The 143,442-nt window shown below is 43.8% G+C and overlaps 8 protein-coding genes across 16 annotated transcripts in view; 4 read left to right on the top strand and 4 right to left on the bottom strand.

Annotated features, from left to right (window-relative positions):
* The window catches only part of tatdn3 (TatD DNase domain containing 3), a 5,827-nt gene extending 1,962 nt beyond the window's left edge, over positions 1-3,865 (bottom strand). For 3 of the 4 annotated variants that reach the window (XM_090242972.1, XM_021612004.3, XM_021612007.3), the window contains exons 1-5: positions 3,751-3,865; positions 3,449-3,481; positions 3,247-3,320; positions 2,866-2,950; positions 2,616-2,678 (exon numbers count right to left, since the gene is read on the bottom strand). In XM_090242972.1, coding sequence (XP_090099098.1) covers positions 2,616-2,678; positions 2,866-2,950; positions 3,247-3,320; positions 3,449-3,481; positions 3,751-3,816 — 321 coding nt within the window. In that variant the 5' untranslated portion in view covers positions 3,817-3,865. Of the gene's footprint in view, positions 1-2,247; positions 2,307-2,615; positions 2,679-2,865; positions 2,951-3,246; positions 3,321-3,448; positions 3,482-3,750 lie in introns of all 4 variants that reach the window. The other variant, XR_016497689.1, reaches the window with a different exon arrangement.
* Positions 3,866-3,889: 24 nt separating this feature from the next.
* nsl1 (NSL1 component of MIS12 kinetochore complex) lies at positions 3,890-6,533 on the top strand. 2 transcript variants are annotated; one of them, XM_021612008.3, is made up of 7 exons: positions 3,890-4,143; positions 4,578-4,650; positions 4,967-5,032; positions 5,201-5,331; positions 5,541-5,595; positions 5,742-5,809; positions 5,935-6,533. In XM_021612008.3, the coding sequence occupies exons 1-7, from the start codon at positions 3,976-3,978 to the stop codon at positions 6,175-6,177; spliced, it is 804 nt and encodes a 267-aa protein (XP_021467683.3). In that variant the 5' UTR covers positions 3,890-3,975; the 3' UTR covers positions 6,178-6,533. The 2 variants fall into 2 exon arrangements, with proteins under 2 accessions (XP_021467683.3, XP_021467684.3); XM_021612009.3 differs by lacking the exon at positions 4,967-5,032.
* Positions 6,534-8,053: 1,520 nt separating this feature from the next.
* Positions 8,054-15,658, top strand: batf3 (basic leucine zipper ATF-like transcription factor 3). Its single transcript, XM_021614354.3, has 3 exons — positions 8,054-8,300; positions 9,130-9,249; positions 11,321-15,658. The coding sequence occupies exons 1-3, from the start codon at positions 8,226-8,228 to the stop codon at positions 11,513-11,515; spliced, it is 390 nt and encodes a 129-aa protein (XP_021470029.1). The 5' UTR covers positions 8,054-8,225; the 3' UTR covers positions 11,516-15,658.
* An 8,972-nt stretch (positions 15,659-24,630) lies between these two features.
* Positions 24,631-33,699, bottom strand: atf3 (activating transcription factor 3). Its single transcript, XM_021612001.3, has 5 exons — positions 33,496-33,699; positions 28,186-29,614; positions 27,361-27,612; positions 26,966-27,073; positions 24,631-26,555 (listed from the first exon to the last, which is right to left on the bottom strand). The coding sequence occupies exons 3-5, from the start codon at positions 27,601-27,603 to the stop codon at positions 26,307-26,309; spliced, it is 600 nt and encodes a 199-aa protein (XP_021467676.1). The 5' UTR covers positions 27,604-27,612; positions 28,186-29,614; positions 33,496-33,699; the 3' UTR covers positions 24,631-26,306.
* Positions 33,700-50,405: 16,706 nt separating this feature from the next.
* Positions 50,406-54,843, bottom strand: pex3 (peroxisomal biogenesis factor 3). The gene is made up of 12 exons (XM_021611992.3): positions 54,562-54,843; positions 54,147-54,278; positions 53,889-53,970; positions 53,745-53,788; positions 53,511-53,632; positions 53,254-53,320; positions 53,067-53,121; positions 52,784-52,934; positions 51,814-51,884; positions 51,591-51,722; positions 51,336-51,432; positions 50,406-51,240 (listed from the first exon to the last, which is right to left on the bottom strand). Exons 1-12 carry the CDS (start codon positions 54,632-54,634, stop codon positions 51,157-51,159), a joined length of 1,110 nt encoding a protein of 369 aa, XP_021467667.2. The 5' UTR covers positions 54,635-54,843; the 3' UTR covers positions 50,406-51,156.
* On the top strand, positions 54,839-59,519 carry adat2 (adenosine deaminase tRNA specific 2). Of its 4 annotated transcripts, none has more exons than XM_090242970.1 (7): positions 54,839-55,046; positions 55,527-55,631; positions 56,245-56,395; positions 57,818-57,924; positions 58,105-58,177; positions 58,293-58,367; positions 58,761-59,519. In XM_090242970.1, the coding sequence occupies exons 1-6, from the start codon at positions 55,026-55,028 to the stop codon at positions 58,319-58,321; spliced, it is 486 nt and encodes a 161-aa protein (XP_090099096.1). In that variant the 5' UTR covers positions 54,839-55,025; the 3' UTR covers positions 58,322-58,367; positions 58,761-59,519. The 4 variants fall into 4 exon arrangements, with proteins under 4 accessions (XP_090099096.1, XP_090099095.1, XP_021467672.1 ...); XM_090242969.1 differs by having other exon boundaries at positions 54,842-55,046; positions 59,365-59,519; XM_021611997.3 differs by having other exon boundaries at positions 54,842-55,071; positions 59,365-59,519.
* Positions 59,520-61,546: 2,027 nt separating this feature from the next.
* Positions 61,547-127,403, bottom strand: aig1 (androgen induced 1). Its single transcript, XM_021611994.3, has 6 exons — positions 126,792-127,403; positions 118,600-118,755; positions 109,201-109,302; positions 89,149-89,264; positions 63,471-63,634; positions 61,547-62,299 (listed from the first exon to the last, which is right to left on the bottom strand). Exons 1-6 carry the CDS (start codon positions 126,930-126,932, stop codon positions 62,265-62,267), a joined length of 714 nt encoding a protein of 237 aa, XP_021467669.2. The 5' UTR covers positions 126,933-127,403; the 3' UTR covers positions 61,547-62,264.
* A 9,814-nt stretch (positions 127,404-137,217) lies between these two features.
* Positions 137,218-143,442, top strand: part of hivep2a (HIVEP zinc finger 2a) — a 96,436-nt gene continuing 90,211 nt past the window's right edge. The window contains exon 1 of one of the 2 annotated variants that reach the window (XM_021611989.3): positions 137,218-137,700. The gene's annotated coding sequence lies outside the window, so the exon portion shown is untranslated. The remainder of the gene's footprint in view (positions 137,701-143,442) is intronic. The other variant, XM_021611988.3, reaches the window with a different exon arrangement.

Raw genomic sequence — 143,442 nt, 5'->3', positions numbered from 1 at the left:
ACAAATCAAAAACTGAAAAATTGGGCGTGCAAAATTATTCAGCCCCCTTAAGTTAATACTTTGTAGCGCCACCTTTTGCTGCGATTACAGCTGTAAGTCGCTTGGGATATGTCTCTATCAGTTTTGCACACCGAGAGACTGAAATTTTTTCCCATTTCCCACTTGCGAATACTTTCGCAAGGCACTGTATGTACACAGTTCTTCCTGTATTTTTTTAAATTAAAAGGTTCAGTGGAAATTATTAAAAGTAGTCATTGTGTGTATAGAGTTTTATGGTTTGTGAAAATTTTCCATTATCATGGAATTGCCCCTCAGCACAAATCTGAGATGGTCACTGGGCAGCTTAATGGAAACCAGTTGAACAGTGGGCGGTTAGTCAAAGCTTTCCCAGTCCAGGCCAACCGTCAGTCCCAAACAAAACACATGCTGGGAATGTCCAGCTAGAGCACCCTGTCCCCACTAGCTTACTCTGTGCTGTTACTGACTGGGAGACATGGTTGACTTAGTCCCAATACCTGCCTCTCTGGGCTCAACCAAATTAACTTTGTGAAAGAATGCTTCTGCCAGACATGCATTCCTTCCAAAGCTCTAGCGAAGGATATAGATCATTAAGGGTATTAGCCGGCAGGGTGAATTGTTAGTGATTTAAGAAGTTATTGTTGCAGCGTGCACTTTCAGTTTAGCAAGTCGGAGCTCAGGCTTAATAAGCCTAATCCTTTTGCTTTACAGAAGTCATACCATTTCACAGTTTTTACACCAGGATATGACACGTGTGTTTACGTAAGATTAAGCATGATTCGGGGCCAGACAGACCTGCTGCATAGGACTAGAAAAGTTATAACTGGCTTTTACATAGAATTCTATGAGTAGGCCTACAGTACAGTACATACTAGAGGTTGACAGATTAATCGGAATGGCCGATTAATTAGGGACGATTTCAAGTTTTCATTACATGTCCAAAAATACAGATTTGGCCAATTGTTTTATTTTTTATTTTACACCTTATTTAATCTTTATTTAACTAGGCAAGTCAGTTAAGAACACATTCTTATTTTCAATGACGGCCTAGGAACGGTGGGTTAACTGTCTCGTTCAGGGGCAGAACGACAGATTTTTACCTTGTCAGCACGGGGGATTCAATCTTGCAACCTTACAGTTAACTAGTCCAACGCTCTAACCACCTGATTACATTGCACTCCACGAGGAGACTGCCTGTTACGCGAATGCAGTAAGCCAAGGTAAGTTGCTAGCTAGCATTAAACTTATCTTATAAAAAACAATCAATCAATCATAATCACTAGTTAACTACACATGGTTGATGATATTACTAGTTTATCTAGCGTGTCCTGCGTTGCATATAATCGATGCGGTGCGTATTGTTGCTCCAATGTGTACCTATCCATAAACATCAATGCCTTTCTTAAAATCAATACACAGAAGTACATATTTTTAAACCTGCATATTTAGCTAAAATAAATCCAGGTTACCAGGCAATATTAACCAGGTGAAATTGTGTCACTTCTCTTGCGTTCATTGCACGCAGAGTCAGTGTATATGCAACAGTTTGGCAACCTAATTTGCCAGAATTGTACATAATTATGACATAACATTGAAGGCTGTGCAATGTAACTGGAATATTTAGACTTATGGATGCCACCCGTTAGATAAAATACGGAACGGTTCCGTATTTCACTGAAAGAATAAACGTCTTGTTTTCGAGATTATATTTTCCGGATTCGACCATATTAATGACCAAAGGCTCGTATTTCTGTGTGTTATTATGTTATAATTAAGTCTATGATTTGATAAAGCAGTCTGACTGAGCGATGGTAGGCAGCAGCAGGCTCGTAAGCATGAATTCAAACAGCACTTTCGTACATTTGCCAGCAGCTGTTTATGACTTCAAGCCTATCAACTCCCGAGATTAGGCTGGTGTAACCGTTATGAAATGGCTAGCTAGTTAGCAGGGTGCGCGCTAATAGCGTTTCAAACGTCACTCGCTCTGAGACTTGGGTGTGGTTGTTCCCCTTGATCTGCATGAGTAACGCTGCTTCGAGGGTGGCTGTTGTCGATGTGTTCCTGGTTCGAGCCCAGGTAGGAGCGAGGAGAGGGACGGAAGCTATACTGTTACACTGGCAATACTATAGTGCCTATAAGAACATCCAATAGTCAATGGTTAATGTACAAATGGTATAGAGAGAAATAGTCCTATAATTCCTATAATAACTACAACCTAAAACTTCTTACCTGGGAATATTGAAGACTCTTGTTAAAAGGAACCACCAGCTTTCATATGTTCTCATGTTCTGAGCAAGAAACTGAAATGTTAGCTTTCTTACTTGGCACATATTTCACTTTTACTTTCTTCTCAGACACTTTGTTTTTGCATTATTTAAACCAAATTGAACATGTTTCATTATTTATTTGAGGCTAAATTGATTTTATTTATGTATTATATTAAGTTAAAATAAGTGTTCATTCAGTATTGTTGTAATTGTCATTATTACAAATACATTTCAAAAATCGGCTGATTAATCGGTATCGGCTTTTATTGGTCCTCCAATAATCGGTATCAGCGTTTTTTGTTGTTGTATCGGTCGACCTCTAGTACATACCTCTCCCACTGCAACAATGTCATCTCTGTACTTCTGGAACAAGGGCAAGGCAGGCTCCAAGTCCTGTAATAAGAGATGTTTTGGGAAAAGTCAGCATGCTTGTTCCTCTCATCCTGAGACAATATCAACATGATGTTATAGAGTTACATTTAGTTTATAACCATAATATCTAACATAAGGCTGACTGTCTGACATGTGTTTGATGTCTATTAATTGAGTGTGTCTGCTAACTGTGTGTGAATGTTTGTACCTGAATCTTCACGCTGCGCTGGTCATGGGACCCACAGCCTTGGACTGGGTGGATTCCAAAACATGGTGCAACTAGATCTGGGTAGCTGAAAGAGCAACAGTAAGAGTAACTCAAAGACAACATTCATAAAACCGTTTCACAGTGTCTCAATGTACTACAAGAACAGATAAATGTCTCTTGGAGAGAAAAAAACTCACAGTCAAAAGCTGCTGGAAGCCAATGGAACATTGTGATAGTGAGTTGAACTATTATTTTGTGTTATAATGTATGCATTTTGAGCAGGATATCACAAGGCACAGAAATTGCTATTATAAAACTATGACATTTCTGAATATGGGCTATTATGTTCTGCAAATAAGATATGTTGTGTATGATACTAACCTTTTAAACAGCTGGATAACTCTTTCAAACTCACTGGGCTCTTCAGTGACAGAAATAAGTGTTTTGACTCCAGCCTGAAATGGCACAACATCTGATGTAGACTACAATACAACTGTTAATAAATACAGTAATCAAGATTTTATTCATATTAACTTAATATCATTAAACATTTTACATATATTATATAATAGCTATAACTAACCTCTCTGGTTCTCTTGATCACATCCTCTAAATCCTGCAGAATAGACACACACTTTTGTACTGTCACTTTTTAACATTCACCCTTGAATAATGTATTGTCATAGCATAGTCAGCTGTCTGCAAGTATTGCTGTGGACTCGATGCGACCATTTTTCACGCTTCCTAGTTGCGAGACTGCCTTCTGGTGGGCAGCACACATAAGCACCCACGCTTGCGTAACAGTTGAATAATAACCGCTTCTTTTACATTAGCCTACATACCACAGACCTTTTACTACATACCCACTCATTTGTGTACACATACCTCGGCAAATTCACATGCTGTGATGTGGCAATGGCAATCAACAAAGCCACCATCCATTGAAGCCATAGACAAAAAAATAGGGTTGAAATTCAAAGTGAATTATGTGAGGTGGAACTTTTTTTTTTTACACCGTTTTGTTTCCCTACGCGCCTTTATTCCTAGAACCACACATTTAATTTCCGGTTCCGGTCATTGCAGAATCATTTCAAACATTTGGCGCAAAAGATGGAGATCTGCTTGAAAGAAGAGGAAGAATATAGGGTGAAGTTTACGTCGAAAAAAAATGTGGTCGAACAAATTAAGAAATACAAAGAACTACTGAAGAAGGTATTGAATGGCCAACCTCAGCTATCCGAGGAAGCCAAGCAACTGTTACAGGAAGAGTTGCTGGCGGTGAGTCGATCGATTGTTTTGTCTGTCTAGTTTTTTTTGTTGTAAGATGTATAACTACTAACTTGCGGAGACAAATCAAAATACAGCTTGCGATGTGATACTTATATACTTATATATATATATTTTTATTCAATACATGTATCTTTGTCCATGAAACATTTTAATTGAAATACTGTAGAATTAAATTCATTCCCTTGGAGGACGACTGGGAAATTCCAATATGGCCGACTGGTTATTTCAAAGCCTCTCAATGGCCAATACATAGCATCAGCAACCAGGTTTATACACATCATTGGTGTGAATGACTTGCCTAGTTAAATGTTAAATAAAAAAAGAATGCATTGCATTATTCTGCAATATGTGCAGTTCATCCTGCTGCTCGTGGCAACGTTATATGGAGGAGTCTCAATTTAACTTGATATCTTGATTTTTAGAACTTCGAGACTGCTGTTCAAGAAAACGTGTTGATCAATAATCAGACGTGGGAGGAGGCTCCTGATGAAGAGGGTGAGCATATCTCCTGTCTCCTATTACATTATTATTGTTTTTTTATACATCTATTGCCTTTCAGTTGAAAAGAAGACATCTGTGTACTATCAACCACACTGCAATGAGTTTGTTATTATCCCGTTTGATCAGTTGTTTTGAAGATAGTGAACATGTTTTATAGTAAACCAGAATATCTGTTAAATGCACCAGTAACTCCATCATTTGGCTGTTTCTGGAAACCATCTATTCTTGCTAGCTGCATGTGATTTTAAACTATTAGAAATGTAGCCTGCTGTAAATGTGAGCACAGATCGTTTTGATTCTTATTAAGCAGCTCAAGGCACAATAGGACATCAATGTAAAGATTATTCAGTGAGGGAGGAGGAACTTGGTGTCATCGGTGAGTTGATATCAAGTAAAGATTGAACTGGGCGAGTTTGTTGCTCAGTCTAATGACAATTATTGGTACAATAGGTAGATGTTTAGTTCCCACATTAATGCTATTAAAAGAAATGTAATTCAGAAAGACTTTTAAATTGCTTTACAACAGTATAATATCACTTCTTAGAAGATGAATGCAGTGCACTTGACGACCTGCTGGATGAGAACATTGTGGGAACTTCTCGGAAACGACGTAAAGGTCCTAAAGAGATTCTCCCCTATGTCGTACGCTCACTAAAGGCGGAGCGTAAACTCATGGTTGGTTTCACGTTTTATTTTTTTTATTTTTCACGTCTGAATTTATGGATTATGTCTGATTAATGCTTCCATTTTCAATGGGACCACTCACTTTTTTGCATAGCCATGATTGTCACTCTCATACTTCATACTGCAGTTTGTAATTTCATACATTTGAAAATATAGCATGTACCATATGTTCACAAAATGAAAGTATGCTCTATTTTTAGGGAATGTATGAAGAAGTAGTGAAGCCACAAGAAATGGGAAAGGACCCAGTACAAGGCAAGCATTTAGCCCAATCAGATCTAATCAACTGAAACGCTTACAGAATAGTGTACTGGAAATGTCATGCTTTGCATGACACTGGAACATGATATGTTATGTTCCCATGATTTTGATTGATAGTCGGTGAACTTTCCCCTGTTCAGACACCATCATGACCACCTTATTGGATGCTGCACCTCGTATGTTTAAGCAAGCCAGCGCAGTAATGAAGGTAACAGGACAGTCTATGTAGCTTTCTGTTATTTCCCACCCACTACACCCTTTTCTATGCAACACAAGTTTACGTTTAATTCTTTGACCATGGTCTTGAATGACTGATGTTTCTCTGCTGTCCAGTCTCTCCAGGTAGTGCAGCAGAGGGCCGAGGGCCTGGGACAGGTGCTGAACATGTGTCCCACAGCGGAGTCCCAGGAGGTGTTCAGGGAGGTGATGGGCAGCAGGCCCAATGGAGAGGAAAAGACAGCTAGTAGGACCAGACCACCCATTAAGAGAGCCATGGAGCAAACAGAGCTCAGAAACAACTATGCTCCTGGTCTAAAGAGGCCAGCCATTTGTAACAGCAATGACAAACTTGAGTGAAATATATGCCACATAAATGCTTCCTGATCATGGAACATGTACTCTTATTTGTGATTGGAATGATGCAATAGTGTAGTACTCCCCACAGTGATAAGGCCTATGTTTGCAGCTGTCTGTGATACAATACTGCCCTCACATGATGAATAATGGGAAATGCACCCAATAGTAGTGTACATTGTTTTTATGCTGTATATTTAAATGGCTTTAGAAGGAAAAATATATATTTTAGCTTGGGTGTTCTTTTTTTCCCTTTGCCGTTTGGCATTTGTCACAGTTGAAAACGCACAGGTTGTAGGCTTATGTGAATAAAGGCTACTTAAACAAGCTGTAACAACCAGGTTTAAAGGTCCAATGCAGCTGTTGTTTTATTTTTTTTATCTCAATATCAAATAATTACTGGGTAACAATGCAGTACCTTAGTGTTATTGTTTTCAATTAAAATACTAGGACTGTCTGGTGGTGGTCTGAGTAATTGGCAGAGAGGTTTGGAACTATCTTATTGGTCTATTAACCAATTTACTGCTCGGTGATGTCATCAGACAGGCCAAAACTCCATTCCACCAAAACAAACTGCTCTCACACTAAAAGGGCACCATTTTTACAGTATTATTCCAACCTCATAGTGTGGAAATATTCTACATTGTAGAATAGTAGTGTAGACACCAAAACTATGAAATACCACATGGAATCATGTAGTAACCACAAAAGTGTTAGACAAATCTAAATATATTTCAGATTCTTCAAAAGTAGCCACCCTTTGCCTTGACAGCTTTGTACACTCTTGACATTCTCTCAACCAGCTTCACCTGGAATGCTTTTCCAACAGTCTTGGAAGTTACCACATCTGCTGAGCACTTGTTAGCTGCTTTTCCTTCACTCTGCGGTCCAACTCATCTCAATTGGGTTGAGGTCGGGTGATTTTGGAGAGCAGGTCATCAGATAAAGCACTCTCACTCCTTGATCAAATAGCCCTTACGCAGCCTGAAGATGTGTGGTCCTGTTGAAAAACAAATGATAGTCCCACTAACTGCAAACCAGATGGGATGGTGTATCGCTGCAGAATGCTGTGGTAGCCATGCTGGTTAAGTCTGCCTTGAATTCTAAATAAATCACAGTGTCACAAGCAAAGCACCACCACACCACCTCCTTGCTTCACAGTGGGCACCACACATGCAGAGATCATCTGTTCACCTACTCTGCGTCTCAAAGACACGGCTGTTGGAACCAAAAATCTTGCATTTGGATTCATCAGACCAAAGGACAGATTTCCACCGGTCTAATGTCCACTGCTCGTGTTTCTTGGCCCGAGCAACTCTTCTTCTTATTGGTGTCCTTTAGTAGTGGTTTCTTTGCAGAAATTCAACCATGAAGGCCTGATTCGTGCAGTCTCCTCTGAACAGTTGATGTTGAGATGTATTACTTGAACTCTGAGAAGCATTTATTTGGGCTGCAATCTGAGGTACAGTTAACTCTAATGAATTTATCCTCTGCAGCAGAGGTAACTCTGGGTCTTCCTTTCCTGTGGCGGTCCTCATGAGAGCCAATTTCATCATAGCGCTTGATGGGTTTTGCGACTGCACTTGAAGAAACTTTAAAAGTTCTTGAAATGTTCCGTATTGACTGACCTTAGTAATTGTGGACTGTTGATGAACCCTATCTGGTCTAAAATGTAAATTAAATGTATGACACAAGAATATATTATATATAACAAACCTACATCTATTTGCAACAATTCAAGTAGTATCATACAGGTACAGTAAACGTATAGGATATTTTCCGCTTGTCCTAAATCAGCTTTTTAGAGCGCACTTTATTCTGTTGCTGGTTGAACACTCAAGGGCATCTGACGCTTTTTAGCACGTGACTTAAAATAAATATTGAAAAGAAGCGGCATGTGCAGTTTGAACAAGTGAAACTGTTTGTCTCGCATACGCCCGGTCTCACTTGTACATACCTTGGATCTTGCTATCTGAAATAAAATTCGAGGAGGACTTGTTTTGACGTTTTGTATTTTACTAATCTATCAATGCTTTGTTATCGCATCTGTGATGTCTGACAGCGATATTTCTGGCAGCTTTCTACACAGCAAGAATCAAAACATGTTATTACTTGAAATATGTGAGGTAAGTGTTAAATAGCGTAAATAGACTTTAATTACTTTAATAATGTATTAGGCAGTGGTGTAAAGTACTTAAGTAAACATACTTTAAAGTACTACTTAAGTCGTTTTTATGGGTATATTTACTTTACTATTTAGATTTTTGACAACATTTAATTCACTACATTCCTGAAGAAAAATGATGTACTTTTTATTCCATACATTTTTCTGACACCCAGAAGTACTTGTTACATTTTGAATGCTTAGCAGGACAGGAAAATGTCCCAATTCACACACTTATCAAGAAAACATCCTTGGCCATCCCTACTGCTGCTAATCTGGCCGACTCACTAAACACACGTGCTACATTTGTAAATGATGCCAGAGTGTTGGAGTGTGCCCCTGGCTGTCCATAAATAACAATACAATCTGGTTTGCTTAATATAAGGAATTTGAAATGATTTATACTTTACTTAGTAGTATATTTTAGCAATTACATTTACTTTTGATACCTAAGTATATTTAAAACCAAATACTTTTAGACTTTTACTCAAGTAGTATTTTACTGGGTGTCTTTCACTTTTACTTGAGTCATTTTCTATTAAAGTATCTTTACTTTTACTCAGGTATAATAATTGGGTACTTATTCCACAACTGGTATTAGGCCTATTTGGTTACCACTTATTAATTTTCACTTGTATTTTTATATTGTTTAATATTTTGTGTGATAAAATATAATCTACACCAGCAACATTGTGTTGAGTGCACACAGAGATCAGTCAAAGCTAAAGAGCAACAGCTTGTATGTGATATTCTAATAGTGACAAACGTAATACAGACCAACTGTACCTCAGCTGCAGAGCTCTGGTGATGATGGTGATGAAGACAGGAGGCTAAAAAGAAGGGAAAAGAACAGGGTGGCAGCGAAGAACAGCCGAAAAAAGCAGACACAAAGAGCAGATGAGCTGCATGAGGTGGGTCAGTGCATGCACAACAGACTCCTCATCATCACACAACTCCTATTTTGGCATAGTCTAACATTTTCTGTTATATGACGGTAATGACACAGCTATCAATGTCACACTCATTCTCTTGATCAAGTAGATCAGGGGTTTTGGCAACTTTGAAAGGGGTGGGGACCACAAAAAAACCTGAACTCATCATGAGGGGCCGCAGTGGCTCGTGGGTCTGTGTACCCCCCCACCCACCGAACTGCAAGCAAATCATTTTAGTGCCCCTCCCCCTTGACAGCAGTGATACATTTTTTAAGTTTAGAGTTTATTTCGTGCAATTCTACACATTTTGTCATGTGATGCAGAGAAAATGTTGCCGTTTTAAACCAAGATTGCTGCAATTCTATACATTTTGTCATGGGGCGGAGAGACGATTTAGCAGTTTTAGGTCTATACTGAACAAAAATATAAACGCAACAATTTCTACAGAGTTACAGTTCATATAAGGAAATCAGTAAATCTGTTAGTCACAGATACCTTAAAAAAAAGGTAGGGACATGGATCAGAAAGCCAGTCAGTATCTGGTGTGACCACCATTTGCCTCATGCTACGCAACACATCTTCTTCACATAGGCTGTTGATTGTGGCCTGTGGAATTTTGTCCCACTCCTATTCAATGGCTGTGCAAAGTTGCTGGATATTGGCGGGAACAGGAGCACACTGTTGTACACGTTGATCCAGAGCATTCCAAACATGCTCAATGGGTGACATGTCTGGTGAGTATGCAGGCCATGGAAGAACTGGGACAGTTTCCAGGAATTGTGTACAGATCCTTGCGACATGGGGCATTATCATGCCGAAACATGAGATGATGGCGGCGGATGAATAGCACGACAATGGGCCTCAGGATCTTTTCAATTTTCAAATTACAAGTTTCAAGCAACAATGGATCTTGTCATGGTATCTCTGTGCATTCAAATTGCCATCCCAAATTGCCATAAACTACATTATCCGTAGCTTATGCCTGCCCATAACATAACCCCACCGCCACCATGGAACATTGCTCACAACATCAGCTGTCTGCCATCTGCCCGGTACAGTTGAATCCGGGATTCATCCGTGAAGAGCACACTTCTCCAACGTGCCAGTGGCCATAGAAGGGGAGTATTTTCCCACTGAAGTCAGTTACGAAGTCGAACTGCATTCAGGTCAAGACTCTGGTGAGGACTACTAGCATGCAGATGAGCTTCTGTAAGAAGGTTTCTAACAGTTTGTGCAGAAATTCTTCAGTTGTACAAACCCACAGTTTCATCAGCTGTCCGGGTGGCTGGTGTCAGACGATCCCACAGGTGAATAAGCCGGATGTGGAGGTCCTGGGCTGGCGTGGTTACACGTGGTCTGCGGTTGTGAGGCCGATTGGATGTACTGTCAAATCCTCTAAAACAACATTTGAGGCGGCTTATGGTAGAAAAATTAGCATTCAGTTCTCTGGCAACAGCTCTGGTGGACAATGCTGCAGTCAGCATGCCAATTCCCACAAAACTTGAGACATCTGTTGCATTGTGTTGTGTGACAAAACTGCACATTTTAGGATGGACTTTTATTGTCCCCAGCACAAGGTTCACCTGTGTAATGATCATGCTGTTTAATCAGCTTCTTGATATGCCACAGCTGTCAGTTGGATGGATTATCTTGGCAAAGGAGAAATGCTCACTAACAGGGATGTAAAAATAATGTGTGCACAAAATCTGAGACAAATTTGCTTTTTGTGCTTATACAAAAATTCTGGGATCTTATATTTCAGCTCATGAAACATGGGACCAACATTTTACATTTTGCGTTTATATTTTGTTCAGTGTAATTTCATGCAATTCTACTCATTTTGCCATGGAGGGGAGAAGAAAATTGGCTGTTTTAAAGCAAATTTCCTGCAATTCTACATATTTTGCCATATGTAAGAAATGGGTGGTGGGGGGTGTAATAGATCTGAGCACCTTCATGCGGCAGTTGCCCATCCCTGAAGTAGATTAATATTGTACTCTACTCAGAAAGTAAGACTATAAAGTAACTGAGCCCAGTTTGTCCTATACAGGCATATGAGTGTCTGGAGCAGAAGAACAGACAGCTGAAGAAGGATGTGCAGTTTCTGTCTGAGGAGCAGAGGCGTCTAACGGAGGCCCTCAAGGCCCATGAGCCTCTCTGTCCCATCATGCACTGTGTTGCCAACCTGGGGTCAGGGACGTTGGGACCCAGGGATGTAGGGGTCCCCTCCTATCTGCCCAGATAGCCAACATACCATGCACGGACCACAGAGACAAACCAACGCGGGAGACTTGTAAACAGAGTTAACAGGTCAGATTATATGTCCTCATCTGTCCTTTTTATTCTCGGCGTCAATTGTTTTTGTACAGTTTGAATCAAGTTGTAATTTAATAATTATAGGCTTAGGTAATGAGCTTTGTTTCAGATGTTCAAGTTGCTTTTCCTGTTTAAATGTTTCGTATAATACATTGAACATAAATTGCATATCCCTTTCCCAATGAGACCATTTCCCTTTGCTTCTGATAAATGTGGTTACCACACCTCTTATCACGTGTGTTTTGGTTAACCAAACTGGTTTACCAGTACCTGGGCTTGACCATGTGGGAACTTACTTATACTTTACCAGAAAAAAAGAAACCATTTAAAGGTTTTTGGTTTCTGGTTTCTTAGTCCCTAATCTAAAACATTTAATACACTGGCTATTACCAATGGATTCATGCAATTCAATGCTTAATTTATAAAATAAAATAATCAAATCACTTAATCCAACTATAATATGTACAGTTTTATTATTATTGTTTGTTAGCTCATGTTATGACATTGTTATAGAGTGTACCCTCTCTTCCCTATAATGTGGGTAAATACTCACTAACCTCATTACGTCTTCGTCTCATAACTTTAAAACATTAAATACGTTTGAAGCAAGCCATTATCATTCACTAACTCAATAAAAGGGGGAACATTTTGGGAATTCTTGTCCCCATCAATGATCTACAGCATCTTGATGACATGACTGCAGGCTTCTCTAAAATGTTATTATGAATGGATGGATACATTCACAGTAGTAATTGGCAAGGCTTCTACTAAATGCAGGCTGACCACTGAGAAATGTGAAAGACTCTTCAGCCACACAGACAGTTCATTTCATACCAAAGGTTTTATAGACTTCTGCATTCTGCATTTGAGGGGGATTGTGGTGATTATAATAAAGCCTTTTGTGTGGATCGCTTCTTCATACCGGTATGCACTTCTTCTTAGTTATTTTCTCTTCGAACTTTCTCTTCTCACTTTCAAATGAGCACAGACTGCTTGGACTTCCACCACACAACACAGATGATATTACTTTCAGGCCAGGAGATTTTAGGGCATAATGAGGTATATCATTAGTATATTAGTATACACATTCATATTTGATTTTTCTTTAAGAAATAAAGTTTAATGTTTTCCCCACACCAGATACAAACATACACACACAAACAACAACTTACTGTACAGACGCCCACAAACAATGACTACATCTCATCTGCCCAGACCCGCATGCTCACACCCCCATCCCTAGTGCCTGGATTATTGCCACGTGGCCTTCAATTGTACCAATTCGTTTTTCTTTCCATGCTATTTCAGTATGTCAATGATAAATCATTATGTTCGTGATGGCGGATTGATTGAGTTCCACGTTTTTAGTATACGGTTTTTCAAGATGAGTGATGAGAAGAGAATCGTCCAGCCCATTGGGTATCTCACTACACTCCCATATGCCATGTCTTGAAACATGCAGACAGACAGATGAAATGTACGTTTACAGTGTAATACTTCTTCTGACAGCCAACTTTTTTAGCTCCACTCATAACTTTGGACTTTATAGCATTCCCAAAAAGCATGGATTATTGAGTCATAGTTCATTTTACACTCAAGACATGACTCTGCCATTGTGCTGTAGAATCTGTGATTTTTGTGTCTTTTATTGTCACGGCATTCATCGGAAGAAGTAGAGGAATCGTCAGACCAAAATGCAGCGGGGTACGTGTTCATCTTTAATATTCTGAACTGAACACTAAATACAAAATAGCAATAGGAATAACCGAAAACAGTCCTGCAAGGTGAAAACACTAAACAGAAAATAACCACCCACAACTAACAGTGGGGAAAACAGGCTACCCAAGTATGGTTCTCAATCAGAGACAACAAAAGACAGCTGTCCCTGATTGAGAACCACACCCGGCCAAAACATAGAAATATAAAACCTAGACATACAAACATAGAATGCCCACCCACATCACACCCTGACCAAACAAAAAATAGAAACAAACTAAGCAATCTACGGTCAGGGCGTGACATTTATAATAAAAACTATATATTAGTTTGTATTGGATTCGGCGTAGATTTTCGTTAACTGTAATTTCAGTAGTTATGCTCAGACATTCCCTCCATCTTGTGCCAAGATGTGTTCTTTTTATGTCTTAGTTCCAATATTTTATATATTTTTCTAATTGTCAATTGGATATGCTCTCTGCAAGGTTTTACATATCTTGCCCATCATATGATCATCCTTTTCTGTCTCAAATACGTTTCCCTTAAGGTTGCTTTGATGTCCAAAAGATTTCAAATATACATTTTGTGATGTGTAATTTTTAAGTTGCATATTTTTTTAAATATCGAAATATTTGTATTCAGGACAAAAAGTGAATTGCTGTGCCACATTACTTTAGTGTCTTGGAATATTTGTATTCTGTACACTCTGTCAATTAAATTAGTATTGTGGATTAACTACAATGTTGTTGATCCATCCTAATTTTTCTCCTATCACAGCCATTAAACTCTGTAAAGTCACCATTGGCTTCATGGTGAAATCCCTGAGCAGTTTCCTTCCTCTTCGGCAACTGAGTTAGGAAGGACGCCTGTATCTTTGTAGTGACTGGGTGTATTTTATATAACAGCCAAAGTTAGTAACTTCACCATGCTCAAAGGGATATTAAATGTCAGATTTTTTATTTTTAGCAATCTACCAATAGGTGCCCTTCTTTCCAAGGCATTTTAAAAAACCTCCCTGGTGTTTGTGGTTGAATCTGTGTTTGAAATTCACTGCTTTACTGAGGGATCTTACAATTACCTGTATGTGTGTGGTACAGAGATGAGGTTGTCATTCTAAAATCACGTTAAACACTATTATTGCACACAGAGTGAGTCCATGCAACTCATTATGTGACTTGTTAAGCACATATTTCTCATGAACTTATTTAGGCTTGTCATAACAAAGACATTTCAACTTAAGAATTTTTTATGAATTTGTAAAATGTTGAAAAACATAATTCCACATTGACATTATGGGATATTGTGTTTAGGCCAGTGACACAATATTTCAATTTAATAAACATTTTATTCAGGCTGTAACACAAGAACATTTGGAAAAAGTCAAGGGGTGTGAATACTTTCTGAAGGAACTGTACATAGGTCAGTCCAAAATAGTTTTTTTAATTCTGTCATGGAAATAAATGTATTTCCTGTTAACATTAACGTTGTCTATGCCTTTAGTTTTCCATGTGGACCAATTTATAGGTGGATTTTGAAAAGCTATCCAAGGATTGTTCCATAGAGTTGTGTTTTTTGGGAGTGATATTGGTTTTTGTAGAATGTTTCACTTTCTTCCATATTTGTCACATTCTGACCTTTATTTTCCTTTGTTTTGTCTTTTTTTAGTATGGTCAGGGCGTGAGTTGGGGTGGGCAGTCTATGTTTTGTGTTTCTATGTTTTTCTATTTCTGTGTTCGGCCTAGTATGGTTCTCAATCAGAGGCAGGTGTCGTTAGTTGTCTCTGATTGAGAATCATACTTAGGTAGCCTGGGTTTCACTGTTGGTTTGTGGGTGTTTGTTTCCTTGTCTGTGTTTTTCACCACACGGTACTGTTTCGGTTTTGTCATTTCATGTATTCATTTATGGTTTTTGTATTTCATAGTGTTCAGTGTTTTTATTATTAAAAACGATATGAACACTTACCACACTGCGTAGACACGTACAATTATTCTAGGGAGGAGCTTGCTCATCTTCATTATGTACCCATTGTTCCTCTTTAGTGCATTTAACTATATGCCGCAAATAAAAAAGTATTGGGTAGCGAGTTGATACAATTCCAAGTCTTGAATGTTAAAACCACCCTCAGACTTAGAAATATGTAAAACATTCATTTTTTTTCTATGAATGTTATATGCCAATAAAGTCTATCATGACCGACTATACTTTTTTTTAAAATGTTTTCTCTGGGGTAATTGGTATAAACTTTGGTAGCCATGCCAATCTGAATAAGTTTATTTTACCTGTAAAATATATGGGAAGATTGATTAAATAGATCTGCTTTCATATTGTTGAGTAATGGAATAAAGGTATCTTTATATATTTGTTGTTTGTTGTCACTTACCAAGCACCCTAAGTATTTCAGATTTTTGTGGTCCACTTAAAGGATTGTTGAGATCATGAGTTATTTTATTTTTCCTATTAACATCATTTTGTTTTTTTCCACATTCATTTTATATCCTGAGATTTTAGAGTATTCTGCTAATATTGTTTAGCAAAGGGGGCATTGCGTTTTCAATATTGGTCAGGTTATTAGGAGATCATCTGCAAATAAGTTTAGTTTATATTCATGTTTACCAATACTGATACCTGTTCATTATTGGGTCCTGTCAAATTCTTTCTGCTAGTGGTTCAATTGCCAGTGCAAACAGGAGGGGAGAGAAGATACATCCCTGTCTTGTGCCCCTTTCTAATGCAATTTCATTGAAGAATGTCTTATTTGTGTAGATTTTTGCTTTAGTACATTTACATGATATTTTTATAAAATGTATTATTTCCGCTGGAAAGTTGAAAGCTTCCAAAGTTTTGAATAGAAAAGGCAATTCAAGGCCATTATTGATAAATCTACAGTGCATTCGGAAAGTATTCAGACCCCTTGACTTTTTCCATATTTGATTACATTACAGCCTTATTCTAAAATTGTGACAAACGTGTACCGCTATGGGACTCCCGATCACGGCTGGTTGTGACACAGCCTGGGATCGAACCCGGGTCTTTGGTGACACCTCAAGCACTGCGATGCAGCGTCTTAGACCGATACGTCACTCGGGAGGCCCTGGCCTCCATCATTCTTAAATGGAAGAATTTGGACCCACCAAGACCCTTCCTAGAGCTGACCGCCCGGCCAAACTGAGCAATCAGGGGAGAAGTGCCGTGGCACCATCCCTACGGTAAAGCATGGTGGTGGCAGCATCATACAGTGGGGATGTTTTTCAGCTGCAGGGACTGGGAGACTAGTCAGTATCGAGGGAAAGATGAGAAAGATGTACAGAGAGATCCTTGATGAAAACCTGCTCCACAGCACTCAGGACCTCAAACTGGGGCGAAGGTTCACCTTCCAACAGGACAATGACCCTAAGCGAACAGCCAAGATAATGTCATTGAGTGGCCCAGCCAGAGACCGGACTTGAACCCGATCAAACATCTCTGTGTAAGTGTTTGTTTTTATTTTCTTAGTCAACCTTGTGTTCTGTTTCGTTGTGTTCTTGAACGTAGCCCTGTCTTTCTTTTTTGTTCATTGATTTCACCTGTGTTAGTCACCTGGTCTCACCTGGTCTCATCAGCTCCTTATTTAGTTCAGTTCATTCTGTTCGTGCCTTTGTGAGGTATTGTTAGTTTTGACTCTACTATGGACCATGCCTCAGGACTACCTGGAATGATGACTCCTTGCTTTCCCCAGTCCACCTGGCCGTGCTGCTGCTCCAGTTTTAATTGTTCTGCCTGCGGCAATGGAACCCTGGACGTGACAGGTAGCACCGGACATGCTACCTGTCCCAGACCTGCTGTTTTCAACTCTGTATAGACAGCAGGAGCGGTAGAGATACTCTCAATGATCGGCTATGAAAAGTCAACTGAAATTTACTCCTGAGGTGCTGATCTGTTGCACCCTCGACAACTACTGTGATTATTATTATTTGACCATGCTGGTCATTTATGAACATTTGAACATCTTGGCCATGTTCTGTTATAATCTCCACCCGGCACAGTCAGAAGAGGACTGGCCATCCCTCATAGCCTGGTTCCTCTCTAGGTTTCTTCCTAGGTTTTGGGCTTTCTAGTGAGTTTTTCCTAGGTGCTTTTACACCTGCATTGCTTACTGTTTGGGGTTTTAGGCTGGGTTTCTGTACAGCACTTTGAGATATCAGCTGATGTAAGAAGGGCTTCATAAATAAATTTGATTTGATTAGTGAAGACATCAAAACTATGAAATAACATGTAGTAGCCAAAAAAGTGTTAAACAAATCAACATATATTTTATGTTTCAGATTCTTCAAAGTAGCCACCCTTTGCCTTGATGACAGCTTTGCACACTCTTGGCATTCTCTCAACCACCTGGAATGCATTTCAATTAACAGGTGTGCCTTGTTAAGTTAATTTATGGAATTTCTTTCCTTCGTAATGCGTCTAAGCCAATCAGTTGTGTTGTGACAAGGTAAGGGTGGTATACAGAAGATATCCCTATTTGGTAAAACACTAAATCTATATTATGGCAAGAACAGCTCAAATAAGCAAAGAGAAATGACAGTCCATCATTACTTTAAGACATGAAGGTCAGTCAATCTGAAAATTTTCAAGGACATTTCAAGCGCAGTCGCAAAAGCCATCAATCGCTCTCATGAGGACCGCCACAGGAAAGGAAGACCCATAGTTACATCTGCTGCAGAGGATAAGTTAATTAGAGGTACCAGCCTCAGAAATCGTCAATGAACTGCACCTCAGATTTCAGCCCAAATTAATGCTTCACAGAGTTCAAGTAACAGATACATCTCAACATCAACTGTTCAGAGGAGACTGCGTGAATCAGGCCTTCATGATCGAATTGCTGCAACGAAACCACTACTAAAGGACACCAATAACAAGAAGAGAGTTACTTGGGCCAAGAAACATGAGCAATGGACATTAGACTGGAGAAAATCTGTCCTTTGGTCTGATTCTCCAAATGTGAGAATTTTGGTTTCAACCGCCGTGTCTTTGTGAGATGCGGAGTAGGTGAACGGATGATCTCCGCATTTGTTGTTCCCACCGTGAAGCATGGAGGAGAAGGTGTGATGGTGTGGGGGTACTTTGCTGTGACACGGTTTGTGATTTTTTTTTTTATTCAAGGCACACCTAACCAGCATGGCTACCACAGCATTCTGCAGCGATATGCCATCCCATCTGGTTTGCAGTTAGTGGGACTATCATTTGTTTTTCAACAGGACAATGACCCAACACACCTACATGCTGTGTAAGGGCTATTTGACAAAGAAGGAGTGTAATGGAGTGCTGACCTGGCCTCCAAAATCACCCGACCTCAAGCTTATTGAGATGGTGTGGGATGAGTTGGACTGCAAAGTGAAGTAAAAACAGCCAACAAGTGCTCAGCATATGTGGGAACTTCTTCAAGACTGTTGCAAAAGCATTCCACATGAAGCTGGTATGCCAAAGTGTGTGCAAAGCTGTCATCAAGGCAAATGGTGGCTACTTTGAAGAATCTGAAATATAAAATATATTTTAACTTGTTTTTCACTTTTTATTACATGTGTTATTTCATAGTTTTGATGTCTTCACTATTATTCTACAATGTAGAAAATAGTAAAAAATCAAGAAAAACCCTTGAAGAGAAGAGACTAATCCGCTCCCTATGATCCCCCTGCGTTACCATGTCCAGTGGAACCGTGGCCTCCCTGACCCTAACGGTCGGCTATCTAGGGAGTGCACGGGAAAGGGTTGATCGATCGGTACCAGCGGAATCCCTAGCCTCAACGCGAGTCCGCGATCCATAAAGTTCCAAGCTGCGCCTGAATCGACTAGTGCCTTATGCTGGAGAGAGGGAGAAAACTCAGGGAAACAGATTAGTAAAAACATGTGACCCACAGGGAGCTCTGGGTGAGTCTGGTGCTGACTCACCTGGGGTTACCGAGAAGTACTCTGCCTGCCCTCTCGACTCCCAGACGAGCTCCTCCAGCACCGATCGGCAGTGTGTCCTCTCCGACCACAACTGGTGCAGGAGGAGCCTCCTCCTCCGGTTCCCCTCGATGCGGCACCCCCTAACTCCATAGGGATTGGAGCGGGAAGGCCGGGAGGTGAAACTAACAGGACCCTTTCTGGACGCCCGCGGGCAGCTAGCAGGTTGTCCTGTCGGATTGACATGTCAATCAGCTCGTCGAGAGAGAGGGTGGCGTCCCGACAAGCTAGCTCCCTGCGGACGTCCTCCCGGAGGCTACACCGGTAGTGGTCCATCAGGGCCCTGTCGTTCCACCCCGCTCCAGCGGCCAAGGTCCGAAACTCCAGCGCGAAGTCCTGCGCACTCCTCGTCTCCTGTCTAAGGTGAAACAGACATTCACCCGCCGCTCTGCCCTCTGGTGGGTGGTCGAACACGGCCCGGAACTGGCGGGTGAAATCTGGGTAATGGTGCCTTGCGGATTCTGGGGCATTCCACATGCGTTGGCCCACTCCAGGGCTCGACCCGTCAGACAGGAGTTGAGGACGCTCATGCTCTCCTCCCCAGAGGGAGTCGGGCTAACGGTAGCCAGGCACAGCTCTAACTGGAGCAAGAACCCCTTGCACCCAGCTGCCGCTCCCCGTACTGCCTTGGGGGCGTGAGACGAAGAGCATTGGATCCGGACGCCACCGGAGGAGTAGGTTGAGGAGGAGGAGCTGTAGGAGAGGTAGGGAGGTCACTCCTCTCCCATCGGTCCATCCTCTCCATCATCTGATCCATCGCTGACCCGATTCGGTGAAGGATGGCCGTGTGATGGAGGACACGCTCCTCCATAGATGGAAGAGGGGGTGCAGCTGCTCCTGCTGACTCCATGAAGGGTGCGGGCTTCTGTCACACAGCTAGGAGTGGTGGGTGCGGAGTCAGGCGCAGAGAGCAGAGGATTCATAGAAAACCGACTTTATTTAGGTAAATGGGTAAGTGGTCAACGCCAACACAACAGGCAAACAAAATATGACCGACCCAAAATGGGACACCAAAAAGGTCAGAGAACATACTACACGCAACCATCCACAGACAAACAGAAAACAAGCCCTCACAAAAGCAGGCGGGCCTAACTGGCTTAAATGGCCCTAAAACAAATCTCAAACAAGGAACAGGTGAAATCAGTACAGACATAACAAACAGAAAAGGAAAAAGGGATTGGTGGCAGCTAGTAGACCGGTGACGACGACCGCCGAGCGCCGCCGAACAGGCAGGGGAGCCACCCTCGGTGGAAGTCGTGACATTTGCGTATATTTTTTATCAACCCTGTTTGATTGATATGTATCAAGTCTGGTAAGACTTTTGCAATTCTATTGCTTATAAGCTTTGTTAATATTTTATTGTCACAATTTATTAAACTTATGGGTCTGTAATCAGCAGGGGACTCTCCTGATTTCCCTGATTTTATTATAACTGAAAAAACAGTTTGATACACGGAACTAGGACTGAATTGATTGATTTCTCTTTTTTTATTTCTCATTTTTATTTCTAAATCAGATTGAACTTTTGCCGAGTATGAGATTATCATTCCCCTAAGGGAAATTTTGGTTGCAGAAGATGTGCACTGTTAATTCTTCAAATTCTTTTGCTAAGTGTATTTTCTATTGGTGCAATCTTATCGCATGTATGATTTAGGTCACCTGCTAAAATAATAGTTCCTGTCTGGATTTGATCGACTATAGCTTGAATTCTATCTAAAAGCACCAGATTTGCCCCTGGTGGGATATACAATTAAATCAATGTGTTTTTTTCACCATATAAGGTACACTTCAACATTAGAAAACCGCCTTCTTGTTCCATGTGGTGGGATATAGGGGAAAATGGTGTATTCTTATTTATCAGGATGCCTACATTTCTGATGTTACTACAGTATGTGGCAGCATATGCCTCTCCAACCCAGCTCCTTTTAAAATATTACATTTCTCCTTTTAAAAACTTCCAAGAAAACCAAATCTGCTGACAATCTCTTTAAGTGTTCAAGAACCATATGCCTTTTTTTCCCCCATTATGGAGCCTGTGCACATTCCATATGATAAGTTAGATTTTGCTGGTCTTTATTTGTGTAGAATCAAAGTTAACCTTACCCGTTTGCATCTATCATTGAAGAACCAACATTTTTTGTTGTTGCAGACATGACATATAAGGGCGAGGGGCATTCCATAGAATGGAAGGATCATAGTATAAATACATTGTTATGGTATACATTACATATATAGAGCATGTGGGCATGTAATTTACAAATTCAGATTAACATGACTTCCTTTTCAAGAGCTTGAGGCACTGTAGCTGCTTGATTTATAACTCAATGGATAGCCTAAGTGACATTTCCCATCCTTGACTTCCTTCTAGTTCATTGGCAGGTATGGATGCACTACACCTAGGATGAAAAAAGAGTAATGTTAACAGCAGAAAGCTAGAGCATATAGTCAGACTGATGTTAAAATGATTGACATTGAGTGCTCCATGGCCGTCAGATATGGTAGCCAAGAACCAAAAACTAGACTCTTTACTGCTCTCCAGTGGCTGAATGTACTTTTACAGTATGATGAATGTCCTATCCATTGTTGTTCCTGTGAACATATTGTATAGGTACTTGCCCAAAAGCTTCCCAGAAGACTTACTTGTACCGGGCATTAATTTTTAGAGGAACTGAAACATGTTTTATGTTTCTGCATAATATACTGTGTACATATACAGGTAACTGCAAAAATAAAGGAAACACTGACAGATAGTTTCTTAATAGGGCGTTGGGCCACCACGAGCCAGAACAGCGTCAATGCATCTTGGCATAGATTCTACAAGCGTCTGGAACTCTATTGGAGGGATGTAACACCATTCTTACACAAGAAATTCCATCATTTGGGGCTTTATGGAAAACGCTGTTTCAGGCACCACTCCAGAATGGGATGTTTTCTATTCACCATTGGTAGTTGTAGAGTTCTGGTGGATGGAGTGCCTGGTAACATATCCATAATTTATGTGACAAAGTTCGAATGAATTCCACATTTCTAATGAATTTCAAAAGATGTGAATTAGTCACAGAACTGACACACACACCAACACAACTCCTCAACCTTCCTATAAACTCTGGCTTCGGGGCAAATCCTAATGAAACTAATTTTCAGTTAGTCACGCATACTGTAAGTGAAAATTGTACTTATATGCAACTTAGGATTTATCCCTTAATTTCTACCCCATCCATATAAAACCAAGTATGTCATTATCAAAAGTATCAACAGTATTAAGCTATAGGGCTAATTGTTACACAATGACCCAACTCTGCAGCATTGAAACCACCATTTCACAACGGACCTTAAACTGTTGTTGATTGCATGCATGACTATTGCATCAAATTTCCTGTATGGCATGGTGGCTTATCTTGTGTCACTCAGAACTTCAGGACACAGTATCAACCTCCACTAGTATGACTCTCATCTGACCCCGACAGAGAGAGGGCAGTTTGCCAACAAACTGTCACTGACAGCTCAGAGGAGAATGGATATCTGGACAGGCGGATTTGTGATATAGATTTGATTTACAGCATCTATCAGTTCATGTCTGGATGCTTGTAATAAGTGGTTGTACTGTACTACATAAGAAAAAATGTATTTGCCATGCCCATTTCAGAAACTTGGAAAACACATCTCAGGATGTCAAATAGTGCACACTATCATTGCATGAATTACCATGGTGTGACACATTTCTGTGAGGGTTGAATCATTCCTGTACTTAATTTTGTAGCGCAACTCTCTGAGAAGCATTGCGAATGGCACTTGATTGAAATGTTTTATCATGTTTTATTATCTGTGGCATGAGACTGAGTTGAGTGCTGCAAGGCTGAAGGAACAGTTATCACGATGAGATACAGAAGGCCTATATAATAACATACCTCGGCCTCTGAGAGAGAGAGAATGAAAACATCCTTTACGGTGCTACCCATCTGAGAACATTACAGCACACAGACTTTTCACCTCACAACTTTACTTCGACCCAAATTTGACCTCTGGTGTTAAACAATGATCCAGTGCCTTTTAATAATGTTAATAATTTAGAATTCTCAATGTTTGATTGTGAGACAATGTTTAGATGGTGGAAAGTTTATTCTCTATGTGTGTGTTACACCTGTTCAGGTTAATGTGTCAGAGTAATCATCTACATCCTTATTTCCCAATCATGTTCTAGAGAAGCGCTTAAACGAAATTCTCTAGAACCATTTAAGTATATAAAACTGGTGGTCTGAGAGGGTAGGGGAAAACTGAAAACTAGCTGTTATTGGCAAAGAGGTTTGGAAAGAGGTCTCTTTCTTATTGCTCTATTAATTGTTTGAAACATGTAAAAAAAAAAAAAAAAGAAGAAGTTTTATAGTAAATATGTTATTAACTCTATTTCTTGAACTGCATTGTTGATTTAAAGACTTGTAAGTAAGCATTTCACGGTAAGGTCTTCACCTGCTATATTCGACGCATGTGACAAATAACATTTGATTTGATTCATCATCAGGCAGGCTAAAAGTCCATCCCACCAAAATAGTCTGAAATTTCAGGCAGTCTTTTCAAACAGCTCTTACGCTAAAAGGGCATTTTCATAACTTTCACAATTTCACAGTATTATTCCAACCTCGTGCTGTGGACATATACACTGAGTGTACAAAACATTAGGAACACCTTCCTAATATTGAGTTGCACCCCCTTTTCCCCTCAGAGCAGACAATTTGTCGGGGCATGGTCTCTAGGTGTCGATTCAACTGGCCAGTATAGTGTCATGGAAATAGCAGGTGTTCCTAATGTTTTGTACACTCTGTGTCTATAAAATATAGGAAAATCTCGTTTTGAATGCACTGGTCCTTTAATATTGGTCAGGCAATAACCCAAAAATCATGTTGACTCTGGTTGCATTCTGGCTGCTAGGAGTCTTGAGTAACTCAGTTGTATAGTTATCAAAAACCACCATCAGAAAAATGGGATGTTACTTTTTATGGAATGTGGACAACAACAGTGGGGTGGGGGAACTGGTGTTCTGAGTGAAATGGTATTTCACAGCCCATCTCGTCAGATAACACCCACTGACTCATGTTGAGCTGGCCTGGCACAGGATGAAAACACACTCTTCCAGTCTCTCCCCTGCCTGTCCTAGATATTATGTGTTTTCCAAAGAGGCAGACATGTCCTGGCTTGTTCTCAGACGAGCATCAACTGCACAAATGTGCTGAGATGCTAAACAGGTTTATGAATATTTGTTTTGTATCACAACTATGCAGTGTCAATATACCAATACCATTGAATCCCTTGCTAAAATTGTTCCCCAGAAACAATCCCAAACCAAATCAATTGAAGTATATATATACCTTTATTAAAGTATCAAAAACTAAAATCAACAGACAATAGAAATGAGTACCTAATTTGTTTCAGCGTGTAGTTTTACCTGACTTGATACAATTTGATCTTTTACATCCACTCAAACACACTTAATAATAATTTTTAGTGAACAATGTTCAAGTGAAACAAAGAAATGGATGGTGGAATAGAAAAGCAAGAAAGGTATTGAAGTATAAAACAGGCGTGTTATCCATCAAATGAATGATCTCAGTAGTGACCCCATCCATGACTAGCATGCCTGTTTGAACACGAAACACTGAAATAAAAACAAAAACACATGGACACCTGAATCTCTTTCACTGTGTTCATCTCAACCGTTTACTCACAAACCAACCAAAATAAACAGCCCCTTACCATAAACCACACATGGATTAGTTTGAGACATTACAGAATATACAGACAAAAGCTACTGTTGATCGCAAAAATTTGTAGTTTGAGCAATGAGGCTAACCAGAGTTTCTGGTTGTGCAACTGACCTGTGACGATGTCACAGCACAAACAGTGGACTGATGGGAGGGGGGGTTGGTTTGGCAGTGGGCTTAAGGACTTAGTAATTGCAGACGAACACTGAGGCAATTCATGTAATCTTCCATGACTTTAAAGTGAAAACTTCAGACAAGCAGAGTGATAAATAATTCCACTTAGATATCTAGCTACTGATACCTAGTGGGTCTATTTTATAAGCCTCAATAATACACAGAAGACAATAGGAGGTGTTATTTGGTTTACGTATATGGTATACAGTAACTACAGACTTATCTAGGTGAAGAAATTCTAATACGAATCACACAACCATATCTTCAATACTACAGATCATTATGTAATCAGGGCCTATTCCAAATACACCAGTTTACAGCGATGTAATGACTGATTTTCATTTAGGGAGGTCCAGGGCTAACAGTGCCATTGTCAGTAAGTTAGTTGAAATGCTGTCTGAATGAATCCTCATTGCATGCACTCCCTTTACTGTCCTATAACATGAGGGTTCCTCTGATATGAACTATACCTGTATATCCTGAGTTAGTAGTAGCAGCTTCAGAGGTTTTTGTTAGGCAAGTCAAGGGGGAATAAAGTGAGCTATAGACACAGCTACTACAGAATATATTCAATAAACACAACAGCAAACACATCACACAATGATTAACCTCTTCTCTTATATGACAGTAATAACAGGGCTGTTAATGTCACACACACAGTACACAGCCATTACTATCTCTCCACTTTAATCGTATTTTTCCTCAACAAGCATCTATCTCAACTGACCAGTGAATCATGTGCCTTTACCACATTGACGTAATACTTTGGTACAAAAAAACAGAATTTGTCATCAGCCTCGAATAACAATGTAAAAGATTTAAGGAAACAATAAACACATTGGATGTATTTCTATGTTTTAGTGCTTTGACATTCGCCGACTTGCCGGAACACCACAAGCCTACCCTAGGTAGCACATGGGGTGTCCGTCCTTGTGCTGTCAAGTCCAGTTTAAGAGTGGGACGCGCAAAGCTCCTTTGCCGGCCCGACAGAGCCTTCACTTGACGCAGGTACAGTACAGTTGCCAGAGGACAGTGAGCATCTGTCTGAGTGAGTGAGTGAGTAGTACCCTACTTCCCCCAGGAGTGTGTGGATCAGTGATGGCCACAGGTGGTTGGCACTGAGGTGTGGTGGTGGTCCAGCTGTTCCATATGCAGGGTACCCTCCTTGATCTGCTGGATGAACAGGTTCCTCTCATCTTCGGGGGTCTGGCCATTCTGGGCCCGTACGATGCATGTGGGCCGGTGGAGGTTCAGCATGTAGACCAGCTGCTGCTTCTGGTTTTTCAGTTCTTCAACCTGTGCCTTCAGCTCAGAGTTCACTGACTCTAGTATCTCAGACTCCTGGAGGGGAGAAGGGAATAGTGGTTTGGTTCAATCCTGTTACTGACAGCTCCCTTGGTTCCTTTAAAAAAATACTCAATTAGGTTTAGTGCATTTTAGTTTGTATGTAAATACTGGAGTGTTCGTTTGTTGTTTTGAGGCAGACATTTCTATAGAGCCCTTATCTATTTATGCATTTCAATTACGAGTCATACAACATAAATGGAGGTTAAATAGAAATCATCCTTATGGCACATTAATTAGAAAAATATTTTGAATAATTACATATATGAGATAATATAATACTGTATGTCTACTTAATAAATCACAAAATACCACTTGGCACAGTCTGGCAGCCTCTGATTCATATGATTCATCTCTCCCCATCATAATAATGTTGTACTGCCTTGTAAAAAACACACTGAACATACCTTTTGAAGGCAGTCAGTCTTCTCCTTCTTCTTATTCCTACATTTGGCAGCAGCTACTTTGTTTCTTTCTCGTCTTCTTTTCCTCCTGTCACTTTCCTCTGGGATTTTCTGTTAATGACACATCAGGAAAATGAACAACCTTGAATAATGGTAACAACCTTCCTGAGAAATTAATGATATGGCTGATAATTTAATAATGTATGGTAGGCTTTACAATGTGTTGGTAAACCTGTAATTACAGTGATCTCATCTGTATAGACACATTTATTCTCAGGGAATACTTAAAACATAGGCATATTTCAAAAAATGAACTTTCCCCTATGTTATGTATGAATTACTATTGGTATTATGGGGGAGTAGATGTTACAGTAGGCGACTAATGTTGACATCCCTACCTCCCTCTTGACACTTGGAGCTTCAGACGTTCTGTCTGAACTTGAGCTCGCACAGTCGCTCATATCGGTGCTCAGTCCGTTGGACAGCCGCTTGTTCTGGATAGCTTGTCGCAACTCCTCCTTTACCAGGGGAGTGAAGTTGGTGAAGTCCTCGAGCGTGAGTGTTCCAGGCGGGGACAGGCAGGGTACCAAGGCTGACGCGCTGATGTCGGACAGACTGAATCCCGGATGCTGAAGCATCATTATGAAAAACTGAAGAAAAAAACGTGATGCTGTGTCACATTAAGCTGACTAAGCGAAACAAAAAACATTAAACTTGGAAACTCACTGGACTAAATAAAAAACGACAGATATGAGCAGCAATCTGCTGGTTAATGTAAACCATTAGACTATTTTGATATGATAACTAGAATGTCACTTATTCCACCAGACACAGCAGTTGCACGCTAAATGTTTTGCCTGCCGTGCCAACATTACAACAATATCTCTATCGCCCTTTTAAACAATGTAACAAGCTATGCAGTCCTAACATTCTTTCTCTTTGAAGTGCGTGTTAATTTAGGGACAGGTGAATGTGTTACAACATATCAACCAGTTACCACAGACCATTTCAATACAACACATTAGACAATGAGAAATAAACTACACTTTGATTCACATAAACAACGATATGAGTAAGATTTCTAAATGTAAGCCCGTTTTCTTTATTAAATGGATGTCAGTCCAGCTGGCACTATGCTACACGTGGCACAGTCTTTTTTCCTGAAAGCGCTTATCCTATATCACACCGGTAGAAAGTTTTTACAACAAAAACAATTGACCCACCTGATTATGTTTTCAGTGAAGAAATGAAAGGCCTTTATTCTGCTCCTGGTTGTGAGGCTCTTCTGCCTGTTAAGAAAGCTACAGTTGTCGATGAAGCGTTGCATCACCCTCTTTTATAGTGAGTCGCTCTTGCAAGGCATTTACTAATAGGTGGGCGGGTCGTGGTGACGTAATCCTATTTATAGCGCTTATTTGCAATGATGCAACCCAGCAACCCCGTGTAGCACACCATAACAGGGCAAGCTCAGCCCCCTTTATTCACAAGGAATTTGTCGTAACATTTCATAGCAAATAAAGACATAATAGTTTAATGATCCGGGGCGTTTTTTGTATAGTCTATACATTTTATTGTCTAGTGGCAAAAAAAGCAAAGGGATGTTGAATGTAGCAGTGAGGGGCTTGCCCATCTGCCTCTTATCATATCAGTCATATCATAACCAGCGTTCAGTGCAAAGGTACAGTACCAGTCAAAAGTTTGGACACACCTACTCATTCCAGAGTTTTTCTTTATTTGTACTATTTTCTACATTACAGAACAGTGGCGATTTTAGCATGTAAATCTTGGGGTGGGGGTGGGGGGGGGGGGGGGGGGGGGGTGCATGCCAGCAAAGCCACAACACAACACACCACTAAACAATACATTAATTGCACTATAACGGTGACAAACGTTGCACACAAACTGTTAGGTCCTACATAAAGCTGTCCCAACATCTTACCACTGCTACACCTGGCTATCAGCCTTGTCTGGCAGCGAAACAGTTAATTCAGACTAATTTACTATCTTTTAAAAAAACATAGCTGATATGGCTGACTTGTTTAAACAAATGTGGTTTCTAATGACAGTTGAGATGTACAAACAATGGCATAAGGGGACGACAAGCGAATAATAGGCAATCTGGAATTTCGATTAAGACATTAATGAGTGAACTAGGACAGACGTAGTCAATATAATTATTTGAATAGCACTTTTGAAATGTACTGTGACAGAAATCAGAACTTGGGCCGTTATTACAGTGTTCTCCCTGTTCACCAAATCAGAACCAAAGGATAAATAAAGAGGGCATATAAGCAGACAATGAAAGCTCTTACAAAATTTGATGGTTACATTTCTCTAAAACAGGTTATAGTCTAAGTCAGAACTGTAGACGAAATTAAGAGGGGTAAATATACCAAATTATTAGGGTGAGGCACATGGGTTACTAACAGCTTACTACACAAAATGCACTTAGTATTACTTTCTTAGCTAGAGTATTAGACTCTGCCTGGCATACATCATTTATGCAGCAGCAGACAATACATTTTTGGACTCACCTTGTTGTGCTGTGCTCACTTTAACAGGAAGGTGTCACGACGGTCCTTTGTGGGCAAATTTTGTCATCAAAGTCTGGCATTCTCTGGATTTAGGGTGCTTTCAAGACAACTGAGAACTCTGAAAAAACAAGGTCGAAATCATGATGACGTCATAGATCTTCAGGTCGTAGCTCTACAATGAGGCCCGAGTTCCCGAATTAGAATTCTGAGTTTGATGACTTCAAAACGTATTTCCCATGTGGAGCACATTTTTTCCGTAATTCCTAGTCGTCTTGAAGTCTGAAGTTAAGTAATTTTAAACTTGGAAAAGAGTCCCTTAATCCCAGAATGGGGACCACACAGCCACGGTCACTGATTCCTTCCAAACAACTCATTGTTGAATTTGCGATTTCTAACTTGGTGTGTAATGTTTTTGTCCAATGGCCAATGAGCACCGATACGTTTTATCTATAATTTCTCTCCATTATTTCTCTTCACATGACAAGGATTGAAAATGATTTGCCAGTAGACTGTCGACTTGATTTATGATGATGTCTGCTAGCTAAGATTTTGAACGTATGATGTTGTCCAATCAAAGCTACTGTAGATATAACGCGATTTCACGAAATTTTGTCTGTGGCCAATGATCTTGAGCTTTCTTGGATGGGCACTTCTAATGTAACTCTATGGCAGCACCCAAGGGGCTAGAATGTTCAAAGTCTACCCTTAGACTTAGCGGTGACATAGTGTCCCCATGAGTGACAAAACACTGAGCCAATCATGGTACAACACTCCATATTTTCTGCTGGCTTGCCCCACCACCACAGAAAGTACTGAGCTAGCCTGAAACACCTGCATTTTGGAGCTGCCTTACTCAAGATAACAAAAAAGAGACCATGTTTGTATGCGGCTTTATTAACTCGATGATATTTTTAAAAATTACATTGTTTGTAAACTGATATGTGACACCAACAAAAGAGTTAAACAAATCAACATATATTTTATATTTGAGATTCTTCAAAGTAGCCACCCTTGCCTTGATGACAGCTTTGCACACTCTTGGCATTCTCTCAACCAGCTTCATGAGGTAGTCACCTTGAATGCATTTCAATTAACAGGTGTGCCTTGTTAAAAGTTAATTTGTGGAATTTATTTCCTTCTTAATGTGTTTGAGCCAATCAGTTTTGTTGTGACAAGGTAGGGGTGGTATACAGAAGATAGCCCTATTTGGTAAAAGATCAAGTCCATATTATGGCAAGAAAAGCTCAAATAAGCAAAGAGAAACACAAGTCCATCATTACTTTAAGACATGAAGGTCAGTCAATCTGGAAAATTTCAAGTTTCTTCAAGTGCAGTGACAAAAACCATCAAGCGCTATGATGAAACTGGCTCTCATGAGGACTGCCACAGGAAAGGAAGACCCAGAGTTACCTCTGCTGCAGAGGATAAGTTAATTAGAGTTACCAGCCTCAGAAATTGCAGCCCAAATAAATGCTTCACAGAGTTCAAGTAACAGGAACATCTCAACATCAACTGTTCAGAGGAGACTGTGTGAATCAGGCCTTCATGGTCTAATTACTGCAAAGAAACCGCTACTAAAGGACACCAATAAGAAGAAGACTTGCTTGGGCCAAGAAACACGAGCATCGGACATTAGACCGGTGGAAATCTGTCCTTTGGTCTGATGAGACCAAATGTACGATTTTTGGTTTCAACCGCCCTGTCTTTGTGAGATGCAGAATAGGTGAACGGATAGGTGAACGGAAAAAACCCTTGAATGAGTAGGTGTGTCCAAACCTTTGACTGTTGCTGTATGTCTAGGATACTAGCAATATGAATAATAATCATCATCATCATCATAATATAAAGTCTAGTTTATCAGGAAGCTTCAATTAATTAGCCATTTGCTTCTGAAATAAAGTGAACTACAGTTATCAAGGCTCAGAAAATTAGGATTTACAATTCAACGTTACTGTAAATCATTTAATCTTTTTGTGTTTTGTGTTGTATTTGGATATTATATATTACTTTTACCACAATTACTTATATTATTGAAATATCATAATTGTAGATCTCATATTTGATGTGAATCAAAAATGAATAACAAATCTTGATTGATATGGGTGGCCAGGTGGACAGGTCAGGGCCAGTTTATATCTATAATGCTACATCTACCAGCCTCATATGAACCATCCTGATCTCGCAAGATTATATTTGTAAGCGCTCAAGATCAAGATGGGTTGTATAATGAAGCATCTACCCCATTGTACAAAATCTACTGTCATATTACTTAGCTATAGTCTCAAGGAAATGTAATTTAGCTCTTATGGAAAAAGTGATGTAACAGTGATATATGGACACGATAACAGGAACATTATTCGTCATTACTCTATGGTATCTTTGTTTGATTCCACAACAAGGTTAAACTGATAAGAAACTCCAACCATGCTACTGAGACTGTGAACTTCTATAGGGATCACTGCTTTCATTTCTCAGTTAGAAAATATTTCAGTTGTCGGCACAGCTGCGCTTTAGTTTTTTAAGCTAGTAAAACGTTTTACTTCCAGTATATTGGCCTAAGACATAAACTTCTCATTTCTACTAGCATTTCAAGAGGATTCGAAACTTTTGGGAGGGGGAATTTTTTATATTTTTTATATTTTTTTATGTCATGAACTGGATGGATAAAGACATTTTCAAAATTATGTTTTGAAATATGTAATAGCGTTTGAAATATTGGTAATTATTCATAGCTTGTAGTGGCTCACTTGACAGTGTTTCACTATAGTTTTGCATTTGTTCAAGCTGTGCTGGCCTCTGGGAGAATGGTGGTTGGGAGTGTGAAGTAAGCGAGAACTGCATTCCTCTAGTTGATGTGAAGTGCAGCTTTCTGGTAATAGTCAGGTCAGCCAGTCTCCCCACCGTGCCCTCCCTTGTCTGATCCCAGCTATTACCTTTGAGTTCTGAAAACGTCCTATCCTATCGCCAACCCTTTCACCATTCAACGTCATTGCCACCACTTCTCCTGGTTTACATGGGTTTCATTTGTCTCTGTACACACACAGTTACAGAGGAGCCATGTCATAGTATTGGAAACACATGTTGACTTTCCATATCGGAAGCTTTATAGACATCAGACTGTCATATAACAGTGACTCCAAGGTGCATACCTGGCTCGTACAAGTTAATAATCAACTAGACTGCTTCCTCAAACCTGGAGATCTACTTCATGTGGGTTTTTTAATGTTAAGTCTAGCCTACGTAAACCATAAATGTAAGGGTGTATACCAAAGTAGTCAACTTTTTCAAAGCACTAACGGTGCCCTCAAAAAAGGAGACCTCATGTGAGACATAATCTCGGTTAACCCAGAACTAAAGTCTTGTGTAATTGTTTATGTAGTTTGTCCATGAGAGATTGAGAGACATAAAAAGGCTGGCACACAGGATATAAAAGTATTAAAGAACACAGTCCCTCATTCTATTAAATGACTCACAGTTGGGTAGAAAGAGAAAAGAAAAGCAGCATGTACAGTATGTTTAACCAACTCCAAAAGGTACGCTGAGGCCACACTTTAAATGGGTACTTCTTCATACGAAACTTGATTTGACTTGTTTTATCTGGTGACGAGATCATTGGGACCTTTGTGTCATTCGATGTCATGGTTATTTGTTCGCATTTGATATATGTTTTACAACCTCTCAGAAAGTGCAAGGCTTATAAACAGTTACGCTAAACCAAAGACCCTAAGCAGTTTTCCAAACATACAACACCACCCAATGCATAGACAGCCTGGACTCCCAAGATATAATCACATCATAGAATTTACACCTCCCGTACATCGGCAGACAAATATTTCAAAATGTCCAGGTTCACGTCGGACCTTCAAAAAGATTGAGGGGCTGTGACACCGTCACATACTGACTTGCTATATAATTGAATGACTGTCTCTCAATTGTATATGACAATAGAAAGTGTTGAATTAAGGTTTTGTTCCTCGAGGTATATGAATAGGCATTTACTTGCTTAAATTATGTCCTCATAATAATCCATTTAGAAGTTTCTGGAAGAGGCACGATGATTTGTCATTTTTGTCACACTTTCACTTTTGCTTCTTCTTGTTCTAAATTGTGACTGACCCTTACATTGATGACTGTGTGAAAAAAACAAACAGGACTGGTGGGTCACAAAGTTTCCTTACACGTGAAACACACAGGCATCTCTCTGGGTTGTTTCTGATTCCCTACATCTCTTTATCAGGTGATGGAAGGAGGGTAAACATTAACTCATGTTGTGCAACTATGAATGTTCATCCGTCATGACATAGCACATTGATTTACCAAACACTTGTGTCCTGGTTTACTTCAACTAAATGTTTGTTATCCATATACATTGGGCTATACCTATCATATATATGCTACTGTGTCCAACCACGATTTACATGACAGTTTTTGAAAGTTTGGGCCATTTTTTTCTCACATGCATGTCAGTTGATGAAAGTTGTTTTTCAAGATAAAATATCCCTTCCATATTATAGCCTGTCATGATGTTGATCAATTTGTATGTTGATCAATCTATGATGTTTGTTTATTCAATTGGCAAAAGGGGCAATATGTAGGTTATTTGGGCTAACCTACAGTATAGTCTACATGTTCTGCCCTTTATTTTGTTTCATTATAGAAGCAAATACTTTCACTATTTATTTATACTGATATCAATATAATTAGTAGTTCATCACTTAACAGCAACAATAGGCATCAATGTTGATATTCCATAGTGATAAACCCTACATAACAGCAAATGGTTTCTCCCTACTTGAGAAACCTCTCTACGTGTTGATTCTCACAGGGAGAAGACTACGTAATCCTTTCCGGGAAGTGGTCGAGTCATCCTCCCTTTACCATTATCAGACAACGAGCTGGAATGTGAAAAAACGAATCAAGATAGGGAACAAGCTCTCAACACAGATCACGCGACAGAGGCAGGCTATATCATTTGCACTTTCGAACTAAGTGAATCACCATTACATTCCAGTAAGTCGCAAAACATTAGTCATAGCGTGAAACTGCTAAACGTATGCAATCCACCTGCACCGAGAAACGCTCCATCCCAAAAATTATGTTGGCTAATATTAAGGTTTTGGTGGTCAGCATTAATGTCGAAATAGATACATTTACCACAAATCGTAGGGTTTCGTTTTGCGGGGATGTCTAATGTATATCCCTCCACCATCAACCGCAGCCAGAATGCGCTGATGCGTTTAGCCATTCTTTTTTGGAACGTGTTTTGCTAGCGTTTGCAGAAGAGAGAGACTAACAATCAACAACATCAATATCAATTAATGCGTAATATTATAATACTAATAGTAATTAATAATATTACTCATGAATATAAATTACAATAATAACGTATCTATTACAAAATAGTATTAAAACAACCACTGAATAGCCCTATAACGTTCGTTATTATGAATGGTATTAATCTATAATGTACTATTCAACAATAGTATACCAGTCACTTGTTGTAGAACTAATGCCACACTGTTTATAATGAGGGGATTCAGAAGTGTCTTCATTTAGTTTTTGTCCTTTAGAAGTGTGTTGAAAGCTGCTTATTGGCTCATCACAGCTGATTAGTTGGTAGTAATCTATTGCAGTTTACTGTAGGGAACCACAGTCGTTTTCCAAGATAAAGTTTAAGGCCTATAAATGTTGCTTAGGCCATAACCCATGATGCATTTTAGTGAGCATATTGAACAGTGACTGCCAGAGACTTCCCCAGATTAGTTGTTCAAGGTCTCAGTATTATGAGGCACTCATTTCGGATTGTCTTTAAAGGAAAGATTAACCCATTGTGAATGTTATATTGTTTTTGCTATTGCTGTTAAAGCAGGTAGAAATTCGATCAGTATGACGTAGCACTGTGATAAAGTCTCTCTCACTACACTGGAAGTTAATAGGAATAAGACGTTTAGATCGTGACAACATCTATCATACATGTCAGATTTCAATACTGGCCAATGTCATAATGTGGGAGGTTATATTCTCTCAAATGAGCCATAGATTATTTTTCTCCGATATTCCTACCTGGAGAAATGTGTAATTTAACAGAGGGCCCACCACATTTCTCCTATTTGACTGCCTCTTCAGTTCAGGGTGCATTGTATGGTGCCGTTACACTGCCGTTGCCAATGTCAGACTCAACTCTGTGATTGGCAGGTTGAACATGGTGAGATTGTAGACTCCTAAATGGATAGTGCAGTTTGTTTAGGCAATTTTACAGCTAACTAGCTACTTCACATGCTGATATTGACTTTGGTATTGACTTTGGTATTATTGTGTGTAGCTAGTGAGTTATGTAGTCAACTTGAGCTGCTACAGATTTCCACAACGATTTTCACGTTGTTACCAACCTTATTATAATGACAAAATTAAACATTTCTTCACATACTATTGTTATTTAGCACTGTAAATTACAGTAATTAGTGGTTTGGGATGCATTAAAAAAAACGGAGGTATTAACCAATGGGTAGCAGTAACTTTGCTCTGTGTTACAAAGGTCACTCAAATCAGGAACTAACATATGCTGTCATTTATCTCAACCACTATTGCGGCTATAAGGATCCTGTCAGCAATGGAAGGCTAAGGTGAGGACAAAAATGTGTCTATATGTAAATATGCTTAGTGAAACTCTGTGATGTTGCATTTGATCTCACTACGTAGGGACATCGGCTGACACGTCAGCCTTTAAAAGGAAGTTTGTAGCTTCCTTAACACTGTACATTGGCATTGTGCATGGACAGCAGAAGTAATAGTTATTTATAAAGCAATCCCCAGTTAAATCAGTACTACCTCCTCCACAGCGCTCACTCTTGAACGCAGCCCAGATCCCAGCCGTGTTTGTGTTTACCCGGCTGCAGCCATAGCAATGCCCTCCCACCCAGTAGACGTTTATCCCAGGCATGCAGACAGGCAGGGCAGGCAGCAGAGGGGAAGCCGCGGCCAGGATTCCCAAGCCCGTCACAGGCCCTGACCTCATTTCCTTTTGTAGCTAGGCTCCCTGCATTGTGTTATTTCAGTCTCATGTGTAAACTGGTTACATGGCGACACCTACATCACACGCAGTCCCAGTACTGTATGGTGTTTACCTGAAAGCAGTGGTTAAGTTGCACAGTCAGGGGTGAGGACATGGCGACACCTACATCACACGCAGTCCCAGTACTGTATGGTGTTGACCTGAAAGCAGTGGTTAAGTTGCACAGTCAGGGGTGAGGACATGGCGACACCTACATCACACGCAGTCCCAGTACTGTATGGTGTTGACCTGAAAGCAGTGGTTAAGTTGCACACTCGGGTGAGGACATGGCAGCTAAAACAAGTTGTTGAAGTTGTTGCTTTGAGAAGTGAAATTAGGATTCCAGATGTCACATCTGATGACATGATCCATGACCTTAGAGCTATATTGAATATCCTGATGACCATAGAATATTGGAATAACACATGTCAATGTGTGTGTGTGTGTATCGTACACTGTATGTGTATATTATCACAAGTCCTGTTTCCCTTAGATATCCTGAAGCAAAGTTTGATATGATGTACAGTAGTGGTTACTAACCTTTTTTCAGTTACTGTACCACTGAAGTACCCCTCATGTGCATTTTACCATTAGACTTATGGTTTCATGAGTCTTCTCAAGTACTCCCTGTGGATAGGCCAAGTACCTCCAGGGGTCGTAATACCCCTGGTTGGGAATCACTGATGTAAAGTATGACATCATAGTACTTGAAATCAAACTGTGTCGTACCATGAACAAGTTTCAGCAATCACACTGATCCAGGTTGTCAAGACCTGACCTAAGGCAAGTAAAATATTTCCTTTGTTTTTGAGGAAGGAAAACGGATCACAGCGCCACCATACATGACTTCCTGAAGCAAAATGTGAGTGACTTTCAGAAGGTTCTACCTGTCTTATTCCCTTTACTATCCAAGATCACAGATATACACAGGTCTACATGAAACTGCAACTTTGGGCTGGCCAAGATTGTCTCACTCATTCCCATAAAGAAATATAGACAATGTGGTCGTAAGACAAGCTCTCGCATACCGCTGTGGAGTCAGGTGCTTGTGTTGTCATCATTATGTGGCCTCTACTATCCTACAGGTCAATCCTTTATGAAACCACAAAAATGACATTATTGTCAGTATAAGTAACCCGATTATACCAGTGTTATTTGTGCTGGAAACGAAAGAACACAGTGTATCACTTGTTTACTGGCAAGCATAATGTGTACTGTTTACAGTATCTATACAAGCATACCATTTCCAATTCATTGTTACAGTAACTCATACTCTTTACAACTTGCAGGGGCGACGTCATACCAGGGAAGCCATGTGATTTTTTGTAACCCCATTGTTTTGAAGCAGGGATAAAATTGATACTCCGTGCTCACTGCTCGAGCCTGCCAGTGGAGGGTCTTTAGCCAATGGGATTGCTCAGGTGAAGTGACATCATCTCCCAAATCCGTGGTGTGACTGGAGTGTGCATCATCACAGTGCTTTGTGAATAGTTAATGAGAACACTGGCCAGGGACCAATCAGGACTCAGGACAGAGATTACTCCAGGGACTGGCTTAAGAAATCAATAATGCACACACGCATGCACACACACACACACACACAGGGCCTGAGCAAATTGACTGTCTCTGCTCTGAACAGGCTGCTATAGTAGCACAAATACAACCAACCCTCTGAACACCTGTCAAAGATACACGGCTGGTAAACAAGCCTAGCACATGGCTGGCTAAATGGAGGATGTCACCTTTTTGATTACATTGCTTTTAGATTAGTTTGAAATTGCTTTTAGATTAGTTTGAGAGAGAGATTTGTTCGAGATAAATATCTTCGGTCATCATCATGGCCATGTGTATTCCCCCTCAAGCCGACACCTCCACGGCTTTCAAGGAACTACAGTGGACTGTGTGCAAACTGGAAACCGCATATCCTGAGGCCGCATGTATTGTAGCTGGGGAATTTAATAAAGCAAATTGGAGGAAAATGCTACTGAAGTTTATCAACAAATCTCCTTCGCTACACGCTCATCGAGTACTCTTGACCATTGCTACTCCCCTTTGGCAAATCAGATCACGCCTCTATTCTGCTCCTCCCCTCCTATCTCTTCCTATCCCAGTCTGCTGTCCATTTTTCCTGTACCCAAGAAAGCGAAGGCAACTGAAGAAAATGAACATCGCCCCATAGTACTCATTTCTGTCATCATGGCTAGATAAGGATCATATCACCTCCACCTTACCCGATACCCTAGATCCACTACAATTTGCATACCGCTCCAACAGATCCACGGATTACACATTCGCCATCGCACTGCACACTGCCCTATCCCATCTGGAGAAGAGGAATACCTATGTAAGTATTCTGGTCATCGACTACAGCTCAGCCTTCATCACCATCACCGTCCGAGCTCACCACTAAGCTCAGGGCCCTGGGTCTGGACCCCTCCCTGTGAAATTGGGTTCTGGACTTCCTAACGGACCGACCCCAGGTGGTGAAGGTAGGCAACAACACGTCCGTTACGCTGATCCTCAATACGGGGGCCCCACAAGGGTGCAGGCTCAGCCCTCTCTTGTACTCCCTGTTCACCCATGACTGCATGGCCACGCACGTCTCCAACTCAATCATCAAGTTTGCAGATGACACTACAGTGGGAGGCTTGATTACCAACAACGATGAGGCAGCCTACAGGGAGGAGGTGAGGGCCCTGGCGGAGTCGTGCCAGGAATATAACTTCTCCCTCAACGTCCAAAAAATGAAGGACCTGACCATCGACTTCAAGAGACAGAAGAGAGAGCACGCCCCCATCCACATTGACGGAGCCACAGTGGAGAGGGTGAAAAGCTTAAAGTTGCTCGGCGTGCAAATCATTGACAACCTGAAATAGACCATCCACACAATGTGGTGTAGAAGACGCAACAGGACCTCTTCAACCACAGGAGGCTGAAGGAATTCAGTTTGGCCCTTAAGACCCTCACAAACTTCTACAGATGCACCATTGAGAGCATCCTGTCGGGCTGTATCACCACCTGGTATGGCAGTTGCACCGTCCGCAACCACAGGACTCTCCAAAGGTTGGTGCGGTCAGCCCAATGCATCACCGGGGGCACACTGCCTGCCCTCCAGGAGATCTACAGCACCCAGTGTCACAGGAAGGCCAAGATCATCAAGGACCTGAGCCATCCGAGCCACGGCCTGTTCACCCTGAAACCATCTCAAAGGCGGAAACAGTACAGGTACATCAAAGCTGGGACTGAGAGACTGAAAGGCCATCAGTCTGTTAAATAGTCACCACTGCCCAGTACCCTGCCCTGAACTTAGTCACCGTTACTAGCCGGCTACCACCCGGTACTCTACCCTGCGCCTTACAGACTGCTGCCCTATGTACATACAGAATCATTGAACACTGATCACTTTAATCATGTTTACACACTGTTATACCAACTTCTAGTCATGGCGTATCCTATATACCTACTGCTGTACACACCTTTTCTATTCATATACTGTCCATAACACACCATATTTCTTCTGATATTCATTCAGATATTTCTTCATTTCTTTCTTTTTATTTCTTGGATTTGTGTGTATTGTTTTGTATTGTTAGGTATTACTGCACTGTTGAAGCTAGAAACATAAGCATTTCGCTGCGCCTGCGATAACATCTGCAAATGATGTGTACGCATCCAATATAATTTGATTTGAAATACTTCTCAGAATTATTTATAAAGCTACGGTAGCCTACAGTTGAAGTTGGGAACAACGTCTGTATGCATATGGGATAGAATAAATAGCCTATTTCACTTGAAACCACAGTCTCAGGAGAGGCTTGTGATACTGTAATAAAGGTTGTTATTGTTACGGGTTTGATAACCTGTGAGGGGGAATAGAGGTGAGCTAAGCCTTTTGACAGGGAAGGTTCTGGTGATTCACTGCCAGTTGTGATGACTCACCCTTAATTGCTGAAGAAGCAGACATTTAAGCTTGAGGGATTTAAGTTAAGTAGAACAGATATTCAATAGTAGTCCACTAATGATAAAACACTACAGACTGTTACAAAAGTGTTATAAACAATGTTTTATTATTTGTGTGAATTGAGTCACAAAACATTCACATTGTCACTAATGTACTACACATATTTAATTTCAATATATCTACTACCCAATACCAGAATGTATTAGTTTGCAGAACCAAATAGGCTTGAAAGTAGTCTGAGGACAGGAAGATAATGACCTCGCTCTTTCTAGAATATGCTCTGTCATAACATGCTATTGCTGTTAAGTGGAGCAGCACAGGGGAACCCAAGAGCAGACTCAGACCAGGAAACAGGGATGAACCAATATATTTATTGTAACACAGGGAGAGATGAAGTGCAGATCCAGGGAAGCTTGGGTGAGTTGTAGGAATGCAGATGTGGAGGCTGAGGTTGGAGTGAGCTGGGTTGGGACAGGGTAAACAGGTCCAAGGGAGTGTTGATGAGTTGATTCCTGAACAGGGTAGCAGGGTGGTGAGATGTGGAACAGAAGACAGGAACCAGAGTAAGAGCGGCAAAACTGCAGTGAGAGGAGAAAAGTGTCAGGCAAGGAAATAGGCACAGCAGGATTCAGGATCTTAAATAACAACAAATAGCTAGAAGCATGACTGACTGAATGGAGATTAGGATCTGGCAGAGTGGAAGTGGCAGGACAGAGTATTTGTAGAGGTCTTGATTATGGAATGGGTTGCAGCTGGTGGGGAACGTCTCTGACTCCAGCACACCTGTCAATTCAATTCAATTCAATTCAAGGGCTTTATTGGCATGGGAAACATTGCCAAAGCAAGTGAGGTAGATAATATATAAAGTGAATATATAAAGTGAAATAAACAATAAAAATTAACAGTAAACATTACACATACAGAAGTTTCAAAACAATAAAGACATTACAAATGTCATATTATATATATATATATATATATATACAGTGTTTTAACAATGTACAAATGGTAAAGGACACAAGATAAAATAAATAAGCATAAATATGGGTTGTATTTACAATGGTGTGTGTTCTTCACTGGTTGCCCTTTTCTCGTGGCAACAGGTCACACATCTTGCTGCTGTGATGGCACACTGTGGAATTTCGCCCAGTAGATATGGGAGTTTTTCAAAATTGGATTTGTTTTCGAATTCTTTGTGGATCTGTGTAATCTGAGGGAAATATGTCTCTCTAATATGGTCATACATTGGTTAGGAAGTGCAGCTCAGTTTCCACCTCATTTTGTGGGCAGTGAGCACATAGCCTGTCTTCTCTTGAGAGCCATGTCTGCCTACGGCGGCCTTTCTCAATAGCAAGGCTATGCTCACTGAGTCTGTACATAGTCAAAGCTTTCCTTAATTTTGGGTCAGTCACAGTGGTCAGGTATTCTGCCGCTGTGTACTCTCTGTGTAGGGCCAAATAGCATTCTAGTTTGCTCTGTTTTTTTGTTAATTCTTTCCAATGTGTCAAGTAATTATCTTTTTGTTTTCTCATGATTTGGTTGGGTCTAATTGTGCTGCTGTCCTGGGGCTCTGTAGGGTGTGTTTGTGTTTGTGAACAGAGCCCCAGGACCAGCTTGCTTAGGGAACTCTTCTCCAGGTTCATCTCTCTGTAGGTGATGGCTTTGTTGTGGAAGGTTTGGGAATCGCTTCCTTTTAAGTGGTTATAGAATTTAACGGCTCTTTTCTGGATATTGATAAATAGTGGGTATCGGCCTAATTCTGCTCTGCATGCATTATTTGGTGTTCTACGTTGTACACGGAGGATATTTTTGCAGAATTCTGCGTGCAGTCTCAATTTGGTGTTTGTCCCATTTTGTGAAGTCTTGGTTGGTGAGCGGACCCCAGACCTCACAACCATAAAGGGCAATGGGCTCTATGACTGATTCAAGTATTTTTAGCCAAATCCTAATTGGTATGTTGAAATTTATGTTCCTTTTGATGGCATAGAATGCCCTTCTTGCCTTGTCTCTCAGATCGTTCACAGCTTTGTGGAAGTTACCTGTGGCGCTGATGTTTAGGCCAAGGTATGTATAGTTTTTTGTGTGCTCTAGGGCAACAGTGTCTAGATGGAATTTGTATTTGTGGTCCTGGTGACTGGACCTTTTTTGGGACACCATTATTTTGGTCTTACTGAGATTTACTGTTAGGGCCCAGGTCTGACAGAATCTGTGCATAAGATCTAGGTGCTGCTGTAGGCCCTCCTTGGTTGGTGACAGAAGCACCAGATCATCAGCAAACAGCAGACATTTGACTTCGGATTCTAGTAGGGTGAGGCCAGGTGCTGCAGACTTTTCTAGTGCCCGCGCCAATTCATTGATATATATGTTGAAGAGGGTGGGGCTTAAGCTGCATCCCTGTCTCACCCCACGACCCTGTGTGACAACCTGTCTCATACTACACAATCACACACACAGAGGGAGAGGGAGAGAACTGGGGGAATGGCTGCAGGTCAAGGAGACACCGGATGTCCACTAGGGGGTGTAGCAGGAGCAGATGTGACAATTGCAATACATTCACTAAACTAATACGGTTTCTATACACTCCCCTCTGTAATTATTTGGACAGTGAGGCTCTATACTGGTTTCATATGAGGTGGTAGTACAGAATGCCACCTTAAAGTTTAGGTTATTTTCATACATATCTGTTTGACTGTTTAGAAATGAAAGCACTTTATGTATCTAGTCCCGCTATTTGAAGAAGTATTTGGACAAATTCACATATTTCATTACAGTAGTCAAAAGTTTTGTATTTAAAAAATCCTGGAGTATAGATACAAATGTGCTAATTTTTGCTTCACTTTCCAAATAAATACAGAGAGGCGTGTACAAACCAGCCTACAGTAGTCACTCAGATGAGGAAAGAGCAGGGAAAATGCCTGAAATGGCAACCAAAAGATGGGGCTGCCTCGCTTCTAGTCCTTAGGGGAACCTTGCAGTATTATGTTTTTTAATGTATTATTTCAAATCTCAACCATATCTTGACATGTGCATATTCTTATTCCATTCCTTTCCTTAGATATGTGTCTGTTAGGTAGTTGTTGTGGAATTGTTAGTTTACATGTTAGATATTGCGGCACTGACGGAATTAGACAATTTCGTTTACCTTCACGCCCTCAGCCTTCCAGGCGACAGTCATGTGATAGGGGAATTTCCTGTTTGCTGGATGCACACAACAGAGGGCACACTCAACAAGTCATGTGATTGGAGGTGAGCTGTTTGTGAACATGCTTTGTGGAAAACACCCTCACAGTTACTCATCACAATTGCTTTATGTAACAAAGCATCCATTATGTATGTTTACACTGTCCCTCTATTTTGAGGCCTAAAACTGCTTTCGTCAGCATGACTGAACTGGTTTCACCCCGTGTCACACAAAAAAGATTTCCATCACTTTTAGTATCACTTAACCCATATTCATCATGGACGTGAGTACACAGTCTGTCCTTTATTTAGCCTTGTGCCAGTTCCCTGACTGGAAGGCTTTGTTATGAAACTCTGGGGACCTTGACAAGGGCCAGTAGAGGAGTGCCATAATAGCACCACCAGATCAGTCACAATCGTACACTTTTGTTCTTTAGGAATTCCTTCTCTTTCATGTCTGAGTTTCATAAACCACTGGCTGTGTCGAGGATATAATAGTGCAATGTAAAACCACAGTCTTGAAGTGGTCTTCTAAATCACTTGACTCACACTGGGTTTGTGATGAAAATGCTTTCAAATCAAATTGTATTGGTCACATACACATGGTTAGCAGATGTTATTTGGAGTGTAGCGAGATGCTTATGCTTTTAGATCCAACAGTGCAGCAGTATCTAAAAGGTAATATCTAACAATTCCACAACAACACCTAATATCTAACAAATTCCACAACAAAACCTAATACACACAATCTAGTAAAGGAATGGGATAAGAATATATAAGTATAAAATATATGGATTAGCAGTGGCAGAGCGGTTAAGGATACAGTATACAGTATTTACAAAGGAATGTCCCTTTTTCAGGACCCTGTCTTTCAAAGATAATTTGTAAAAATCCAAATAACTTCACAGATCTTCATTGTAAAGGGTTTAAACACTGTTTCCCATGCTTTTCAATTAACCATAAACAATTAATGAACATGCACCTGTGGAACGGTCATTAAGATACTAACAGCTTACAGACGGTAGGCAATTAAGGTCACAGTTATGAAAACTTAGGACACTAAAGAGGCCATTCTATTGACTCAGGGTCCCTGCTCATCTGCGTGACAGTGCCTTAGGCATGCTGCAAGGAGGCATGAGGACTGCAGATGTGGCCAGGGCAACACTCTGCAATATCCGTACTGTGAGACGCCTAAGACAGCGCTACATGGAGACAGGACGGACAGCTGATTGTCCTCGCAGTGGCAGACCACGTGTAACAACTAGAGGTCGACCAATTATGATTTTTCAACACCGATACCGATTATTGGAGGACCAAAAAAGCCGATACCGATTAATCGGCAGATTTAAAAAAAAATGTATTTGTAATAATGACAATTACAACAATACTGAATTAACACTTATTTTAACTTAATGTACTACATCAATAAAATCAATTTAGCATCAAGTAAATAATGAAACATGTTCAATTTGGTTTAAATAATGCAAAAACAAAGTGTCGGAGAAGAACGTAAAAGTGCAATATGTGCTATGCAAGAAAGCTAATGTTTCAGTTTCTTGCTCAGAACATGAGAACATATGAAAGCTGGTGGTTCCTTTTAACAAAAGTCTTCAATATTCCCAGGTAAGAGGTTTTAGGTTGTAGTTATTATAGTACTATTTCCCTCTATACCATTTGTATTTCATTAACCTTTGACTATTGGATGTTTTTATAGGCACTTTAGTATTGCCAGTGTATCGCTCCTCCCTGGGCTCGAACCAGCAACACAACGACAACAGCCACCACATCGAAACAGCGTTACCCATGCAGAGCAAGGGAAACAACCACCCCAAGGCTCAGAGTGAGTGAAGTTTGAAAAGCTATTAGCGCGCGCTAATTTGCCAGCCATTTCACTTCGGTTACACCAGCCTCATCTCGGGAGTTGATAGGTTTGAAGTCATAAACAGCCCAATGCATGACGCACAAGGAAGAGCTGCTGGCAAAACGCACTAAAGTGCTGTTTGAATGAATGTTTACACGCCTGCTTCTGCCTACCACCGCTCAGTCAGATACTTAGATACTTGTATGCTCAGTCAGATTATATGCAACACAGGACACGCTAGATAATATCTAGTAATATCATCAACCATGTGTAGTTAACTAGTGATTATGATTGATTGTTTTTTATAAGATAAGTTTAATGCTAGCTAGCAATTTATCTTGGCTTGCTACATTTGCGTAACAGGCAGTCAGTCTCCTTGTGGAATGCAACGAGAGAGAGAGGCAGGTCGTTATTGCGTTGGACGAGTTAACTGTAAGGTTGCAAGATTGGATCCCCCGAGCTGACAAGGTGAAAATCTGTCTTTCTGCCCCTGAACGAGGCAGTTAAACCCACCGTTCCTAGGCCGTCATTGAAAATAAGAATGTGTTCTTAACTGACTTGCCTAGTTAAATAAAGATTCAATAAAGGTGTAAAAATTGGATTCACGTTTATTGTCGAAGGAATGAGCGTTACATAGAGGCCTGTACTCTGGATCGGGATCGATTTGGAGGTGGAGGGTCCGTCATGGTCTGGGGTGGTGTGTCACAGCATCATCGGACTGAGCTTGTTGTCATTGCAGGCAATCTCAACGATGTGCGTTACAAGGGAAGACCTCCTCCCTCATGTGGTACCCTTCCTGCAGGCTCATCCTGACATGACTCTCCAGCATGACAATGCCACCAGTCATACTGCTCGTTCTGTGAGGGACTTCCTGCAAGACAGGAATGTCAGTGTTCTGCCATTGCCAGCGAAGAGCCCAGATCTCACTCCCATTGAGCACGTCTGGGACCTGTTGGATCGGAGGGTGAGGGCTAGGGCCATTCCCCCCAGAAATGTACGGGAATGTGCAGGTGTCTTGGTGGAAGAGTGGGGTAACATCTCACAGCAAGAACTGACAAATCTGGTGCAGTCCCTGAGGAGGAGATGCACTGCAGTACTTAATGCAGCTGGTGGCCACAACAGATACTGACCGTTACATTTGATTTTGCCCCCCCTCCCCTTTGGTCAGGGACACATTATTCAATTTCTGTTAGTCACATGTCTGTGGAACTTGTTCAGTTAATGTCTCAGTTATTGAATCTTCTTATGTTCATAGAAATATTTACACATGTTAAGTTTGCTGAAAATAAATGTTTATTTTTTTGCTGAGTTTACATGTGAGATGAGTAATGTGAGATATGTAAACATTATTAAAGTGGCATTATTAAAATTACTAGTGTTCCATTTATTAAAGTGGCCAATGATATCAAGTCTGTAGGTAGGGAGCCGCCTCTCTGTGCTAGTGGTGGCTGTTTAACAATCTGATGGCCTTGAGATAGAAGCTGTTTTTCAATCTCTCTGTCCCAGCTTTGATGCACCTGTACTGACCTCACCTTCTGGATGGAAGCGGGGGAACAGGCAGTGGCTTGGGTGGTTATTGTCCTTGATCTTTTTTGGCTTTCAGGTGTTGTGGGTGCCCTGGAGGGCAGGTAGTTTGCCCTCTGTGATGCGTTGTGCAGACCGCACCACCCTCTGGAGGGCCCTGCGGTTGTGGGCGGTGCAGTTGCCGTACCAGGCGGTGATACAACCTGACAGGATGTTTTCAATCGTGCACCTGTAAAAGTTAGTGAGGGTTTTCGGTGACAAGCGAAACATTTTCAGCCTGTTGAGGTTGAAGAGGCGCTGTTGTGCCTTCTTCACCATAGTGTCTATGTGCGTGGACCATTAAGGTTTGTCAGTGATATGTACACAAAGGAACTTAAAACGTTCCACCTTCTCCACTGCTGTCCCATCGATGAGAATACCCTTTGCTGTTTCCTGAAGTCCACAATCATCTCTTTTGTTTTGCTGACATTGAATGAGAGGTTATTTTCCTGACACCACGCTCCCGGGGTCCCTCACCTCCTCCCTGTAGGCTGTCTTGTTGTTGTTGGTAATCAAGCCTACCACTGTAGTGTCATCTGCAAACTTGATGATTGAGTTGAAGGCGTGCATGGCCACGCAGTCGTGGGTGAACAGGAAGTACATGAGGGGGCTGAGAACGCACCCTTGTGGGGCCCCAGTGTTGAGGATCAGTGGAGGGGAGATGTTGTTTCCTACCTTCACCACCTGGGGTTGCTTGTCAGGAAGTCCAGGACCCAGTTGCACAGGGCGGGGTCGAGACCCAGGGTCTCAAGCTTAAGGATGAGTTTGGATGGTACTATGGTGTTGAATGCTGAGCTGTAGTCAATGAACAGCATTCTTACATAGGTATTCCTCTTGTCCAGATGGGATAGAGCAGTGTGATGGCGATTGCATCATCTGTGGACCTATTGGGGCTGTAAGCAAATTGGATTGGGTCTAGGGTGACAGGTCGGGTGGAGGGCATATGATCCTTGACTAGTGTCTCAAAGCACTTCATGATGACAGAAGTGAGTGCTACGGGGCGGGGCGATAGTCTTTTAGTTCAGTTACCTTAGCTTTCTTGGGAACAGGAACAATGGTGGTTCTCTTGAAGAATGTGGGGACAGCAGACTGGGATAGGGATTGATTGAATATGTCCGTAAACACACCAGACAGCTGGTCCGCGCATGCTCTGAGGACGCGGCTAGGGGTGCCGTCTGGGCCGGCAGCCTTGCGAGGGTTAACACGTTTAAATGTTTTACTCACGGGTGCCACGGAGAAGGAAAGCCTACAGTCTTTGGTGGCACTGTATTATCCTCAAAGAGAGCAAATAAGTTGTTTAATTTGTCTGGAAGCAAGACGTCGATGTCCGCGACAGGGCTGGTTTTCTTTTAGTAATCCGTAATTGTCTGTAGACCCTGCCACAAAGGTCTTGTGTTTGGGCCATTGAATTGCGACTCCACTTTGTCTCTTTACTGACACTTTGCTTGTTTAATTGCTTTACGGAGGGATTAACTACACTGTTTGTATTCGGCCATGTTTCCAGTCGCCTTGCCATGATTAAATGCGGTGGTACGTGCTTTCAGTTTTGCGCGAATTCTGACATCAATCCACGGTTTTAGGTTAGGGAAGGTTTTAATAGTCACAGTGGGTACAATATCTCCTATACACTTCCTTCTAAACTCGCTCACCGAGTCAGCGTATACGTCAATGTTATTGTCTGAGGCTACCCGGAACATATCCCAGTCCACGTGATCGAAACAATCTTGACACGTGGGATCCGATTGGTCAGACCAGCATTGGATAGACCTGAGCATGGGCGCTTCCTGTTTTAGTTTCTGCCTATAGGAGGGGAGCAACAAGATGGAGTTATGGTCGGATTTACCAAAAGGAGGGCGGGGGAGGGCCTTGTGTGCATCGCGGAAGTTAGAGTAGCAATGGTCGAGCGTGTTACTCACTCGTGTATTGCAATCGATATGCTGATAGAATTTAGGTAGCCTTGTTCTCAAATTAGCTTTGTTAAATCCCCAGCTACAATAAATGCAGCCTCAGGATATATGGTTTCCAGTTTGCATAAAGTCCAGTGAATTCCTTTATGGCTGTCTTGATATCCGTTTGCAGACCACCCTTCTTCTTACAGGAGAGATGTTTATTCCTGTCGGCGCAATGCACTGAAAATCTCGTTGGCTGTACGGACTCCGACAGCATGTCCCCAGCTAGCCATGTTTCCGTGAAACAGAGTATGTTACAATCCCGGATATCTCTTTGAAAGCAACTCTTTACCTGATTTCGTCGACTTTGTTAACTAGGGACTGGACATTAGCGAGTGGGTGGTGTGCGCGCATCCAAAGCCTCACGAAGTTCAAATTCCCTGGGAGGTGCAGACAAAGGAGCCGCTTTGGGAAAGTCGTATTCCTGGTTGTAGTGCTGGTTGTCACAAAAATATGTATTTGTTTATGTTTCACCTGAAATGGCCATTTTATATTCAAACACTTTATATCTAATCATATCTTTTCTACCCCGTAACATACTAAAATATAAACCAGAAAAGGAGCTTAAAATGAAATTGAAATGTGAATCAATGTGTTTATCACAAAGGTCAATAACTAGATGATGTCATGTTTAGTCACACACTCATATCATATGAACGATGTAATCTTTGGAAACAAGGGTTTGGGAGGTTTTGTTTGCCATCAGTATTTTCTAGAACTCATAAAACATGCCAACTACACAAAATACATGTTTTTGGTCATTTTCTTTATGTTTAACTTCTTAAATAATGGTGGCGGATCCATTTGTAAAATAAATACTGTGAAATTAACAAGGAAGGTAATCTAATGTATTTCCTAATGACATTTAATAGAGCTGTACTTGTCCCATAGGAAGTTTTTATTGAGCAGGTTGACATTTATTGATATGAATCTTGTCCTGGAGGCAGTACTAAGTGAATTCCACAAGATGGGCCAGCTGCTAAGTCAAAATTGGCTATATATCGTTAAAAATATATATATTTTTGGTTTGTTTTAAGATTTTGGGTTTTAATTTAAGGTTAGGCACAAGGTTAGGGTTAAAATCAGATTTGATTAATTTCTAGCTGTGCCATCTAGTGCTACCCTGCAGAGCAGCCTTCATGGGTCATCTGAATAAATGCCAACCTGCCTTTATTGGCAGCTTGAGGGAGTGAGGGAGTCAACGTTAGTCCTTAGTTCTGTGCTGCCCTCTGCTGCTGCGCAAAGGAACTTCTTAAATCAACACTACAGTATGATACAGAAGCAGCAGTCAATGAAACGGCAACCTACATTTCTGTATAATAGGAAACACAAATCAATACTGAATATATTAAATCATGTGTTTATAATTTGCAATGTCAACACTACAGTACTTACATTTTCTGTTGTCATTTAGAATGTTATGTTACAAAATATATAATACATAGGCCTACATTCTCACCTCTGAAATTTCCCAATTTCCATGATTTAAGAAAACAAACCTTAAAGATTACATTTCCAAAGAAGAGACAACATAAAAAGTGCAGAATGATGTATTAGACAATACTGAACATTGTTAAACAGGAATTAGACTGAGGTTTAATGAGAACTTGCAGCCTTGATGACACAGCACTGTTGATATTGGTAGATTAAAGGTCAAAATGGAAGGTTGACTCTTCAACAACAGTAATAGAAAGGAGGAAATAGTTCAAACTCAAAGTGACAGTTCAACTTATGGTTAATGTATCGAAACAACGTCTACGTAAAGTGGGACAAGGCTTTCAGGATTTTATTTATTTTTCATGACACAGGAAAGTTACTTTGATTCAGAGGAGTCTGGCTGGCTGACTTTATAAACCGTGAGCCAAAAACTCAACTTCCCAAGATGAAGTGGGTATCTCACCTTGAGGTCTACAGCTGGAGTAGGCGGCAGTTCATGGCATTACATTCCACAATGGAACAGTCCTCAAGTATTCTGACATGGTACAGCGAATAAGAGCATTTCTTCCTCCATTCGTGATGTCCACAGCAGGCAGCGTCATGCAAAGATACAGAGCAGGAAGAGCGGGCCAGGTCTACCAGGAATATGTCAACTCCCTTATTTCTGCAGTTCATGGGATGTGCTGAATGTCTCATACACATTGGCAGCAAACTCCTTCACTTGGTCTATCATCAGGAGATCCTGCAAAGAGGAAAAGTGTAATCCTTAGACTCAAGACTTAAAACATGCTGGGATTCAAAAATGGAAATCCTTCCCAAAGGCAAATTAGCTCTTACCTGTACAAAGTGACTTGGTATTTCACTGCAGATGGAGTGGATCTGTCCATTCACAATGGGGATGATTTTGGCAACTGGGAGACTTACATGCGAGAGACTGAAAGAGATTGTGGAGGGGGCATTAATTGATAGGTAGATTCATTTTATACAAAAAAATGTTTTTTCAGTTGTAGAATTCAGAAAGTGATTTACTATGTATGACAAGTGACCTCCCATAAATTGCTGCCAACTAAATTAATCCACAAAAAAACAGACCTATCAGGTGTAGTGATGGGGGTGGAGTCTCCTTGTGCTCCGGGTGGGGGCCGGAAAAACTCTGCCATGTTGTCAAGGAAACGGTTGAAGCCCCTGTTCAGGCAGGTGTTGAGTACAGTGCCGAAGTCCGGGCTGGAGAACAGAGGGGACACAGTTCAGCACACACACACGCAAGATAAACCTCTCTAAATAAGGGTCAATGAGTGTTAGGCCTCCATTTTACCTTTCAAGCATGTCTCTGGTTTCATTGAGCAGCTTTATTGTAGTGACATCATTCTCCGTCAGACCACAGGCCTGTCAAACAATTAAATAATGTAAACCCTAGTTTTAACCCAAATAAACAAAACAAAAAAATACATAAAGTTGTATGTGTATCAGTTCATGACCATTAATCTGACCAGGGTTGACAATCCAGCAATGGTTGGAGCCGGTTCAGGGAACAGAAACGAAAACCAGATTTTTATGTATTTATTTAGGAACAGAACCGGAAGCCATCTATACTGTTCCGGAACCAAATCGTTATTTTAAAAGCATGGGAACCAGTTAATAACATTCCAGGTATTTTTTTTCCAGTCCCACAAAAACTCTAAGAAATTGCCTATGCAAAGCCCTCCCTCTGTCGTTCAGAAACGTATATGCCAGTGTCTGCCTGCCAGCTGGAAGTCTTTGCCAGTTGGTGTGTGTGTAGGCTACCTACCCCTCCCATCTGAAGTATAAGTTACTGTAGCCTACAGCTGGCCAAGCTAGTGGAACTCGCTTAGTACTGCCTCCAGGACAAGATTCATACCAATAAAAAGCATGATTCAGGCATTAGGGAGATATGTTTAAAATAATAGATTAACTTTTTCCAAGTTAATGATACTATAGCTTCACATTGGAAGTATTAACTACAAGAGGTAAGACTTGTTTTTAGCTTGTTCCCTAGCTAACATTTGCTCTGGTCCAACGTTAAACCAACTCGGAAGTCCAAAAGACATTCAAAGTTCCTCCATAGAAGCCACTCTTTTTCCATAGGTATAATTCTGTGGGCCTAATTCAGATAATGCATGTCATAACAAGATGCCTCCATCCCCTCTCGCCTCACCCGCAAAATTTCAGTTGCATCTTGTGCCCTACACTGTTTTTGCTGGTTTAGTTTGCTGGTCGGAACAGTAAAAAAATATATACAAAAATGGTCAGGTGAGGGCTGTCACCTGTGCAGCCAGAGTGTTCTCCTCGTCAGGCATCATGTACCAGGAGAGAGGTCTGTGTGTGGAGCCCCCGTCTCCCTCCTCCACCTGGGCTCTGATCTGGTTAAGGTGCTGCTCCAACTCCTGAAGGGACAGACTCTGCTTCAGGGACACCCTGGGTGGGTGGGTGGGGAGACAGACACACAGTCACTGACAGACAGGCAAAAGCATCACATATGACTTAATCCTCCTAATGTGGTTTGAGGTGCTGCTGTGCACTGCGTGCATGTGGCTGGCACTGACTCACCCGCCCAATGTGTTCTGCACAGCTTTCTTAACCGCTGTTATCATCTCACTCAACCCTTGGGAGTCAGAGAGAATCCGTAAAATGCAAGGATGCTTTATAGCCTGTAGAACTCATTTAGGCTAATCAACAGATGACTTGTTATACTAAAGGCCTAGCTATTTCAGAAAGCAGAGTAATTGTCTCTTACCATCCCCAAGGAGGTGCTGGATGCTGGAGAGGTATTGTTGTTGCACATCTGGAGGGGCCAAGGGCATCTGGTGGAGCACAGAACACAAAAATGGCATTTATAGACCACCCCACATCCAGAGATGGTTTTATGGACACAGACAAAGCCAATTCCTGAACAACAAAAAACATTTTAAATAGAGATTCTCCAGGCTAAATGTTTGTCTGGGAATTAAAACTACCCCATAGGGTACAAGAGATTGAAGCTTAAAGGCTTACCATGCCACTCTTGCTGACAGAGTTGTCCAAGTATAAGTAGCCACCAATGATATTGAGCTGGACACGGAGTAAAACAACCAACATACATGTACTGTACACAGCCACAACACTTCGGGTGAAACCTGGGGGAATAGGAAAAAAAGAGTGATTCCATGACAAACCTGTATATCAAGTGATCAAATGACTTTAGTTATTGATTCACAACGTAATTGCTGTTAAGGAACAATAACTTACTAATAATCTTCAGGTCCTCCCATATGTCAAGTTTATTTGCTGGTCTAGAAGAGAAGACCAGCAGATGTCATTAATACCTTAAACTAATAATTTTGTTTAACTATAGCTTAAGCAATTCCCCAACAGAGGTCATAAGACACTTACTTGCTCTTCAGCAGTGTAGTGAGGCTCTCAGAGTTTAGATGATGTAAAATGGCTTCTCTTAATGTAGGGAGCATTGACAACACTAAAAAAAAAAACATGAAAAAAAAAGCATTAACAGGGAGTCAAACTGCACAAATAGGAATATGAATCAATACAGCAGTAACTCAATCAATTGACATAATGAGTGTTGCGGGAGATTTCTGGGACTGTTACTAGGCTGAAGATGATGTGCCGATCAGGTAGACAGCAGTACTGTACCTGTCATGTTGCACGTTCTCTGGTTACTCTCGAAGTGGAACTGACGTCGGGCTTGAGCGATGTACTCTGATGCCTCACGCTCCTGCATCTCTCGGATTTTCTTTTGAGCATATTTACCAAGAAAGTACACACCTGGAACCGGCAAACGTAAGGTCAAGGTAGCTAGAATGAGATTAGCTATTAACTAGATTTACCTACCACGATTATATTTCAGGACATTCATTGTCTATCCATTTACATAACTTAGCTTCATATATGCATAATCGTCAAAGTTTACATTAAACATTTCTAATAAAGTCCAGACCCACACAGGTAAACATTATGGCTTGCTAGCCAACTTTTCTAAATAATGAAAACGTTAGCACTTGGCTAACTAGCTCAACGTTATCTTGATAGCGTAGCTAGCTAACGTTACCTCCGACAAAAGCTCCAGCGAAAATAAATTTCCTTTTGTGGCGCTTCAGAAAATTCCACGTAGACGAAAACATTTTTGAGACGATTTATAAAACAGAAGAAACAAAGCACCCAACCGTGTTATTTTCCACAGTCGCACATGACACGAATTTGAACGCTAGCTACATGTCAAACACGGAGGTGGGAAGCTGCGCAAAGCAACATCGATTGATCAGTGTTTCTGCGATCATCTGCAAAATAAATGCCTGCGTGGTCCGTCCAATATTATCTTCCCCTTCAATGTGCGCAAATTTGTTCCAGGCAGACGGTGGGGATTTTATAACTGTCGCATGAGCTCTCTGTAATTGGAGTAGCTAGTTGGTGTGCGTTTGTGTAATCTAATGTATCTAGTTTCTCAGACTGTACATTCAACATGGGGACAGAGCATGTGGGGAATGATGTCGTTTCTAAAGAGAACTTCCAGCCATGTGCCGAAGACATACAGAGGTGGATGGCTAATGCCTTTGACATGGTTGGTTTGGCATAGGGCAGCGTTTCCCAAAGTAGGTATTCGAGATCCCATGGGGTGCAGGTTCTGGTTATTGCCCTAACGCTACACCGCTAATTCAATTGATTAAAGCTTGATTTGCTTTGTAGTGCTAGGGCAAAAACCAAAACGTGCACCCATTGGGGTCCCGAGGGCCGAGTTTGGGAAACCCTGGCGTAGGTGCAGGACCTATAGCTACAATGCGCCGTTGGTGGTCGGTGTTTAGTTCTTTAGGGGTTTCAATAACTTTTAGAAGACGCCAAAACAAATCAGTTACTTTTCTTTTGCGTTTTCACTATGAAGACGCAAAAGAAAAGGAACGGAACCGCGACCACCAACGGCACATTTTGGCAAGGCAGGACAGGTCAATCCCACCAGTAAATTACAACACACTATTTTAAATGGCACTTGTACTAATAATAATCTCCACCTCTTTACAGGCAAAAGAAGCCTTGGAGAATGGTGAGGTGCCTGTTGGATGTCTCATGGTCTACAACAATGAGATTCTTGGAAAAGGGAGAAATGAAGTGAATGAAACAAAAAATGTGAGTAACTTAATCATTTCAGCTGAGCTATCACAGGCAAACACATCTCCTCAATGGTTATTTGCTGTGGTTATTGCCTTGCACGTGTCCGAACAAAGGCAATAACCAAAGCTATACCGGTACCCTAATCTAGTGGTTCTCAAGCCTCTCCTCTTGGATCCCCAGACGTTTCACAATGTTGTTGTAGCCCTTTACTAGCTCACCTGGTTCACCTAGTCATGGGCTTGAACTGGCTCACCTGGTTCACTTAGTCATGGGCTTGAACTGGTTCACCTAGTCATGGGCTTGAACTGGTTCACCTAGTCATGGGCTTGAACTGGCTCACCTGGTTCACCTAGTCATGTGCTTGAACTGGCTCACCTGGTTCACCTAGTCATGGGCTTGAACTGGCTCACCTGGTTCACCTAGTCATGGGCTTGAACTGGCTCACCTGGTTCACCTAGTCATGGGCTTGAGGATTAGTTGACTCAGAAGTGTTTGATCTATTCCAGAGCTAGCACATGGAAGTGCTGGGGATCCCAGAGGAGAGGTTTGAGAACCACTGGAATCGTTCTCTTTCTCCTATCCTTCCAACACCATGCCTGTTAATGTTAGCTGTCTCTGTGTGTTCCAGGCCACTCGCCATGCTGAGATGGTGGCTCTGGACCAGGTGCTGGAGTGGTGTCGTCATAGAGACCTGGACCCCAGGACAGTGTGTGAGAGGACTGTGCTCTACGTGACTGTGGAGCCTTGCATCATGTGTGCAGGAGCTCTTCGCCTGACCAGTATCCTTATGACCTCATCAACCAGTCTCCACTTGGGTTTACCTAGTTTACTGTAGCATTTGTGTAGGTTTGTTGTGAGGGTTTACCTCAAATGACTCTGTTTTAGATGGCCAATCAAAAATGTATATTTTGACCAATGGGTAAAATAATATGTTGTGTAGATAATCCTCCAAGAAAACCAATGGTCCAAACCTCATGTCTCATCATGATCCGTTCAAAAATTATTGTAGTTTTGACCCTTGTAAAATGGGGGTGACTAAATCAATGGAGGCCAGAGGGAAAAAAAGTGGTCAAAAATCTGGAAAAACAGCTAGGCTGGATCCTGTGCAAGAATGAAGGTTACTGGCTACCTGACAGGGTGACTTTCCTGTTGAAATCGTCATCTGTCTTCTCGAATCCGCAGGACATAGATTAATATAGATGTAAAATGGTTATCGAGTTTGAGACATGGCATGTAGCATTTTCACATTTTAGTACACATTCGAAATTCCTGTTCTTTTCAGAAGATTTCTCACCAAACAAGCGTATCTGTGAAATGTCAACGGAACACTGAGCGTATACCAAGCTTTTTATTTTCAGTCATTCACGTTTAATTCAGCTCGTGTCAAGCTAATTTAGCCTTTTGTGACCCGCTGAAACAACTCTAAAGACGACAAATGTAAAGTCCTCAAATTGTTACGAGAAACCTGCTCCGCTATGTCAAAAGAGCTCGGTGCTTATTATTGGATGTATTAGGTTAATTAGGTTATGACATCTGACTTTTTGGATATAATGTTAATGATCTGTTAAAGACCCCACTGAACGATTCAGAATATTTGCAATCATATGTCTTGGTAAAATGTATTTTACTAACATAAGGAAGTGAAATTTCATCACCAAAGCTCGTTTTCACCCACTCTTGGAAGAATGGGTGGACACCCTACTCTGTAGGACATGTCCGAGAGCGAGTTTGTTTTGCCTGATGCCCCGAGTGGGTGGAAATTTCACTTGAGGTCCAATAGAATGGTCTAAAATGTGCGAACTCCGCACACCCGCGGCACCCGGCGATTCAAAATGAACTCGCCTTGCGTTTTAAACATTATCCTTTTTAAATTGTGTATATATATATATATATTTTACCCCCTTTTTCTCCCCAATTTCGATCTTGTCTCATCGCTGCAACTCCTCAACGGGCTCTGCGGCGAAGGCCGAGTCATGCGTCCTCCAAACCGCGCTTCTTAACACCCGCCCGCTTAACTCGGAAGCCAGCCACACCAATGTGTCGGAGAAAACACCGTTCAACTGACCACAAGAGTCAACCTGCAGGCTCCCGGTCCGCCACAAGGAGTCGCTAAAGCTTGATGAGCCAAGTCTGTAGTGCCTTAGACCGCTGTGTCACTCGGGATGCCCCTCATTATCAATTTTACCTTAACAGTGCAACAGACATTCCTCTAGTGGTCTATGGGTGTAATAATGACAGGTTTGGTGGCTGTGGATCTGTTCTAGACATTCCCTCGGCTGATCTACCTCACACTGGCTCATCATTTAAGGTACAATATGTCGTCCAGTGTTCACAGCATTCTTTTTGAACCCAGTTTCTCTTTGTGCTTTTGTTGGAAAGAGACTGATTATCTCGTGTTGAAATGCATCCGAGCCTAGTCTAGAGTTGAGTAGGATCATTAATTGACTTCAGGAGGGCAATGATTAAACAATTGCTCCTTCATTTTCAGTGTATCTCTGGCTTCAGAGCAGAGGAAGCAGTGGAGATGCTGAAGACTTTTTATAAACAGGAGAACCCTAATGGTAAGAACTGCTCTTTTAGGATTTATCTCATTCTGTAACCAGCAGTATACGTATCTAATTATTATCATGTACATTATAGTTGCACAACTTTAAAAGACAGTTTTTTCCATTTCAGCTCCCAAGCCGAAGACGAGGAAGGAGTGATATTTTGTTGGTGTCCAGCAGGGGGCTCTAGACTTTAAGAAATGAGGTGAGGAGCAGAGAAGGATGATGTAAATGGAGTAGCTAACAAAGCTTTTTCCCTAAACAGACTTGGATTTGTCTTTCTGACAAAGGAATCAAATATATATTTTTTGTGTTCTCACTTATTTGCTCAGACGTTTGTGTTAGCACTCATTTTCATTTTCATATTATTGACAGTATATTAGACCCTTACAGTATAGTTTGGCTGGACACAAACGTCTGGAAAGTGGCTTGATTGTGATGCTTTGCAGGCTCTGTATCTTTCCTGTGTGGTTGGCTATGTGAGGAGCTGCTGCTGACTTTATTATGGTTATTAGTGTACTGTACCAAGTAGACAGAAACTGTCCGGTCTGCATTATTGTCTGGGTTCTCTTCTTCTCCATGTTCTCATCTAACCCAGAATGTGATCTCACTCCGAGCACCCTGGGTCTAGGATGAGCTGAGCTTAAGGCAGGTACCGGGGGCCCCTCAGCAACCTCTAAAGGAGCTCTCTCTCTCTCTGGCGTCAGTCATCAACTGCCGTCATGGATCTGAAATCAGTGTTGCCCCCGAGATTACTAAGTGGCATAGCTGCTTTGTGATTTATTTATTTTCTGCTGAAGAACAAATACATATTCACAGCATTAGTCTCAGCGGGAGAAGGAACACTGAATAGTATAATAGACTGGGAGCGCCCATGCAGACAGTCCTGTCTCTCCTACTGAATGACTAGGTCAGACTTCACTGCAGAGGGAGCAGATTTCAATGTGGGACCAACTTATTTCAGATCAGAAAGGAGACAAATGTCCGTTCCATCGTCTCCCGCAGGTATTTTGATCTCAGTCTCAGTAACCACCAACACTCACACCAGCACTGCAGTTTGGTGTGTGACAAACGGAATGTGTTTGTAGCGTAGAGCACAGCTGTGAGGGGTAATAGTCAGTCTGAAGCGCCTCCCCTTCACATAGCAGCAGGCCGGCAGCATCCCTCAGCCTTAAACCCTTAGTGGTCTCTTCCCTGGACAGGATCAGGAACAGAGGAAGTAACCGCCCAGTCAGCATCAGACAGTTCCGGTTGTACCAGCTCCAAGTGACTGCTCCACACTGACCTGCTGTAGCTTTCACTATTGTTTAAAACTCTCTCTTGTAAATCTAATAAAACTTTTTTGAAATGCACAAAATGTTCTCTTTATTTAGTTCAACTACCGTGTGTAGTTTATTCACCAATGTATATGTAAATGTTGTGGATAAACACTTTGTGAAGGTGACAATGTAAGTTTGAAGAATTGCGAACCTCTAGCTAGTGATCACCATTGCTATATCTACAGGAAATTTGACAATTTATTTCAGATTTTCAGTAACTGACTGGTGTTTGAGAGTTTTCTACAATGAGAGAACAGTGATTATCACCTACCGGGTGCAGTGTAATGATTCTTAATCGCTTAATACCGTCACGTCCCCCTGGATATGTGTGTTATGACTCATTCCTTTAAAGGTTTCAAATCTTTGATGATTGCGGCTGTGGCGAGTTAGATGCAATCTCTTGCCCTTGGCTACATTCTAACTATACAACCCCCCCTGAAAGTCACTCCTGTAGAGCTCTGCTGCTCCAGCCAAAGTACCACTCAGGATCCCTGCCTCAGACTGGCACAGTACACTTGCTCAGCTGCCCGCCCGCCCACACACATCCGGCAGACACGCACACACACACCTTGCCAAAGGATCTGTACTCTGTATTTTCTGTGCTTGGAGGCTGCAGGGGTTGAGAACCATCACAGTGAGTACTTGGAGCCACGATGCAGGGCTATATCTGGGCCTCCATCTTGTGGCTGCAGATTTAGCTGCATTGTTTTCCACCTAGTGGGGCCTGGAGACAGAAAAGTTGCATTTAAACAGCTTTTACCTCCAATGATGTCGATACACGTCGAGCGGTAATGTTATCTGGCTCTGGCATTTCTGCCTGTGAGTTTGTAGTCATGACACTTTTGATTGGCTTTGACTAAGCCTTGCATGTTGCTCAAGCTTTTCCTGCTTACCGAACACCGTTTTTGCCCTAATTACTATGCTAATGTATGCCAGCAAAATCCTTCAAAATGCATTCAATTTGTCACCTCCACATGGGGGACCGGCAGTGTTAATGAGAAGACTGAAGTGTCGTTCTCTTGTTATCAAGCTGACAGAGAGCCTGCGACTGTGCACACATTCCACCATTACAAAAGTGTATACAAAACAACTTACCCGGGCAAAGATGTCATTCTCTATCAGGATGAAAAACCACAGTTGTCAAGACCACCTATTTCTGTTTCACTAGAGAAGGGTTTCATTTTTCCATCTAATTGGGCTGACAGCTGTTATTACAGGAGTTGGTTCTGGTGGGACACTTTAAGAGGTTTTGTTGAATATAAAAGTGAGGATAGCTAGAGAGGAGATTTAGTATGCTCTGGTATTTGCCTGTTTTGGCTCTGTTTAAACATTGGTGTTAATAGGGTTGTAATAAATTGCCAGTCTGTTTAAAAATGATAAACAGCAGCGGAGATCATATCACTCTCGAAATAAACGTACAGCCACTCAAAGAATGTACCAAATGTTTCTATTATATACTGTGGTATACTTACATTATAGGCTAACATATTATTTCGAGAGAGCTTTTGAGGTCTGTCTCCCAGAGTCACTAGAGCCTTGGAATAGCTGTGAATAAAAATACATATTATGGGTACATTTCTTCTGCATTGAGCTTCTGGTTATTTAGTGTGTCTTTACGGACTGGAATGTGTGTGTTTCTCGTTAAGAGCTTGTCCAGCGCTGCACAAAGGAATTGTTATGTTTGGACCGAGTGCGTCTGAAAAAGCAAGGCAGAAACTGCCAGTGAAAATATAGAGCAGAAATGAAATCATACGTGTGGTTATTTTTAATTGAATGGCTGGGCCGTCATTCCCGTGGAACTTAGTGTTGTGTGAGTCTGTGAAGAGAAGAGCTGTAGTGAGACTGGCTGACACACACACGCACGCACGCACACACACACACACACACACACACACACACACACACACACACACACACACACACACACACACACACACACACACACACACACACACACACACACACACACACACACACACACACACACACACACACTCTCACACACACACACACACACACACACACACACACACACACACGTCCACGACACCTCTGACTCGCTCTAAATAACAACTTTTTATTGAAAGACCATACACTTTAAATGCGGTCATCCTTTTTCTTTTTCTTTTTTTTACAAAAGCATTAAAACAAGAAAGGGTATTTTGGAGCAGCGGAGCTGCCAGTCTGGCTGTCCCAGAAAATAACATTCTGTGGTACAGCTGTTAGACAATACACACCCAAGAAAAGGCGATCATTCATGCCACTGTAGGAGATGCCCTCGCTGGAAAGCACTCCAGTCAAAAGAAAAAAGAGAAGAGAATTTGAATACATGGCTTTTGCTAACTCTGCTGGCGTGCCTAAGCATCTTAAGATTAATATCATACCGTAGCAGTTAGTTCATTCCACTAATACACTATACTCTGTGTTCAGATAATAACTTGAGCCTTTGAGGTGGATGAACAGGATGATTCAATATTAATAAGTGGGTAAATGTAATGTCATCGTCATACCTCCAGTGAATAGAAAGGTGGAGAATTCATATCCCACCTTGTCATCGACGGAAAACAGGCATCTCAGTTCTTAGCTACAGTCTCAACAATTTTAAGAGGAGGACTCCGAACACAGCTTTAAAAACCAACATAATATTCCCACGTATTTCTCCATCATTTATTTACACAGTGGTTGTTATTCTGCAGTCCGGGTCGGGATTGGGCCTGTCTTTGCGGCAGCCCAGTGAGGACTGGGTCTTGACTTGATGGCAAGGTTCCCACACGTGTTGGCCTTCAGTCGGATTTAGCCTTGTCTGTGTCTAGAACACCTGGAAGACAGAGAAATATCAATGCACGGTTTTCTCTACTTTAATCGTACACAACTCAAATCAGTGGTGTTGAGGGGAATATGAAGTTGTATAAGACAGAGAACAGAAATATGAACAGTTTGTAAATGTAGAGAGTTTTCAGAGACCATAGTCGCAAATACCACTTTATATCCAAAATGAAAAACCAATTGAACATTCATAGCTGACCAATTGGCCTCATATATCTATCATCAAATGTCCCATATGGGCAAATTGAGGTTATGTTGGAGTGGTGAGATGGGAACATGAGCTCTGAAGGATGGAGCTAAATCACAGCAGGACTAAACCAAGGAGAGGAGAGAGGGGATTGGAAAGGAGAGAGCAAAAGAGAGAGAGCCAGGGAGAGTGGATTGGAAAGAAGTGAAGTGGGAGAGAGAGAGGGAGAAAGAGGATGGGCTAGAGGATGAAGGGATTAGAAAGAAAATAGAGGAGGGAGAAAGAGGAGAGAACATGGGTAAAGGGAAGGGATTGGAGAGAGAGTGAGAAAAGAGAGGAGAAGAGGAGACTGGAGAGGACAAGAGAAATGAGAATGGACAGAGAGATGAGGGAATAGTGAGCAGATCAAAGGATGTAGAAGTTTGTGATAGGAAATGGAATGGTTGTGCTGATTTGTTGGGTCAGTGTCAAACAGGTGGGAGGAGAAAGGATGGAGGGATTTGGTGTCTGCTAGCTGCAGTCAACTCTTCTTCTCTCCTCATTTCCCATCTGTTACTCAGCACCGCAGGTAGCACCACTCCCACAGACCTCCCAGCCCGCACTTTTAATGGAAATGGGTACAGGAATGTGTGTGTGTGATAGCTCAAGTGTGTGCAGGTGTGCGAGTGTATGTGCAGTGTGTGTGTGTGTGGGTAAATATGTTAGTGTGCTACACATTTTGCACTAGTTTGCACTTGTGTGTGTGGGTGAGTGCTGGTGTGAGTGCGAGAACTAATAGAGGCTCTGAAATCACAGGGATTCTGTGCAGGGATTTGCGCCAGGACAGGCACCTAACATGCTATTCCGCTTCGCACTGTGGCTAACACACGCACGCACGCACGCACGCACGCACGCACACACACACACACACACACACACACACACACACACACACACACACACACACCAGCGGCTGCCAGACGTCCTGAGGGCTTACATTTGGAGCCGTCCCAGATGTAGCTGTTGAGGATCTCTCCCAGGACGTAGTAGATGTTAATCAGGACAGTGAGGCAGAAGAAGAAGGCCACCTTCGCCAGGGGACTGATCTGCTCCAACAGGGGGTAGACCCACACGCCGGTCACATGGTTCACCCAACACATCCTGACAGGAGAGCGAGAGGGAGGTAGGGGTGAGATAGAGGACAAAGATATAAGGAAAGAGAGAGAGTGCAGAGTTTATACTTTTATATTACAGCCAGCTGTCTGTGTCAATAGAGGCTCAAAGTTGGCCAAAGTGGAGATCCTTTGTTGCTGCCATACACCCACTGTCTGTGTCACTTTGTCTGTCTGCCTTCTAGAGTATCCAGCCACATCCCTTTCATAAAGTCAGTCTGGTCCAGTGAGTGTTTGACAGACAGCACACCCACCTGGTTGTCTTACTGTAGGAATCCAGACTAAACGTTTTTAATAGTGAGATGATTATATAAACGTACCCGTCCTAAACTATAACGAACCACTGAAATGGAGTACATACAGTACATGTAATGCTATACTTGAACATACAGTACTACCGATACAGTACAGTGGTAGAGGACATTAGAAGGACCATCAGTGTCAGTGGATTGAGGTAACGTGCCCTCAAAGGAGAGAGACACTGCTAGGAGAGGTCTGAGAGAGAGACACTGTTAGAAGAGGTCTCAGAGAAAGAGACACTGCTATGAGAGATCTCAGAGAGAGAGAGAGAGAGACACTAATAGGAGAGGTCTCAGAGAGAGAGAGACTGCTAGGAGAGGTCTCAGAGAAAGAGACACTGCTAGGTGAGATCTCAGAGAGAGAGAGAGAGAGAGACACTAATAGGAGAGGTCTCAGAGAAAGAGACACTGCTATGAGAGGTCTCAGAGAAAGAGACACTGCTAGGTGAGATCTCAGAGAAAGAGACACTGCTATGAGAGATCTCAGAGAGAGAGACACTGCTAGGTGAGATCTCAGAAAGAGAGAGACACTGCTAGGAGAGGTCTCAGAGAAAGAGACACTGCTATGAGAGATCTCAGAGAGAGAGACACTGCTAGGTGAGATCTCAGAGAGAGAGAGACACTAATAGGAGAGGTCTCAGAGAAAGAGACACTGCTAGGAGAGGTCTCAGAGAGAGAGAAACTAATAGGAGAGGTCTCAGAGAGAGAGACACTGCTAGGAGAGGTCTCAGATAAAGAGACACTGCTAGCTGAGATCTCAGAGAGAGAGAGAGAGACACTGCTAGAAGAGGTCTCAGAGAAAGAGACACTGCTATGAGAGAACTCAGAGAGAGAGAGAGAGAGAGACTAATAGGAAAGGTCTCAGAGAGAGATACACTGCTAGGAGAGGTTTCAGAGAGAGAGACACTGCTATGAGAGATCTCAGAGATAGGGACACTGTTAGGAGAGATCTCAGAGAGAGAGACACTGTTAGGAGAGGTCTCAGAGAGAGAGACACTGCTAGGAGAGATCTCAGAGAGAGAGAGAGACACTGATAGGAGAAGTCTCAGAGAGAGAGAGACACTGCTATGAGAGGTCTCAGAGATAGAGACACTGCTAGGACAGGTCTCGGAGAGAGAGAGAGACACTGCTAGGGGAGGTCTCAAGGATAGACACTTCTAGGAGAGGTCTCAGGGAGAGAGACACTGCTAGGAGAGGTCTCAGAGAGAGGGAGACACTGATAGGAGAGGTCTCAGAGAGAGACACTGCTATGAGAGGTCTCAGAGATAGAGACACTGCTAGGAGAAGTCTCGGGGAGAGAGAGAGACACTTCTAGGAGAGGTCTCAGGGAGCGAGACAGTGCTAAGAGAGGTCTCAGAGAGAGGGACACTGCTAGGAGAGATCTCAGAGAGAGACACACTAATAGGAGAGGTCTCAGAGAGAGAGACACTGCTAGGAGAGGTCTCAGATAAAGAGACACTGCTAGGTGAGATCTCAGAGAGAGAGAGAGACTAATAGGAGAGGTCTCAGAGAGAGATACACTGCTAGGAGAGGTTTCAGAGAGAGAGACACTGCTATGAGAGATCTCAGAGATAGGGACACTGCTAGGAGAGATCTCAGAGAGAGAGACACTGTTAGGAGAGGTCTCAGAGAAAGAGACACTGCTAGGAGAGATCTCAGAGAGAGAGAGACACTGATAGGAGAAGTCTCAGAGAGAGAGAGAGAGACACTGCTATGAGAGGTCTCAGAGATAGAGACACTCCTAGGACAGGTCTCGGAGAGAGAGAGAGACACTGCTAGGGGAGGTCTCAAGGATAGACACTTCTAGGAGAGGTCTCAGGGAGAGAGACACTGCTAGGAGAGGTCTCAGAGAGAGAGAGACACTGCTATGAGAGGTCTCAGAGATAGAGACACTGCTAGGAGAGGTCTCGGAGAGAGAGAGAGAGAGAGAGAGACACTTCTAAGAGAGGTCTCAGGGAGCGAGATAGTGCTAAGAGAGGTCTCAGAGAGAGGGACACTGCTAGGAGAGATCTCAGAGAGAGAGACTCTGCTAGGGGAGGTCAGAGAGAGAGACACTGCTAGGAGAGGTCTCAGATGAGACAAACTCTGCTAGGGGAGGTCAGAGAGAGAGACACTGCTTGGAGAGGTCTGAGGGAGAGAGACACTGCTAGGAGAGGTCTCAGAGAGAGAGACACTGCTAGAAGAGGTCTCATTTGAGAGAGACTGCTAGGAGAGGTCTCAGAGAGAGACACTGCTAGAAGAGGTCTCAGAGAAAGAGACACTGCTATGAGAGATCTCAGAGAGAGATACACTGCTAGGAGAGGTCTCAGAGAGAGAGACACTGCTGGGAGAGGTCTCAGATGAGAGAGACTGCTAGGAGAGGTCACGAGAAGAGGTCTCAGAGAGAGGGACACTGCTAGGAGAGGTCTCAGAGAGAGAGACACTGATAGGAGAAGTCTCAGAGAGAGAGACACTGCTATGAGAGGTCTCAAAGATAGAGACACTGCTAGGAGAGGTCTCATAGAGCAGAGAGACACTTCTTGGGGAGATGTCAGGGAGAGAGACACTGCTAGGAGAGGTCTTGGAGAGAAAGAGAGACACTGCTAGGGGAGTTCTCAAGGATAGACACTTCTAGGAGAGGTCTCAGAGAGAGAGACACTGCTAGGAGAGGTCTCAGAGAGAGATACACTGCTAGGAGAGTTCTCAGATGAGAGATACACTGCTAGGAGAGGTCTCAGAGAGAGAGACACTGCTAGGAGAGGTCTCAGAGAGAGAGACACTGCTAGGAGAGATCTCAGAGAGAGAGACACTGCTAGGGGATGTCTCAGAAAGAGAGAGACACTGGTAGGAAATATCTCAGAGAGAGAGACACTGCTAGGAGAGGTCTGAGATGAGAGAGACACTGCTAGGAGAGGTCTCAGAGAGAGAGACACTGCTAGGAGAGGTCTCAGAGAGAGAGACACTGCTAGGAGAGATCTCAGAGAGAGAGACACTGCTAGGGGATGTCTCAGAAAGAGAGAGACACTGGTAGGAAATATCTCAGAGAGAGAGACACTGCTAGGAGAGGTCTGAGATGAGAGAGACACTGCTAGGAGAGATCTCAGAGAGAGAGAGAGAGACACTGATAGGAGAGGTGTCAGAGAGAGAGACACTGCTATGAGAGGTCTCCGAGATAGAGACACTGCTAGGAGAGATCTCAGAGAGCGAGACACTGCTAGGAGAGATCTCAGAGAGAGAGACACTGCTAGGAAAGGTCTCAGAAAGTGAGAGACACTGCTAGAAGAGGTCTCAGATGAGAGAGACTGCTAGGAGAGGTCTCAGAGAGAGAGACACTGCCAGGGGAAGTCTCAGATGAGAGAGACTCTGCTAGGGGAGGTCAGCGAGAGAGACACTGCTAGGAGAGGTCTCAGAGAGAGAGATACTGCTAGGAGAGATCTCAGAGAGAGAGAGAGAGACACTGATAGGAGAGGTCTCAGAGAGAGAGACACTGCTATGAGAGGTCTCAGAGATAGAGACACTGCTAGGAGAGGTCTCAGAGAATTGAGACACACTTCTAGGGGAGATCTCAGGGAGAGAGACACTGCTAGGAGAGGTCTCGGAGAGAGAGACAATGCTAGGAGAGGTCTCAGAGAGAGAGAGACACTGCTAGGAGAGATCTCAGAGAAAAAGACACTGCTAGGAGAGGTCTCAGATGAGAGAGACACTGCTAGGAGAGATCTCAGAGAGAGAGAGAGACACTGATAGGAGAGGTGTCAGAGAGAGAGACACTGCTATGAGAGGTCTCCGAGATAGAGACACTGCTAGGAGAGATCTCAGAGAGCGAGACACTGCTAGGAGAGATCTCAGAGAGAGAGACACTGCTAGGAAAGGTCTCAGAAAGTGAGAGACACTGCTAGAAGAGGTCTCAGATGAGAGAGACTGCTAGGAGAGGTCTCAGAGAGAGAGACACTGCCAGGGGAAGTCTTAGATGAGAGAGACTCTGCTAGGGGAGGTCAGAGAGAGAGACACTGCTAGGAGAGGTCTCAGAGAGAGAGATACTGCTAGGAGAGATCTCAGAGAGAGAGAGACACTGATAGGAGAGGTCTCAGAGAGAGAGAGACACTGCTATGAGAGGTCTCAGAGATAGAGACACTGCTAGGAGAGATCTCAGAGAATTGAGACACACTTCTAGGGGAGATCTCAGGGAGAGAGACACTGCTAGGAGAGGTCTCGGAGAGAGAGACAATGCTAGGAGAGGTCTCAGAGAGAGAGAGACACTGCTAGGAGAGATCTCAGAGAGAGAGACACTGATAGGAGAGGTCTCAGAGAGAGAGACACTGCTATGAGAGATCTCAGGGAGAGAGACACTGCTAGGAGAGGTCTCAGAGAGAGAGAGAGAGAGAGAGAGAGAGAGACACTGCTAGGGGAGGTCTCAAGGAAATACACTTCTAGGAGAGGTCTCAGGGAGAGAGACACTGCTAAGAGAGGTCTCAGAGAGAGGGACACTGCTAGGAGAGATCTCAGAGAGAGAGACACTGCTAGGAGAGGTCTCAGATGAGAGAGACACTGCTAGGAGAGATCTCAGAGAGAGAGAGAGACATTGCTATGAGAGGTCTCCGAGACAGACACTGCTAGGAGAGATCTCAGAGAGAGAGAGACACTGCTAGGAGAGATCTCAGAGAGAGAGACACTGCTAGGAGAGGTCTCAGATGAGAGAGACACTGCTAGGAGAGATCTCAGAGAGAGAGAGACACTGATAGGAGAAGTCTCAGAGAGAGAGACACTGCTATGAGAGGTCTCAGAGATAGAGACACTAATAGGATAGATCTCAGAGAAGACAGACACACTTCTAGGGGAGATCTCAGGGAGAGAGACACTGCTATGAGAGGTCTCGGGGAGAGAGAGAGATAGAGACACTAATAGGAGAGGTCTCAGAGAAGACAGACACACTTCTAGGAGAGGTCTCAGGGAGAGAGACACTGCTAAGAGAAGTCTCAGAGAGAGGGACACTGCTAGGAGAGATCTCAGAGAGAGAGACACTGCTAGGAGAGGTCTCAGAGAGAGAGACTCTGCTAGGGGAGGTCAGAGAGATACACTGCTAGGAGAGGTCTCAGAGAGAGAGACACTGCTATGAGAGATCTCAGGGAGAGAGACACTGCTAGGAGAGGTCTCAGAGAGAGAGAGAGAGAGAGAGAGAGAGAGAGAGAGATAGAGAGAGACACTGCTAGGGAAGGTCTCAAGGATAGACACTTCTAGGAGAGGTCTCAGGGAGAGAGACACTGCTAAGAGAGATCTTAGAGAGAGAGAGACACTGCTATGAGTGGTCTCTGAGACAGAGACACTGCTAGGAAGGATCTCAGAGAGAGACACTGCTAGGAGAGATCTCAGAGAGAGAGAGACACTGCTATGAGAGGTCTCAGGGAGAGAGACACTGCTAGGAGAGGTCTCGGGGAGAGAGAGAGATAGAGACACTAATAGGAGAGGTCTCAGAGAAGACAGACACACTTCTAGGAGAGGTCTCAGGGAGAGAGACACTGCTAAGAGAGGTCTCAGAGAGAGGGACACTGCTAGGAGAGATCTCAGAGAGAGAGACACTGCTAGGAGAGGTCTCAGAGAGAGAGACTCTGCTAGGGGAGGTCAGAGAGAGACACTGCTAGGAGAGATCTCAGAGAGAGAGACACTGCTAGGAGAGATCTCAGGGAGAGAGACACTGCTAGGAGAGGTCTCGGGGAGAGAGAGAGATAGAGACACTAATAGGAGAGGTCTCAGAGAAGACAGACACACTTCTAGGAGAGGTCTCAGGGAGAGAGACACTGCTAAGAGAGGTCTCAGAGAGAGGGACACTGCTAGGAGAGATCTCAGAGAGAGAGACACTGCTAGGAGAGGTCTCAGAGAGAGAGACTCTGCTAGGGGAGGTCAGAGAGAGACACTGCTAGGAGAGGTCTCAGAGAGAGAGACACTGCTAGGAGAGATCTCAGGGAGAGAGACACTGCTAGGAGAGGTCTCAGAGAGAGAGAGAGAGAGAGAGAGAGAGAGAGAGAGAGAGAGACAATGCTAGGGGAGGTCTCAAGGATAGACACTTCTAGGAGAGGTCTCAGGGAGAGAGACACTGCTAAGAGAGATCTTAGAGAGAGAGAGACACTGCTATGAGTGGTCTCCGAGACAGAGACACTGCTAGGAAAGATCTCAGAGAGAGACACTGCTAGGAGAGATCTCAGAGAGAGAGAGACACTGCTATGAGAGGTCTCCGAGACAGAGACACTGCTAGGAGAGATCTCAGAGAGAGAGAGACACTGCTAGGAGAGATCTCAGAGAGAGAGACATTGCTAGGAGAGGTCTCAGATGAGAGAGACTGCTAGGAGAGGTCTCGAGAAGAGGTCTCAGAGAGAGGGACACTGCTAGGAGAGGACTCAGAGAGAGAGACACTGCTAGGAGAGATCTCAGAGAGAGAGAGAGACTTATAGGAGAGGTCTCAGAGAGAGAGACACTGCTATGAGAGGTCTCAGAGATAGAGCCACTGCTAGGAGAGATCTCAGGGAGAGAGACACTGCTAGGAGAGGTCTCAGAGAGAGAGAGAGAGAGAGAGACACTGCTAGGGGAGGTCTCAAGGATATACACTTCTAGGAGAGGTCTCAGGGAGAGAGACACTGCTAAGAGAGGTCTCAGAGAGAGAGAGAGACACTGATAGGAGAGGTCTCAGAGAGAGAGACACTGCTATGAGAGGTCTCCGAGATAGAGACACTGCTAGGAGAGATCTCAGAGAGCGAGACACTGCTAGGAGAGATCTCAGAGAGAGAGACACTGCTAGGAAAGGTCTCAGAAAGTGAGAGACACTGCTAGAAGAGGTCTCAGATGAGAGAGACTGCTAGGAGAAGTCTCAGAGAGAGAGACACTGCAAGGGGAAGTCTCAGATGAGAGAGACTCTGCTAGGGGAGGTCAGAGAGAGAGAATCTGCTAGGAGAGGTCTCAGAGAGAGAGATACTGCTAGGAGAGATCTCAGAGAGAGAGAGACACTGATAGGAGAGGTCTCAGAGAGAGAGACACTGCTATGAGAGGTCTCAGAGATAGAGACACTGCTAGGAGAGGTCTCAGAGAATTGAGACACACTTCTAGGGGAGATCTCAGGGAGAGAGACACTGCTAGGAGAGGTCTCGGAGAGAGAGACAATGCTAGGAGAGGTCTCAGAGAGAGAGAGACACTGCTAGGAGAGATCTCAGAGAGAGAGACACTGATAGGAGAGGTCTCAGAGAGAGAGACACTGCTAAGAGAGATCTCAGGGAGAGAGACACTGCTAGGAGAGGTCTCAGAGAGAGAGAGAGAGAGAGAGAGAGAGAGAGCGAGAGAGAGAGAGAGAGAGAGAGAGAGAGAGAGAGAGAGAGAGAGAGAGAGAGACAATGCTAGGGGAGGTCTCAAGGATATACACTTCTAGGAGAGGTCTCAGGAAGAGAGACACTGCTAAGAGAGGTCTCAGAGAGAGGGACACTGCTAGGAGAGATCTCAGAGAGAGAGACACTGCTAGGAGAGGTCTCAGATGAGAGAGACACTGCTAGGAGAGATCTCAGAGAGAGAGAGAGACATTGCTATGAGAGGTCTCCGAGACAGACACTGCTAGGAGAGATCTCAGAGAGAGAGAGACACTGCTAGGAGAGATCTCAGAGAGAGAGACACTGCTAGGAGAGGTCTCAGATGAGAGAGACACTGCTAGGAGAGATCTCAGAGAGAGAGAGACACTGATAGGAGAGGTCTCAGAGAGAGAGAGACACTGCTATGAGAGGTCTCAGAGATAGAGACACTAATAGGATAGATCTCAGAGAAGACAGACACACTTCTAGGTGAGATATCAGGGAGAGAGACACTGCTAGGAGAGGTCTCGGGGAGAGAGAGAGATAGAGACACTAATAGGAGAGGTCTCAGAGAAGACAGACACACTTCTAGGAGAGGTCTCAGGGAGAGAGACACTGCTAAGAGAGGTCTCAGAGAGAGGGACACTGCTAGGAGAGGTCTCAGAGAGAGAGACACTGCTAGGAGAGGTCTCAGAGAGAGAGAGAGAGAGAGAGAGAGAGAGAGAGAGAGAGAGAGATAGAGAGAGAGACACTGCTAGGGGAGGTCTCAAGGATAGACACTTCTAGGATAGGTCTCAGGGAGAGAGACACTGCTAAGAGAGATATTAGAGAGAGAGAGACACTGCTATGAGAGGTCTCCGAGACAGAGACACTGCTAGGAGAGATCTCAGAGAGAGAGAGAGAGACACTGCTATGAGAGGTCTCCGAGACAGAGACAATGGTAGGAGAGATCTCAGAGAGAGAGAGACACTGCTAGGAGAGATCTCAGAGAGAGAGACAATGCTAGGAGAGGTCTCAGAGAGAGAGAGACACTGCTAGGAGAGATCTCAGAGAGAGAGACACTGATAGGAGAGGTCTCAGAGAGAGAGACACTGCTATGAGAGATCTCAGGGAGAGAGACACTGCTAGGAGAGGTCTCAGAGAGAGAGAGAGAGAGAGAGAGAGAGAGACACTGCTAGGGGAGGTCTCAAGGAAATACACTTCTAGGAGAGGTCTCAGGGAGAGAGACACTGCTAAGAGAGGTCTCAGAGAGAGGGACACTGCTAGGAGAGATCTCAGAGAGAGAGACACTGCTAGGAGAGGTCTCAGATGAGAGAGACACTGCTAGGAGAGTTCTCAGAGAGAGAGAGAGACTTTGCTATGAGAGGTCTCCGAGACAGACACTGCTAGGAGAGATCTCAGAGAGAGAGAGACACTGCTAGGAGAGATCTCAGAGAGAGAGACACTGCTAGGAGAGGTCTCAGATGAGAGAGACACTGCTAGGAGAGATCTCAGAGAGAGAGAGACACTGATAGGAGAAGTCTCAGAGAGAGAGACACTGCTATGAGAGGTCTCAGAGATAGAGACACTAATAGGATAGATCTCAGAGAAGACAGACACACTTCTAGGGGAGATCTCAGGGAGAGAGACACTGCTATGAGAGGTCTCGGGGAGAGAGAGAGATAGAGACACTAATAGGAGAGGTCTCAGAGAAGACAGACACACTTCTAGGAGAGGTCTCAGGGAGAGAGACACTGCTAAGAGAAGTCTCAGAGAGAGGGACACTGCTAGGAGAGATCTCAGAGAGAGAGACACTGCTAGGAGAGGTCTCAGAGAGAGAGACTCTGCTAGGGGAGGTCAGAGAGATACACTGCTAGGAGAGGTCTCAGAGAGAGAGACACTGCTATGAGAGATCTCAGGGAGAGAGACACTGCTAGGAGAGGTCTCAGAGAGAGAGAGAGAGAGAGAGAGAGAGAGAGAGATAGAGAGAAACACTGCTAGGGAAGGTCTCAAGGATAGACACTTCTAGGAGAGGTCTCAGGGAGAGAGACACTGCTAAGAGAGATCTTAGAGAGAGAGAGACACTGCTATGAGTGGTCTCTGAGACAGAGACACTGCTAGGAAGGATCTCAGAGAGAGACACTGCTAGGAGAGATCTCAGAGAGAGAGAGACACTGCTATGAGAGGTCTCAGGGAGAGAGACACTGCTAGGAGAGGTCTCGGGGAGAGAGAGAGATAGAGACACTAATAGGAGAGGTCTCAGAGAAGACAGACACACTTCTAGGAGAGGTCTCAGGGAGAGAGACACTGCTAAGAGAGGTCTCAGAGAGAGGGACACTGCTAGGAGAGATCTCAGAGAGAGAGACACTGCTAGGAGAGGTCTCAGAGAGAGAGACTCTGCTAGGGGAGGTCAGAGAGAGACACTGCTAGGAGAGGTCTCAGAGAGAGAGACACTGCTAGGAGAGATCTCAGGGAGAGAGACACTGCTAGGAGAGGTCTCAGAGAGAGAGAGAGAGAGAGAGAGAGAGAGAGAGAGAGAGAGACAATGCTAGGGGAGGTCTCAAGGATAGACACTTCTAGGAGAGGTCTCAGGGAGAGAGACACTGCTAAGAGAGATCTTAGAGAGAGAGAGAGACACTGCTATGAGTGGTCTCCGAGACAGAGACACTGCTAGGAAAGATCTCAGAGAGAGACACTGCTAGGAGAGATCTCAGAGAGAGAGAGACACTGCTATGAGAGGTCTCCGAGACAGAGACACTGCTAGGAGAGATCTCAGAGAGAGAGAGACACTGCTAGGAGAGATCTCAGAGAGAGAGACATTGCTAGGAGAGGTCTCAGATGAGAGAGACTGCTAGGAGAGGTCTCGAGAAGAGGTCTCAGAGAGAGGGACACTGCTAGGAGAGGACTCAGAGAGAGAGACACTGCTAGGAGAGATCTCAGAGAGAGAGAGAGAGACTTATAGGAGAGGTCTCAGAGAGAGAGACACTGCTATGAGAGGTCTCAGAGATAGAGCCACTGCTAGGAGAGATCTCAGGGAGAGAGACACTGCTAGGAGAGGTCTCAGAGAGAGAGAGAGAGAGAGAGAGAGACACTGCTAGGGGAGGTCTCAAGGATATACACTTCTAGGAGAGGTCTCATGGAGAGAGACACTGCTAAGAGAGGTCTCAGAGAGAGAGAGAGACACTGATAGGAGAGGTCTCAGAGAGAGAGACACTGCTATGAGAGGTCTCCGAGATAGAGACACTGCTAGGAGAGATCTCAGAGAGCGAGACACTGCTAGGAGAGATCTCAGAGAGAGAGACACTGCTATGAGAGGTCTCCGAGATAGAGACACTGCTAGGAGAGGTCTCAGAGAGAGAGACACTGCTAGGAGAGGTCTCAGAGAGAGAGAGAGAGAGAGAGAGAGAGAGAGAGAGATAGAGAGAGAGACACTGCTAGGGGAGGTCTCAAGGATAGACACTTCTAGGAGAGGTCTCAGGGAGAGAGACACTGCTAAGAGAGATATTAGAGAGAGAGAGACACTGCTATGAGAGGTCTCCGAGACAGAGACACTGCTAGGAGAGATCTCAGAGAGAGAGAGAGAGACACTGCTATGAGAGGTCTCCGAGACAGAGACAATGGTAGGAGAGATCTCAGAGAGAGAGAGACACTGCTAGGAGAGATCTCAGAGAGAGAGACAATGCTAGGAGAGGTCTCAGAGAGAGAGAGACACTGCTAGGAGAGATCTCAGAGAGAGAGACACTGATAGGAGAGGTCTCAGAGAGAGAGACACTGCTATGAGAGATCTCAGGGAGAGAGACACTGCTAGGAGAGGTCTCAGAGAGAGAGAGAGAGAGAGAGAGAGAGAGAGAGACACTGCTAGGGGAGGTCTCAAGGAAATACACTTCTAGGAGAGGTCTCAGGGAGAGAGACACTGCTAAGAGAGGTCTCAGAGAGAGGGACACTGCTAGGAGAGATCTCAGAGAGAGAGACACTGCTAGGAGAGGTCTTAGATGAGAGAGACACTGCTAGGAGAGTTCTCAGAGAGAGAGAGAGACTTTGCTATGAGAGGTCTCCGAGACAGACACTGCTAGGAGAGATCTCAGAGAGAGAGAGACACTGCTAGGAGAGATCTCAGAGAGAGAGCGACACTGCTAGGAGAGGTCTCAGATGAGAGAGACACTGCTAGGAGAGATCTCAGAGAGAGAGAGACACTGATAGGAGAAGTCTCAGAGAGAGAGACACTGCTATGAGAGGTCTCAGAGATAGAGACACTAATAGGATAGATCTCAGAGAAGACAGACACACTTCTAGGGGAGATCTCAGGGAGAGAGACACTGCTATGAGAGGTCTCGGGGAGAGAGAGAGATAGAGACACTAATAGGAGAGGTCTCAGAGAAGACAGACACACTTCTAGGAGAGGTCTCAGGGAGAGAGACACTGCTAAGAGAAGTCTCAGAGAGAGGGACACTGCTAGGAGAGATCTCAGAGAGAGAGACACTGCTAGGAGAGGTCTCAGAGAGAGAGACTCTGGTAGGGGAGGTCAGAGAGATACACTGCTAGGAGAGGTCTCAGAGAGAGAGACACTGCTATGAGAGATCTCAGGGAGAGAGACACTGCTAGGAGAGGTCTCAGAGAGAGAGAGAGAGAGAGAGAGAGAGAGAGAGATAGAGAGAAACACTGCTAGGGAAGGTCTCAAGGATAGACACTTCTAGGAGAGGTCTCAGGGAGAGAGACACTGCTAAGAGAGATCTTAGAGAGAGAGAGACACTGCTATGAGTGGTCTCTGAGACAGAGACACTGCTAGGAAGGATCTCAGAGAGAGACACTGCTAGGAGAGATCTCAGAGAGAGAGAGACACTGCTATGAGAGGTCTCAGGGAGAGAGACACTGCTAGGAGAGGTCTCGGGGAGAGAGAGAGATAGAGACACTAATAGGAGAGGTCTCAGAGAAGACAGACACACTTCTAGGAGAGGTCTCAGGGAGAGAGACACTGCTAAGAGAGGTCTCAGAGAGAGGGACACTGCTAGGAGAGATCTCAGAGAGAGAGACACTGCTAGGAGAGGTCTCAGAGAGAGAGACTCTGCTAGGGGAGGTCAGAGAGAGACACTGCTAGGAGAGGTCTCAGAGAGAGAGACACTGCTAGGAGAGATCTCAGGGAGAGAGACACTGCTAGGAGAGGTCTCAGAGAGAGAGAGAGAGAGAGAGAGAGAGAGAGAGAGAGAGAGACAATGCTAGGGGAGGTCTCAAGGATAGACACTTCTAGGAGAGGTCTCAGGGAGAGAGACACTGCTAAGAGAGATCTTAGAGAGAGAGAGAGACACTGCTATGAGTGGTCTCCGAGACAGAGACACTGCTAGGAAAGATCTCAGAGAGAGACACTGCTAGGAGAGATCTCAGAGAGAGAGAGACACTGCTATGAGAGGTCTCCGAGACAGAGACACTGCTAGGAGAGATCTCAGAGAGAGAGAGACACTGCTAGGAGAGATCTCAGAGAGAGAGACATTGCTAGGAGAGGTCTCAGATGAGAGAGACTGCTAGGAGAGGTCTCGAGAAGAGGTCTCAGAGAGAGGGACACTGCTAGGAGAGGACTCAGAGAGAGAGACACTGCTAGGAGAGATCTCAGAGAGAGAGAGAGAGACTTATAGGAGAGGTCTCAGAGAGAGAGACACTGCTATGAGAGGTCTCAGAGATAGAGCCACTGCTAGGAGAGATCTCAGGGAGAGAGACACTGCTAGGAGAGGTCTCAGAGAGAGAGAGAGAGAGAGAGACACTGCTAGGGGAGGTCTCAAGGATATACACTTCTAGGAGAGGTCTCATGGAGAGAGACACTGCTAAGAGAGGTCTCAGAGAGAGAGAGAGACACTGATAGGAGAGGTCTCAGAGAGAGAGACACTGCTATGAGAGGTCTCCGAGATAGAGACACTGCTAGGAGAGATCTCAGAGAGCGAGACACTGCTAGGAGAGATCTCAGAGAGAGAGACACTGCTATGAGAGGTCTCCGAGATAGAGACACTGCTAGGAGAGGTCTCAGAGAGAGAGACACTGCTAGGAGAGGTCTCAGAGAGAGAGAGAGAGAGAGAGAGAGAGAGAGAGAGATAGAGAGAGAGACACTGCTAGGGGAGGTCTCAAGGATAGACACTTCTAGGAGAGGTCTCAGGGAGAGAGACACTGCTAAGAGAGATATTAGAGAGAGAGAGACACTGCTATGAGAGGTCTCCGAGACAGAGACACTGCTAGGAGAGATCTCAGAGAGAGAGAGAGAGACACTGCTATGAGAGGTCTCCGAGACAGAGACAATGGTAGGAGAGATCTCAGAGAGAGAGAGACACTGCTAGGAGAGATCTCAGAGAGAGAGACAATGCTAGGAGAGGTCTCAGAGAGAGAGAGACACTGCTAGGAGAGATCTCAGAGAGAGAGACACTGATAGGAGAGGTCTCAGAGAGAGAGACACTGCTATGAGAGATCTCAGGGAGAGAGACACTGCTAGGAGAGGTCTCAGAGAGAGAGAGAGAGAGAGAGAGAGAGAGACACTGCTAGGGGAGGTCTCAAGGAAATACACTTCTAGGAGAGGTCTCAGGGAGAGAGACACTGCTAAGAGAGGTCTCAGAGAGAGGGACACTGCTAGGAGAGATCTCAGAGAGAGAGACACTGCTAGGAGAGGTCTTAGATGAGAGAGACACTGCTAGGAGAGTTCTCAGAGAGAGAGAGAGACTTTGCTATGAGAGGTCTCCGAGACAGACACTGCTAGGAGAGATCTCAGAGAGAGAGAGACACTGCTAGGAGAGATCTCAGAGAGAGAGACACTGCTAGGAGAGGTCTCAGATGAGAGAGACACTGCTAGGAGAGATCTCAGAGAGAGAGATACACTGATAGGAGAAGTCTCAGAGAGAGAGACACTGCTATGAGAGGTCTCAGAGATAGAGACACTAATAGGATAGATCTCAGAGAAGACAGACACACTTCTAGGGGAGATCTCAGGGAGAGAGACACTGCTATGAGAGGTCTCGGGGAGAGAGAGAGATAGAGACACTAATAGGAGAGGTCTCAGAGAAGACAGACACACTTCTAGGAGAGGTCTCAGGGAGAGAGACACTGCTAAGAGAAGTCTCAGAGAGAGGGACACTGCTAGGAGAGATCTCAGAGAGAGAGACACTGCTAGGAGAGGTCTCAGAGAGAGAGACTCTGGTAGGGGAGGTCAGAGAGATACACTGCTAGGAGAGGTCTCAGAGAGAGAGACACTGCTATGAGAGATCTCAGGGAGAGAGACACTGCTAGGAGAGGTCTCAGAGAGAGAGAGAGAGAGAGAGAGAGAGAGAGAGATAGAGAGAAACACTGCTAGGGAAGGTCTCAAGGATAGACACTTCTAGGAGAGGTCTCAGGGAGAGAGACACTGCTAAGAGAGATCTTAGAGAGAGAGAGACACTGCTATGAGTGGTCTCTGAGACAGAGACACTGCTAGGAAGGATCTCAGAGAGAGACACTGCTAGGAGAGATCTCAGAGAGAGAGAGACACTGCTATGAGAGGTCTCAGGGAGAGAGACACTGCTAGGAGAGGTCTCGGGGAGAGAGAGAGATAGAGACACTAATAGGAGAGGTCTCAGAGAAGACAGACACACTTCTAGGAGAGGTCTCAGGGAGAGAGACACTGCTAAGAGAGGTCTCAGAGAGAGGGACACTGCTAGGAGAGATCTCAGAGAGAGAGACACTGCTAGGAGAGGTCTCAGAGAGAGAGACTCTGCTAGGGGAGGTCAGAGAGAGACACTGCTAGGAGAGGTCTCAGAGAGAGAGACACTGCTAGGAGAGATCTCAGGGAGAGAGACACTGCTAGGAGAGGTCTCAGAGAGAGAGAGAGAGAGAGAGAGAGAGAGAGAGAGACAATGCTAGGGGAGGTCTCAAGGATAGACACTTCTAGGAGAGGTCTCAGGGAGAGAGACACTGCTAAGAGAGATCTTAGAGAGAGAGAGAGACACTGCTATGAGTGGTCTCCGAGACAGAGACACTGCTAGGAAAGATCTCAGAGAGAGACACTGCTAGGAGAGATCTCAGAGAGAGAGAGACACTGCTATGAGAGGTCTCCGAGACAGAGACACTGCTAGGAGAGATCTCAGAGAGAGAGAGACACTGCTAGGAGAGATCTCAGAGAGAGAGACATTGCTAGGAGAGGTCTCAGATGAGAGAGACTGCTAGGAGAGGTCTCGAGAAGAGGTCTCAGAGAGAGGGACACTGCTAGGAGAGATCTCAGAGAGAGAGAGAGACTTATAGGAGAGGTCTCAGAGAGAGAGACACTGCTATGAGAGGTCTCAGAGATAGAGCCACTGCTAGGAGAGATCTCAGGGAGAGAGACACTGCTAGGAGAGGTCTCAGAGAGAGAGAGAGAGAGAGAGACACTGCTAGGGGAGGTCTCAAGGATATACACTTCTAGGAGAGGTCTCATGGAGAGAGACACTGCTAAGAGAGGTCTCAGAGAGAGAGAGAGACACTGATAGGAGAGGTCTCAGAGAGAGAGACACTGCTATGAGAGGTCTCCGAGATAGAGACACTGCTAGGAGAGATCTCAGAGAGCGAGACACTGCTAGGAGAGATCTCAGAGAGAGAGACACTGCTAGGAAAGGTCTCAGAAAGTGAGAGACACTGCTAGAAGAGGTCTCAGATGAGAGAGACTGCTAGGAGAGGTCTCAGAGAGAGAGACACTGCCAGGGGAAGTCTCAGATGAGAGAGACTCTGCTAGGGGAGGTCAGAGAGAGAGACACTGCTAGGAGAGGTCTCAGAGAGAGAGATACTGCTAGGAGAGATCTCAGAGAGAGAGAGAGACACTGATAGGAGAGGTCTCAGAGAGAGAGACACAGCTATGAGAGGTCTCAGAGATAGAGACACTGCTAGGAGAGGTCTCAGAGAATTGAGACACACTTCTAGGGGAGATCTCAGGGAGAGAGACACTGCTAGGAGAGGTCTCGGAGAGAGAGACAATGCTAGGAGAGGTCTCAGAGAGAGAGAGACACTGCTAGGAGAGATCTCAGAGAGAGAGACACTGATAGGAGAGGTCTCAGAGAGAGAGACACTGCTAAGAGAGATCTCAGGGAGAGAGACACTGCTAGGAGAGGTCTCAGAGAGAGAGAGAGAGAGAGAGAGAGAGAGAGAGAGCGAGAGAGAGAGAGAGAGAGAGAGAGAGAGAGAGAGAGAGAGAGACAATGCTAGGGGAGGTCTCAAGGATATACACTTCTAGGAGAGGTCTCAGGGAGAGAGACACTGCTAAGAGAGGTCTCAGAGAGAGGGACACTGCTAGGAGAGATCTCAGAGAGAGAGACACTGCTAGGAGAGGTCTCAGATGAGAGAGACACTGCTAGGAGAGATCTCAGAGAGAGAGAGAGACATTGCTATGAGAGGTCTCCGAGACAGACACTGCTAGGAGAGATCTCAGAGAGAGAGAGACACTGCTAGGAGAGATCTCAGAGAGAGAGACACTGCTAGGAGAGGTCTCAGATGAGAGAGACACTGCTAGGAGAGATCTCAGAGAGAGAGAGACACTGATAGGAGAGGTCTCAGAGAGAGAGACACTGCTATGAGAGGTCTCAGAGATAGAGACACTAATAGGATAGATCTCAGAGAAGACAGACACACTTCTAGGTGAGATATCAGGGAGAGAGACACTGCTAGGAGAGGTCTCGGGGAGAGAGAGAGATAGAGACACTAATAGGAGAGGTCTCAGAGAAGACAGACACACTTCTAGGAGAGGTCTCAGGGAGAGAGACACTGCTAAGAGAGGTCTCAGAGAGAGGGACACTGCTAGGAGAGGTCTCAGAGAGAGAGACTCTGCTAGGGGAGGTCAGAGAGAGACACTGCTAGGAGAGGTCTCAGAGAGAGAGACACTGCTATGAGAGATCTCAGGGAGAGAGACACTGCTAGGAGAGGTCTCAGAGAGAGAGAGAGAGAGAGAGAGAGAGAGAGAGAGAGAGAGATAGAGAGAGAGACACTGCTAGGGGAGGTCTCAAGGATAGACACTTCTAGGAGAGGTCTCAGGGAGAGAGACACTGCTAAGAGAGATCTTAGAGAGAGAGAGACACTGCTATGAGAGGTCTCCGAGACAGAGACACTGCTAGGAAAGATCTCAGAGAGAGAGAGACACTGCTAGGAGAGATCTCAGAGAGAGAGAGACACTGCTATGAGAGGTCTCCGAGACAGAGACACTGCTAGGAGAGATCTCAGAGAGAGAGAGACACTGCTAGGAGAGATCTCAGAGAGAGAGACACTGCTAGGAGAGGTCTCAGATGAGAGAGACTGCTAGGAGAGGTCTCGAGAAGAGGTCTCAGAGAGAGGGACACTGCTAGGGAGGACTCAGAGAGAGAGAGACACTGCTAGGAGAGATCTCAGAGAGAGATAGACTTATAGGAGAGGTCTCAGAGAGAGAGACACTGCTATGAGAGGTCTCAGAGATAGAGCCACTGCTAGGAGAGATCTCAGGGAGAGATACACTGCTAGGAGAGGTCTCAGAGAGAGAGAGAGAGAGAGAGCGAGAGAGAGACACTGCTAGGGGAGGTCTCAAGGATATACACTTCTAGGAGAGGTCTCAGGGAGAGAGACACTGCTAAGAGAGGTCTCAGAGAGAGGGACACTGCTAGGAGAGATCTCAGAGAGAGAGACACTGCTAGGAGAGGTCTCAGATGAGAGAGACACTGCTAGGAGAGATCTCAGAGAGAGAGAGAGACACTGCTATGAGAGGTCTCCGAGACAGAGACACTGCTAGGAGAGATCTCAGAGAGAGAGAGAGACACTGCTGGGAGAGATCTCAGAGAGAGAGACACTGATAGGAGAGGTCTCAGAGAGAGAGAGACACTGCTATGAGAGGTCTCAGAGATAGAGACACCAATAGGAGAGATCTCAGAGAAAACAGACACACTTCTAGGGGAGATCTCAGGGAGAGAGACACTGCTAGGAGAGGTCTCTGGGAGAGAGAGAGATAGAGACACTAATAGGAGAGGTCTCAGGGAGAGAGACACTGCTAAGAGAGGTCTCAGAGAGAGGGACACTGCTAGGAGAGATTTCAGAGAGAGAGACACTGCTAGGAGAGGTCTCAGAGAGAGAGACTCTGCTAGGGGAGGTCAGAGAGAGACACTGCTAGGAGAGGTCTCAGAGAGAGAGACACTGCTATGAGAGATCTCAGGGAGAGAGACACTGCTAGGAGAGGTCTCAGAGACAGAGAGAGAGAGAGAGAGAGAGAGAGAGAGAGAGAGAGAGAGAGAGAGATAGAGAGAGAGAGAGAGAGACACTGCTAGGGGAGGTCTCAAGGATAGACACTTCTAGGAGAGGTCTCAGGGAGAGAGACACTGCTAAGAGAGATATTAGAGAGAGAGAGACACTGCTATGAGAGGTCTCCGAGACAGAGACACTGCTAGGAGAGATCTCAGAGAGAGAGAGAGAGACACTGCTATGAGAGGTCTCCGAGACAGAGACAATGGTAGGAGAGATCTCAGAGAGAGAGAGACACTGCTAGGAGAGATCTCAGAGAGAGAGACACTGCTAGGAGAGGTCTCAGATGAGAGAGACTGCTAGGAGAGGTCTAGAGAAGAGGTCTCAGAGAGAGGGACACTGCTAGGAGAGGACTCAGAGAGAGAGAGAGACTTATAGGAGAGGTCTCAGAGAGAGAGACACTGCTATGAGAGGTCTCAGAGATAGAGCCACTGCTAGGAGAGATCTCAGGGAGAGAGACACTGCTAGGAGAGGTCTCAGAGAGAGAGAGAGAGAGAGACACTGCTAGGGGAGGTCTCAAGGATAGACACTTCTAGGAGAGGTCTCAGGGAGAGAGAAACTGCTAGGAGAAGTCTCAGGGAGAGACACTGCCAGGAGAGATCTCAGAGAGAGAGAGACACTGCCAGGGCAGGTCTCAAGGATCAAGACACTGCCAGGGGAGAGAGAGCGTATACAGTACTGGACAAGGGCACATTAGTGAGAGGCGCCAGAGTCCAGTGCGTCAGCTGGCCCACTCACAGCCTCCCCTGATTCCAAAGCAATCACTCAAGGTGAAACTGGACTGGCCCTTACCCTGGCCCAAGGCTGCTGCACAATACAGCTGATCCCACTAATATGAAAAATTGCACATACTTGAGTCCACAGACGGAAGCTGTTGGGCGTCAGTAAGGCGGTGAATTATGTAAATGCTTCAATTAGCTGAATTCAATAATTGGGCAATTAGTTGAATGGCACTTTTAAGTCTTCAAGTTGCACATGTGGAGGTAAACAGGGTGGTTTCTAACAGTTATATTAGTTGTTACATCCGTTGACCTCTATCCTCTTTTATTACGTTCCATATAATTCCTTCCTAACCAAGAGGGATTTTAGACTATGTCTCTATGGATTCAGGGGAAATCCCTACATGCGATGTTCATTTTAGTAACATAGCATTTCATCACTTGACAATTTGTTGGTGTCTGACAGACTGTACAGATCAGACATGTCTGCCACTGAAGCTTAGCTCGTCCTACTTTAGGCTTGACATCTTTCTCTTTCGCTCTCTCTGTCTATTCCCCTCCCCCTCTCTCTCTGTAACTCCCTGGCTGGGAATCCCCATTTAAGGCAGCCAGTGGAGGCTGCTGAGGGGAGGACGGCTCATAATAATGGCTGGAACGGAGCGAATGGAATGGCATCAAACACATGGAAACCATGTTGGATATACACTGCTCAAAAAAATAAAGGGAACACTTAAACAACACAATGTAACTCCAAGTCAATCACACTTCTGTGAAATCAAACTGTCCACTTAGGAAGCAACACTGATTGACAAGAAATTTCACATGCTGTTTTGCAAATGGAATAGACAAAAGGTGGAAATTATAGGCATTTAGCAAGACACCCCCAATAAAGGAGTGGTTCTGCAGGTGGGGACCACAGACCACTTCTCAGTTCCTATGCTTCCTGGCTGATGTTTTGGTCACTTTTGAATGATGGCGGTGCTTTCACTCTAGTGGTAGCATGAGACGGAGTCTACAACCCACACAAGTGGCTCAGGTAGTGCAGCTCATCCAGGATGGCACATCAATGCGAGATGTGGCGAGAAGGTTTGCTGTGTCTGTCAGCGTAGTGTCCAGAGCATGGAGATGCTACCAGGAGACAGGCCAGTACATCAGGAGACGTGGAGGAGGCCGTAGGAGGGCAACAACCCAGCAGCAGGACCGCTACCTCCGCCTTTGTGCAAGGAGGAGCAGGAAGAGCACTGCCAGAGCCCTGCAAAATGACCTCCAGCAGGCCACAAATGTGCATGTGTCTGCTCAAACGGTCAGAAACAGACTCCATGAGGGTGGTATGAGGGCCCGACGTCCACAGGTGGGGGTTGTGCTTACAGCCCAACACCATGCAGGACGTTTGGCATTTTCCAGAGAACACCAAGATTGGCAAATTCGCCACTGGCGCCCTGTGCTCTTCACAGATGAAAGCAGGTTCACACTGAGCACGTGACAGACGTGACAGAGTCTGGAGACGCCGTGGAGAACGTTCTGCTGCCTGCAACATCCTCCAGCATGACCGGTTCGGCGGTGGGTCAGTCATGGTGTGGGGTGGCATTTCTTTGGGGGGCCGCACAGCCCTCCATGTGCTCGCCAGAGGTAGCCTGACTGCCATTAGGTACCGAGATCAGATTCTCAGACCCCTTGTGAGACCATATGCTGGTGTGGTTGGCCCTGGGTTCCTCCTAATGCAAGACAATGCTAGACCTCATGTGGCTGGAGTGTGTCAGCAGTTCCTGCAAGAGGAAGGCATTGATGCTATGGACTGGCCCGCCCGTTCCCCAGACCTGAATCCAATTGAGCACATCTGGGACATCATGTCTCGCTCCATCCACCAACGCCACGTTGCACCACAGACTGTCCAGGAGTTGGCGGATGCTTTAGTCCAGGTCTGGGAGGAGATCCCTCAGGAGACCATCCGCCACCTCATCAGGAGCATGCCCAGGCGTTGTAGGGAGGTCATACAGGCACGTGGAGGCCACACACACTACTGAGCCTCATTTTGACTTGTTTTAAGGACATTACATCAAAGTTGGATCAGCCTGTAGTGTGGTTTTCCACTTTAATTTTGAGTGTGACTCCAAATCCAGACCTCCATGGGTTGATACATTTGATTTCCATTGATAATTTTTGTGTGATTTTGTTGTCAGCATATTCAACTATATAAAGAAAAAAATATATATATTTAAGAAGAATATTTCATTCATTCAGATCTAGGATGTGTTATTTTAGTGTTCCCTTTATTTTTTTGAGCAGTGTATTTGATACCATTCCATCCATTTTGCTACAGCCATTACCACGAGTCCGTCCTCCCCAATGAAGGTGCCACCAGCCTCCTGTGAAGACTGCCTATGGATTTACCCAACTCCAGCATAGGGAAACGAGGCAGATTCTCTGACCCTGTGAGACGTGTGGGGATATAATCATCTTAATTTAGCCAAGGATTAAAATGAAGAGAGGTGTTTGTTGCCTGAGGCTCCTACACGTCAGGTGGGTCTGGCAAATCCCCTTCTCCTTGCTGTCGGCCCTGGTTAGCTATGGCTGCAGTAGAGGGCTCCCTCGGCTCCAAGCCTCTCCTCTCTGAGAGCATTAAATGTGCCGTGCTCAGGACTAGCGTCTGGTCCTCTGGTTCTGTAACATGTGTTGTCACAAGGTAGGCCTCTCTGCCAGACCAGAGACAGATCGCCCTCTCTCTCTCTCTTTCTTTCTCTTTTTCTTGACTGATAGAGGAGGTTTAGAGGCTGTTTTTTCTGCAGCAGAGACTGTGTTACCATACTCGGAGAAGGTCATCCATCATAAGTGTGTGGAGGGACAGAGCCATGAGGAACGTGGGAATGGAGCTAGCTGCCAGACCTCCGGGCCTGGAGAAGCAGAGGGGAGGGGCGGGGCGGCTGGACATCCCTGTCTTCTCATTAGCCACACAGATCACATTCATCATCAAGACACACAGTATACAGTATTTATACTGTGATGTTGCTGTGATGGTTTCTCTGTTCTGTACAGTATGTTCTTATATGTGTCTTATGCCTGTTTTCAAGAGTCTGTTTTAATGGTCCCAAGTGGAAATGGACAATAACATTTTAAGCCTTTTCACACTGCATTGTTCTGAGGCCCTGGCTATCTTAGCCCTGGGCTAGTTTAGCCTGTTCACACAAGCATTTGTTAAACCTGGGCTAAGCTTTAGCCCTGTGCTAAGGATTCACACTTGTATTCCAAAGCACTGCACTGTAACAAATTGTTGTACATTTACAGCCAAAACTTTTAGTTAGCTACTGTAACTCTATATTAGGGTACAGTACTGTAAAGAGCAATGCATTATGAGGGCTCAATGGCATTCTGCTACACTGCTGTACAATTACAGCAATTTCACAGTAACATTCTACAGGTGTGCCTTGTAAGATTCTATATTTGTTGCACCCTATTAGTGAGAATGCAGTAGCCCACAGAATGAAGTACCATACCATATTTTTGTATATTCGTCCTGTACATCTACAGTAATTTACTGGCTAGTGTGCTGTCAGTAATTTACTGTAATTCAGTACCACCTCACAGAATACAGTACCATACTGTAATTTTTGAGCTGCAAAACACTTTTGTGGGTGCATGGTATTGTTGTGGCTCATGAACCAATGTTGAGGCGTGCCTTGTAAGGCTATACTTGTTGCACCCCTTAGTGAGAGTGCTGTACCAATTTAAGTGATATGCGGTAGTAGTTTCCTAACAATTAAATGTACAGGGGACAGATTATGGGACGGATCAGAGTGACTGCAAGTCTTTAAGGGTTGGAAATTAAGCCATGTCCTTTTCGATATGTTTTGCCCTGTAGCCACAGCCAGTTTGGGAGCTTTTGTTTAGGCCTCTAGAAGAGCAAGTGATATAAAACACCACATATTCATAAATAGGCTGTAATATACAAATACCTAGCAGCCAACCTGCTTGTACTAATCCCATGTAATTATAGTAAAGTACTGTAAAATATCAACATGATTACAGTAGCATTTACTTTCTTACATTATAGTAGCCTCATTTTACAGTATTGTACTGTCATTGCTCTGCATTTTCCAGTAACTTACAGGACGCTGGTGGGAAGTTACTGTGAATTTTACAGTAATGTAGCCAGAGATAGGCAAAGATACATTCAAAAGGTAACTTGTAACAAATACAGGATATGTGGAAGACCAATGTATCCTCAACTACAACACCTTCCCACAAACGATCACAGAAACGTGTTAGTCGCTTTGACTGTGATGTGCTGTTTTTGAATCAACCGTAGAGGAATGCACTGACTGTATGTCGCTTTCGACCAGAGCAAAATGGAAATGTTAAAAATGAACATTTGGAAAGCACACTGCTGGTTATTATTCTAATGAGCTCCACCCTCAAACTATTTGTATTTTAATCAAATGTGGCCTCGTTTGGGGGCAAAGAATAATAGAATAATATCCAGCGTGATTTGCAAGTGTCCATTTTCACATTTACATTTTGATCATTTAGCAGACGCTCTTATCCAGAGCGACTTACAGCCAGCGTATTAAACTAAGTTAAACAAGAATATACCATAGTCATAGCCAGTGAAAAGATGATGTTACCGTTACAGAGAATGTTGTAGTTATACTTGCAAGTATATATTTGTATTAGAAAATACGTGTATTCTAATTAAACCGTTACAAAATAGGTCACATGAATTGTAGTTCAGGCCACAAATAAAAAAATAGGAATTGCACGTTTTGAAATACATACAGTATATCAAATATATGTAACAGAAATACTGCCCGTCGTTAGCACAAGCTAACCGTCGTTAGCACAAGCTAACCGTCGTTAGCACAAGCTAACCGTCGTTAGCACAAGCTAACCGTCGTTAGCACAAGCTAACCGTCGTTAGCACAAGCTAACCGTCGTTAGCACAAGCTACTTGCACTGTAAATCTACAATATTTTACTAACCACTGTGCTTCCACTGTAAAATCTAGAAACACAGCATGTCGCTGTAGTCAGGTGTTCCAGTAATATGCTGTAAATTTGTGTTCAAGTAAAGGTCTTGTAAATCTACAGTAATGTACTGGCTTATGTGCTGTAAGTAATTCAGTGTAAATTTACAGTAACCTTCTGGCCACAGTGCTGCCAGTATTTGACAGTAAAAATGACAGGAAATGTTTTACAGTGTAGGCTAATGGACAAACACAATAATATAAGCAATTAGACATTAATTAACACATTATTTCATCTTGCTTCTAGCTAGCCGAGCATTGATTTCCAACAGTGATGGTTTGTATAAAACTTGCTGTCTGACCTCAGAAACAATGTTTCACTTATGAAATTCGATCTCGCCCCTGTACAGAGAGTGCTATGGCGAATGAGACATCAACTTTTCTGATCCAGGTGAAATCATGCAACAATACTATAATTATGGATATATCCAATTATATGTAAATAGAAAATCTATGGAAACAGACAAATGGTGCGTTTACTGCCCATCCAGCTGTTGAGTTTTTAGTTGTAGTTGACCTTTAGTTGAAGTGAGAAGATGGTAGCCAGCCTGCTGTACAGCAACCATTTTTGTTAGATATAGCAACCAATGTTTTGTTTTTTGTCCTCAGGAAGAAGGATTAAATAGTATGAATTTACTTATCAAAATAACGTGCAGAACGATTACAGGCATCACAAGCATATGTCAACTAAGTGACATTTCAGCTCTTGTGATTAAACAGTAAGCATTCTAGGCATTGTTCTTAACCCTATTTCACACGGGCTATTTTGGCACCGTGTTTGATCTGGGTCTAAATCCGACCATAAAAGTCGGTTGATGCTAGCCCACTTTAGAATGTGCAAGTGTGAACACTCGCTTAAATCTCCCTTAGCCCAGGGCTAGCCTTTTATGGTCTCTTATCAATTAGCAACACAAACCGAGGAAGAGTTCAGCCTGCCATTGTTGGAGGAAAGGGGCTCTTACCATATAACGTATCCCACGGCAAAGCTGCACACAGCTATCGTTCCACAAGGCCTGCTGGGATACTGGTGGTGCGTGGTCCTCATCTCAATGATGATGAAGGGGAGGACGGTTGTGTGCTGGAGCAGAGAACACAGAGAGAACACTCGTTAGCCACTCACAGATAGCTAGTTGGTATTAGCGACACGGTACATGTCTCACCTCAGGCTCAGTGACAACGATTGAGACATGATACATTAGTACCACACAGTATGGCTTTACAGCAGGGAGAGAGAGAGAGAGAGAGAGAGAGAGAGAGAGAGAGAGAGAGAGAGAGAGAGAGAGAGAGATGTTATGATGAGGCACTCAGGCAGACAGCCTATAGATAGGTTAATGTAAACAGTGGGAGTCAGTCTGGGACATTGAGCGCAGGGTCATAAGAGAGTAATGACGTTTTTTATCGAGCCGTGTGTGTGGGAGACGTTAAACAGAGGACGTGTGATGCTGCTGCGTAGAGACGAGTGCTCTGCTCTCCAGAGTGAGTGTCTCATGATTCAAATCCCCACCGCTCTCCTCTTATGTTGTCTGTCTGACGGACCTCGCTGACATTTTACTGTTGTGACTTTCAATAATTCAGTAATCTGCTTGCTTTGGCTCAGGATGTGGGGCCTTTTTCCCTCCAATGTGCTCAAAGGATCAGATATTTCTTGGAGTCTGCCGCTAAGGATGCTCCAGCGTGGTACAGATGTGTTTGCAGAGGGGCGGGCAGAGAGATAACATGAACTATTAATACCCTTTAATATTTTGTGGTGTGTGTGTGCTGCTATTTTTTACCATGTTTTTTCACCTAGCTGAAACCAGCAGACCGCTGGGGCCCGGTAGAGCCCACCTTGTCGCCCCTACCGCACACACTGAGTGATGCTCCCTCTCTTTAATCAATGTGCTCATGACTCACCTGCTGTTCTTATAGACCACCTGCGCTCTGTCAGGAATAGAACCATTACGTAATGTGTGTGTGTGTCTAAGTGTCTGTGCACGGCTGATTAGAAATAGAGGAAGTGGGAAGTTTGAGAGAACATTGAAACAGGCAGCAGCCATGGAAACAGGCTATTTTGTACAGTGCAGCATACTACAGTTAACCTTGCTTCTAGCTGTTTCTGATTCAGACGATTATTTTAGCATTGTCACACCAAATAAGTTGGTATCAAGCAGAAACAGAATGAAAACCAGGCTGTCATTGACAAAGACACAGGCTGGGTGGCCGTGGAGGAAATGTTGCATGTGACTAATTGCAAATGGGAGCTAATGACAGTATCTCTAAACGTGCTCTAGCCATTGGTGGGGGATGTGGAGGGTCACAGTTGAGAGACCTCTCTCCTGTGCTAATTGAAATCAAAATCAGCTCCCTGAACATACATTTCCACTGAGTGGGCCAGAAGTGGCCTGGGTTCATAATACAGTATTAATGTGTGGTTCATCCAACATTTTTTGGTAGTTTTCTGTTCATTCAAAAGTGTGAATGGTAGTGGATACTAGGCCCATGTAACCATGTGGTGAGAATGCCATTAACTGTGCTTTGGTCATTGGTATGTGGGCCTATAAGCTAGGACTTTAAAACAAAGCTTACACAGTGCTCCAATGGTTCATAACCAGCTAAAAGCTTGATGGAGGACACTGGCCTTTCCATGTATGCAATACTTACACCAGTCACCAGATGGCAGCCTTCTTACATTCAGACCAACAGAAGAATCTCCTCCCATACCAGTCTAGCCTCAGTTGACCCAATGTTCTGTACACTGCATTATAACAATGACTATCAATGAGCCATGTTCCAGTCTAATCTGTTCTTAAATACCTGACATGTTGGCATTACACGGCTCTGCCCAGAAACGGTGGTTTACCCTCAACTCCTCCTTAATGTGCCAGTAAATGCTATTCAATGTTATTTATTACACCTCTTACTGGCCTCTCACCACACTACAGCAGAACATAACCTATTCTACCATGTCCTGGTCACACAAATGAAGCTCCCTAAACACTATTGAATTGCGCTCATGACACACACACACAATGGGTAGGGTGTAGACTGAGGCTAAGCCAGTCACAGTGAGTGCGCACGCACGCACGCACGCACGCACGCACACACACACACACACACACACACACACACACACATACACACACACACACACACACACACACACACACACACACACACACACACACACACACACACACACACTACCCTCCTATCTTTGACCTCTATGCGCATCCACAGATCTCATCCACAGGTCTCATCCACAGGTCTCATTCACAGGTCTCATGCACAGATCTCTACCCACTGAGGCACACATCTACACTCTTCTCCCACACGCATACACACATACTCACACACACACACATACACTTACACTCATCACCATGCAAACACCCACTCACAACATACGCTGCTGCTATAGCGATAATTATTACCATTGGTATATATCCTGCTACTAGTCACTTTTACCTCTGTGTACATGTAGAAACCTACCTCCCTCCAATACCCCTGCACATTGGACTCTGGAACTGACCTCCTGTTTTTTATTTGATTTTATTCTCATATTTCTCCTGTTTTTTCTTCTTCTATATCATTACTTTTATTGTGCATTGTTGGGAAAGAGCTCCAAGTAAGTGTTTCACTGTGCTGTTTTACACCTGCTGTATCCTGTGCATGTGAAAATAAAGACACTATAGAGGATTGATCGTGACATGTGGGGGAGATAGACACATCCATACATCTCTCCTGTGCTATAGCCTGAGAGTGAACCTAGATGCGCGGCAGTTCCACGCAGCTGCTGGAAGTGCAAATGAGGTAAGAAGTACCTCATCTCCACAGAGACATTACATACTCCCTTTCAGGAGAGAGGAGCTCTTCCACCGCTCTGCTCTCCTGGAGTTGTAAATGTTCCCAGGGAGAGCGTGCTGTGCTGTGCATGGTTTGTGTCAGAGTCAAAGTCTCGCTCACTTATCTATCTGTCTTTCCCTCTCACTTGCTATCTCAATCTCCTTTTTCTCTAATATAAATGCGTAGGCACGGAGACATGGACACTTTTTCAGACAGAGTTTATCTAAACGCTGAGGCAAGAATAACCTCTAGATTTACAGTATGGGTTTACTTGAGCAGTAATGGCCATCATCGAAAGGCCAAGCAGGATTAAGCAGAGTAGTGCAGAGAGGGTAGAGAGAGTTTAGTTAGCACTTCTGAGAAGAGTTCTCCCACAACAGACCCAGGCCAGTGAAGGAAGGTGGTTTTAACACAGGCTCCAAGAACAACTCTCCCCGCCAATATCACTCACAATTAATTTATTTTGACTTGCCATATAAAACCATGTCCATGATGAGCTTTGGTCTCATGCTTCCTGACAATGCTTATTAATTCATGCAATGGAGAGGTCTATGATTTCCATTGAACATGCTGCTTGGCAGATGCCCTGGTCCACAGTGAAGATACCCTGGAAGCTACTCAGGCTCTCCGTTTCCCCACAGAGCAATTAGGGTGAATTTTATCACACAAGGCTTTCACAGCTGTAGCCTGGTTGGGATTTGAACCAGACACCCTGCGGTCAAGAGTGTGAAGCCTCAGCTACTGGAACTTCTATTGTCATTATTGTCTGTTACTGCTATCCAAGTGCTGGGGACATATTTTGAGGACCTCTGAGTGTATGCTATGCAAAGTATGGTAATTACCACAGCCGCCACACACAATGGACAACCAGAGAACAAATAAATAGACAACAAGAGAGAGCTTCACTTCTGAAGCCACAAAGACTCCTGCCTTTCCATTGCTGTCACGACTGACTCCGTTACATTAGACTATCCATACACAAATGAACTGGTTCAGACAGGAAATGCCACATATTCAAGAAAGATTACAATGCATGCAATGCATTAGTCTTGGCATTGAGCTCTGCTCCTTTGGGGTAGCTCACTGCTAAGAGCATGCATCATGGTAAGATAATAACAATTACAGACAGTGAGCAAAAAACGCTGTGCAAATCCCTGTGACCGAAACAAAAGCAGTGCGCAAACAGGTGGAGTCCGGGGTCGGTAAGCAGGAAACAGACATGCGTGGCGGGTAGAGCATGTAACAACAATAGCATGCCATCAGCAACACCAGCGCATAGCTTGCAGCCATCAGAGAATGTGTGCGCAGAACTTGATTGACTAAATAGACAGCCATGTTAAGGTAGAATGAGGAATCTGATTGGTGCAATATCAGCTGATGCGCTTGATTTCTGTGCTTGTAGCAATAACTCGAAGTGACAATGAGAATGTAAGTATGTACAAACACTGGAGACACGGTGTCTTTTCTTACCCCCCTACGGTGAGTGAACCTTCAGTAGGTTAGCTGACATTGGGAGGTGAGAGCGACCCTCCCCTCCACCTCTTCTGTCACATATAGATAGAGCATGAATTATTGACTGGGCTCTCAGTTCCCTTTCTAATCAGTGACAAGATGCCTGACATGCTTAAGTCACTTATTTCACCCTGTGTACTTAGTGTCGTGAGCTCTCCCCCTTCTCCCCTCCCTCCCTGCCAGCCCGTGTGTGTGCTGCCGTCAGGGCATTGTGGGATTGTGGACACCAGAGTTATTTTGCTGCAGTGGGCGTGATGGGATGCCTGTTGGCCTAGTGAAGGGCTCCCAGAGGGTATTGGGTGACAGAAATAGCGCTCCCTCCCAAGGTCGGGTGTAGAGTCCCCCCACACACACTGCTCCCTCCCTCCAGCCGCACTCCACCACCTGCCCACCCTCCACCAACCCACGCAACACACTCTCAGCAGCTCCCAGTCAACAGAGGGCTCACATGACCCAGTAGCCCCTCTTCCCCCGTCAGCAACGCAATCTCTAGAAAATACCTCCAGGGGTATGCTCATTCTCATTATACCACAAACACCAATGCTGATAAGGAGAGTCTGTTCGGTTTGTGTCCCTGCTCCTCTCCTTTCAGCTCCTCTCAGTCTGGACAGGGTGGAAATTAATTGATATGGCCGGACGGTGCATTTTTCAACCCCCGCCCCCATGTTTGTATCCAGGATTTCAAATGACTCCATCATGTTTTATTTTAGCCCTGTTTTAGCCCCCCCCCCCCCCACACCCCCACATGAATCTAATGTGACAGTCTCTGTCTCTCTCACTCTCTCTCTGACCACCAAATTGAGGAGCTCTCAGAGACCTATGGTCTGGATGCCAGTACTGTCTGTGGAAAATCCCTTTTTACAAAAAAAAACGCAAGTCACTCAAGTGGTCCAGGGCTAAAACAGGATAGGCCATGTCAAACACAAACACTGGGGAGAAAGAAAGAGAGAGGAAGAGAGGAGCAGGTCTCACTGCGCTCTGAAAACACCAAGGAGCATATGATAAGTGAGAAAGCCAAGTGTCAAGACTTCACATTCGTATTATGCGTTGAGGAGCAAAGGCGCAGCATTGAATGCACGGATGCATCACACCTCACCTGCTGCCACCCCACCAACAGGGTTGTGAACACATTCTCACAAATGTTTGGAAATGTACTGCTAAAGCAGAGTCACTCTAAAGGACTTTGTAATTCAACTAAATAAGAAATTGTGTTTCTCTAACCGATTTGCTCACGCAGTAAGATTTACATCGGCTTTGGGAACAATGGGCAAAAAAGCAAGCTGTGAAACGGCCATCGTTTACTGAGTCGAGATGAGTAAATATTTTCCCAGTTGTCAAGGATGAGCTAGTGAGCCAGCTATGCACCCGTTTTAATGACAGGGTTTGGATGGGGGAACTTAACTTAGTAACTTTTCCAGGCTTAATGTGGCCGGCGACTCAATCATGATATTGTACACCACTGCGCCTCAAACTGTCCTGAAATATTAGCATCCAGAAAAATTGACCTGCAATTATTGATCTTTTTTAAGTAATCCCCCAGCAGTCTGCAAACCAGAAGGAAATAGCAGTGCAGAGAACACGGGAAAGGATTGTTTTTCTGGTTAAGAATCAATACCATTGAACACTCGTGTTCTCTCGCTCTTTCTCTATCTTCCCTCTCAGCCTCTCTCTTTTTTTTTTCGATGTCTCTCACTCTCTCTCTCTCTCTTTCCTTCCCTCCCTGGGTTGTTGGAGAAGTTGGGTTGGTTCTCTCCGGCTAACTGAATCTGTCTCTCTCAGACACCGTGCACATCTGTTCTCCCGCTTCACACACAGCTGGCCCAAGCAGCAAGGTAGAATCAGATTATTTACAGCAAAATGTTCCCCCGCGGTAAGCATCTGCACGGCAGACAGGGCTCTGAGAGGACTACATTATAGTGTTTAACAATGAGTTGCCTCTCTGTTTTCACTTAAATAAGGTCAGTCAGGAGCTAGTGTCATGACGTTGCCGTCTTTGGGTACAGCGAGTGTAACGGATGTGAAACGGCTAGCTAGTTAGCGGTGGTGCGCGCTAAATAGCGTTTCAATCGGTGACGTCACTTGCTCTGAGACCTTGAAGTAGTGGTTCCCCTTGCTCTGCAAGGGCCGCGGCTTTTGTGGAGCGATGGGTAACGATGCTTCGTGGGTGACTGTTGTTGATGTGTGCAGAGGGTCCCTGGTTCGCGCGGGGACGGTCTAAAGTTATACTGTTACACGAGCACCCCTACCTCTGCACCAGCCCTTTTCTAGGTACCATCCCCCTACCCCCTGTCTCCTACACCCAGGCTGCTGTGGTCAGAGAGAGGTCGTAAATTCCTGGATGAGATTATCTCCTCATGGCCACAGTATAGAGAGAGAGAGAAAAGTTTCATAGAGAGAAAAAAGGAATTTCTTCCACCTCACAGAACTGGAGAACCGAACAACATCCAACTTTTCAACAGAGATCCTGACGACACACTAAGCGTAAATATATATATTGATTGCAATTGTTCCCTAATGAGTGAGCGTTCATGTGCGAAGGATTAGCATTTCAATTGTTATAATTATCAACTGTGTGTTGTCTTATCTCAGTCGACCCCCACTTCCCTTTTGTACACCAAGCCGCAATGCCGGTTTATGCCACTAGGGAAACTCCGTTAACATTTCCTTGTAACTATCTACTGTTTGTTTATGCATTTCTGTGAATGACTTAGTTAGTAAATAAATTATTTAAGACAATTGATGTATGGATGACTCATAGTGAAGACTGGGTTCGTGCACATAACCAACAATTTACGACCTTTGGAATGAGACTAACGTGAGGTAAAATAAAGAATAAGTCATTAATCAGAAGACTAAATTAACAGATATTAAAATATCTGAAAAGTTGTATTATGAAATTATAACTTTGTAATCTGAATATTTTCCTTGGTGCCCCAACTTCCTAGTTAATTACATTTGCCTGATTAGTTAATCACGAAATGCTAATTACAGAATATCTTTGATAAAAACTAAAAGTCTTCAGTTAATGATAGTGAAGACATGACACTAGTCAGAGCCATGGCTGTAAGAAAGGCCTTGGTTTCAGCTGAGTCTGCAGATGTCCACAGCCCTCATCATCTTGTAATCGCTCACTTTCCTGTCCGAAATTGAAAAAACACACACTCAAATATCGATGATCTCCTCTGACACTGGAGGAAGTGTCTCTGATAAGGGCCCTGCAGTCGGGATGGCAGGGGGAGCAGCTCTGCGCCCCCTACGAGCCTCTTCAGCTCATCACCACTGTGTGTGTGTGTCCATGACAGGACAGGCTGAGGCTCCAGAGGCAGTGGCCAGGCCAGAGGTGATGAGAGATGGGGTAGAGAGCCCCCTCCTCCCGTGGAGGAGCTGTCAGCTGGACACCTGTCAACCATGAACACATGTCACCTCCCTGCCTCCCTAATATGCTGGCTGGGACAGTGCTGACACTCACAGGGCCTCTTACAGAGAAACACAGCAGAGCCAGACACAGCCCCCATGTTATGTTCTCTTGTATGTTAGTGGACCTCCCTCATTAGAATGACCCCTCTGTGATCATATTAAGGAATTACTTTTATACTTTCATATCAACTAATTAGCTCCATTTGAATAAATGGAGGTCCCATAATGATGCATACTATTTCTCAGAGTATCAGATGGATCTGGAATAGTGGCATCACACTTGTGTCTGATGGGGTTATATTAAAAAGCTTGTCTGTGTGACTGACTACCATCCGGAGACATCTGCTGTGTGCAACTTCAGTTCATTTTCAGTTTCATTTCAAGTCTGTTGGGATGCGCAACTCTTTTAGTGTAACTGTAGCAGACAGAGAACACTCTTAAAACCTCCTGACGCCCGGGGAATTTGGCCACCTCCTTGGTTTCGTGGCCAGGCTCATCTGCACTTCCAAACCCATTTCTGGAACCCCGAACCAAACAAATTTCAGCAGATGTGAAAACGTTTGAGCAACAGCCAACGTCTCTTAAACCAAATAAGCAAGTCAAGTTTACGGGGAGAGGCTTACTGCTGAGTAGCTAATGATGCCAGGTCATTTTTTATCTTCTGCACTCCTCTGCTACATTCCCATCCCCTCCCTCCTTTTCCCCTCCACAATATGTTAGCGATATAAAGAACAGTTCATGGCAGCCCCACGAGGTCTCCGTGAAAAATGTTGCATGTTTTATACGTTCCTCGTAGTTTTATCTGCCTTCCCAGAGTTTTCCAGAGAGGCGTTGTTTTCCTCCAGCTTGAGAAGCTTCTCCTGATGTACATTTCAGGCGGGGTGGGTTCCTCTGTGGAGAGATGCACCTCTTGGCAGAATCTTGAAGGATATTGTCCGAGGCACGAGAAACAGTATGCAGAGGCTTCTGGTATGATGACTTACAACAGAGAAGAGTTTAACATGTCCTATGTTATATAAATTAAACAAGCAACAATGTCTCCCTCTTTATCCACGGAAAAAATGACTGCATTTGACTTTGCCTCAACATCTAATTTGGTAAAGCATAATCAGAGTGAAGGAAGGAAAGCTATTCTGTGACAGTAGAGGAGCAGCAGAGCCGTATGGTTCTCCCACTGGGGATTGAGTTTCTGTGTAATGTCTCCCATTAGGAAGGAAAGAGGAGGATGATTGCACTCTATGGGAGCAGAACACTGGGTTCTACTGGCATTCTTAATGTGATTATCATGTTATGACAGGCCGTCGTGGATGAATACTCCTGGAATACTCCACTGTTAGGGCTGGCAGGGCTGCTCCGGGCTACATGGGCACGCTGGTTAGTGATGATGTGCCTAACTCTTCATGCCAGCTGGGACCATGACCTTTGACCTAACGCTGAGGACAGGACAGGCCAGTTAGCAAAGGGCATCACTGGGATGGAGGGAAATGGGAAAGGGGGATACCTAGACAGTTGTACAACTGAATGCCTTCAACTGAAATGTGACTTCCGAATTTAACCCAACCTTACTGAATCAGAGAGGAGTGGGGGGCTGCCTTAATCGACATCCACATTTTTGGCGCCCGGGGAACAGTGGGTTAACTGCCTTGCGCAGGGGGAGAATGACAGCGTTTTACCTTGTCAGCGATGAGATTCGCCTTTCGGTTACTGGCCCAACGCTCTAAACGAAAGGAAGTTCAAGGGGGTTGTGGAGTTATAGATCACAGGCCCCTCAATACATAGATGGCACCTCTGGCCTTGTGTTGTCATCACTATAGCCTCGAGCCAATCACAATAAGTTGTTTAGACCAGCTGTCCTTACTAGGCATTAGTCGAAATTAAACTGACCCATTCTGTTCTCTGGAAGAATACAGGGGAGCTGAGTCATATAAGAACGTCTGCCTGCCTTTCCCTTATTCTTCACTTGTCTTCTCCTCCCTCTGCCATCTCAGCCCCAACTGAGCAGGTCTAAGGTACAGTATGTCCTTAGTAAAATATTGGACACCTGCCAGTAATAACAGCCAGATCCCATCTGTCACTTTGCAGCTTTTCTAAAAGGCTGCAGGTAGTTAGCGTGTAAAAGATAAGACTTACATGACTATGTGACGGCAGGCCGAGAAAACATCAACAAGCAGTGGAAGATGAAGCAACCTGAGGTCAGTGGGGCAGGTTGTTTCCATGGAGTGGACCAGTGACAGACATGCTCAGTCAGGTTATAACCAGTGTTATGCACTCTCAAGTACCCTGGTGTCTACTGAAGCACAATGATTGCACCCAACTACCTTAAATACCGCCACCGGGAATAGTAGACTGCTGTCCAGAGAGATGAATTGCTGCGCTGCCATCTCGGTCACACCTAACACTATATATAAGAAATCCCCCCAAAAAGAGTTACATATCTGCATTATGACATTACATAGGGAATTCCGTGGGACTACCCTGAGTGATTGGTGTAGCCATCAGATAATGTGGGGAACACTAGGCACTATAACAGGTCGAAATTATGTCAAGGTACAAATGTAGGAGGACCCACAACTGCCTTTGATGCCTGCAATAAAACGGTATCATGTCAGCCAATAAATGCTCCTTCATGTAGCCATGTACCAGGTACCTGGGCAATGCCCACCAGGGGGCAATCTTATTACAGCCACCTATATCTTCCCTAGACTGTACCTGTGGTGTTTTATCAGTCCAAGACATAGGAAGCTGCACAGTGTTTAGAACCTGGGTCTTGCCTTTAACAGGATGATTTAAGTGGGAGTTGCAGTGCTGTAACCATGGCGGAGCCTGGTTGACAGTGGGCTACACCTAGCCATGCCTTTCTCATTATGGATGGGGTGTTCGTCTCATCTGTGTTTTGCGTTCTTGAGACTGCGCCAAAAACATCTCTGGATCCAAATGTACAGTATGCAATGTGAAGTGCATAAGAGTTCTGAAAACAGTCGACTTACACAAACACATCTGTTTCTTATAGTACAAGTGTCTTATCCTTGGTCTGGGTAATACCATTGGTTGAACTTACACAGTGTGTTAACTCCAAAGATGTAGCTCCTCAGATGTTGGTAAACCAAACATGTCATTATCAAGAATGTGGACACCATTAGAGTGCATTGGAAGCCGCAATCATCCCAGCAGTATATTGGATGGGACGTTGATCGATTGTGGCCATAAAAAACAGAGTCCTCTACTTTCACAAGAGTTACAGTAGGGTCTGTAAAGACTGTTACTTTCAATGGCCATCTCCACTGTCCCACAGTCTAAACAAACCCCAAAGTCACACCAGGAGCGTACAGTTACACACAATCTTCTCCTCTGCAAAGGGCCCATTCCACATTTGTCTGTGGGCACTGCTATTTTCCACTCTTAATGACTGCCCACAAATCCAGCACAAGGAATTGGACTTAAACGCCACAAACAGTTCAGAGACAGTTTAGGAGGCAGTCTGCAGAGTTTACAGACTCTTCAGTCCTGTCGCTCTCTGTAAGACACTGTACTAACTTCAAAACTAAGAGACGGAGTCAGGGAGAAAATATAGCATTATACTGTATATAGAGATTCACATCTGGGAAAAGAGTACCACAATATGAGTCATAATACCCATAAAACCTAGCGTTCGAAGAAGGAAATGGTTCCAATCATTTTTCCACCACAAATTTTTCCCATAGGGGATTTTAGAATAAGGGCTATGTTTGGTGTAGGCTTACCCTGGCGTGACATTTTGATGACCATGTAAATCTCTCTAGGACTGTCACGGATTCCCCCGGTACTGCTGCTCATTCCATGCCCCAGTTCCGGAGGTCTACCTCACCGGCCTCCAGGCGTCACTGAACTGTCTCATTACACACACCTGGTTCCAATTCCTCTGATTAGTAATTGTATATATGTGCCCTCTGTTCACCATTGTCCTGGTCGCTTATTGTTCCCATGTTCGTTGGACCTGTGCTTTGTTGTTTCGGCGTGTATTGTGCACTTGTTATTACGGGTCTCATCCCTTGTATTGTTATTACGGGTCTCGTCCCATGTATTTATTAGAGGTTTAACCTCGCTCTTTGTTTGGGTTACATCCCTGTGTTTACACGTGTTTGTTTTGGGCTTCGTCCCCATGCCTTTTCAGGGCATGTTGTATATTTTGGGTGGAGTATAAAAAACCCTATTACGAATTCCTGCGCCTGTCTCCAATCATTTATACAACGTGACATGGACATGGTGACTTTTATCAATATATTTACCTGTATTTACCCCCCAAAAATGCAATGCTAATTAGCTGCTAATGTGGCTATCATAAAGAACTACAAATGCCATGATGGTCTGAACGAGACTGTCGAGTCGAGGCAAAGGTAAGAATTTCTGGATTAACTAAATCTCTGGATTAACTAAATCCTAAATTTAGTAATGAATGAATTGGCTACATTTCTTTCAATATACAATTTTGTGAACTGTCTTGTGTAAGTTTTAAATTGACACAAAACCTGTTAGCAAAGATGTCAGCTAGAGACACTGCATTTGAGGCTGCATTTATTGTAGCTGGGGATTTTAACAAAGCAAATTTGAGAACAAGTCTACCTAAATTCTTACAGCATATTGATTGAGCTACGTGCATGCACAATACCCTCGACCACTGCTACTCTAACTTCCGTGATGCATACAAAGCCTTCCAACACCCTCCCTTCGGAAAATCCGACCACGACGCCATCTTACTCCTTCCGTCTTAAAGGCACAAAATCAAACAGGATGTACCAGTGATGAGAACCATTCAACGCTGGTCCGACTAATCGGAAGCCACACTTCAAGATTGTTTTAATCCGGTGGACTGGAATATGTTCCGGTCAGCCTCAGAGAACAACACTGACCTATACGCTGACTCCGTGAGTGCGTTTATAAAGAAGTGCATTCGAGATCTTGTACCCACTGTGACTAGTAAAACCTACCCTAACCAGAAACAGTGGATGGATGGCGGCATTCACGCATTTAGCGCGATCCACCGCATTTAACCATGGAAAGAAGTCAACATGTCTGAATATAAACAGTGTAGTTATTCCCTCCGCAAGGCAATCAAACAAGCAAAATTACAGTACAGCGACAAGGTGGAGTCGCAATTCAATGGCTCAGACATGATACATATGTAGCAGGGTTTACAGGAAATCCCGGACTACAAAAGAAAATCTAGCCACGTCACGGACACCGACGTCACGCTTCCAGACAAACTAAACACCTTCTTTGCCCGCTTTGAGGGTAATACAGTGCCACCGTCGCGGCCCGCTAACAAGGAATGCACCCCCCTTTCCTTCTCCGTGGCTGACATGAGTAAAAACATTTAAACGTGTTAACCCTCGCAAGGCCGCTGGCCCAGACGGCATCCCTAGCCGTGTCCTCAAAGCATGCGCAGACCAGCTGGCTGGTGTGTTTATGGACATATTCAATCAATCCCTATCCCAGTCTGTTGTCCCCACATGCTTCAAGATGGCTACCATTCTTCCTGTACCCAAGAAGGCAAAGATAACTAAACTAAATGACTACCGCCCCGTAGCACTCACTTCTGTCATCATGAAGGGCATTGAGAGACTATTCAAGGATCATATCACCTCCACCTTACCGGCCACCCTAGACCCAAATCAGTTTGCATACTGCCCCAACAGGACCAGAGACGATGCAATTGCCATCACACTGCACACTGCCCTATCCCATCTGGACAAAAGGATTACCTATGTAAGAATGCTGTTCATTGACTACAGCTCAGCATTCAACACCATAGAACCCTCCAAGCTCATCATCAAGCTGGAGGCCCTGGGTCTCAACCCTGCCCTGTGCAATTGGGTCCTAGACTTTGACGGGCCTCCCCCAGGTGTTGAAGGTAGGAAACAGCATCTCCACTTCACTGAGACTTAACACTGAGGCCCCACAAGGGTGCGTGCTCAACTCCCTCCTGTACTTCCTGTTCACCCACGACTGCGTGGCCATGCACGCCTCCAACTCAATCATCAAGTTTGCGGACGACACAACAGTAGTGGGCTTGATTACCAACAACGACAAGAGCCTACAGGGAGGAGGTGTGGGCATTCGGAGTGTGGTGTCAGGAAAACAACCTCTCACTCAACATCAACAAAACAATGGAGATGATCGTGGACTTCAGGAAAGAGGAGAGGGAGCATCCCCCTATCCACATCGAAGGGACAGCAGTGGAGAATGTGTAAAGTTTTAAGTTCCTCGGCGTACACATCACAGACAAACTGAAATAGTCCACTCACACAGACAGTGTGGTGAAGAAATCTTCAGGAGGCTGAAGAAATGTGGCTTGTCACCCAAAACCCTGACAAACTTTTACAGCACAATCGAGAGCATCCTGTCGGGCTGTATCACAGCCTGGTATGGCAACTGCACCGCCCTCAACCGCGAGGCTCTCCAGAGGGTGGTGCGGTCTGCACAACGCATCACCGGGGGCAAACTACCTGCCCTTCATGACACCTATGATACCCGATGTCACAGGAAAGCCAAAAAGATCATCAAGGACATCAACCACTCGAGCCACTGCCTGTTCACCCCGCTACCATCCAGGATGCAAGGTCAGTACAGGTGCATCAAAGCTGGGACCGAGAGACTGAAAAACAGCTTCTATCTCAAGGCCATCAGACTGCTTAACAGCAATCACTAACTCAGAGAGGCTGCTGCCTACATTGAGACCCAATCACTGGTCACTTTAATAAATAGATCATGAGTCACTTTATACAATGCACTCTAAATAATGCCACTTTAATAATGTTTACATATCTTACATTACTCATATCACTTGTACAGTTGAAGTCGGAAGTTTACATACACTTAGGTTGGAGTCATGAAAACTTGTTTTTCAACCACTCCACAAATGTATTGTTAACAAACTATAGTTTTGGCAGTCGGTTAGGACATCTACTTTGTGCATAATTTGTACTTTGTATAATTCACTGTATCACAATTCCAGTGGGTCAGAAGTTGACATACACTAAGTTGACTGTGCCTTACAGCTTGGAAAATTCCAGAAAATGATGTCATGGCTTTAGATGCTTCTGATGGGCTAATTGACATAATCTGAGTCAATTGGAGCTGTACCTGTGGATGTATTTCAAGGTCTACCTTCAAACTCAGTGCCTCTTTGCTTGACATCATAGAAAAATCAAAAGAAATCAGCCAAGACATCAGAAAAAAAATGTAGCCCTCCACAAGTCTGGTTCATCCTTGGGAGCAATTTCCAAACGCCTGAAGGTACCACGTTCATCTGTACAAACAATAGTACGCAAGTATAAACATCATGGGACCACGCAGCCATCATACCGCTCAGGAAGGAGACACGTTCTGTCTCCTAGAGATGAACGTACTTTGGTGCGAAAAGTGCAAATCAATCCCAGAACAACAGCAAAGGACCTTGTGAAGATGCTGGAGGACACCGGGAAAAAAGTATTGATCTATATCCACAGTAAAACGAGTCCTATATCGACATAACCTGAAATGCCGCTCAGCAAGGAAGAAGCCACTGCTCTGAAACCATCATAAAAAAAGCCAGACTACGGTTTGCAACTTCACATGGGGACAAAGATTGTACTTTTTGGATAAATGTACTCTGGTCTGATGAAACAAAAATAGAACTGTTTGGCCATAATGACCATTGTTATGTTTGGAGGGAAAAGGGGGAGGCTTGCAAGCCGAAGACCACCATCCCAACCGTGAAGCATGGGGTTGGCAGCATCATATTGTGGGGTTGCTTTGCTGCAGGAGGGACTGGTGTACTTCACAAAATAGATGGCATCATGAGGAACAAAATGATGTGAATAAATTAAAGCAACATCTCAAGACATCAGTCAGGAAGTTAAAGCTTGGTCGCAAATGGGTCTTCCAAATGGACAATGACCCCAAGCATACTTCCAAAGTTGTGGCAAAATGGCTTAAGGACAACAAGGTCAAGGTTTTGGAGTGGCCATCACAAAGCCCTGACCTCAATCGTATAGAAAATGTGTGGGCAGCACTGAAAAAGCGTGTGCGAGCAAGGAGGCCTACAAACCTAACTCAGTTACACCAGCTCTATCAGGAGGAATGGGCCAAAATTCACCCGACTTATTGTGGGAAGCTTGTGGAAGGCTACCCGAAATGTTTGACCCAAGTTAAACAATTTAAAGGCAATGCTACTAAGTACTAATTTAGTGTACGTAAACTTCTGACCCACTGGGAATGTGATGAAAGAAATAAAAGCTGAAATAAATAATTCTCTCTACTATTATTCTGACATTTCACATTCTTAAAATAAAGTGGTTATCCTGACTGACCTAAGACAGGGAAGTTTGAAATGTCAGAAATATCTGGAATTGTGAAAAACTGAGTTCAAATGTATTTGGCTAAGGTGTATGTAAACCTCCGACTTCATCTGGATATACTGTATTTTATACCATCTATTGCACCTTCACCATTGCTCATCCATATACTTACATGTACATATTCTCATTCACCCCTTTAGATATGTGTGTATTAGGTAGTTGTTGGGGAATTGTTAGATTACTTGTTAGATATTACTATTAGATATTATTGTTAGATATTACTGCACTGTCGGAACTAGAAGCACAAGCATTTCGCTACACTTGCATTAACATCTGCTAACCATGTGTATGTGACAAATAAAATCTGATTTGATTTTTAGATGACGTGCTGGAGCTTGTAGTCTTGCATTATGTCTACTTTGATGCTAATTAGCATTTTGGGGTTCTGAGGTAAATAGAGCTGTAGATATTGATGAGTCACCTTGTCCCAGAGAGATTTACATAGTTATCAAAATGTCACGCCAGTGTAAGCCTACAAGAAACACAGCCCTTATTTGAAGTGTTTTTAAAATCCCCCGTGGGAAAAATTAATGTGGAGAAACAATTGGAACCATTTCCCTGTTTGACCGCTACGTTTTATGAGTATGACACCTCCACCGTTGGGGCTCCGTGAGGAGGTGATATTGTTACAACCATTATTGGTACAACCATCTGTGATGAAAACTTAATAATAATCCAAATACATTTCCACCTAGGTAAATAAATACACATGACAAAAGAACATAGAGAGGGATCACACCAAAGTAAAAGAGAAGGGACATGAATAGTTGATGTGGGGGAATCAGAGGACTGCTCTTATGGAAAGGGTGCTGTGGTGTATCACATTGTCCCCTGGCTTTACACTTGGCAGCGCAACTAAAGGCCTGGCTGAGACGTAGGGGGTGTTTACCAGGGATAATCAGTCATAAAGACCCCGGCGCACAATGAGGTCCATCTCAAGGCACAGTGTCATTTAAACGTCCCCTGAACCGACCTGCTGAATGAAATATAAGCCTGCCCTGACAGAGAGGGAGAGAGAGGCTTCCTGCGAACGCCACATAGGCCCAACAAGAATAGAATACCTCCAACTTGTCTGTTTCTCTCAATCTTCCACTTGTTTTGTTGGTTTCTGACTCTCGTTGTTATTGTGAACCGGGACATTGGTAGCCAGCTGGCGCCATCCCTACATATGTATCTCTACGGGGAAATGTCAAATGTTTACTTGCAGCATTGACATGCATTGAGCTGCTTTGAACCTGGACTGTTCGCGGTGAGAGATGTCTGGAATGAACATTACATTACAGAAACAGTACTCTCTCAGCAGCCCACTTATAGAAGACTTGGATTATTGTTGAAGCGAGTTTGACGCAGGTGGAACTCGGTGGAACTCTCACAGAGAATCCGCAATGCCTAACTGTTTAAGTGGCGATGAAGTGACTCTGCCCTAGTCACATTAAGGGAAGCCTGTTAAGCTTGCCAAACATGCAGCACCGGGATTTGACAACATCAAAACATGTGCTGAGGGAAACTGTTCCGTATATTCCCGCTTTGGTGACAAATGCTGTAGAATTCACACTGGTTTATTGTCTCTTCCTTTGTGTATCTTCTGGAAGGCAAATCTCTTGATGGCAGATTTACACTTTCCGTGGCCCACTTTTGAAGTCAAGTCTCTCTTTATTTTGTGAACTTGAAAGGAATATTCAGGGGGGATATTCTGCATAAATGAACGGAACGTTGCTAGGATATTCAGTGGGATATCACTTTGACAGTACTACATGCTGTACTATCAGCATTGTAATCAGAGCCCTCCTTACACAGTCTATAAAACATTATTGTCTTCTCTTTGTGCATTCCCTGAATAACGTTATCTCTAGGGCTGTGTGCAGCAGTGCACTGTGTCAGGGACTGTGTGAGGATGGTATGTTGTATCTCCCACACTGAGGGAAAGGTGTGACCAGGTTTCTATCAACACCTCTCTCCCCTGCATCGCTCTGTGTGCATCAAGGCTTCATTGTGTGGTAGACAGGGTGCAAAATAATTCCTGCCTGCCTGCCTTTCCTCTGTTACATCCTGCTGCCTGTTTGCCTGCGTATTTGAATTTTCAACCAGCAGCCCTGTGATATGCAGTGTGATGAGGCGATAGATATATAGGGCTGAACTAGGCCAGGCTCTCTTGCTCTGTAGTGAACTGTAATAGCAGACACAGGCCAGGCCAGACTGCCAAACAGTAACAGGGTCCGGTCACTCCCTCCTAACACAGAAGGGAGCGGGAGACAGTTGCCGTGGCAGCGGGGGTAAACAAACAAATGCGGTACCATGGAATGTGGCAAAATATTTACTATGGAGTAACTCTGCTGCTGCAGTCGTCACCCGTCCAGAGCTCACATATCTGGAAGGTTTGCATATTATGAATTGTTTTCAGCTGTTGGACCCGTTGTGGTTATTTCCTGGGGTTGGCCCTTAGCAACATGGTTAGCAGGACTGGAGGCCAGGCCACTTTCTGTGAGTGTGTCTGTTCTGGGTTGGACAGGGTCATGTTAGTCCACATGATTGTTGAGGCGCTGGGTAACGTCTCGTCCTGATTTGCGGAATCATAATCATTGATCTGTTTATGTTTGATCCGAGCAATTGGGACTTGAATTGACCGTAGCAACCCAGATTCCAACACACACAACAAACAACACTCCTGGCTGCTGTGGATATGGTTCAGTGTAATAAGCTTGAGGATATGAGTCCGGCACTTTTGCATAGCGCCACTTGAAAATGATCTGATTTATCTCTCACGTGATCTCTACTGAATGGAAAGGTTGCATATCCATAGTTGCAATCTAAACAAGGCGTTGTTCCACGGTTTGACTGAAAAAGGTATGCTGGTATTCGGTAGTATGGCCCATTAAACACCATTTAATATCATCTGTGACGCTTTGGACATTTGCATACACTTCAACCCAAATTGCATACACAGACTTTATCATTGCTTACGCAGTCTATGTGAACACAGTTATTGTTACGTAGCAACCAGTCTGTGTACTATTATTGGTTCGCTAGCCACGACACAGACTACTACAATATGTCGCATCCATTAAGACATCCATTGAGACGTATTTACCTTACATACACTGTCTATGCACACAGCTGGAGGCTTGACTCTTGTTGTAGGAATGGGATGTGATTGTGGAGCCAAAAGACATGTAGCACGTGCAGACACACACACACACACACACACACACACACACACACACACACACACACACACACACACACACACACACACACACACACACACACATTGAACACAGCCATCAATCACCAGTCTCACCTGCAAGAATAACAAGCCTATCATCTAATTGTGCCAGCAGGAGGGCTTCAGTTCCATCTGATTGATATCAGCAGTTGAAAAACCTCTTCCCATTGTTTTGAATGCTGACGTCAATATGACCATAGAGAAGGTTTGTTCTTATTGAGGAGAACAAAATGTGCCTCGCTACTTGTCTGCTATTATAGGAAGCGTTTAGGCACCATTAGCTGCCCATTGTCCACTGTGACTAATGTCTGGGGCTCCAGATATGCTCTCAAATGTCTATTTATTTACTGAGTGGGTTCTCAAATAGTGATGGGAAAATGCTTATGGCCTATACTAAATACCTCAACTGGAGTAACTGTTCGTATTAACTGTGATAAATGATTATGTTAAATGACAAATATGACCACATAGACGTGTAGTGGGTGAAATAACATTTATCTTTGGGACTAAATAACATTTGTCTTTTTGACAAAAATGTATGCATAACCATTATCTTATTCTAGCTCTTTTTTTTTCTAGACACCCTGTACTAGCCATACTAAATAATGTAACAGAGTAATGCTATGACAGGCCTGGGAACAGTATAGCAGACAGACAGTACTCACCATGCCGTGGTTGAGCCACTGGGGTATGAAGTTGTCCAGCAGTCTGGGGTACACCAGGTCTCTGTCATACAAGTACAGGGTCCAGAACATGGTCACCACAAACTGCAGAGAGACAGGGACATAGGAGACATAGTGAGGACATAGGAGAAAGAGTGAGGACATAGGAGCTATAGTGAGAACATAGGAGGCATAGTGAGGACATAGGACTTATTCAAAGTTAAACTTCACTGCACTTGGCATAGATATATTTGTTGGTAAGTTCATGTTTTGTGCTGGAAATACTAGGTTGGAATATTGCGTAACGTGAGGTTGTGGTAGTCTATAAATATATATATATATAGCCTATAATATATATGAGACACACGTACCATTACACACCCAAAAGTACAGCACCTTGAGCCATGTCATAGGACACACCATCCAGCCTCGTGAAGCTATGGGCCCAGGGGATCAAATAACCATGAATGTTTACATGCTGCCCATGTTATGCCAAGAAAATATAGTTCAACCTATCCAAAGGGTAGATTTGAAAAAAGTACGGTAAATTGTGTTTTCAGCTCTAAGTCTTCATATTATATTATCATGTCATATTTTTCAGACAAGATAAATATGTCTGTAATTTAAATGGCAATGCAATGGTCTATTTGTATTTTCCAGACCATATCCGCCTGCGTTTTACACCCTCTGGAGACGCGGTATCCCTCAGGTCATCATGTACCCAGGAAATCCCCTGGTTCTGTTGTGGCCCTTCTCTTCCCTGTCTCTCCATGAGGTTTCCTGCTTGGCCTGACCTGGCCCGGGTTGAGCTCGACCCAGCCGCCCCCACAGTCTGTTCATCTGAGGACAGTCCTGGAGCGCAGAGATGTCAGCCTCTGACCTAAGCACTAGCTATCTCCTCTATCCATTCCTCCTTCAAAGGAAGGCTGCCCGGCACTCTCATACTAACAACGAGGCGAGCTAGCGCTAAAGCCCACCATGCAGCCGTGAGGTGAAGCGAAGCGACAGTTCTGGGCTCATGTTTTCATATCAGCATACCATAATTAATCCCTAAGAGCTGACTTCTTTTCCTTTCCTTGTCTCTTATCCCGGCGCTTCTCCACAAGCCCTGTATGCCCCCTGTAGGAAGGACAGTAGTAAGCTTGTGAGGATATCAAACGCACTGCAAAAACAAGCATGTTACTGTCGAGTGTAGAGGCTTTGAAAGGGGCTATTTGAAGTTCCAGCTCCATGGAGTGGAGCAGCTTCCTCGGTGAACGGATTCCAGTTCTGCCCGTAATCTCTTTGATCCAGACAGTTCTAACTGCTCCCGACCATACACAACTACCCAACCTATTAGCATTAATCAACCTCGATTAGCGATGTGACAGAATCCTGTTTTGCTTCGTATTCTCACAGTATTTAACTGGATCTCTGTTTTCCAGTAAGTTTCCGATGACTTGCCGCTGTAGCCAAATAAACAGGCTGCGTTACAAGGCCACGGCAGGCAGGCCTGCTGAATGGAGAGCATTGACTCTGAGGGAGCAGCTTATTAAAGCCCCTCGAAAGCGAGAAACAGCATTTCTTATTTCCTCTCCGAGGTGCAGAGTGCGAGTAAATGGACTCGGTCTGAGACAGGTAGTTTATTTAGACATTTCACATTTCCACACCCTCAGCCTTTTTAGCTGCATGGGCTCCATGTCATCGGGCTGTAGGGAAACCACACCTGGCCCTGTCAGGGGCCTTCAAGCCTGTCCAGGAGCCAAACCATCCGCAGCCCAGTTAGGTGGATGGAATTACCTGGCCTACCGTCTGCGCCTCAGACGGATGCATGTGAGATGCCCCTGATATTGTGCCCTGATGGCACGCTCTCCTCTTTCATCATGTGGAGAGGTGGGAAGAATGAAGGGGTGCGCTCCACCCTGCCAGGGATGCATTCATACCCGACCAATTCAGGGAGAATACACACACACACACACACACACACACTAGAGCACTAGAACAGTCTAGAGATACACGTATATTATCATTACCAAACATCACCGTCGACTGGGGCTCATTTTTCCCGGCATTAGCCGCGACACTAATTACATCCATTGTGTGGTGTGTAAACTGAACTTCATGGCCAACTCTCAGACAGGGGCCAGTGCCAAGTGGCTCATCATATAGCAGCCTGCAGTGCTCTGTGAAGGTGACGCTAGCAACTGCTCGCTGGTTTTTAGGAGGACACCTAAGGAGCAGCGCGTGGTCTCTCTCTCTGCTCTGCTTCTGTATTGACTCATGTCTTACAGCCTACCCTTATGAAAAAACACACGTGAAATCGCATTTTCACGTGAAATAGCGGTTTTCACATGTTGAGGTTAAATTTCACGTGAAACCATTTTATCACATGTAGTACATTTAGAGTTCACATGTTAACACCATCTTTTCACATGAGAAGAAAAACATGTTTTCACCTCACACAATTGCAGTTGCACATGTGAAAACAGTTTCATATGTAAGAGACATCTGCATTTGAAAATATAACTTCCACATATCGAATTGCAAGTTCAGCTGTGGTGGCGAAACAGTGTTATTCTCCTCATGTGAAAAGGTGGTGTTAACATGTTGCAGTGGTAATGGCGTTCTGTAAAAAGGTAACTTGGCCTACCTGAGTATAAGCAAACAAGAAAACGTTCACCCAGAGGTGGCGTTCCTAGTAGCCGGGGACTTTAATGCAGAGAAACTTACATCTGTCTTACCAAATTTCTATCAGCATGTTAAAAGTGCAACCAGAGGGGGAAAAAAACATTGGACCATCTTTACTCCACACACAGAGACTCATACAAAGCTCTCCCTCCAATTGGCAAATCTGACCATAATTCTGTTCTCCTGATTTCTGCTTACAAGCTAAAATTAAAGTAGGAAGCACCAGTGACTAGATCAATTAAAAAGAGGTCAGATGAAGCAGATGCTAAGCTACAGGACTGTTTTGCTAGTATGGACTGGAATATGTTCCTGGGTTCCTCCGATGGCATTGAGGAGTACACCACATCAATCATTGGCTTCATCAATAAGTACATTGATGACGTCGCCCCCTTTGTGACCGTACGTACACACCCCAACCAGAAGCCATGGATTACAGGCAACATCCGCACTGAGCTAAAGGCTAGAGCTACCGCTTTCAAGGAGCGGGACTCTAACCCGGAAGCTTGTAAGAAATCCCACTATGCCCTCCGACAAACCATCAAACAGGCAAAGCGTCAATACAAGACTAAGATTATTACACCGGCTCTGACGCTCGTCAGATGTGGCAGGGCTTGCAAGCTATTACAGACTACAAAGGGAAGCACAGCCGAGAGCTGCCCAGTGACACAAGCCTACCAGACGAGCTAAACTACTTCTATGCTCGCTTCAAGGCAAATAACACGGAAACATGCATGAGAGCACCAGCTGTTCTGGAAGACTGTGTGATCACGCTCTCCGCAGCCGATGTGAGTAAGACCTTTAAACAGGTCAACATTCACAAGGCCGCAGGGCCAGACAGATTACCAGGACGGGTACTGCGAGCATGCTCTGACCAAATGGCAAGTGTCTTCACTGACATTTTCAACCTCTCCCTGTCTGAGTCTGTAATACCAACATGTTTCAAGCAGACCACCATAGTGCCTGTGCCCAAGAATACTAAGGTAACCTGCTTAAATGACTACCGATCCGTAGCACTCACGTCTGTAGACATGAAGTGCTTTGAAAGGCTGGTCATGGCTCACATCAACACCATTATCCCAGAAACCCTAGACCCACTCCAATTCACATACCGCCCCAACAGATCCACAGATGATTCAATCTCTATTGCACTCCACACTGCCCTTTCCCACCTGGACAAAAGGAACACCTATGTGAAAATGCTATTCATTGACTACAGCTCAGCGTTCAACACCATAGTGGTCTCAAAGCTCTTCAATAAGCTAAGGACCCTGGGACCAAACATCTCCCTTTGCAACTGGATCCTGCACTTCCTGACGGGCCGCCCCCAGGTGGTAAGGGTAGGTAACAACACATTAGCAATGCTGATCCTCAACACAGGGGCCCTTCAAGGGTGTGTGCTCAGTCCCCTCCTGTATTCCCTGTTCACTCATGACTACACGGCCAGGCACGACTCCTACACCATCATTAAGTTTGCCGATGACACAAGAGTGGTAGGTCTGATCACCGACAAAGACTATAGTGAGGAGTTCAGAGACCTGGCCATGTGGTGCCATGACAACAACCTCTCCCTCAAGATGATCAAGACAAAGGAGCTGATTGTGGACTACAGGAAAAAGAGGACCGAGCACGCCCCCAATCTCATTGACCTGGCTGCAGTGGATGCAGGTTGAGAGCTTCAAGTTCCTTGGTGTCCACATCCCCAACAAACTAACATGGTCCAAGCACACTAAGACAATCGTGAGGAGGGCATGGGTCCTCAGATCCTCAAAAAGTTCTACAGCTGCACCATCGAGAGCATCCTGACTGGTTGCATCACCGCCTGGTATGGTATGGGAACTGCTCGGCATCTGACCGTAAGGCGCTACAGAGGGTAGTGCGAATGGCCCTGCACATCACTGGGGCCAAGCTTCCTGCCATCCAGGCAGGAAAGAAGCAAGAAGAACAGATGGCAGTGGGAGTTTACTTGCTCGCCTATGGATTCTCAGAAGGCTGCCCGATCTGCGTCCCCTTTCCCTGCGTCTTTTCGTCACGCAAAAGGCATGGATCTGGGCCTGTTCCCAGAAAGCAGGATATCGTTCTTGTCGGACTCGTTAAAGGAAAAAGTTTATTCCAGTCCGCGGTGAGTAATCGCTGTTCTCATGTCCAGAAGTTATTTTTGGTCATAAGAGACAGTAGCAGCAACATATGTACACATGTATTGTGTACATTATGTACACAATAAGTTACAAAATAAGTTACACAAAATGCCAAAAAACAAACAAAATAGCACTATTAGTTGGGAGAATGTAAAACTTCAGTCATGTTCCTCGGCGCCATCTTGATCACTGCCTGGTATGGCAACTGTTCGGCCTCTGACCGCAAAGCACTACAGAGGGTAGTGCAAACGGCTCAGTACATCACTGGGGCCAAGCTTCCTGCCATACAGGACCTCTATACCAGGCGTGTCAGAGGAAGGCCCTAAAAATTGTCAAAGACTCCAGCCAGCCTGGTCATAGACACCAAGTCTAGGTCGAAGAGGCTTCTAAACAGCTTCTACCCTCAAGCCATAAGACTCCTGAACATCTAGTCAAATGGCTACCCAGACTACTTGGATTGCCCCTCCCCGTCTTTTACACCGCTGCTACTCTCTGTGGTTATCATCTGTGCATAGTCACTTTAATAACTCTACCTATATGTACATATTACCTCAACTAACCGGTCCCCCTGCACATTGACTCTGTACCGTTACCCCCTGTATATAGTATCGCTATTGTTATTTTGTTATTATTTGTTAATTACTTGTTACTTTTACTTCATTCCATTTGGAGTGTTACAGCTGAAGGCACACTCTTCTTCATACGTTGGTCAGTGACCGTTAGAAGAGCCCAGTGTAAAGGACAGAGAAGCGCTGAGTGTCTTCTTATTTATCTTTTTTAGCCCTTTTTCTCCCCAATTCTGTGGTATCCAATTAGTATTTACAGTCTTGTCCCATCGCTGCAACTCCCGTACGGACTCGGGAGAGGCGAAGGTCGAGAGCCATGCGTCCCCTGAAACACGACCTTGCCAAGCCACACTGCTCTCTTCACCTGGAAGCCACCCGCACCAATGTATCGGAGGAAACACCGTACACCTGGCGACCGAAGTCAGCGTGCATGCGCCTGGCCCGCCACAAGGAGTCGCTAGAGGGTGATGGGACAAGGACATCCCGGCCGGCCAAACCCTCCCCTAACCCGGACGATGCTGGGCCAATTGTGCACCACCTCATGGGTCTCCTGGTCGTGGCCGGCTGTGATACAGCCTGGGATCAAACCCTGGTCTGTAGTGACGCCTCAAGCACTGCAAAGCAGGGCCTTAGACCGCTGTGCCCCTCTGGAGGCCTATTATCTATCCTTTTTGACATGTTAAAATTTGCGCTGTCAGAGTTAATCAGTTAACTCAAGGTCACTTTTTGTAATTTTGGTTTGAAAGTGTTGAAACACTGAAAACGTCCAACATACATAATCTATATACTAAAAACAACAATGTCAAAACAAGTTGACTTTGAGGTTAAAGAAAGTCTCTTTATCAATTTACCTGATTTTGATAATATTCCTTTAATGCTTTTTGTATAAATACATCTTAAATTACAGCTCAATTTGAGAAAATGATTAATTTGCGATTAATCCTGATCAATCACAGGAAATCCTGCGATGAACTGGATCAAATTTGTTTGACAGTCCTAGTTGACATTTAAATGTGAAAATGCTCATGTCAAAGTGTAGCGGGCATGAATCGGTCATGGTTGCTCATGGTCACATGATGAGGTAAGCCCCGCCTACGACTTCAAAATGAGTGCTGTCCCTTTTGGTCGAATGTATGGAAACCACATGTCTGACTCACATGTTTGCTGCACGTTCTTTTTTTTCATGTGTACCTACACAGAAGAACACAGGATCAAAATTCGGTCCCAGCACACGTCACATGATCTTTGGTAAACAAGGACTGTGATACACAGAACATGCCTGTCCCTATTTCACTTTAGGCCATGTTAAATAAGATGATGACATGACATGTAATTTTCTTCTTACTTATTACACAGTGACTAGGCCAAAGTTAGTGAACATGAAATGATGTCCCTATCTTTTGGCTCGAGGTCTGGAAAAACCATCATATTGGCAACCAGTATCTTCCCAGTACCTTATAAATACACATCTCTGTACGAACCCCTCAGCGCCTGCTGCCTGGGCACCCTGGCCCTTCGCCACCTCCTCACTGTATGAAACTAAAACATCACCTCTTCCTGCAACAGAAAAAAGACGGCAGCAAAGATCCAATTTAAATATTTTCAGAGTAATTATCAGATGGCAATCACGGACACAAGGGCATATAAAAGCAAGACAAACACAGTTTCCTTTTTCTCGTTGCCTGACCGCTGCCTGCCCGCTGCCTCCAAGGCTGTCACATGACACCCATCCTGATAGATGACTTGGCATTTGCAAAGCAAATGGGCCGTGCTGCATCCAAGACAATGTGACTTGGTGTCCTTACTTATGCAAAGGCCCTCCCAGAGGCCAGTGCAGTCCAGTAAGACCACAGACAGCAGCATGCACCAGGGAAAGGTGTCCACTGACTCACACGGAAGGCTAGCTAGGGGACCTTTCCTTTCCGTCAGCCTTTCGGTTTCACCAGTGAGAAGTGAGATGGATTTGGCTGACCAACATATAGGCTAAAGACTAGCATGTGTCTGGCGACCTAGAAGACAAACAGACACTTGTTTAGTATGTGGAGTTGTTGAGTTTCTGTTATGCTTCTCAGATACGGTACCTTCAGAAAGTATTCAGACCCCTTGACTTTTCCCACATTTTGTTACGTTACAGCCTCAATCTAAAATTGATTTTAAAAAATTATACATCTGCAATCTACACACAATACCCCATAATGACGAAGCGAAAACAGTTTTTTTGAAGTTTTAAAAATGTATAAAAAAACATTTAAAAAATAATTATTTACATAAGTATTCAGACCCTTTGCTATGATACTCGAAATTGAGCTCAGGTGCATGCTGTTTCCATTGATCATCTTTGAGATCCTTCTACAACTTTCTACAACTCCAGATGTGGTAAATTCAATTGATTGGACATGATTTGGAAAGGCACACACCTGTCTATATAAGGTCCCACAGTTGACAGCACATGTCAGAGCAAAAACTAAGCCATGAGGTTGAAGGAAGAGCTCCGATACAGGATTGTGTTGAGGCACAGATCTGGGGAATGGTACCATAACATTTCTGCAGCTTTGAAGGTCCCCAAGAACACAGTGGCCTCCATCATTCTTAAATGGAAGAAGTTTGGAACCACCAAGACTCTTCCTAGAGCTGGCCGCCCGATCAAACTGAGCAATCGGGGAAGAAGGGCCTTGGTCAGGGAGGTGACCAAGAACCCGATGGTCAGAGTTCCTCTGTGGAGATGGGTGAACCTTCCAGAACAACAACCATCTCTGCACCCCTCACCAATCAGGCCTTTATGTTAGAGTGGCCAGACAGAAGCCACTCCTCAGTAAAAGGCACATGACAGCCCGCTTGGAGTTGCCAAAAGGCACTTAAAGACTCTCAGACCATGAGAAACAAGATTCTCTGGTCTGATGAAACCGAGATTTAACTCTTTGGCCTGAATGCCAAGCGTCACGTCTGGAGGAAACCTGGCACCATCCCTACGGGGAAGCATGGTGATGGCAGCATCATGCTGTGGGGATGTTTTTCAGCGGTAGGGACTGGGAGACTAGTCAGGATTGAGGCAAAGATGAACGAAGCAAAGTACAGCAAGATCCTTGAAGAAAACCTGCTTCAGAGCGCTCAGGACTGGGGCGAAGGTTCACATTCCAACAGGACAACGACCCTAAGCACACAGCCAAGACTATGCAGGAGTGGCTTCAAGACAAGTTTCTGAATGTCCTTGAGTGGCCCAGCCAGAGCCCGGACTTGAATCCGATCGAAAATCTGAAAATAGCTGGTGCAGCTACACTCCCCATCCAACCTGATAGAGTTTGAGAGGATCTGCAGAGAATAATGGGAGAAACTCCCCAAATACAGGTGTGCTAAGCTTGTAGCGTCATACCCAAGAAGACTCAAGGCTGTAATCGCTGCCAAAGGTGCTTCAACAAAGTACTGAGTAATGGGTCTGAATTATTTGAATAAATTTGCAAAAATGTATAAAAACCTGTTTTTAATTTGTCATTATGCAGTATTGTGTATAAATCATTTTTGGGAATAGGCTGTAAGGTAACACAATGTGGAAAATGTCAAGGGGTCTGAATACTTTCCGAATGCACTGTACTCTACATCAGTGAAGCTGTAGTATTGTATGCTGCACTGAGGATACTTGCATTAAATAACAATAATGCAATGAAGCACATATTCCGGTACATTAGCTGTTTCTTCAAATATCTTTTCTCTATCCATGAATGATTCTTGAAAAGGGAACGAGAATGGAAACATATGGTTGTTGTGGATCTGTGGTTTCAAGCATGTAGACTGTCAGAGTAAGAAAGGCCGTTATTTACAATGCAGAACATTTACAGTGTCTTCTGCTTCTTTCTCAGTGAATTTGTGCATCGTTGGCGTACTGTAAAAGGGAAACTATCATAGTCCCAGATCTGGTTGTGCTGTACAGTATAGTCTACTTCAATGGTCGTTGAGTTAGCGGTACAACACAATCAGATCTGAGAGCAGACTCCAACGCTCCAGGCCTACTGTAGTGTTGTGTCGTGACTATCACTCACCACTCCAACGGGGAAGGCCAGCACAGCCATCATCCAGTCCCTCAGGCCAATGAGCTTCCTAAGCTGCCTGTCTTGCTCCTGGTTCTCACTGCCCTTGGTCAGCAGTCTGGACAGGTCTGTCAGCACACACACACCAAAGAAAACTGCCTGGATCACCTAGAGCAGGGAAGGCGAGGACAAAACGATGTGTTCTTAGAGATAAGAGCAGCCACAACAGATTACACAATAGTTAGACATTATCATGTCACTCTTTCTAAGCAGAATAGCTGATCCAGGAGTTGTGTCACGGGACAAAGAATTTTACAACACAATTTAAATCCGGAGAGGTGAACAGGAGATTATTTTGGGTCACAAAATCAGTAGAGTTCGTCATCTCTCAAGAGGACAGTAGCATTAAATATTAATATCACATTATATTCATGGGAAGCATATGAATCCCAAAAAGCATATCTATAAAACATTCATATGTATATCAAAAAGGAGTTCATTGAGGTGTCCTCTAAAACGCAACGCATATTTTGCCATACATACATTTAAATAAAATACATATTTTATATAGCAATAAAAATATATAACAACTGAACAATTACATGAACCTCATACTTTCGATGTCTATCCCCTTAAACTAGCATATGTCATTTTATGTGGGTCTATAAGCAGTCTGTGGCAGCGGTGGGGATTATTTTTGCATGAAATTAAGAGCTAGAGAACATAACAGGGTGTCTTTATCGCCACAGCAAAAACCCAACAGACTGGAAAGTGTGACTTTCATTCTCATTTAATTCAATGTTTCATTTCGGATTCCAGGGACCAGCATTATCTTTTCGGTCCAAAAATTGCGTTGCAGAACTTGGTTCTAGGACAGGGTAGTGCCCAGCAACAGCATCAGTGTGACACCTAGCTAACACACAAGACAGCTGTTTCATTTCTCAGGCGTTTTCGCAGCCTTTATATCTTTGACTTCGTTTTTTTGCCTTTGTAAGCAGCAGGTTTAGCCTGAGGCTATGCAAAAAACGAATGCCTTCCAGGTTCTTTTTCACTTATCTCAAATGCATGGGGTTTGGAAAACAGAGCTCTCACAGGGAATGAATGCCAAAATCTAAGCATAAAACCCTTTAATATTTCTACAGGCTCTTTCCCTGCCCTGTATTGCAGGCACTTAGGAGCAACTACAATCATTCCTGGACTGGAGCTCAGGTTATAAAGTGTTGCTCCACACAACTCAAATGTCTGCAGCAGGGAGAGTGGAGCACAGAGGGAGTCTGGGAAGGAGAATATGGAAGCTGCATGAACAAGAGAGATACAGAACCAGTTTAGAAGTTTAACAGCTATAGGAGTGATGATGTACATACTACAGCATAATGTAATTACAAGACAGACCATATCCAACATGTATTGCCCTATATAGACTAATGGGAAGCAATGTAATGTCTAGGAACCTAATTACCTCCACAGTTAGCAAAGGCTGACAAGAGAGTAGAGTAATGCATCATGTCTTACTTAGCAAAGACATTAGGCACTGTCCTACACTCCCCCTAGCCCTCTTTACATGTGCTGTGTAGTGTGCTGGCCAGGTGCAGAGAGGGCCTTAATAAGTACTGGGTGGTCTAGGGAAGGGGACAGTATGTAAAGCCAGACATAATATCTCTCTGTCCACACCTGCCCCCTCTGGGCATCACCTGACACTCTGTGGCAGAGAGGATCTGCACTCTGGCACTACAGCTATGCCACTTATATAATGTGTGTGTGTGTGTGTGTGTGTGTGTGTGTGTGTGTGTGTGTGTGTGTGTCTGACATAAAACAGATGACACATGCTCTATATGGTCACTTATTTGGCTTAAAGGCTCTGTGCAGCTGTCTTTATCACACAATCAAATAATTTTCTGTGTAACAATTAAGTACCTTACTGTAATAGTTTTTCAATAAAATCGTCAAAAAGAAAGAGTTTTGCCTAGGGGCATTATAACCTGAAAACTAGCTGTTATTGGCTGAGAGGTTTGGAACGCTCTTTGTTATTTTACCTTGTTATTTTAGCTTGTATACTGTTGTTTAGGGCAGCTCTCATTGTTTAATTTTACTGTGAAGCCCCTAGTCCTGCTCAACATGCCTCAGATAGCCCCCTTGTCCCACCCCCCACACATGCGGAGACCGCACCTAGCATAACTGGCGCCTCCAGAGATGCAACCTCTCTCATTGTCACTCAATGCCTAGGTTTACCCCCACTGTACTCGCACCCTACCATACCCTTGTCTGTACACTATGCCCTGAATCTATCCTACCACACCCAGAAATCTGCTCCTTTTATTCTCTGTTCCGAACGCACTAGACGACCAGTTCTTATAGCCTTTAGCCGTACCCTCATCCTACTCCTCCTCTGTTCCTCTGGTGATGTAGAGGTTAACCCAGGCCCTGTGTGTCTCCAAGAGGTCTCATTTGTTGACTTCTGCAACCGTAAAAGCCTTTGATTCATGCATGTTAACATCACAAGCCTCCTCCCTAAGTTTGCTTTATTCACTGCTTTAGCACACTTCGCCAACCCTGATGTCCTAGCCGTGTCTGAATCCTGGTTTAGGAAGGCTACCAACAATTCTGAAATGTCCATCCCCAATTACAACATTTTCCATCAAGACATAACTGCTAAAGGGGGCAGAATTGTTATCTACTGTAGAGATAGACTGTAGCGTTCTGTCATACTATCCAGGTCTATGCCAAAACAGTTTGAGCTTCTACTTTTAAAGATCCATCTCTCCAGAAATAAGTCCCTCACTGTTGACGCTTGTTATAGACCCCCCTCAGCTCCCAGCTGTGCCCTGGACACCATATGTGAATTGATTGCCCCCCATCTATTGTCAGAGTTCGCACTGCTAGGTGACCTAAATTGGGATATGCTTAACACCCCGGCTGTCCTACAATCTAAGCTAGATGCCCTCAATTTCACACAAATTATCAAGGAACCTACCAGGTACAATCCCAAATCTGTAAACATGGGCACCCTCAGATATAATCCTGACCAATTTGCACTCTAAATACACCTCTGCTGTTTTCAACCAGGAACTCAGCGATCACTGCCTCATTGCCTGCGTCCGTTATGGGTCCGCTGTCAAACGACCACCCCTCATCACTGTCAAACGCTCCCTAAAACACTTCTGCGAGCAGGCCTTTCTAATCAACCTGGCCCGGGTATCCTGGAGGGATATTAACCTCATCCCATCAGTAGAGGATGCCTGTTTGTTCTTTAAAAGTGCTTTCCTCAACATCTTAAATAAGCATGCCCCTTTCAAAAAATGTAGAACTAAGAACAGATATAGCCCTTGGCTCACTCCAGACTTGACTGCCCTTGACCAGCACAAAAACACCCTATGGCGTACTGCACTAGCATTGAATAGTCCCCGCGATATGCAACTTTCAGTGAAGTCAGGAACCAATACACACACTCAGTTAGGAAAGCAAAGGCTAGCTTTTTCAAACAGAAATTTGCATGTTGCAGCACTAATTGCCAAAAGTTTTGGGACACTGTAAAGTCCATGGAGTATAAGAGTACCTCCTCCCAACTGCACACTGCACTGAGACCAGGCAAAACTGTCACCACTGATAAATCCACGATAATCTAGAATTTCAATGAGCATTCCTCTACGGATGGCCATGCTTTCCACCTGGCTACCCCAACCCCGGCCAACAGCTCTGCACCACCAGCAGCAACTGGCCCAAGCCCCCCCCCCCCACTTCTCCTTCACCCAGATCCAGACAGCTGGTGTTCTGAAAGAGCTGCAAAATCTGGATCCCTACAAATCAGCTGGGCTAGACAATCTGGACCCTCTTTTCCTAAAATTATCCGCTGCCATTGTTGCAACCCCTATTACTAGTCTGTTCAACCTCTCTTTCATATCATCTGAGATTCCTAAAGATTGGAAAGCGGCCGCTGTCATCCCCCTCTTCAAAGGGGAAGACACTCTAGACACAAACTGTTACAGACCCATATCCATCCTGCCCTGCCTTTCTAAAGTCTTCAAAAACCAAGTGAACAAACAGATCACCGACCATTTCGAATCGCGACCAGTTTGACTCTTTTCTCTGTATATATCAATGATGTCGCTCTTGCTGCGGGTGATTCTCTGATCCACCTCTATGCAGATGACACCATTCTGTATACGTCTGGCCCTTCTTTGGACACTGTGTTAACAAACCTCCAAACGAGCTTCAAAGCCATACAACACTCCTTCCATGGCCTCCAACTGCTCTTAAATGCTATTAAAACTAAATGCATGCTCTTCAACCGATCGCTGCACGCACCCGCACACCCGACTAGCATCACTACTCTGGACTGTTCTGACTTAGAATATGTGGACAACTACAAATACCTAGGTGTCTGGCTAGACTGTAAGCTCTCCTTCCAGACTCACATTAAGCATCTCCAATCCAAAGTTAAATCTAGAATCGGCTTCCTATTTTTGCAAACAAAGCCTCCTTCACTCATGCTGCCAAACATACCCTCGTAAAATTTACTATCCTACCGATCCTTGACTTCGGCGATGTCATTTACAAAATAGCCTCCAACACTCTACTCAGCAAATTGGATGCAGTCTATCACAGTGCCATCCGTTTTGTAACCAAAGAACCATATACTACATGTATGCTCTCGTTGGCTGGTCCTTGCTACATATTCGTCGACAAACCCACTGGCTCCAGGTCATCTATAAGTCTTTGCTAGGTACACTGGTCACCATAGTAACACCCAACCATAGCACACGCTCCGTCCGGTATATTTCACTGGTCATTCCCAAAGCCAACACCTTCAACACCGCCTTTCCCTCCAGTTCACTGAAGTTTTAGACTTATATCTCCCTCACTAACTTTAAGCGTCAGCTGTCAGAGCAGCTTACCGATCGCGGCTGCTGTACACAGTCCATCTGTAAATAGCCCATCCAACCAACTACCTACCTCATCCCCTCATTTTCTGCTCTTTTGCACACCGGTATTTCTACTTGCACATTCTCATCAGCACATGTATCACTCCAGTGTAAATTGCTAATTTGTAATTACTTTGCCACTATTGGCCAATTTATTGCCTTACCTCCTTACTTCATTTGCACACACCGTATACAATATTCTATTGTTATTGACTGTACTTTTGTTTATCCCATGTGTTTTGTCGCACTGCTTTGCTTTATTTTGGCCAGGTTGCAGTTGTAAACCTGAACTTGTTCTCAACTGGCCTACCTGGTAAGGTAGGTGAAATAAAAGGTGAAATAAAAAATATACATTTTGGCAAGTCAAAACTCTGCCCATGTAAAACCCGCTGATTAGAAGGTCCTGTGTAAATTGTATTTTCAAACAGCAACTATCTGGAAATAACTCTGATCACATTTATTCACACTTTCACAGTGTTTGTTTTTGAACAATATGATACAAAACACAGGAAAAACTAAATTGTTACTGCATTGGGCCTTTAAAACTGATTAATTTAACTAACAACTTGGAAGTGAGAGAACATTTTAAACCAAAAGTATGACTCAGTTTCATAATCTGTCTGCTAGGTGCCTCAGTTTTTATCCGAAGAGGCACTATGCTAAACCACAACAAAACTTTTCAGATCATATGACTTGACTCCAAGCACAGGGGTTAGACGTTTTGTTCTGCCTATTGATTCATGTGGACAAAAGCCAGATCTCACTGGTGGTATCAACCCACTGGACAGCCCTGTGTTCTGCTCCTCATGTATCCCCGATGGAAACCCACATCTGAACTCCACACTCAATAATGAATGACTGAGACCCAATGAAAACATATCTACAGGCTAAAATCACAGCTAGGCAGCCAAGGTCCTAAACCAAGTGAAGTGTAACAGAATTAGTGTAGACAGACAGAGGCGTGGAGGTTAGGCCTGGCTTACCGTGGCTGGTTTCTAGTTTTCCACTAGACTTCTATCCCATTCGCCCTGAGTAAGGTCTGATTCTAAAGCCTGCGAGCGAGTAGCATCTTTTGCTGTGATAATATTGTCTGTTCTAATAATAACTGCTTCATATAGCAACACTTAATCATGATGATGACGTATAGAATAAAACGAAACCAGTTATTCAAAAGGCCTAGCTGTTTCATGTCAAACTCAACCCATATCAACCTCACATCGTGTTACCTTCATTTCTTGTGCCCCTATTTGTGTGAGCTAAAGCAGAGCAAACTACCCACTACCAGTGTCCCACTGGGCAAAAAAACTGGTTGAATCAATGTTGTTTTCACGTCATTTCAAAATAATACAATCAATATGATGAGGTTGAATCAACACAGAAAACTGTTTGGATTTGCGAAGAATCATCAAAGTAAGGGAAACGTTATTTTCTTCACCCAACTTTTAACCTAAATCCAATGACATGGTGACACTTTCTATTGATTTCATGTTGAATACAGATTAGTTTACAAATCAACCAAATGTAAATCAAAACTAGATGTTGAACTGAAATCTGTTCACAGTGGGGTGTGAGTAGCAGTGGTGTAAAGTACTTAAGTAAAAATACTTTAAAGTACTACTTAAATAGTTTTTTGGGGTATCTGTACTTTACTTTACTATTTATATTTTTGACAACTTTTACTTTTACTTCACTACATTCCTAAAGAAAATTATGTACTTTTTACTCCATACATTTTCCCTGACACCCAAAAGTACTCGTTACATTTGGAATGCTTAGCAGGACAGGAAAATGGTCCTTTCACGCACTTATCAAGAGAACATCCCTGGTCATCCCTACTGCCTCTGATCTGGCGGACTCACTAAACACACATGCTTCGTTTGTAAATGATGTGAGTGAGTGTTGGAGTGTGCCCCTGGCTATCCATGAATCACAAAAACAAGAAAATGGTGATGTCTGGTTTGCTTAATATAAGGAATTTTAAATTATTCATATTTTTACTTTTGACACTTAAGTATATTTTAGCAATTACATTTACTTTTGATGCTTAAGTATATTTAAAACCAAATACTTTTAGAATTTTACTCAAGTAGTATTTTACTGGGTGACTTTCACTTTTACTTGAGTCATTTTCTATTAAAGTATCTTTACTTTTACTCAAGTATAATAATTGGGTACTTTTTCCACCACTGGGGAGTAGCTACACGCTTTGATTCCTGAGAAAAATAAAACTAATAAGCAGAAGAATGAGAGAATCCGTCATAAGTAGTAGGACATTGCACATTTTCATTACAGTAAATTGGGAGCTAAATCTAAGTACTATTCCTGGGGTTGGCATATTCACGTCACATTGGCGTTTTTATCATCACGGCAGTAATTCATCATGACTAAAGACAATCATGACTAAATAGTAAACACACACATGCACAAACATGCGCATGCACGCGCGACACACAAACTTTGTTGTCAGGATTTATATGATCGGCTTAAACTAGATGTTGTAATGCACAATAACAAAACATGTTTATTGCTGTTATTGCATTTAGCGCCATTGCCATAAAAATAGTAGTAAAATGGCTCAGCAGTGGGCTTCTAATGTGGAAAACATGAGTCATCTGTTGAAAAACTGACAGAACATCAGGATCTAAATATATATGTGTGTGTGTGTGTGTGTGTGTGCGTGCGTGTGCATGTACATATACTTATAGAGTAAGCAAAATGTGAAAATGTATTTCAGAAAACAAGAGTGCAACTATTCCTAGAAAAAAGAAGAGCAAATCACAGACAGTGAGATAAAGAAAACATCCTGGGTGTTTTCATAGAAGGTTTTTTACTATCCAAACAACGTTCTCTTAAAATAAAGGCTGTGTGATCTAACAGGGGAATCATTTGAGCTCAGGATGTCGTTATCCTAATCACATCATCTCGGGTACCCACGGGCCACGGATGGTTCCTTAATAATTGTGATTCATGTGATTCCAATGTTGCAACAAAAAAAGGCAACTGACTTGCGCGCATCAGCAGCCGAGAAGAGGGGGAGCCTTTTTAGTGGGTGTGAGCTTTTAATGACCGTAACACTTGCCCAAAAAATTGAGGAGTCTGTACAGCGCTGGAAGAAACAAAACATATTGTAGCTGACAGCCTAATAACACAGCAGGCCCGTTTCGCAACTGAGGGTGGGCGGTATCAACAACTGGAGGTAGGACACTGACTGTAGCATATCATACCATGACGTGCTAGCATTTCTGAATGACCAGGCTTCGGTCTAGAGAACAATATTACACTTACCAGGTCTATGAATGTTAAAAACTTCCAGCTCCCGCCATATGTTTGATGCGCGGGCATGTCAATTGCTTTATAATTGCAGAGGATGGAGAAATAGGACAGGAGAATGGCTACCCTTAGCACCTGAGATGGGATGAGCGCCATGTTTTTTCTCCGTGTCCTTGTCTCGTCTCCTGCTATATCCTCCTGTCAGATTGATGCTGCGGGTCTCGCACAGTGCAGGGGGGTCGTTGCCTCGGAGAAGGGAATCAGACAGAGGAGGTTGCGTACGAGATGTGAACGTGAGGAAAGGGATGAGGAGGAGGGGTGTTGCCATAGAAACAGAACGCAGCCTCTCCAAGACGAGGAGGAGCAGACCACTATGTGATGCTCTGCATACATACAGAGGCTCCTTCAATTATGTCTTTATAGTCTGGTCAATGGTTTTGGCTAGTCTAGTGTAACAGATGTGAAACGGCTAGCTTAGTTAGCGGTGGGGAGCACTGAATAGCCTTTCAATCGGTGACGTCACTTGCTCTGAGACCTTGAAGTAGTTGTTCCCCTTGCTCTGCAAGGGCCGCGGCTTTTGTGGAGCGATGGGTAACGATGCTTCGTGGGTGACTGTTGTTGATGTGTGCAGAGGGTCCCAGGTTCGCGTCCGGGTATGGGCGAGGGGACGGTCTAAACTGTATAATAGTGGAATAATGCTAATGTATTCACATTGCATCTTTGCACATGCATATAGTTCAAATGTGCTCAACAATTTATTGTAACTAAATATGTATATAGATTTTTCACTTGGGTGCTTTAAAACAATAAAAAATGGCAACACAAAATTAACATTGTGTTCTTCCTTCTGACATACTTACATTCTGTTTCAGGATAGAGGCAGTTACAGAGGTTTGTTGCTCCAGCCGAGACTTTCTGATATGTTATAATTAACTGCCTTTGGCAGGTAGCTTACTATTACTAGAAGCGTTTTACAACTCTACAATGGTCTCTAGGACACAAGGCCAACTGATGGTGCTTAGATTATATCTGTTTACTACTTTATTGGCAGTCTTCAGGATCCCAAGGCTGTTATAAGTTAGATATTGTGTTATTAATTCCGTCACTGGGTTTTCATATTTTATTGATCCCGTAAAAGTACAGTACTTTAACCAAAGCAAAGCACCACTAGGGGACTGAGGGCATGACCAGAAGAACATCAAAGTGTTGCGTGACTCTTCAGAGCTAAGAGAATAGGCCTGGGAAATAAGAGGGCATCAAGCGCATCAGATCAGACACCATTCCGGAACAGAAAAACACCTAGGTTTTTCCCACTGACACATTGACTGCTTCACACAGTATTACCGTAATCTATAATTGCCAGCTCCAGTCTCAAAGCTTTTTGAGAGATGTCAGGCAGCGGCAGACTAACTCTCCCCCCTGTTAAAATCAGTATTAAGTTACGATAAGGCAGCTACAGAGGTTTATTCTATAAAAATCCCTCGCTAGAGACAGACAAATGGTTTCCAATCCCAGCTATTAAGAGGATAGAGAACTGGGGATTACAGCTTCTGGCCTCGGTCCCCCCCAAAGTCAGCACAAGATTGGAAGGCTGACTTGGGCAGGCAGGCAGAGATGGTATGGATGGATGGCCTATCCTGGTATAACCCTGGTGAGAGGCTTTGTGGGTCTGAATATGAGTCCTGCCTCATTCGGTAACACAAAAGCTCCCAACTACCATAAATGCATAATTTCGACATTTTGGATCTAATACACTGAGTTACTAAAACATTCTGTCAGGAACATTCACTTCATGTAGAGTGCAGAAAACTCAATTGTTCTGCAAGTGTTCTTGGCCTGCTGCAGAGTTGCAGGGGTCTGCTGGAGTGCATGCGCTGGCTTTTGACGGTTTGTGGTTAGCCGTGGGGTGTTTGCTTGAGAGTTTCCAGTGTCACCGCCTGCTTTAAAGTAGAGGAGCTGATTCGCAGCTAGCTATTGCACACTCATCCAGTTTGCTCTGCACTCTCAGTGCACTCGGTGGATACAGCCGAAATCGTCCCTCTTCTCACTGGGATGTATTGGCTAGCGAGAGGCTTCTGTGCTGGGTGAACACAGCATGGGCTCCGTCTCATGTTTGGATATGATCTAGGAGTATAACCATTGGCATGTTAAAGCAGTGGAACAGTTTTGAGTATTGTTTTATGGCGGGCCTATAAAGGCCAGTAGTTGTGGGTTTAGCACTCCAGACTCTGTCTATCACATCCACATACCGTGGCCTTTCTTTCTCTGTTCTTCCTCTTTGAATATGTCGTTCATTCTATGTTGACTGTAGATACCCAACACACTACAAGAACCAGACTGGGATTACGCCATAGATGTTGTGCAGCCTAAATGTGGCTGTCACAAATTCCCATCAGGTTAACTAGGGAATTTCAGTCCTTAATCCACTCGACATCTGTCCTCATCCAAGCATCCGTCTTTAATGACTCCCCCTCGCCTCAGATAAATCTCCACAAACAACACACGAGAGGATGTCCATCTCATCCAAGTCATCTTTCATTATCCCCCACTAGCTGAGCTGTGTAGGAAAGGTCGGGCTAATCCTCTGGCAGCCAGGGCAAGGCTGTGTCTTGACTGGCGCTACACAGGACATAAACCCTCACTCACCTCTCCTCTCCTCACCTTTCGCTATGGCCCCATAGATTTCAATACAGCATGCAAGTGACTTAGCTCTCTCTCTCTCTTTCTCTGTGTGAGCTGGCTGGCTGGCTAGCTAGCTGGCACATCATGTCAAGGGCCTAAAAATAGGCCTCCAAGCCTCATTAAGGCCCTAAGTTTGTTTGCCTCGGTATAATGCCCATGCACAAACGCTGGCATCCATTGGCCCGGGTGTTTGTGTCTGTTTGCAAACATCAAAGTCTGGCCAATCAATCTAATGAGGAGAACGAGGACACACATCTGTTCTCTCGTGCCTGTCTTTTACCTCCATCCCAATTTTTGTAATTAGACGTCCCCATGGTAAACCACTGCTTTAATCCAGATTGGTAATGATAAATAAATATTTATTTATCTATTTAGTCGGGGGCAAATGCTTCCAGCTTTAAACAGGGTTGGTTTACATAATAACAGCCCCCCTCCCCCCCCCCCCTCCCCCCCCCCCCCACCCCCAGACAGTTTGATGAGGAAACATGGCCGATAAATGAGTCCTTTAAGTGTAGTGGCTATAGCCCAGCCCAATGTGGAACATCTTCCATGTGCATACGCTGCACGCTTGGTTGGTTTATTACTGCGTTACAATCCTGAAGGAGGGTGAGTGTTTTTCTTTGGTTGGTTTATTACTGCGTTACAATCCTGAAGGAGGGTGAGTGTTTTTCTTTGGTTGGTTTATTACTGCGTTACAATCCTGAAGGAGGGTGAGTGTTTTTCTTTGGTTGGTTTATTACTGCGTTACAATCCTGAAGGAGGGTGAGTGTTTTTCTTTGGTTGGTTTATTACTGCGTTACAATCCTGAAGGAGGGTGAGTGTTTTTCTTTGGTTGGTTTATTACTGCGTTACAATCCTGAAGGAGGGTGAGTGTTTTTCTTTGGTTGGTTTATTACTGCGTTACAATCCTGAAGGAGGGTGAGTGTTTTTCTTTGGTTGGTTTATTACTGCGTTACAATCCTGAAGGAGGGTGAGTGTTTTTCTTTGGTTGGTTTATTACTGCGTTACAATCCTGAAGGAGGGTGAGTGTTTTTCTTTGGTTGGTTTATTACTGCGTTACAATCCTGAAGGAGGGTGAGTGTTTTTCTTTGGTTGGTTTATTACTGCGTTACAATCCTGAAGGAGGGTGAGTGTTTTTCTTTGGTTGGTTTATTACTGCGTTACAATCCTGAAGGAGGGTGAGTGTTTTTCTTTGGTTGGTTTATTACTGCGTTACAATCCTGAAGGAGGGTGAGTGTTTTTCTTTGGTTGGTTTATTACTGCGTTACAATCCTGAAGGAGGGTGAGTGTTTTTCTTTGGTTGGTTTATTACTGCGTTACAATCCTGAAGGAGGGTGAGTGTTTTTCTTTGGTTGGTTTATTACTGCGTTACAATCCTGAAGGAGGGTGAGTGTTTTTCGATTTTGAAACGGATGATGGTTTTTATGGTTTTAGCCTTTGACTTTGATCATGGCTTTCATGTTTGTCTGTATTTTGCACCCAAGTGAAATTAATTAGTATCACTAACCTTGTGGGGGGTAGGATTAGTGATAAAGAGCACTGCCAAGGGTCTCCCTGCCTGCCTCATGTGTTCTGATTAGAATGGATCATTTGATGAGATAAAGATGTCATGAGACGCACGGCAGAGCAGAACGCTAATTGTCCCCAAGCCTCTGACTGGCCTGAATGGGAGTGTTGCATGTTGCACCTACTTCTGTCTGCTTTCAGCATCATCCTGATGACAGTGTTTAAAGGATGTCGTTTCTGAATAAAGCTCACTGTATCATATTCCTGGACCCATGGCCATGCCAAAATGTCCACGTTTAGTTGATTTCTTTATAGGCTGACACCAGAGGAGAGGGGCCTCAGCCATGCACCTGTTGTGAGGAACGGAGCGAGGCATTGACAGAGGAGCGTGTCTATACCCTTGGATTTTGATGGAGAGGTGTGAAAAGGCCGGAGGCTGCCAATAGGAAGGTAAACACGTGTGTTTGTGCAGGAGAATGGCTGATTACGCAAGAGCGCCACAAAAAGAAAGTGTAGCTTGCACAAACACCAGGCTGTAAAAGCTTCAGAGACAAACAAAGGTGGCATGGAATGGGCCACAAAGGGACACTGACAGGTGAGGGTTGAATGGAAATAGCATTCTCATAACCTGCCTGTTACATCAAACCTTCTGTGGTGTCTGTATAAGGACAGAACCTTATCTTTTACCTAGCGGAGCTGGACTGTGCTGGCTCTCTGTCTGTTCAATTACTGGGCTACTAGTATGGCCTCTCCTTATTATTTACACGACAAAGTTCATAATAAAACAGGGATTTGTCCAAATGGAAAGAGCAATCACTTTGTGGAAAATATTATTCACAGCGACCGGGTGATATTAATATAGAAAATATGTATTTTGTCTGTCAGGGCTATCCCTCCACAACCACAGTAGGACATTACAGCCCATTTACCAATCCCATCTGGATAATAAACAGAGAGATCTCATTAGCTAAAAGTATACTGGCCGCTGTTGCCGGTTATGAGCTGCCGTTCTTGCCATCAGGAAGGGTCGTCTGCAGTGCACACAATTTTACTACGCATAGATTAAAACAATTTCATTTGTCCAGCTCCTGCCTGAGCTCAGGGAAAATATATGACTGTGCTGAAAGGTATAGAGATTAAACTGGCATGTCACTGTGTCTCAGCTATATGCCAGCAAGCTTAATCACCACCTGTAAAACATCTCAGCCTGGAATTGGTTCTGCTCAGTCTGCAATTAACATTGTCTTTGGAAGTGACTTTAAAGCCTTGCAGTATCATGCTTTACATGCTCACTGAGAGGATTGCAACGATGGGTGCCATGTTCAATTATTTTGTCTAGACTAAATCACGTAAATGATCTAAGAGGGTCCTATTGCCTAGACTGTTCTGATTTCACAGCAGCCACGTTGAAGCTTGTGTATCATGTGAGAAGAGATCAGCTTGTTTAAACCAGATATGAGAAAATGTCATATTCACACTGTTGAATATTACAGATAGACCGATACCTATAGATCTGAAGGGGGTTTAACACAGTGTAGTGGCAGACTAGAATAAACACTATGTAGAATAAACTCTTAGAATAAACTCTATGTATTGTAGATGAAGGTTAAACAATCCTAAATGGAAGGGATGGGAACTCCGGCATGGGACTATGTGACAGGAAAGAGAAATCATAACGGGATCAGTGGCTGTGTCCTGTAATTTGGAGAATATGTTGACCCGGCTGATCCCAGGCAAGCAGAACAAGCTGCCAAGTCCTGGGTGGAAAGCATCCCTCTGCCAGGCTGCTATGTATTACCACTTTCTGTCACTTTCTGTCAGTTTCCTACTTCAAACACAGCGCAGTCCCAGGAGTTTAAGAGGTGCTGGCAGTAGCCGGCTTTTTATCTCCCGAAATGTTCCACTGTGGGAAACTTTGCCTAGGCAACAAGAGCCCCAGTGTCCGGAGGTTGGAAATAAAAAAACAAGATCGACCCATTTCCGAGGAAGAGGGGTTACACTGGCTCCCAGAACAGGGGTGCGTGTCTCTGACCTCACAACCTTGATGGGTAAGTCAAAACATTCTCTCACTCACAAAAACTACAAGGAAATAATAGCCAAGAGCATATTTTGATTTATCTATAGTTTGATTCTTGGAGCACTCAAACTTTAGTAAGTGAACAGAAGTGAACAGCTATCAACCTATCATCAATTGATGAGGTGATTATTTTATTTCTGACATTTTAAGTTGTATCAGGAGAAGTCAGATCAGGCATGCTGACACTGTTTGGGATTTCTCTAGTAACACAGACTGTCTGCTCTGTACCTACTTTGAACTTCAATCAACAGGAACTCTTAAGGTCAGGGACAGTATTCTAGTTCGACCACTAGGGGTCTTGGTTTACCTCTGTCTGGTAAAAGAGTGAAGACATTACAGTTACCTATCTGAGAGGCTTTCAACAGGCCTTCTATCGAATGTACGGCACGCTAAGTGTCATTTTTGATAACATTTTCCATTTGGTTTGCTATTTCGTGACTCAACACAATTATGCAACTGCCATTCAAACAATAGTGTTGAATAAACTGACAACTCTTGGTATGTAAAAGTGAAAATACTACTCCATTCAATAATAACAATTGAATTGAATTAAATATGTTTCATATGTGTTTGTCTATCCTATCAGTGAGAAGTGTTGTCCCTTTCTCAGGTATGTGTAAAGAAACCTGGGTTGTTTTATCATAGTCACCCATCAGCCTAGTGCAGTTTTTACTGACTGTTTTACAGCCTGGGAGCAAGAGATGAAAGCAGCTCTTCCTTGAGGATTCACCAGTGGCCACCAGTCATGCTGCGTTAGTGCCCTGCCTTATCACTCACACAAAATGACCTTTGTCATAGTGTAGCACATGTACAGTATATCCTTATGTCATTTCCTGAGAGAGAGAGAGAGAGAGAGAGAGAGAGAGAGAGAGAGAGAGAGAGAGAGAGAGAGAGAGAGAGAGAGAGAGAGAGAGAGAGAGAGAGAGAGAGAGAGAGAGAGAGAGAGAGAGAGAGAGAGAGAGAGAGAGAGAGAGAGAGAGAGGTGAAGCTGGGATTCCAGGGAATGTGTGACACAGCACTGAGTGTTAGAGCTAATCAGAGGAGCTGAACTTGCACAATAGCAGCAGATTATTGCTGGGTACAACTAGGTGTGGAGCCTGAGAGGGTGGTGCCCATGCCCAGTGAGTAAGCACTGACAATACATCAGCTGTTGAGACCTCATTGTTTCAGAGGCACTGGTTGCAGCCACTGGACATGTGCCTGAGGGCAAGAATGTGTCTGTGTGTGTGTGTGAGTGTGCGTTGTTCTGAGGAACTTTATAATGCTTTCGATGATACTGCAGCAGGACTACAGGCATGGAAATGGTCTCCAGTGCCTCTGTGTGCTTCAGGAAGTGGCCTGTTTGATGACTGTGTACAATGTGTTGTGAATGGAGCGGACAGGCCTTCAATGGACATGCTGTGTTCTATCTAAGCCATTACACAGCGAAGAAGACATTCAAGGGGCTTGTCTCAGGATCAGTTACAAATGAGCTTAATGAGTAGGAGCTCGAAGTATGTAACAGTAAAGGCCATAGTATCATCATTTGTTGTGATTATGTATAATTAATATGGGGTTACAATTTAATATATTTTAGACATTCATAATAAAATCTGTCACCGTGTTTTAACAAGTATCATCAACTGCTTGGTTCTTGGGCCATTACGTTTCAGTGACTAAGTCAGAGTACAAAAAACTTGATCTGTGGGAATACCCTCAGGGGTCCTTGGATGAATGTCAAAATATGAGACTCTTGCAGGTACTCGTACCAGCAGCTTTGACATCACCTTCTAGGAATACTGTACCAACGATGTTAGATAACCCAGAGGAAAGACACTGTTCTAACATGCCTTTTGTGGTCAAGAGGACAGGTTCTTTCTCTTGGTGTTGTTTCACCAGAGATAGTTTAAAGGGGTTTAGTAGCAGTGTTGGTTAACGTTTTTAAAATGTTATGTTGGATAACGTTTAGCTTTTTTATGTGTCATGTATTTATGCATGTGAGTCATATTGACGTATAGGCACACTATCTCTTACTAGTCAGCCCTTGAGCAGTATGACAATATTACTCCTAGAAGACCAGCCATGATTTAAAGACAGTTTGTTTAGGGCCATGGGAGCTGATCTCCCTTGGGAATGGCTTTCTAAAGATTACAGAGAGGAGGTCTCCATGGGGAGTCCCAAGCCACAGCTGATATGATATGGCCATGAGCTACCAGAGACTGTAAGCCACTCTTGTTCTAGCTGATAATCCACTTAACTCTATATATGTACAACACACACACACACACACACACACACATCACACACACACACACACACACACACACACACACACACACACACACACACACACACACACACACACACACACACACACACACACACACACACACACACACACACACACACACACACACAGTACCAGGGCCCAGGCCAAAGAAAGCATAGGCTGTATTAGACACACTCACTTTCATTGAGGAGTTGTGTTACCTCGCTCCTAAGGACTGGCTCATGTGTTTACCAAAAGAGGATGAGTTTACTGGATGTCTCATGATGGCTGTTGTGGTGGTCTGGTTATTTATAGACATTCACTCTTGCGATAATATCTAGAGTCAAATCAATAATTTTGTGTTTGAATAATTAGGGCTATCGAAATGACTGGAACACCCTATGTGAGGACTTTGGCCAGCAAGGCTATGTCCCTAATACCTACGTTACACTTACCTTTGTAACTACCCTGTGATTCTATTGGGTTTTAGCTTCAGATAATATAGGGTGAGCCTATTGTTGTTCTATTGATGCACATGCAGTCTAACATAGGCTACATAAGTAGCATCGGGTGTTATTCCGTTTTTATAATGCATGGTGACCATAGTCTCATGCAGATGAAACCATTAGCACCCATAGGCCTCTTCATTTCCCTTCACTTTGTCCTTTTGCTTTTGAACTACCAATGGACTGCCGTAGACTGTTGATAATGAATGGACTTTTCAATTTACTTGCCTAACACATTCTGTAATTGTTTAAGGGGTTCCTGAAGTATACAGCTCAAAGAGAAGCGTGTACTCTCATGTAGACAGTGGCGGATTTAGGTATAGCCGACCCAGCGCGGCATTTTCCCGGGGCGCCCGCACAAAAAAAAAGTGGAATGGTGACATTTACGTGACCGGTTTTCTATCGCGCATTTGCACGTCACGTCGATGATATAATGTCACTGTGTGGAACTGTGGGTCAATTAACCTTGTCGGAGTGGGAGCCCTGATTCTAGTTGGTGAGCTAGGCAGGCTACTGCCTGGGAAGGTCTCCCACTCAGAGGTATGAGATGGGGAGGGGGGCGGGGGTAGGTTGACCTCAGGTCTCCCCATTGGAAGCCCGAGGTAGGGGGAACAGGGGAATATATCAAATAGCTCACCTCTAACTTTGTACAGTACTAATGCAATTAGTCAAATCAGTCACACTACGAAATGCTACCAAATAAAACACAATTCATTCATAATACTGTGAATATATAGTTTCACAGACATATTGTTGATTTTTTTTCTGGTTTGCTGGAAATGGTTAAGAATAATATAAAACCAGTCTGCACACCACCAAGGTGAACTGGTTTAGTCTTGGCTCTTGGTTGACAGTGTTGGGGGAAGGGTAATGTATTGATGCTCAGTGCCAAATCAACACAAACTTGTGTCTATTTGTCTCTGTTTCTTCTTTTTGATATATGTTTATATTTATATAGTTTTAAATGTTATGATTATTTATTTGTGTTGTTACAAATGTCTGAATAAAAATGACAGTTTTTTTGGGGGGGGGGGGGGGGGGCGGCTGAAGGGGGAGGTTCGCCCAGGGAGCCATACAAGCTTGAACCCCCACTGCATGTAGAGAATCATTTTCACTGGAACATATGAAGAGGCAGACTAAATAAACGGGTTGCATAGTGTACCCTGAGAATAAAGAGCGTTTACACCTATATTGAATTACATTCACTGTGGCAACAGTGACTGTAGTGGCAGGCACACAGTAATTGCACCATGGTATTTTATAAGATATGCTAGATACATATTTTTATATGAATAGAGGCCAGAATAAATGAATGAAAATACATCAAATTGGGCCTCGCATGAAATGTACTCTGTCTGTTTGCGTGTCACGTCCCCGGGCGCGCCGCTGAGGGAGTTCCCTTTGTGCAGAGCTCCGTTGAAAGGAGGACGGGGCCGGATTCTCCCTGTCCCTCTCCCTCCTCACACTGCTTCGCTCCATGGCTTCTGCCTCTCTCTCTGGGCCGAGCTGGGGGATCCGATGACGTCACGCACCAAACACTGTCACTCACTCCCTCTCTCTCTACCTCTGTCTTTCGCTCTCCCCTCTCCCTCTCTCAGATGTTCTATTCTGGGAAGTTGTGCCAGGAATAATAGCTTCGGCGTCTTCCTCACAAACTGAAAAATCGTGTCGAGGAGGATGTTTTACTCACAAGGTGTCTTCATTTAGTAGCAGCATAAGGCTTTAGAATAGTCATACGGAAGTCGATCTTTTTTTGGTGCTAATTCTTGTTTAATTTTTCACTCTTCAGTCTTGGGAGGCTTTTATCCGACAATTAGCGAAGTGTCAAGAGCGTTGTCATAGGTTGTAATTTATTTGGGATTTTACCGGACGTGGGTTTTTGCACGGCACCTGAAGTGTGACACGGTAAGTGACTAAATAGAAGCTGTCAGTTGACTTCCAGTGTACAATTTCGTTGTTTTGCAACGAAAAATCTATAGTGTTTGTTCTATTTATTACGATAGCTATGTGGGGAATACCCAGTGCTTTGCATGCAGATTAGGAATGTTGCGTAATATCCTAAGGAATTTGCACAGCCAATGCAGCGGGCAAATGGCTTGTAAAACCTAGCTACAGTATGAAGCAGGATTCATGGCAGGAAGATTGTGTTTTTCTCTCTCTCTGCAGAACAGTCAAGGCCATGTACACCCCTCTGTCATTGTCACCTATCTGTACATAGTGTTGTATCCGTGTTGACTGTTGTGGTCTGTAATTCTATGTACGTCGTATGTTTCTGTGCTTGAACGTGTGTGTGTCTATGAGAGGGATGGTGGGTGGTACGCTGGCCCGTTCCGGGAATGTTCCATGACGTGTTCGCCGTCAAGATCGGGGCCCATCAAGGGGGTTCTCTGCCGCTGATCGTCTCCGTCTTTCTGTTGAAAATACAATATTAACATGAAAAAAAGTGACTTTATTCATGTTTCGTAAGTCAGACTTGGAGCCTATTAATTAGACATATATTACGCATGGACTAGGCATGGGTTATGTATGCATCATAGTACCCAGCTTTTAGCCAATGCACAGAGCTAGTGATGTTAAGAGTTATAATTTTCTGCTTTGCTTGTTTATTTTGTTCAGTAGCCTAAATGTTATTTCCTCTCAACCATTTGCTCAACATGCATTTCTATTATCATATTTTCCTCATAGAAAGCAAATATTTCAAAGGCTTTTATTGGAAGGTACTCTAGAGAGGTCAGTTCTCTTGTGCATCTAGTATCAGTCTAAACTGTCTTGCTGTTATTATGCTTGACCCAATTGAACCCATTTACCTGGTGTGTCCTCAAACTGTACATATTGTCACTCCATATTTCAGTCTGTCATCACGACAGTGACTGGTGTTTGTTTTTAAATCAGCACAGCAGAACTATCCATCAACATGCAACAGGTTCTCCCATGAGACATTCAACCCTTTGCCTCCATGGTAACAGCCTATTAACATGGTCCCGCAATTGAGGCCTATATCACCCGGTGGTACAGTGCCTTGCGAAAGTATTCGGCCCCTTTAAACTTTGTGACCTTTTGCCACATGTCAGGCTTCAAACATAAAGATATAAAACTGTATTTTTTTGTGAAGAATCAACAACAAGTGGGACACAATCATGAAGTGGAACGACATTTATTGGATATTTCAAACTTTTTTAACAAATCAAAAACTGAAAAATTGGGCGTGCAAAATTATTCAGCCCCCTTAAGTTAATACTTTGTAGCGCCACCTTTTGCTGCGATTACAGCTGTAAGTCGCTTGGGGAATGTCTATCAGTTTTGCACATAGAGAGACTGACATTTCTTCCCATTCCTCCTTGCAAAACAGCTCGAGCTCAGTGAGGTTGGATGGAGAGCATTTGTGAACAGCAGTTTTCAGTTCTTTCCACAGATTCTCGATTGGATTCAGGTCTGGACTTTGACTTGGCCATTCTAACACCTGGATATGTTTATTTTTGAACCATTCCATTGTAGATTTTGCTTTATGTTTTGGATCATTGTCTTGTTGGAAGACAAATCTCCGTCCCAGTCTCAGGTCTTTTGCAGACTCCATCAGGTTTTCTTCCAGAATGGTCCTGTATTTGGCTCCATCCATCTTCCCATCAATTTTAACCATCTTCCCTGTCCCTGCTGAAGAAAAGCAGGCCCAAACCATGATGCTGCCACCACCATGTTTGACAGTGGGGATGGTGTGTTCAGCTGTGTTGCTTTTACGCCAAACATAACGTTTTGCATTGTTGCCAAAAAGTTCAATTTTGGTTTCATCTGACCAGAGCACCTTCTTCCACATGTTTGGTGTGTCTCCCAGGTGGCTTGTGGCAAACTTTAAACAACACTTTTTATGGATATCTTTAAGAAATGGCTTTCTTCTTGCCACTCTTCCATAAAGGCCAGATTTGTGCAATATACGACTGATTGTTGTCCTATGGACAGAGTCTCCCACCTCAGCTGTAGATCTCTGCAGTTCATCCAGAGTGATCATGGGCCTCTTGGCTGCATCTCTGATCAGTCTTCTCCTTGTATGAGCTGAAAGTTTAGAGGGACGGCCAGGTCTTGGTAGATTTGCAGTGGTCTGATACTCCTTCCATTTCAATATTATCGCTTGCACAGTGCTCCTTGGGATGTTTAAAGCTTGGGAAATCTTTTTGTATCCAAATCCGGCTTTAAACTTCTTCACAACAGTATCTCGGACCTGCCTGGTGTGTTCCTTGTTCTTCATGATGCTCTCTGCGCTTTTAACGGACCTCTGAGACTATCACAGTGCAGGAGCATTTATACGGAGACTTGATTACACACAGGTGGATTGTATTTATCATCATTAGTCATTTAGGTCAACATTGGATCATTCAGAGATCCTCACTGAACTTCTGGAGAGAGTTTGCTGCACTGAAAGTAAAGGGGCTGAATAATTCTGCACGCCCAATTTTTCAGTTTTTGATTTGTTAAAAAAGTTTGAAATATCCAATAAATGTTGTTCCACTTCATGATTGTGTCCCACTTGTTGTTGATTCTTCACAAAAAAATACAGTTTTATATCTTTATGTTTGAAGCCTGAAATGTGGCAAAAGGTCGCAAAGTTCAAGGGGGCCGAATACTTTCGCAAGGCACTGTAGATTTGAATCTGTTTATCCTACAATACCTTCATTTAGATATCCTACATTGCTTTATTGCAGATACAGCTATAACCTACAGTCCCATCATTGTAATTCACCTTTGTTGAGCATGATATGACTGAATGGATATAATTCAGGTTAGCCACCACCAGCCAAAGGCAGGGAGCAGTAGAGCTGCACTGTAGATATCCATCAAGCACTGGGAATTCATTCTGAAAGACCAACCTACATACGGTATCATCTGTCCCACAGCAGCGTCGTAGGAGAGGAATGGGATATCTTTTATCATACTGCACATACATTGTAGTGTGTCTTCCGCTGTACCAGCAAACTGACTGTGAGAGGAGGACGGAGAGGTTGTGAGCCTGGAATAATATGATATTGCACAATTTTAACAATAGGCACTTAGCAGTGAATGAAGAACTCTACCCATCTCTTTGTGTATGGACGGTTTCTGTTTTGTGCCTCTGGTTAGGGAGCTGGCCTATCGTGAAACTTTCTTTCAGCGCTACTGTAGATTCATCAGTCCCAAAATACCCATAAGAGGCTTTCCGGTACTGTGCAGAGACACTGTGGATCATTTGGCACTTGCGGGTTAATGATACAGTCACACCTTCTGTGGTGGGGTAAATACATTGTCGGCTCCTGTCCCTCTCTGCCTTTGAGCTACAGCCCTGAATACACACAGAACACGGGACACACACAGCCTGGAAAGAGGTGGTCCACTTTGCATCTTTGTCATTGTGGAAGATTCACTCTCACGTTGTAGTTTCAAAGGACAACACATTAAATGACTTGATATCCCAGAGAGGGAAGGAAAGGCCATGATATCTAAACCTTGTGGTTCTGCGTGTATTATGTGTAGTGTATAGCTCAGGAGACTGGGGTGCTAGGTTATTACTGCGCATAGGGTCCTAAGTATCTTGGTCTCCATATACACTCTTCAGTGATGGGAAGATGACAGTGACTCATACCTGAGCGGTGTCTGGCCTCCTCTAAATCCTCTGAGTAATCTGTCTGTCTCACGCTCTAACCTCTGTCTGTTGTCCCCCATCCCAATCTACATGGGGACTCCCACGTAATCAAATCAATTCCAATCAAATGTTATTTGTCACATGCGCCGAATGCAACAGGTAGACCTTACAGTGAAATGCGTACTTACAAGCCCTTAACCAACAATAGGCTTTAAGAAAAATAGGTGTTAAAGTATTTACTAAAATAATTTAACAAAAAACGTAAGAAGAATGAATAGAAATAGAAAAAGAATTAAAGAGAAACAATATCACAAGTAAGATTATGTGAGTTATATTATAGAATAACTGTTTGTTAGTGTGTGTGTGTGTGTGTGTGTGTGCGCGCGCGCGCGTGCGTGCGTGCGTGTGTGTGTGTGTGCGTGCGTGTGTGTGTTTATATGTGTGTGAGGAAGAGATGGTGTTCTGATTACTAGAAGAATGATTTCCAGTTGCACCAATGAGTCATGATGACTCAAAGGTCCAAGCATCTGAATGACCTTCAGACTAGTCGGTCCCTTTGATCTCACACTTTTTCATTGTGGGTCCAAACAACGTCTTCAAACGTATGAGATGGTCAGACGGGTCAACTGGTTAGAGAGGTGGGTCAGAGATGGGGACATTGTGACTGTGTAGTTGTATGATGTGTACATTTTGAGACTGTTTATCCAGGTTATATTCCAATGGGTGGTTAGGTCTGTGGTGTGGCTTGCTAGAAATGTGTTCACTTAACAATCAGAACACTCAGACACCTGCATCCTACATCTGATGCCACGGAAATGTCTGTAACTGAAAATAGCACCGTTGCACAGACAGGAGCCTGACCATGGCTTGAAATCTTCACAATCATGTGATCACAATAACAAAAACAGCACCGACACAGGTGACTGTGTTCAGGTTCACCCCTCTACAGTACAGAATCTCTATGTAATGCGTGTGTGTAATCCCCAGCAGTGTGTATGTGACTGGGGCCCTTTGAATTATTCAGCCTGAGCTGTGGCCGTGTCACCAGCACCGTGCTCCGTGCACCGCACACACTTAAATGGGCCGACTGGGTTCAGTGGCTCACCCTGCTAAACACTCAACCTGCTCTGTGGTTTCCCCTATTAGCTGTACATGTGCACCTGCGGAGCCAGGAGGCAGTGTAGGGGAGGGGAGGGGAGGGAGAGGAGGGAGGAGGAAGGAGGGGGTGGCGGCATGTGGTGCTGACTACACCTCCCCTGGAGCAGCAGTGGAAGGAGGAGGAAACAACACTGGTAACCAAGGCGACTCTGACACTTTACAAGGTCACTCTACAAGGCGACTCTGTCACTCTGTTAGCCCAGCGCTAGCTCTGTTGAGCTAGCTCTGTTGAGCTAGCGCTGGGCCAACAGAATGTGACTTCTGTTGCCTTCCTCTAGTGTTATGGCCCATGTTTGCCTAGGGGCGGCCGGGCATCTGGAGAAAATGAGCGTCAGATGGCATTATAACAGCTGCAAATGTGCTCTGTGACTGTAGCCAACAGTGAAGTGATAGCAAGCTGTTCAAGGCTAATGAAAGTGAGAAGACCCTTTAAAAGAGAGAGAATTAGTAGAAAAATATGGCGACTAGTTTTATTCTTCCTCTTGTGCCTTGTGACAAACGTTCCTTAAACGAAGAAAGGAAAACCCTGCACACATCTAATTGTAGATTCTTGTCGTATTTGCTTTCTTTAAACAACAGTGTTTTCTTTGATTAAAGTGGTGATTTCTAGGGCTGGGAATTGCCAGGGACTTCACGATACAATATTATCACGATACTTCAGTGCCGATACGATATGTGTTGCGATTCGATGCTGTGATTTTATTGAGATTCAATGTTCCAAACACATTGCTGCAGAGGGACAAGAGAGAGCCATGAGAAAACAAGTGTTGATCAGTCATGGAAATAAAAGTGCTGAAAACAAATGGGCTCCCTATTTAAAAAGAAGATGGAGAACAGGCTATGAAGGGAAAACACTGTCGTTTTGGTGCAGGTACAGCCAA

Source organism: Oncorhynchus mykiss, chromosome 8 (assembly GCF_057628025.1).
Source record: "Oncorhynchus mykiss isolate SJ-2025 chromosome 8, ASM5762802v1, whole genome shotgun sequence".
In the NCBI taxonomy this organism is placed as follows: domain Eukaryota; kingdom Metazoa; phylum Chordata; class Actinopteri; order Salmoniformes; family Salmonidae; genus Oncorhynchus; species Oncorhynchus mykiss.
The sequence above is the reverse complement of the archived record's forward strand: the minus strand, read 5'-3'. Positions and strand labels throughout refer to the sequence as shown.

What these genes read in the sequence shown, in the direction of transcription:
- nsl1 (XM_021612008.3), top strand. Translation starts at nt 3,976, where the DNA reads ATGGAGATCTGCTTGAAAGAAGAGGAAGAATATAGGGTGAAGTTTACG. An exon ending in GGAGGCTCCTGATGAAGAGG is followed by an intron (nt 4,651 to 4,966) that starts GTGAGCATATCT and finishes CTTATTAAGCAG; the next exon opens with CTCAAGGCACAATAGGACAT. An exon ending in GGAGGAACTTGGTGTCATCG is followed by an intron (nt 5,033 to 5,200) that starts GTGAGTTGATAT and finishes ATCACTTCTTAG; the next exon opens with AAGATGAATGCAGTGCACTT.
- batf3 (XM_021614354.3), top strand. Translation starts at nt 8,226, where the DNA reads ATGTCTGACAGCGATATTTCTGGCAGCTTTCTACACAGCAAGAATCAA. An exon ending in TATTACTTGAAATATGTGAG is followed by an intron (nt 8,301 to 9,129) that starts GTAAGTGTTAAA and finishes ACTGTACCTCAG; the next exon opens with CTGCAGAGCTCTGGTGATGA. An exon ending in GAGCAGATGAGCTGCATGAG is followed by an intron (nt 9,250 to 11,320) that starts GTGGGTCAGTGC and finishes TGTCCTATACAG; the next exon opens with GCATATGAGTGTCTGGAGCA.
- atf3 (XM_021612001.3), bottom strand. Translation starts at nt 27,603, where the DNA reads ATGATGCTTCAGCATCCGGGATTCAGTCTGTCCGACATCAGCGCGTCA. An exon ending in CTCCAAGTGTCAAGAGGGAG is followed by an intron (nt 27,074 to 27,360) that starts GTAGGGATGTCA and finishes TGTCATTAACAG; the next exon opens with AAAATCCCAGAGGAAAGTGA. An exon ending in AGACTGACTGCCTTCAAAAG is followed by an intron (nt 26,556 to 26,965) that starts GTATGTTCAGTG and finishes TCTCCCCTCCAG; the next exon opens with GAGTCTGAGATACTAGAGTC.
- pex3 (XM_021611992.3), bottom strand. Translation starts at nt 54,634, where the DNA reads ATGTTTTCGTCTACGTGGAATTTTCTGAAGCGCCACAAAAGGAAATTT. An exon ending in CGCTGGAGCTTTTGTCGGAG is followed by an intron (nt 54,279 to 54,561) that starts GTAACGTTAGCT and finishes TGCCGGTTCCAG; the next exon opens with GTGTGTACTTTCTTGGTAAA. An exon ending in CCCATCACTACACCTGATAG is followed by an intron (nt 51,433 to 51,590) that starts GTCTGTTTTTTT and finishes AATCTCTTTCAG; the next exon opens with TCTCTCGCATGTAAGTCTCC.
- adat2 (XM_021611997.3), top strand. Translation starts at nt 54,973, where the DNA reads ATGGGGACAGAGCATGTGGGGAATGATGTCGTTTCTAAAGAGAACTTC. An exon ending in AGGAGCTCTTCGCCTGACCA is followed by an intron (nt 56,396 to 57,817) that starts GTATCCTTATGA and finishes ACAGTGCAACAG; the next exon opens with ACATTCCTCTAGTGGTCTAT. An exon ending in ACACTGGCTCATCATTTAAG is followed by an intron (nt 57,925 to 58,104) that starts GTACAATATGTC and finishes CTTCATTTTCAG; the next exon opens with TGTATCTCTGGCTTCAGAGC.
- aig1 (XM_021611994.3), bottom strand. Translation starts at nt 126,932, where the DNA reads ATGGCGCTCATCCCATCTCAGGTGCTAAGGGTAGCCATTCTCCTGTCC. An exon ending in TTTTAACATTCATAGACCTG is followed by an intron (nt 118,756 to 126,791) that starts GTAAGTGTAATA and finishes TCCCTGCTCTAG; the next exon opens with GTGATCCAGGCAGTTTTCTT. An exon ending in AGTGGCTCAACCACGGCATG is followed by an intron (nt 89,265 to 109,200) that starts GTGAGTACTGTC and finishes TCTCTGCTCCAG; the next exon opens with CACACAACCGTCCTCCCCTT.